This window comes from Salarias fasciatus, chromosome 12, assembly GCF_902148845.1.
Source record: "Salarias fasciatus chromosome 12, fSalaFa1.1, whole genome shotgun sequence".
In the NCBI taxonomy this organism is placed as follows: Eukaryota; Metazoa; Chordata; class Actinopteri; order Blenniiformes; family Blenniidae; genus Salarias; species Salarias fasciatus.
This window is the reverse complement of record NC_043756.1, coordinates 27,592,669-27,698,936: the sequence shown is the minus strand read 5'-3', so window position 1 is coordinate 27,698,936 and position 106,268 is coordinate 27,592,669. Positions and strand designations below refer to the sequence as shown.

The following is a 106,268-nucleotide window of genomic DNA, read 5'->3' as shown; positions in this document are numbered from 1 at the left end:
CTGAAGTCTCTGAGCTCAACACAACTGCTTCCTCGAAATTATTTTCACTCAACTAAACTGAGCCGCAGCCCGCAGAGACACTTTCCACAATCTCCGGTTAGCAGCGCCTCACTTCTCGAGGCCGGTGGACGTTTAGGGGACACGCGATGCTCAGAGGTGGCTCCACAAACATGTCTTGTTTCAGCTGGACGGTCTCCGCCAGCTGAGGGAGTGACGCCTTCCTCCGTGCGGCCGGTCCTCGGAAACCTGCTACGGACGGCTGCGTGGCGGCGCTCGCCGTCGCAGCCTCCTGCCTCTGTCACTGCCAGACAGACGCGTGTTTCAGAGAGTGCTCCTCAGTGGCAGCAAACTGTCAGACGCGTCCCTCTGGTCGTCTCCGCCGGGATCCTCGGGGACGTGTCTCACCCGACTTTGCCGGCATGTTTCTCTATAATTAGCTGTCCGGCGTGTTTTGAAGACTCCAAACCAAACGCAGCGCCGAGGATGAATCGTGTTGCTCCTTCAGGATGTTTCTCTTACGGAGGAAAGTCGAGCCACATGTCGACTCTCCTCTCATTCACCTTCATTTGTTTCCCAGTCAAACGTCTCAGTACGTAATATGTGAATGATGTCGATCAGTAAACTGTTGATGTGGCTTAAAGTGCAGCCAGGAGCAGCCTGCTCACTCTGCAACTTTCTGAACAGTTTAGGGAACAATGGGAAATATCCATCCATCCATCATCATCCACATCCATCCATCCATCCATCCATCCACATCCATCCATCCATCATCCATCATCCATCCGTCCATCAGTCCGTCCATTAATCCACCCATCCATCCATCTTTCATCAGTTCATCCATCAGTCCATCCATCATCATCCATCAATCCATCCAGCCTTCATCCATCCATCAGTTCCCATTATTCTATCCATCCATCCATCAGTCCATACATTAAACCACCATACGTCCGTCCATGCATCCATTCATCTATTCATCCATCCATCAGTCCTCCCGTTAATCCATCAGTCCGTCCATTCATTATTCCTCTATTGAGCTGTCCTTCCATCCATCCATCATGCATCCATCCATTAATCCATCCATCCATCCATCCATTAATCCACATCCATCCATCCTCCATCCATCCATCCATCCATCTTCAGCCGCTTATCCGGGGCCGGGTCGCGGGGGCAGCAGTCTCAGCAGGGATGCCCAGACTTCCCTGTCCCAGACACTTCCTCCAGCTCTTCCGGGAGGATCCCAAGGCGTTCCCAGGCCAGCCGAGAGGCATAGTCTCTCCAGCGTGTCCTGGGTCTTCCCCGGGGTCTCCTCCCGGTGGGACATGCCCGGAAAACCTCCCCAGGGAGGCGTCCAGGAGGCATCCTGAACAGATGCCCGAGCCACCTCAGCTGGCCCCTCTCGATGTGGAGGAGAAGCGGCTCTACTCTGAGCTCCTCCCTGGTGACTGAGCTCCTCACCCTATCTCTAAGGGAGCGCCCAGCCACCCAACCGGAGGAAGCTCATTTCGGCCGCTTGTATCCGGGATCTTGTCCTTTCGGTCATGACCCAAAGCTCATGACCATAGGTGAGGGTGGGAACGTAGATTGACCGGTAAATCGAGAGCTTCGCCTTTCGGCTCAGCTCCCTCTGACCACAACGGACCGATACAACGACTGCATCACTGCAGACGCTGCACCGATCCGCCTGTCAATCTCACGCTCCATCCGTCCCCCACTCGTGAACAAGACCCCAAGATACTTAACTCCTCCACCTGGGCTAGGGTCTCTACCTACCTGGAGAGGGCAAGCACCTTGTTCCGGTCGAGGACCATGGCCTCGGATTTGGAGGTGCTGATCCTCATTCCTGTCGCTTCACACTCGGCTGCGAACGCCCCAGTGCATGCTGTAGGTCCTGGTTCGATGAAGCCAACAGGACAACATCATCTGCAAAAAGCAGAGATGAAATCCTGTGGTCCCCGAACCGGACCCCCTCCGGCCCTGGCTGCACCTAGAAATTCTGTCCATAAAAATGATGAACAGAACTGGTGACAAAGGGCAGCCCTGCCGGAGTCCAACATGCACTGGGAACAGGTCCGACTTACTGCCGGCAATGCGGACCAGACTCCTACTCCGGTCATACAAAGAACGGACGGCCCTTAACAGGCGGCCCCGGACTCCGTATTCCCGGAGCACCCCCCACAAGACACCACGAGGGACGCGGTCGAATGCCTTCTCCAAGTCCACAAAACACATGTGGACTGGTTGGGCAAACTCCCACGAACCCTCGAGCACCCTATGGAGGGTATAGAGCTGGTCCACTGTTCCACGACCAGGACGAAAAACCGCATTGTTCCTCCTGAATCCGAGGTTCAACTATCGGTAGGATCCTCCTCTCCAGTACCCTGGGAATAGACTTTCCCGGGGAGGCTGAGGAGTGTGATCCCCCTATAGTTGGAGCACACCCTCCGGTCCCCCTTTTTAAACAGGGGGACCACCCCCCGGTCTGCCAATCCAGAGGCACTGTCCCCGACTGCCACGCGATGTTGCAGAGACGTGTCAACCAAGACAGCCCTGCACATCCAGAGACTTGAGGTACTCAGGGCGAATCTCGTCCACCCCGGTGCCTTGCCACCGAGGAGCTTACCAACCACCTCAGTGACTTCAGCTTGGGTGATGGACGAGTCCACCTCTGAGACCTCAGCCTCTGCTTCCTCCATGGAAGACGTGGCGACGGGATTGAGGAGGTCCTCGAAGTATTCCTTCCACCGTCCTGTGATATCCCCAGTTGAGGTCAGCAACTCCCCACCTCCACTGTAAACAGTGTTGGCGGAGACCTGCTTTCCCCTCCTGAGGCGCCGGACGGTTTGCCAGAATTTCTTCGAGGCTGACCGATAGTCCTCCTCCATGGCCTCCCCGAACTCCTCCCAGACCGAGTTTTTGCCTCCACAACCACTCGGGCTGCAGTTCGCTTGGCCTGCCGGTACCCGTCAGCTGCTTCGGGAGTCCCATGAGCCAGCAAGGCTCGATAGGACTCCTTCTTCAGCTTGACGGCAGCCCTCACCTCCGGTGTCCACCACCGGGTTCGGGGGTTGCCACCATGACAGGCACCAGAGACCTTACGACCACAGCTCCGGGCAGCTGCTTCGACAATGGAGGTGGAGAACATGGTCCACTCGGACTCAATGTCTCCAACCTCCTTCGGGACATGAGAGAAGCTCTCCGGAGGTGGGAGTTGAAAACCATGCTGACAGAGGGTTCCACCAGACGTTCCCAACAGACCCTCACAATACGTTTGGGTCTGCCAAGTCTGTCCGGTTTTCTCCTCCGCCAGCGAATCCAACTCACCACCAGGTGGTGATCGGTCGACAGCTCTGCTCCTCTCTTCGCCCGAGTGTCCAAAACACGCGGTCGAAGGTCAGATGACGCGACAACAAAGTCGATCATCGACCTCCGCCCTAGGGTGTCCTGGTGCCAAGTGCACTTATGGACACCCCTGTGCTCGAACATGGTGTTCGTTATGGACAAACTGTGACTAGCACAGAAGTCCAATAACAGAACACCACTCGGGTTCAGATCAGAGAGGCCATGCGATCCAATCACCCCTTCCAGGTCTCACTGTCGCTGCCCACGTGGGCGTTGAAGTCCCCAGTAGAACAATGGAGTCCCCAGTCGGAGCACTGTCTAGACCCCTCCCAGGGACTCCAAGAAGGCCGGATGCTCTGCACTGCTGTTCGGTCCATAAGCCGAAACAACAGTGAGGCACCTATCCCGACCCGAAGGCGCAGGGATGCGACCCTCTCGTTCACTGGGGTGAACTCCAACACATGGCGGGTGAGCTGCGGGGCTATAAGCAAACCCACACCAGCCCGTCGCCTCTCACCGCGGGCAACACCAGAGAAGTGGAGAGTCCAGCCCTTCTCGAGAGGTTGGGTTCCAGAGCCCAGGCTATGTGTGGAGGTGAGCCTGACTATATCTAGCCGGTATCTCTCAACCTCCCTTACAAGCTCGGGCTCCTTCCCCCCCAACGAGGTGACATTCCATGTCCCTAGAGCTAGTCTCTGTGTCTGAGGATCGGGTCGCCGGGCACCCTGCCGTCGGCTGCCACCCAATCCACATTGCACCCAGCCCCTACGATTCCCTCGGCGGGTGGTGGGTCCACCGGAGGGTCGGCCCACGTCGCCCCTTCGGCTGAGCCCGGCCGGGCCCGTGGGCAAAGGCCCGGCCACCAGGCGCTCGCTTGCGAGCCCCAACCCCAGGCCTGGCTCCAGGGTGGGGCCCCGGCTGCGCCATCCCGTGCGACGTCACGGGCCTCGATTGTAATATATTCATAAGGGCTATTGACCTGCCCTTGGTCTGGCCCATCACCCAGGACCTGTTTGTCATGGGAGACCCTACCAGGGGCATAAAGCCCCGGACAACATAGCTCCTGGGATCACGTGGGCACTCAAACTCCCCCACCACTTTAAGGTGGCAGGTCAGGGGGGAGGGATCCATCCATCCATATAGCATTGACACAGTTTGAATGAGTCTAGCGGATCTTTGATTCTATCTGGTAAATTTCCAGAAACTTTACCAGTGAAAAAGTCTGAGTGTTGCTTCTAAATATGAGACAGAATAGAAAACGAAAAGAGAAATGTGACCTTCCTACCTCGCTCCGAATCATAAAGCGGAGTTGGTGAAACACGTATTGAACAGTTTGGGTTTAGTAGCTTTTTAACATTTTAACAGGTCGTTATTGAAAATGAGAATGCGTTCTCATTCAGCTCACTCAGGCAAATGAAAAAGAACCAGAACATCCAAACTCCACACAGACAGCCCGGGCCCAGATCTGAACCCAGGATATTCTTAAATTCCACTGAATCAGGTCTGTCCAACACAAGCTTTGGATTGGAAGATGAACTGCTGGACTTCATGAGCCTCGGGTCCCAGAGAGATGTTCGAGTGGTATGCAGTGTCTCAGAGTCAGAAACTTTATCCGGAGCTGAGAACTCTTCCAGTACACACAGAGCAGACAACATAAAGCTGAAACACTCCAGCGTTGATAGACACCGCTGCACTCCCACAATGCAGTCCTGCTCACAGCTGGGAAAAATAAAAGTTTACTGCGGGTTGTGGTGAACCGGCTTCAGGAAGATGTCAGCAAACAAAACAAACTGATAACAGCAGCGGCAGTTTGACATTTATGGTTATACATTTATAGTTTCCTGTTTTTAGGAAACAAAGCTGCTGCTGTGGCACCGACTTGGTACCATGACATTAATTAGTGTGCATGAAGACAAGCTTGACTGCTTGTTTTTCTCCAACATACAGAGCATATAGAAGAGTTACACATAGAAAGATTGGAAACAGCAATTTGCATGAGTCGAGTTTATGAGAGGAGTATGCAGATATCCCGGGGAAGTCAGGAGAAGGGTTGGGAGTGTGTGTTTGGAGGGTGGCTGTGTTATAAATAGGCCTTTGCATCTTGAGAGGTCAGTGTTTGAGATCAGTGTGGGCTGGAGAAGCAGCCTCACAAAGATCTCAGCAAACAAAACAAACTAATGATAGAGACAGCTTTACATTCATAGTGACACACTGTCGTGACAGTTTGATTGATTGATCTTTATGGAGAAAATAGCAGAGAACACGAGGCTTATTTTTGAGTATGACTGGCGTACAAACGTTTCCCCCAAAATAACCTGAAGCCCTGTCGAAGCAGTGGACAGAATTAGAGCTGAAGGCTTCTTTTGGGGCGAAAACTGTGCAAACTGAACCAGACCACTAAACTTCCTGAGACGGAGCGTCAACCCAACGAGTTTCTCCTCAGAGAACAGAACAGAAGTGGATTTCTGTTTCTCTGTCACGCTCAGAGTTGATCAGATTCATGTCATACAGTGTAGCTAACTCTTGAGATTATTAAAACCACGCAGTGTGATTCTAGGTATAAACGCCGTGCTGGATGTTGCCACAGCTCCTGCAGCCAGCGTCCAGCAGTACTATTATTTATTGAACACGACAGAGGATGTTCGGCTTCTGTTTCTTTCCATATCAGCCTCACACTATAATTTTTTTTCAGCTCTACTCAATCTTCAGCAGTAAGTGGAGCTGATCCATTTGAATCAGCTCTGGACGTAAAGGAGCCATACTTCCTCTGTTGCTCTTAGTGGCAATTACCCAGCAGGCTCTCTGCTCTCGCACTGAAGCTGTCTGTGTAATTACAGGCTGCTGGTCCTGAGGCTGGAACTTTGCCTCTCAGCAGGCCAGACTTGTGTAAGCAATATAGATGTCTGCACACTGAGCCGGGGAACGTGGCGGGGAGCGTGCACGCACCTCGGGACGAGCTGGAAACCGCTCCGATAAGAGCGGCAGCAGCAGAATTCCATGTTCAACATGCACAGGGAAGGCATTGCTCTCCCTCGCTGCTGTTCCAGAGAGAGCCTCTCTGCTTTGTGTGACGATCGTCCCGAACAGAAACCTCCAGCTGCTCCCCGCCTGCGTTCACCGGCGCTGCCGGTGGCATACAGATGTGGAGCCGAGCGCCGCCGCAGGTCAGACAGGGGTGAGCTGTGAGGGGAATTAAACAACAACATTTCAGAGGCGCTCGTCTGGGAGGAGACAGCTTGTGGTCAACTGTCAGGACAGAGTAATCTCTTGTATCGACCTTTTATTTAGAATTGTTATCTCAGACGACCCACTCGTCATTCAATCCTGGACAATTTAGAAAGAACAGAAGGAACTTATAAAAAAGCAAATATGAAATACAGCTGCACCATTTCCTCTCTGGAGTTCAGTGTCTTACTCAAGGGCTCACCTTTGTCATGTGGAGAGGGGGTGATGGGGAATCGAACCTACAACCCTCGAACACAACCACCCCTAAAGGCTTTAGAACGAAGACACCAGATAATTGTTGAATTAGCCGGGAGGTTATTTGCCGAAGCAGAATTTTACACATTGTTCAAATGCGCACAATGCAGCACGGAAAAAAAAAAAAAGAAAAAAAAGAAACCTTTGCCACGTTCTGAGTGGATGCATGGGCTCATGAGGAGCAGAGGAACTGATGAGCAGGAATCTCCTGCTTTAAATCACGAGAAGAAACAAACATAGTATGGAAGCAGTTTGTCCAAAACTGATTTTTACATGAACAGAAATGATGAGAACGAACAGAAAGAAGCTTCAAATCAACACTTCCAGTGAGAGATTCTGATCTTATAGAGACTATTTGTAAATTTCATCCCGAACAGAACAGACTCCACGTCCACAGTGTGTTTGAACATGTTTCCCTCGTTGGGTCAGATTATCGTTACCGAGCATTTCTGTTGCGTAACATCACCATTGACGCTGGTATAGTCAGGCAATCATCTGTTCCTGATCAGCGTTATATTAATCAGCTAACAAATCCATCCTCCAGGTCACGATAAACACGGGATCGTGGGATCTTGTCACAAAATACCGACAACTCAGTGCATAGACTTGAGATTGATCCACTGACTGAATACAGTGATGTTCTTGGTGCGTAAAAACTCAGATTGCGATGGTTTAAACTCAGCTAATAAATAGATTGATTGTCCACCTGTCCATAGCTAATGTTTTATTGAACCCGTCAATCGGTCCATCCTAAGAGGAATGCAGTAAAAGTCCAGTCCAGTGAAACAGTCCGGTCTTTAAAACCTTTCAGAACTTCATGGAACTTTAACCAGGTGTTTCATTTTCAGGGATTTTCATGCTCGACTTTAACTTGCATTGATGTGGCGTTCTTGGCTTTAATCATTCACCTGACGGAGTCAGCATAATGCTGGGATTCAATCATCCCAGAACATTCGGAGCATTTTCGTTATTTTCTCAACCACAAGGCCACTTTCCTGAGAACACGGTGTATTTCTTCACCCCTCTATTACCCGACCGAGAGGCTGCACTCTTCACTCGCGCTGCGCTTCGTCTGAATCCATTAGAATTCAAAGAGACCTGCCGTCATTAAAGGGAAGCTCTGGGGTAAATTTGGATCTAATTCATGTTGGTGAGACATTTGCCAGGCTCCATAAGTGAGCACAGCGGGGGCTCCAGATATATTCCTCTCTTGTTTTCAAATGGCTGACAGGTTGTGAGAATAAATAGAGCAGACTCTCCACCTCAGGAGATCGCTCCAGCCCTCCAGACTCTCTGAAGCTGCTTTAGCATTAATAAACACTTAGTCGTCCCCCTTTCCCTCCATCCTCCCTCACAGCTTCTGCACCTCCATCACTCCATCCCCGATGAATCATTAACAGCGTTTCTCTCCTTCACAGACAAGCTTACGAGCCGTGGGAGAAAAGAGAATTTCTACTGTATATTTCAGCGTATCGAACATTAGAACAGGATCCGGATAGCTTTCGAAAGAAACAATGCCACATCTTATTGAGTAATTCAAGTGATTTCTGGAGCCGGTGTTGTGCTCAAAGGCAATTTAAACGTGCTTTACATAATGCAGCACAGACATTAAGAAGGAAACACCGTATGAAATATTAAAATGTATACATTAGCAGCTCCTTCAAAACAAATGCTGTGGGTAAAAAACAAGCAATGCAACAACCAGTGGTGAGACTTACCCAGAATGCAATGGAGCAATTCTCCAATGTCAACTTTTCAATAAAAAAACATTTTTCTCACCGTATGAGAAATAAAGAGCACGCGTTTGAGGCTGGTTGGTGTGAACGTGTGTGTCTCAGTGTGTCTTTGTGTTGGGACTCCTCCGTCCTCCGAGCAGGTGAGCGCGGCGTGCCGAGCGGCTGAGTGCCACCTTCACATTGATGCTTTTCCCGTGTTGACACGTAGAAAAGCCTCTTAATGGCACATCCTTGAAGCTGATTGAGAAAGTATAATGGCCGCTGAGAGCGCGGCAGACCTTTGCACAGCTGCTTCGTGCGACTCGTCTCTAAGCTTTCTTTCCTTTTAAAGGCCGGGAGCTTTTTAGTCCGGCGGACCTTCTGCTGGGCTCTGACCCGCCGGCCCTCACCTCTCACCTCCATCCATCACAGCTGTGGGTCATTATGATGGACGGCCGCTCCCTCCGGACGCTTCAGATGCTTTCTTTTAGCTCAGAGAGGAATTTATAATAAACACTGCTAAATAACGAGGCTGCGCAATGAGATTATGTCAAAAGAAAGAGTGGAAAAACAAATGCAAGCCTTCCTCACAGCCTGCAGCCTTACTGCTGGGTAACATAAAGAGAGGAGATGAGCTATAAAAGTTAACATCCCCACGCCTCAGTTTCCATTAGAAACACCTCTTCTGGAGTATTTCGTGGAGAATGAGCCTCATTAACATTCATTGCACCGCAGCCTGTCTCATGCAGATCTGCAAAAACACAGTTCTTTTAGACGTCTCCTCCGCTATAGCCGATGGAGATATTGCGGAAATCGTGACACGAGTGAAACGAGAGCCACATTTCATTCTCATTCAGGAGACCACCAACAGCCAATCAGAGCGCGGTCCCGGGGCGGCATCAATCACGGGAGACTCGGCCGGCTCTGTCTTGTGCGCATCGCTCTTCCGAAGCAGAGGAAAGAGGCTTTGACAAGAGCCCATTATTCAGGGCTCATCTCCTGTCGCCTCACACGTCACCTGTCAGCCCGCCGCCCGGCCCTGCAGCCGGAGGTCGCCGCCGGTCATCAGTCACATCGCTGACACCGGGAATCACATCGTTACAGCTGGCTCCGGGGGCTGTTTTTCATCTCTTAACAAGGCGCTATCGGGTGTCACTCAGGAGTGCTGGACACTAATGGACTACAAATTAACACCAGAGACGACATGATGAAGTTCAGCTCCAGTAACAGGATTCAGTCTGACCTGCTGCAGTCCTGCCGTGGCTCCAAATCGTTTCAAACTCAGACTGAAATCAGTCCTTAAGAAAGGAAAAGAATATCAAGAGAAAACACAAAAACGTCAGTAGCATTTTGAGGCTCTATATGTAAGACAACGGTGCTTGAAGCCTGAAAACTTTTTTGGAAACGTCTCTCAAAGTGGGACTTTTGAAATGCTCCGTCGTCGTGTGAATGGGCGAATGCCATTTCTGTGTGAACGGACTTCGTTTTCAAACTGTTGCATATAAATGTTAATCTTTAATTGTGTTGTAAGTTTGGCCCCAGTCTCCTCGCTCTCAGCTTTAGAGACTGCATTTTGCAAAGCATTTGTTATTTATTCAGTTTTCGCTGCGTGACGGCGGGCCTCACTTCGCCATGATGGAGTGAAGTGCTCAACCATCTGGGAAGCTGCTCAACTAGAAAAACGGAGACACTTCTTACAACTGAAGTCACACACCGGTGTGTGAGAGCCATTTTTCAAAACTCTACATTAAGTAATTAATGAATCACCGGGAATGAATGAATGGACAGTTGGACCAAGCATCATAACAACTGAATCATCGTACCAAACAGTCAGTGGTGTTATTCTTGATGAATGCATCATAAAACTCCCCCTGAATACTTCAATGAACCACATCATGTTTAAATACCTTAATTAGCTTTACAGGCTTAATTAACATCTGCTGGGGTCAAAGGTGGAGGGGAAAAGTCACCGACTGTTGACATCCATTTCAGGAGCGATGGAGCACTTTCGCTATAAAAAGCTCCAGGTCCTCCTGCGGGCGGCGAGCCGCAGTCTGACCTGCCGTCTGCAGGATTAGCCACACAGGAGACGAGCTTATGAGCACGACGCAGCGGCAGACAGGGAAAACCACCGGGGAGCTGGGAGGAGAGTGGAGGGGGGATGACCTGGTGGTGGTGGCGGGTGCACAAAGAAAATGTTTTCCACAGAAAAAAAAAAGAAAGAAGGAAAATGAAAGCATGAAGCTGTAAAGGTAGGTGGAAAGGTGGAATTCAAATGGCATTTGTGATAAGGTGACATTTAGAAAAATCTCAGCTCCATCTCCTGTTGAACAAAAAGGTCTTATCTTGATCCCGGGGAGGAAAATAATATGAAATATATAAAAACAGGTCTGGGTATTGCACACATAGAGACTGGATATATAGCAGTATGTGAGTCGTGTTGAAATTTCATTCATTCATTCGGTAATTTATGCAGATTTGGGTCCTTTAAGGACTTGATTGAGCACATATCCCACATTGTTGTCGGGACATGCACTCTTCTCCATCAGATAGTTAGGCGGCGGTAGTAATGATATACGGCTGTTGTCGGAGTGTCATGATGATCACCGGCTCGAGGTCACCCCGTCTCCACTGAGGAGTACATCTCTGATCGCCGCTAGGAGTTGCCATGGAGAGAACCCTGCAATCAGCTGGTCTGGGCTCCACCCGCAACGTCCCTCCGCCTGCAGACAGTGCGAAGCCTTGTTGTTGTCGGATGGTGACGGAGCATGTGCATTGTGGGAAGGAGGATCTCAGCTGTTCATCCAGGAGAACTCATCTCCCCTCCCGTTCCGGTCCTAGGTGAGCCTCAATACTTCCCCAGACCTCCCTTTCCTTTTGGCTGCCATTACCCAAACTAAGCTCATTTGTCCCCCCCAATAGACCCATGATCTGCCTTTTGTTCAGGCCCCAACCTCCCATTCATGTCCCCCAGGAGAGCAGACAAAAGAGGAAAAGACACAGGCCTGAACCCTTTGGCCCAGACAGACTGTGGTAAAGCGACCATAAAGAGATGCGGGGCTTGAATGGACGGGGCGCTCCCACTAGCTTTAACTGCGTCTGTGAAGACGTCCTGTCCACATCAACACGAGACATCCAAAGAGGGATCGCTCTTTCACATGAAGACGACATGTTGCAGTTTGATGACCCAGATGTAACCCGGCAAAAATTGGAAGGTTGGAACAAATCAATCAAACGCAGCTCCAAAAAGAAAGAAAGAAAGTAAAAAGAAAGTCGAAGCAAAACATGTCTCTGCTGGTGTGGATCTGAGGATTCATGTGGATCTGAGCCTAGACAATGTCCAGCTACAAGCACGCTCCAGGCTTTGGAAATTGCCTATAAGCTGAAATGTGGTGTGAAAGTGGCGATAAACATGTGAAGGAGTGGAGCGTCTCATTCAGCTTCTCATTAACACAGTTCAGCTGAAACATGTGATTCTGAGGCGTTCAGATCCTCCCATGCTCCCATCATCTGCAATTCCCTGTGTCGACATTTCACCCTGGGATGGAAAACCAGAGCCTTTTCAGACTCTTATTCCCCCCAGTGATGAGAATAACATCATTAAACCATCCCTTTTAGCAGCTACATGCTAGCAACTCTTTACAGTAATGCTAACATGAGCCTGCATCCTCAGAGAGCTTCAGCGTTTCCTCTCGGCTCCCTGCATGTTGATAATCCAGCTCAGCCTCTCGCTGACTTTAGTTTTTAAATCTTTCTTTCAAGAATTCACAAACAAATAAATGCAAAAACTCTCTGAAACCTCATCAGAACCACGAAGAGAACCAACGACAATACTTTTCAAGTAACAAGAGAAAACGTCTGTTTCGTTCCGGGTGTCTGTTTACATGATGATGGTGATCGAAGCCACTGGAAAACACAACTTCTCAAAAACCTTCTGATTCTATCACTTGGTGTGTGGTTCTGTGTGTCTTGTAATGAACAGCATCGACACCTTTAAAGTGAAGTGTGTGAAGCATTTTGGATATTAAGATGAAGTGCTGGAGCAAACCTGACTCCTCTGGAGGACGTCCGTCTGGCTGTAGTGCTGAGTTTCACTGCTGAACAGATCGAGATCAATTAAACATCACAGAGTACAAACACAACTTCACATGCAGAGCGTTTCCTGTGTGTAACGGCATGTGGACTATAAGAGTCAGCTGTGTCAATGACGGTATTTGTGTTTGAAGCCCGTCCCCCTCCTTCCTGCAGACGACCTCCCTGCGATTCCTCGTCTCTGCTGCCTTCCTCTGATCCGTGCTGCGTTGTCAGATTGCTGAACGTGTCTCGACTCTCCTCCGAGGTCGAGCTGCACCACGCAAAGTGTTGACTTGTGTGCGAGTTCTGTTGAAATGCAGAGAAAACCAGATGCAGTTTATTTTAAACTCCTCTTCTTCGCTCCCGATAGCGTAATATCAACCCCGGATCCTTGTTGTCAGATTGAATCCCCACAGCTTACGCTTTCTGTTATGGTTTGCGGCACAAATCACGTCGTATTTAAAGTGTAAGATATATTACTGTAGCTTAGGCTTTATAGGCTTGTAGAGAAGTCTCTGAACTCCCCGACACACTAATCTACAAAGCAGTGCAGCCTGACACATACCGTGGCGGTGGATCCGTCTCCACCTGCGTGATGTTTGAATGTGTGCGCGGGTTCAGCTGGGAGACATCGGGTGGGATCTGCCATACTGTTCTATAGGGGCTCCTCTTCCTCTGCAGGGCTTAAAATAGAAGAGATAAGGACCGAGTCTTGGGAGCCATCCGTGCCGCTACATACTATCACTATAAAAAAAAAAAGAGACACCACAGCGTGGGTTGATGTGTGTTCCACATAGAAATGAGGCGTTCGGTAGCTGCTTCAGATAATGCTCACGCAGTGTGCTGGTGACACACTGTGTACATAGAGAGAGTCGTAGTGTCTGCACATACCTGCAAACACATATTTAAATATCTGTACACATCCTCCATCCATCGCAGTCGTCCTCAGCTGCAGCTCGCTGTTTTCAGGTGATCGTCTAATGAGTGTTTTGCATGAATTCGGTTGTGTTTACTGAACGGCTTTAGTACATGGGAAAATAACACAGATGGAGAGGAAGTACAACCTCTACACAGCTGTGAGGAAGGAGTCAGCTTCTGTATATTACTCTGCTTGATCACTTCTCAACCTCTGGTCAGAGGCCTTCTGCATTTATGTGCTTTGAACTGCTGACAAAGACACGCGGTGCCATTAAAGTTTAATCCAATCATTAATCAGAAACTCAATGGGAGCATGTTGTAACCTATACACCAACTAGCTGCTGTTGCAAACTGATACAGACGAGAGCAAGTCATTCACTAGCAAAAAAGTCCCAGATTTGATGTCCTTTTCGTCGTGATATAGTCCGTTCCTCCATCTTTAATGCAGTGAACATTTTGTGGAGCTGCTGCCTAATCCAGCTCTGTTCTGTCACCGAAATGCATCGATGGATGGTTGTATTGGGGTAATATGCAGTTTAATTACACATTAAATACATTCTCAGCCTTAACTTCAGCTCATATTCCGAAAGAAACCTGACTGCAGACAGCGTCTGGACTCCTGCAGACATCTCTTCAGCATTCATGATTATTCCAGGGAGAGAGATTCTATCTTAGAGACAGTCGAGGAAATCTTCACACATCATAGCGATTACGTCTGCTAGAAGAATTTAGAAAAAGAAGAATAAATATCCACAGGTGAGAGAGAGAAAGTAGATGTGAGAGTTTCCATCCGATTGGAGCCGCCATGTCGATGTGGACCAGCTTGAGAAATGGTAAATGGACTACGCTTAAATAGCTTTAGCAGAGACCAAAGCGCTTTACGCTGCAAACGAACACAATATCACAATATCACACTGCAATATCACATTCACCCATTCACGCACACATTCACACGCCGGTGGAGGCGGCTACCATGCAAGGCGCTCAGTCCATCCACCGGGGGCAATTCAGGGTTCAGTGCCTTGCCCAAGGACCCTTCGACATGCAGACAGGGGGAGACAGGAATCAAACAAACAACCTCCCGATTATCAGACGACTGCTCTCCCCACTGATCCTCAGCCGCCCCCGAAAGAACCAGTGTTGTCTAACTTTCTCACCTCGGAGCAGCTGGCCGATCTGTCGCTGCCTGATGTGAGAACCTGTGGGATTGTCAGTTTGAAAAAAAAAGAAAAGTGGCAAATGTTTCTCACAGCTCCTCCCTTCGTTTGCAGCAAGGTGGAAGGGAAAGAAACAAACCAAACTATGCTTAATCTCTGTAGGGTTGCTTTAATTAAACAAACTGCTCTGCGGATTTGAGCTGTGGACTGAACCAAACCAACGAACTGAGGTACTTCAGACGTAAGATTCAGGCCACTCCCAAACAAACTGCGGGTCAGACCAAACGAAGACCAAACCACCCAAAGCGTTGACGTGACAGGCACCGGACTGGTGTTTCCTTTCAGCACATCTCTGTCGGAGTGTGTAACGGAGGGATGCTGATTTGTTTTGACTAGTCAAACATCGGAGAGCGGTGTAATCCCTCCAGACCTGCGTGCAGCTCTGATGTTTAGGTTGCGTCATAGGTGTTAAACCATCTTTTAACTTATTCTGATTTAGCTCGATGCTCTGGCAAAACTGTTAACTCTCTTGAATTTCTGTACACCGCCTTTTCATTAAACACTTGGAGCATTTTTTTCTGTAATTCTGTAAACAATTAAAACCACCATTCAGATGATCACAATTTTATATGAACTGTCCTATGTATTTCATTTTAAACTTTTTGCTGATCAAATATGTGGCAATAACGGCTTTAATGAAACAGTTTACAGGTATATTTTGTACCCAAGTCATACTTTACATGTAATTCTGTCATGTCTTGCTTGCCTTTAATGTTTGGATCATATCTACCAGGTCTATGATTTTTAAAAGCAAGACTTTTGACATTTACTCCAAAGACTTGATTTGGTGACTGAGTCTTAACCTGATCCGTCTACGTGGACTGAACCCTCTGAATCGTCACACAGCCAGCATTTACAAGTTTAGTTTGTTTTCCATTAATATTTTGTACAATATTTACAGTTTCCCAAAGACCTCAGGGTAAATCCAGGACAAACGACTTTCCAGGAACAAACCAGTTAGCCAAAGAAACTGATCCTTTTAAATCTTCATAAATTTTTCTAATTCAACAAAGACAGCTGCTTTGCTCATTGACATACTCACCATAAAAGGTCATCCAAGGATATTTTATTCATTCAGAGTCTTTGTGAAGAAATATACATTTACATCACTGACCAAAATCTAACGTATTTCATATTTTCTAGTCAGAATTTGATACAATACTCACGAAAACTCACTAAAAGATTTAACGTTGTGGCATTGAGGACAGTAGCTGTATTGTAATGATGAATTACTGAAGGCTGATTTTCCAGCAGACGGTTTGGATGAAGGCAAAGCCCCTGGCTTTTCTTCGGGACGTGGAAAACCCCCTCTGGTATAAAGGGCTCTTTGTTTTTGCTGCCACTCCACTGAAGGTGTGGTTTGGTGGATGCTGCTTCGATCATAAGAATTTGGAATCCAAAAATCCACGTTACTGAATGAATTCAAGGCGTTTGTAGAGCCTGTGTGTCGTGGCGTTAATTAAAAGTCTGACGACTGACGAAAAAAAAAAAGTCTGACGACAACTGAACCACATTAAAGGACAATCTTTGATTGACTTCATTATTTAGTCAGGCTTTGGAATTTGCCACGAAACGCAGCGTTCGTACAAAAAACCTCTCCCTCAGATCATCTTGATGAGTGCAACAGGTGTTTTCCCTTCACTTTGAAAGATTGATTGTTCCAGATAACGTGGTGTAAACATATTTCCCTGGGGTGTTTATATTTACCTCCGACAGATGGCTTCAAATCCCTCCCCGGTGTCTGATTGGCTCAAACCTTTAATTGAATCTAAACAACAGTGAGCACAAACATACAAAATCCACGATCTCCTAAACCCTCCTAATGGGCCCCAGACCACGGATTGAATACAGCGAGGACAGACAGTGTGAGGCCCTGTTTACATAACAGCACCTCCTAGTGGCCTGGCATGCTAACTACATCGTTATCAGGATTTCTGTCATTTCTTTGTAAACTGACATCGTTTCCAAATCTGGTGAAGTGTTTCCACGTGAAACGTTGTGTAAACAGGTTCTATAGCTTCACACATCTACCGCCTAATCCCAGCACGAGGAGCTGAAAGCCGAGACCGTCCAGTCGCGTTGTGCTGTGTTGGGGGGGGGGGGGGGGGGGGGGGGGTCGCATCACCCAGCAGGCTTCCCCACCTCTCAGAGGAGACGTTCCAGTCCCGTGTGTCTGAGACGGACTGGACAGCAGGACTGTTTGCTCCAATCCTTGTTCCACTTTCCAAATAATCAGTATCAGGCTTTACTTCAGATCCGTGAAGTCAGAGCAGCTTCCCATTGCTCATTAAATCCTCATTCATTATAAAAACCCCAGGTCTTGTGGACAGCCTGTGAGGAGAAAAGTGGTTTACTTTACACGGCATCTTTTGTTTGTTTATATTTGCAGAATGGTGTTCAGTGGGTGAAACGGGTCATTTGTTGTAAAAAAGCAAATATACATGATCGCACAAGAGTGGCGTAATTGAAGGGTTGGTGTTTGTTGCGTAACGTGTGGTCTGGGAGAGAATCTGAGGTCTGGGAGAGAATCCGGGGTCTGGGAGAGAATCCGGGGTCTGGGAGAGAATCCGGGTTCTGGGAGAGAATCCGGGGTCTGGGAGAGAATCCGGGGTCTGGGAGAGAATCCGGGGTCTGGGAGAGCTGCTCCTGGTCTGTGTTGTGTTGCTGAGCTCAATATCTCCAGATCCAGACAGTTAAAGTGTCGAATGTGCTCCATCAGCTCTGCCAGGGAACAACTGTCGCAACACAAAGCTGGGAGGATAATGACTACGGGGTCAGAGGTCAGGGACCACAGCACAGAGATACAAGGCCCCGACACGGTGTTGAAGGTGTTCACTGTCCGTACGCAGCAGTTGTGACTGTGTGTGGTCTGCAGACCGTCAGTGGAAGAGCGTCCTCTTGGTTTGAGAGATGGCATTTCAGAAAAGATACAGATGTGTCAGTGAACCTCTATAAAAAGATGGAAAAGACTCTTGTCTCTTCTCTTCTTTTTCATGAAAACATCTTTCTTTTAACTACTGATCTGTTGTGTTTTGAACTAAATATATATTTAAAACATTTTGAACTCATGACTTTTTCTCTCTCTTGACAATGTACATATTAGACCAACTTTTTGGGAATCAGACACCTTTTTCATGTTATTTTCTCTTCATTCCGGCAGAGTAGTGACCTTCAGCTGTCCCTCTCCTTCCCGTATTGAACTACAGTCGCCCTTTCATAAGGCTGTTTGAATAATAAATACGATGCAGGCGGCTCTCCAAACAGCAGCAGAGAAACAAAGCAGAAACACTTGGTTTGGTGGAGCCTCCGTGTCTCCTGAAAGCTATCGCGAGGCCCATTTATTCCCCAAGTTATGAATTATGGAGCACGGCTAATAGGCCGTTTCTACCTTGTTTAACTTATTGTGGCCACAGGCTTATTTAGCTGATGGCTGCTGCTGTTTCTGCCTCGACTCCCCTCCTCAGCACTCATCACCCACATCATGCTCCCCATCACTGTGTTATTGTCTCATTATTGTGTTACAGAGGTAGGTGGGGGGGGGGGGGGGGGCAGACTGGGTCTCTGTCCAAGTGACCCTCCCTGAGGACTTAACCCACACCGTCCCACCTCGCTGCTGCATAATGGATGAAGGACAGACATTGGGAGGGTGGAATGGGAGTGGGGCCCTTATTACCTTGTGATTCATTTTTAATGAGGTAAACAGGTCTTTCCAGGTCACCTGAACGCTCACACACACCCTCAGCGGGTGGTGTGTCTTCCCCATCGACTGCCTTATTGCTGCCCGCTTTGACATCCACCATGGCTGCAGGGGCTGCATAGTATAATTAGGTCTCACTGTCATTGACAGAATGTGTCTCACTTCCCACAGAGTCCCTCTCACTTCCTTCAAGTTAGACGCCACCAATTATTCAGCGGCAAGAAGACCTTATTATAAGCGCTCTGGGCAACCTTTGCCTCCCTTTTTTCTTCTCAGATTAAAATTTCCAGCAGCGAGGTTTAGTCTGTGAATACCAGCACTGATGCAGTGAAGCTGCCGTGTGTCGTTTCGTAACGGATTTTAATTGCACTTTACAGAAACAGAGACAGAAGCTTTTTTTGTTTTTTGTTTTTTTCCTCACTGCAGGTCGTCGTGTGCTTGTTCTCTTTCTAGCCCCTTTCCCCCTGCTTTCTTCGTACATGTGAAATGACAGCCGATAAAACCGAGCAATGTTGTGCTGTAATGGAAATAAACCTCGCTGCCTCCGAGCCGACGTCTGCTTCCGGAGCGACAGAAGAATAGGATGACAGGCGGGGATGCACTGCCTGGGTGTCATCTGGGAAATCAAACCCCGCTCAGTTCACTTGCTCTGAAAGTCGGCGAACAGGTATACGCCTTCACAAACGGGGAGGTGGAGAACTCCCACTGCAATTCTCCGTGAAACCTGGCGAGCCTGCGAGAGGAGGAGAGAAAGGGAGAGGTGAGAAGAGGAACAGATGGAGAGACGGTGGGACTCTGCGTTTACAGTCATTTAAAACAGGTGCTATACATAGCCAAGCTTTCAAGCCATCATCTCATCTAAATGATATCATTACAGCCAGAAGTCATTAAAAAAAGATCTTTTCCCCCAGACTGTATAGATTTCCTCCGTCTCCCTGGGGAGCGGAGATGAAAATGAATTTCGGGCCCCTCAAGTCATTGAATTTGCGTTTTATCAGCCGATAGCCGTGCTACACATGTGCCATTGTGCTGTATATGGGATTAAGGGGGATCTTTTCTGCCTGACTGGCTACCGGCTCTCAGCAACAAGACGAGGATGGTTTCCCCCGCTGAGAGAAGCTGGGCTCCGCCCGGGCCGAGCCCCCGGCGCTCACCGCGCCGTCGGCGCTTATGTATGGATCCTCCAAATCGTTATCAACATCTGGGGGCGCTTGAGACCGGAGACGCACATTTCCCCAAAGGCGACGCATACGTTGGAAAAACATGTATGCGCTCGCACTCAAAGCGCCTCATTTCCTTTAACCTTCATCGATAATCCCACTCCAAGTTCACTCAAGAGATTCCAATTAGACGCATCGAGCCACAAAGAAGCCGTCCCCACCAGCACAGGCCCGAGTGATCAGTGCGAGGGGTCGTATTCTGACTTAATGTGTGTCACGCCATCCTCCACGCAGGCTCTCATGGAGGACCGTTTGAAGTCAGAGCTGCAGCCCAACAGGGGAAGGCGCAGGATCTTTCTCCCATTCCCTGTTTATCTGAGTCACTTTTCATGTTTACATCAGTTTCTGCAGCGCAGGACGGCTGGTAATTGCAACCAGCGAACACTGGGGTACCCGGAGCAGGCTCGGCCAGCGATACGTCGCCTTTGATCCGCTGCGTCAGGTTTCTGCACGGCGGTCTTTGAGCAAGGCAAACAAATGAGTCAACAGCAGAGAAGCTGCTGTTCTGATATTTGTTCTTCTTTCCCTCCGTCTTGTACCAGGCTTCACCGCTGCCGACTATAACGAAGGCAGGGCTCACCGATGGCAAAAAATTTGGGTCCCTCAAGAAAAAGCTGGGAAATTACTGGGGTACACTGTCAAATTCACAATGTTCCCACCATGAGGAAGGAGTACCAACGACCACGCCGTCAAAGTCCTGAGACGAACACATCAAGATGCTTTTCTTGCCTGTTCAACCAGAGCTGAAGACGTTTGTATTTTCTTCCTCTTCATCCCAGTCTCTCTAGTGTGATACAGAAGCCACACTCAAACAAATTTCCTTAAATTCAAGAAAAAAAATCTCAACCTTCAGTCCTCCTCAGACACAAGGTCGAACTCTGTTTTTTTTCTATCCATCAATCAAACTTCATATATTTTGTCCTTCTCCTAAAAACAAAATGCAACACAAAGTACTCCACTCATTAAGAAGACAACAGAACAACTCTCCTCTTAAATCCACCACAACAGCCAAGTATGAAGCAATGAAACTACAAACACCAGCAGAAATGTTTTCTGTCACATGCAGGCTGAATGTGGTTATTAATGTGCTCCAGTTATTCCAACCTCACATCTCTGAGTGACGACCGATCCTGACAGGAAGCAGTTCTGAGTTTGTCGGCTGCAACATCGCATGTCAGAAACCAACATTCTCTTTTTTCAGTGGTTTCTCCCAACGCTGGATTACTCTCGTGCTAGTGGGTAACGGAGTGTAGGATAATTTGTGATTTCTTAAATAAGTTGGGTTAGGTTTGGTTAGGTTGGCGGCTCTCAAAGACTGGAGCGGAAACAACCAGGTGGAGCAGCGACAGTCCAACAGTCTGTGGATAAAACCCAGCAGGTTTCAAAGTTAAAACTTCTACCCAGCACAGGAGCAAGACTGTATATCATATCAACAACCATTCTACTTTCAACGATTCACAGATTGGATGAATGAGGATGAAGTTTAAGTCAATGAAGTTTCATCCTGACATTTTGCATAAAAGAAATAGAAGAACTAGAGAAGAAATGTGTGTCAGGGAAGAAGCAGGAAGGTGACAGAAGGGGCTGGAAGGCGTGAGCAGCTAAGAGTTTATTTGGAATAATGGATCGGCTACAAATTTAAACAACTGTTTAAACATCGTGGTTAAAATGAAATGTCTTTATTTACGGGCATCTGGGGCTTGGTTGGTAGAGTGGTCATCTTTCTGCATGTTGAAGTGTCCTTCAGCAAGGCACTGAACCCCAGACGGCTCCCAGTGGGATGGATGGAGCTCCTTGCATGTCAGCTGCCTCTACTGGAGTGTGAATGGATGAATGAGATCAACAGTGTAAAACACCATATAAGTGAAATCCATTACTGTCATAGTGAGAACAAACAGAGACCCGTACCTCTTTTATTAACAGTTTTTCTTCACTTATCGTCTTTTCTTTTGTCCAGATGACCAAATGTAGAGTGTTATTGAGTGAACCTGCCGTTGTGAGCGCTGTCTGGTCAGTGTGTGTTCGCTGTTCACTGGCCTGCTGCATCCTCTCCCGTCTGGCTCTTTTTCACTGCCTGCTTTCAACTTCTTAAACACTATGTTAATGCCGGCCCTGCATTCACTCATATCTCTCTTTCCATTGGCTTGCCCGCCGCAATTTGCTCCTAATGGTCCAACCACCACCCCCACCACCCCCCTTTTCTCCCTCCACCCCTCACCCCCTATTTTCCTCTCTCCTACTTTCTCTCTCTCTCTTGGAGCCTCGAGGCGTCCCGTTTCAGCTCCTTCGCTTTCAGTCACAATGCTGCTGGAGAGGGTGAATGGGTGGGGTGGTAGCAGCGGCGGTGGCGGCGGCATTTAAAGAGAGCAGTAGGTGGGAGTGGAGTCTGACCGCAGAGGATCTACTGCTTAAGAGAAAGGGAATTCTCTCTCTCTCTCTCTCTCTCTCGCTCCCTCTCTCACTGGCTGCGCACCATCAGCCGGCTCTCTAGGTAGACTGGAGTGAACACTCAAAGAGAACAGAGAGAGGAGGGAAGATGACAGAGCTGTCAGCGCTCTGAGAGATACAGACCGGTGAGAACATTTGTCGAGGGCGGCTGCCGGCTGATAAGGCTCTCCTCCTCTTCTTCTTCTTCTTCTTCTTCTTCTGCTGCTGCACAATTTCCCATCAGGCTGCAGGCACCGCTGCACACAAGGTAAGTCGCCCTCTTTACCTGCCGCTGGAGCCCAATGAATGGCTGCTAATGAGATTTTAACTGAATGACAACTTCATAACTTCACACGCTCTGCAGCTTGTTCTCACTTGAAACGAGGTGATTTAAAACTTTCCCAGTGTGTATAAGTGGTTTTTTTTTTTTTTGTTGTTGTGAATTTACAGGTGGTGTTTGAACTAATTCTGTTGAATTCTCTTTACAAAAATCTTGCTCAAGTGACAGTTTTTCCTGGAGGTTACATGCCATAGCAGAGATGGTTTCCATTCATCCGAGCTGCTGCTGTTGACGCCTGCTCCGCTTTCATAAGGCTTCATTTCTGCTCTTTACTGCCTGCACCTGGGCGCCAATTATGTCTTGACTGTGAAAAGTTTTTTTTTTCCTGGGCGTCAGGTAGAAAAAGGTTACAATAAAAGGTTGGATTCTCGCGGCGGTGTGTCCGAGTGCGTGTTAACGTGCGTCCAATCGGCGGAGTCGCTCCAGCTGTACACTTTACGGCTCGCCAGCAGACAGTAGGCTTGTGTAACCCGGGAGACAGACAGCTGCTCTGCATTAGATGCTGCTGCTGCTGCTTCGGCTTCTTACACACACACACACACACACACACACACACACACACATGCACGGCTGTAAAGTGGCAGCCTCGCTGTGATGCACTCACACAATCGCCGGACTGTTCATCTCCATGTGCGCCGCAGCCTCCTGTCCCCGGGTCAAGCTTCATTTTGTTTGTTGTTTGCGTCGAGCGCGTGGGGGAGGAGGCGGCGAGGCCGGAGGAGGAAAAACAGATTTCCTTAAAGGAGAGGATGTTTGATGATAGATTAGTGAATAAAGCTGCCATTCATTGGAATGAGTGTTGAAGCCAGATAGGCCACTTCTGGGCTGATGCCAGTTTTTTTTTTCCTTTTTTTTGTCGGGGGGCTAAACAGTTCCCTCCGAGGTCACACTCGTCTATTGTAAACTCTAAATTATAGAGTATCAGTTAGTCAAGCGGAGGGGAGTCGAAGCCCAATCCCTGAGTCAGCATTACCTTCTGGAGGCTGGAGCGACACACCTCAGCTTCCTCAACCTGCCTAATTCAGATTTATTTGGAAAGAAATTTCCCACTTTAAAGTTTTGAGTGTCTCATAAAGCAGCATTCAGACTGGAGGAGGGAGGAGTTTCCACTGAGAGCCGATGAAGGTGCTCCTCTGGAAGGCAGGATTAATCACAGATTTACACTGCGGGCCCCCTCGAGCTGTTTGCAGGAAGAAGAAAAAAATCACATCCTCATGGAGGCTGAAACCTTCTGAGCGCCTTATAGAGAGAATATAGAGAGACGGGAGGAGGAGGAGGAGGACGAGGAGGAGGAGGAGGAGGAGTGGAGGGGGGTGGGGTGGGAGTGTGTGAGGTGGGCTGTGATGGAGGAGACCCGCTGGATACCAGGGCCGCCTCTGCCGGATGGTAATTGTGTGTGATGAGGAGAAGCAGGGACCGCAGTTATCCACATCCGACTGTAAGCCACTGCAGTCAGCCACAACATTAAGACCACTGACAGGTGACGAGGGTGATGAGTTTGATAAAGTTGGGTTTGTTTTTGGTCCGTTTCTATCAAAAGACGGTCAAAGAATGGATATCAATGACGGGGTGCTGTGGTCCCATGGAATAAACTCTTCAGCTTCTCCAGATCTAATGCTAACATATTGGCGGACGCCTTCAGAGGTCCAGTAGAGCTCGGGCTGTCAGTGGCAGCACATGCACGCTCTGCCGCATTAATGTTTTCTGATGCTTTCCGACACGGTGACACTCGGCATAATGATGAGTGAAAAAAAGCGGCCTTTTGTTTGGACAGCTGTTAGCTCCCAACGCTCCGCTCCGACACGGCTCCACGAGAGGGTGACTGTCTTTAACCCCACTTAGCTCCTCCAGTGGCGATTGAGAGCAAACAATAATCGCGGGTATTCATGACGACCCACGCTGGGCAGGACTCTGGAGAGATGTTTTGGTTGGGGCTAAATGAATGTCATCTTTAATTCAGACGGGTCCAGGCTTCCCCCTCTCCCCCCCTCCTTTTGTCTCTGCCTCCTTCGACTCTGCTGCCCGTTCCTGGGAAAGTGTTTCGCTGACTCTGGAAATTTGTTGGCGTTGAATGAAGTTCAGACGGATTTGTTGTAATTTATGGAGGCGTGTTTGGAAAGTTTCACCTGGACGGCGGCGTGAGGCGGACGCGACCACCTGCGGTCCAGATGGTCCTCAGTTTGTGGGTGTAGTAAGACCCAGAGAGGCAGGAGTGCAGAGATTCATGCCTCCCAGAGGATAAACCCCAAGACAGACTGTGTCACGAGCCAAGATCATGTGTCGAGCAGCAGTAAGGTCACGAAATCAAAAAATACAGTCTGATTAAAATACCTGTAGATGTTCAGTATGCATTGAGCCAGTCTATGACTTCTACTGCATCATTTTATTTTGCATATTTTTGTTAATTAGCAAACAACAAAACAACACAGAGTTTCAACTGTGTTCCAAAAACACTGCAATTTAAGTTATATGTGGCTTAGTTTGCGTGCAACAGCAAACTGCTCTTTTCCTTTTAACACATGTTGTCAAGAAGTCATGAAAACGTCCTTTTTAAACTTGCTTTTACTGACTGAATGAGGTGATTGGTAACAGGCTGTGGTTCTCATTGGATTTCCAAAACTGGAAACTAACAAGTTTGGGTCAACTGTTAGGTTTAAAAGATGCGGTACGCATTGTGTATGACATTTCTCATCAGCGACTACAAATATATCTATTCCATAAGTGTAGATGATAGAATTTTAGGTGCAGCATTTCATCAGTACAGGAAGTGTCTTAACTATGAACGCATGTCGTCTCTGATGTGAGAAACACAAGTCGAACCACAGAGTTTGACATCAAATATTGAATCAGTGTTAAAACACAGACTGGCGGGAGCAATAATACAACAAATGTGGATTGAATAAAGGTTGTTTACTCTGAAAGAGGCATTTGTTTGTTCTGTGAGTGAAGGCAAAAATCCTCTGCTGGCCATTTCCATATGATGCTGGTTTCAGTGTCGAGCAAATGACAGCTGTTATGTGCACTTTAAAAAAAATGTTATTTCAACCCAAACAACACTGAAACTTGGCCAACAAAATCAAATATACAGAAAAGAAAAAAAAAGGCAATCCTGAATGGAATAAAGTGAATAAACTGAGGACAATATCAAGATTTGACATGAAAAAATTTTCATACTGATAACTCCCAGACCAGTCATTGTCTTTGAACAAAGCTCAAGAAACTGCTGAAGAGCAGGAAACTGGAGCTTTGTGCCAGTTTGCTCATCTCAGCTCCATCAAAGACGTACATCATACATACCATCAAAGAAGCTGAAGTTATCTTGAAGAAAGCTGCAGAAGCTCAACTGCAGAATCAACCAAACTCGTCTAAAGAGGGTTAACATCATAAGAGTCTCATCTCCTCAGAGCCAAGATGGCTGACCCCATTGAATCCCCTTTCCTTTTGAGTTCATGTAATTATTTATAAGGATTAGAATTTACAGCAATTTTCCAAAGAAGCCATCGCAGCTTTTTTCCTCCCTTCAAGCCGAGTCACATTCGTCATCAGTGAAGAACAAAGAACCCCCGACTCAATGGAATCCAGTGTTTTAACCATCCCAGATGGTTTTTAATGCCCCTCCAATGCTAATGTGCTCCGGGAAAGGAGTGGAAGTCTTGGAGCTGTGGGATCCGGGATGCCTTTGTATGGCCGGGCTCTTCATTGGAGGCGGCCAATGGATGAGCACATGTGGTAGACTCTTCGCTGCGACACTTCGCCTCCACCGGTGACCCCGCACATTGGAATGCATGAGCCATAATGTTGCTGGAACAAGATGGGGGGCTCTTTTCAGAGGGGCAGACAATTTAAATTGGCGAAAATGGTTAAAAGAGGAAAAAAAAAAAAAAAAAAACGGGGAAGCCAATGAAGAGCCGACCTCGGGGACCGGGGTCATTAGGCTCATACAAGTGTGTGAATGGAAGGCACTCCCAATTTGGACACGCAACACGCTTCAGGCTTTCATCACAGACAAGGACAAACAGATGTCCGGGTATCCCAGCCAACATGCTCGCTTCCATTTCTAGAGGAGAGAAAAAATCTCTTCCACGCTGTTTGAATGGAAGCAACCAATAAACCTCCAGTGTGAAGTGCTGTAACATGCGGTCTCTGAAAAGCCCTGAAGAACCTGGACCTGTTGACTCAGCAGTGTCTAAATTTACCCGGCAGCTCAGACATCTGAAACATGTTCTCACAGAAGGGGGTGAGTTCTGTTCTCTGGATTAAAAACCGTTTCCTTCCTCGAGTTGGTGTCTCGGTCCAGTCCTGCTGTCTGAGTTTACTCACCGGTCCATGTTTCCTCTGCTGTCATCGCCGCTGAAGAAAAGAAAATGCCAGTGATTACTTTCCCAGTCGACTAACTTTGGCCTTTTAGCAGATTTCCTTCCAGTTTAATTCCCTTTTATTAGAAGCCTTCACACTTGTTAAAAAGGATCAGGGTGCATATTTGATGCCCACTGAAATGTAAATTTGATAATAGTTACTTCGTGGTTTGTCTTCATAACTTCCTCTAACCACACTAACTGGCAAAGCCTCACTTCTCCGTGAATAACTGAATCTCAGAGGATTTCAGCTGTATTGATGTGAGTTTGACAGTGAAGTCCACCTGAACACTGCGGATGCATCAATAGGCTTTTCGTCCCACGCCCATGGAGCTGATGGGGCTCCGGTGCCAGAGAGAACCTGGAACGGCTCCGGGACCACCACTTCAGGCCGGTCACAACACAGTTTCAATGGTGCGCAGCAAACGGCCCACTATCTGGCGCAGCATCATGTTTCCATGACGACTGAGCATGACAACATGGGGAGCGCCATGTTTACTACTGGGGAACCAGGGGCTAAAGAAGAATGTGGATTAGTTAACAATAGTGGCAGAAATGCAGCAGGTTTATGTTGTTGTTCCAATGCAAAAGCTGGAGCTTTACAATAAGGTGCATCTACAAAATGCACAGATCATCGGACTACAAGAGCCTTGAAGCTCAAACTTATAGTTGATGCATCACCTGGTGTAGTTGATTCTATAAAACAGCAAACCCAGAGAGCTACTCAGAAGTTTTGTTTCACCAGATCATAAGTGTTGTGTTCTTAACTCCATAAACTCAATGGAGTTGACTTCTGGTATTGAACAGCTCTATTACATAATTTACTCTTGACAATCATAGGAAAAACAAAATAAAATCAACAAATCCAGCTTGAACATGCAAGGTGCAAAGTGTAGAATTTGGTTAACATCTGCTTTGGGCTGTAGGTCAGATCCCAGGAGTTTTGATCTCTTAATGATCTCTGAGTGTGAGACCAAACTTCATAATGACAGATATTCAGTTTCATATCCAAACTTTCTTGAAAACTGCAGAGACATAAATCACACCAGCAGCTCTGCTGCAGGTTTATGGAAGTGGCACAGAAAGATTTTTTTTTTTCAATATAAACCTGATTTATTGTTGACATTTTCAAGTCCCGATGCTTTTCCTGTGTCCCCTCCTCTCTTCAGAGGTGCCCAGTCGCCACAGGCCATATTCTCATTCCGGTATTTGGAATATCTGACATTGTTGGCAGCAGTGGCCAAGTTGACACTTGATGGAAATTGAACTCGTTTCATCTTGTGGTGATGTACAAGATGGAAAAAACATCTTCATCTGTACAAGAGAAATAGTGATGAGTAACTTTTACCTTTGGTAGAATCTGCCCTCAGTTCCAATCTTAAATCATTATTCTGGAATGATTGCAAAAGAAAAAGGCCTTTTCGAACGATCACAGATACAGATTAATCTTATTTTTTACATGTTCCAACCATAATGAGACAATCATGCAAGACATCTGTGAGCATCTGTACCAGAAGAATAATGTGAATTAATGATGTTGCCAAACAGGTAGTAAGACTTGTTCTCAGTTACAATGAAGAAGTAGTTTTATTCAAAAATGAAACACCAGGGCCATATACAAAACCCATTTCTGCCTTGTAGGTGTTTGATAGCCTCCCAGAGTCATGATGGCTGATCGACGAGCCTCATTCTCAGCCTGATATTCATCCGTTCGCTCATTTCTAAAATCTGACATTGTTGGTTGCAGTAACTGCGTTGGCACGCTTAAAATGTCTTCTCTTTTCTTGATCCCGACTCGTCTCTGTTGTCCAACTCAGAATGAGACATTTGCTTCTGTTCTGAGGAATAATCAATTACAGCCCATTGAGACATGAAACATTGAAAACGAAATGTGAAAATTCACGTTGATCCCAGGAAGAAATTCAGCACCTCACCCGAAACCTGTTCCTGACCTCGGGATTACACGTCCGAAAGCTCTCCAGATGATCAAGCTTGTGTGAGATCGCACCTCTCTCCTTGCAGCTGATTACCTGAGAGGGAAGGTGTTAGTTTCACGGTAAGTTTAGACGAGTCCCAGGAGCTGACATCGATGCCTCTGTGTGGCGTTACGATACCGGCGGCAGCGGCAGCAGCCAGGTACCAGTCAGATTTTTGTAGTAATTGCAGTGCAGGTTGGAAGCTGAGGAGAGGAAGTGGGTAGAACGCAGGGCCGTGCAATTACAAAGCGTCTGGAGAGAACAGCAGGTGGACGTGCTGTAAAGGCTGCGCACGGGGCTGCCAGGCCGGCACGGCACACGGGGTTAGGCCAATAAACAGCAGGTCACCAGCACCCAGCATGTTAAAAAGCTCATGAACAATGACTAGCGTCTACCGTCTCCATCTGGACCCGGTGAGAACGGCAGCGCACCATGGAGGCGCGTCGGGGGAAGGAGCCATAAAGAATATTGATGGGCCTCACGACGGGCACAATCACAGCGCCGTGGAAAAAAAAAAAGAAAACCGGCGAGACGTGAGCGTCTGCCTCGGGATTGACCCGATCAACGCTCTCGTTCGTCAACATTCGTTTTCCTGCGTTATCTCTGTGTCAAAGTTTGAAATTGGTTTTGGTTGAGGAAATGGACTTTTTTTCGGGGCGGTATCAGTCAGACACGTCAGCCCGGCCCTCCGAATGACTCCGCCGGCTCACTGGAGCGCGATAGCGGCTCGGCGTTGGCAGAGCACTCTTCTCAGAGTATCCAGATAAGTGTTTCAGCCCGTATCTCCGAGCCAGCCTCCCCGTCCACCTTATCAGGCACGAACACACTAACCCCCACCACTCCCCCGCTATCTGTGTCATCAGATCCAATGGGGTCACAGCGCAGAGCCAATGAGCACAGCCTCGCTTTGATGAAACCAGTCCTCTTTTCATCCATCAAAAACAGCCAATTCCCCATTTCCCTCTGGTTTAGCAAGTCAAATTCTTATTTTTCTTTTTTTTTTTTTCTTTCCCAACCCTGTGGGAAATAATGATAGCAGAGAGAGAAAGTTGTAATGAAAATATTGATATACTTCATTGATTTCACTGCAATGCCTTCAGTCAGAACCATTTGGAACGGAAAGATTTTATTCTTCAAAGAGAGAAAGTGAGGAAAAGGTTGAATTTATTGAGTGTGAAGTCAGACTGACACCATCACCATCACCATCATCATCTCATTTTCCAAAGGGAAATCGAAGTGGGCAGATAGGGCAGCATCGTGCTTTCTATTTCTCAAGCAATTTTCTGAAATTCCTTTAAGGAAAACCTGCTTCTGCTGGTGAAATTGCTTTTAATTGAACCCTGTGGCCCATTGAACCCATTTGTTTTAAGAAAGTAAAACTTCTGAAGCTTCTCTTGTCATTTTCTCTTTATTCCATCTCATGGGTTCAAATTTAGGAAAATGCCAAATAGCCCCTCATTATCGTTTAGTGAAAATTTGGAATTTGATGGATATGATGCTTTTATTTAGCATCACAATGAGACCAAAACATAAAATATTCAATTCTTTGTTATGAAAAAATATCGAGTCTTAGAGGAAAGATTTTTTTTTTTTTTGTTCATTTTGTATCTAAACAATTGATTTAGTAAATAATCGGCTTGTCGAATAAGTTCTGATGGTAAGTCATGTCTCTGATAGTGTTGCAGTACCTGAAAGTGATCTCGAGTCCACATTTTCAAGAACTTTGAGCTCTCAGTCCTTCAACGTCTTGGTCTTCAGTTGGTCTTCAGTTGGGATGCTCTGGTCTCTGGTCTCTGGTCTCTGGTCTTGACTCAGGCTGGTTTGGTGGTTTTGACTAGAACCCTGGTCTCTGGTAAGACTTGCAGAACCGTCGAACCTTACTGGATAGTTGATTGTAATGTAAGTACATCCACTGTGATTGTGTTTTTCTGTGCAGTCATCATCAGTTTTACCCTTTACATTAAGCTTAAAACCAATGAGCGGTGAAATCTCTTCAAATGTTATTGAGTTGAACATCAGAAGTTAAGCAGCTAAAAATAAACAGTTGGAGACACTAGTTTCTTTATGATAGAACCACAGCTGCTGAACAGGGAAATGTGTGGTGAGGATATAACTTTTTTGATTATTTAGCTGTTTTTTTCATAGATAAAAAAATAATATAACCTCTAATTAACCTGTCTTTACCCACAGTCAGCTGGCATGTTCCATCCATCCATCCATCCATCCATCCATCCATCCATCCTTTCATTTCAACTTACAGTTGTTAGGCTAAAGTCAATATCTCTCCAGGTTTTTCCCGCTTTAGAGGTATCAGCTCCATCATAGAGCAAACACATGAGAGATACATAATAACATAAAAAAAAAAAAAACCCATCAATGATAGATCATGTCATCGTCTCATCCAGTGCTCCCGAACCTTTTTACACCATAGACCGGTTTGAAGTAACGTAATTTTTCATGGAGCAGCAGGACGGTGCTCGAAAAGCTTTTATTGACGTATGAAAAAAAGCTGACACAGCACTGAAAGAAGTGAACCATTTTTCGCAATAAAACTCAATGCAAAGTATCTTAAATTTAAATGTACATTTACAATATAAAACTTTTTATTCCCTCTTTGTGGCCCTGTGTCAAATGAACCACGGACCGGAACCCGTCCACGGCAGCCCGGTGGTTGGGGACCCTTGATTTAAACCACTGGTTAAACTCAGCTTGTGGAGTGATTCCGTTAAAGGGCTCACACACGACAGCTGTAAGAAGTAGGTAGAGGAACATGCAAACTCAACACTGAGAGTTTGCCTGAACGTTTGAAGCTAGAGACGTTCCTGCTGTCTAGTGACAATACTCACCACTGCTCCACTGGTCCAGCCATGCCACAACGTCTCCAAAAATCAGGCTATATTAATGGAATGATCTGTGAGCGCTGCACAGTTCACACAGAAGCTGGAAGCTTAGATTAGTTACAGTCATTCACGCTGCTCTGTGAAGCGTTCGCTGACCTGCTGAACCAGACTCGGGCCTGAAATATGTATCTGTCAGCTGGAGACGAGCCTGAGAGGAGGCCTGTTTTTAGCCAATTAGCTGTGACCCGATGTCACGGCCTGACCGCATCGCTGCCACGTCCATTTGTCTTCTATCCCCGAGTTATCCAAGTTAGAGGCTGGAGGGTATTTCAGATGGCTGTGAGTGAAGGGCAGGTTGTGCTGTGGTCACGTCACGACAGAGCAAATACAGAATGACAGACGACAACTCGTCCAAAATGGGACCCCAGCGTTTTCACGCTCCTCCACCTGGGGAAGGTGAGGAGACGAAATCAAGTCTCAAATTGAAAGCTTACACTTTGGAAATGTGACAACCATTGAGACTTGGAACCATTTTTGTACTGTCTGCTTTAAAACTGAAAGCTTCGGTAAATTCATGTGAGGTTCTTCACCTCAAAACATTAGTCTGTTCAAACAAAGCCAAGGTATATTCTACTCTAAAATGTCTAAATTGTCTGAAAAATCATGGAGAGGCTGAAACTGTAATGAAATGTCATTCCGAACTGTCATCGAAACCTCTTGAAGGCAACAGATACAGTTCTTATACATGTTTCAAAACTATTGTGTGAGTTGAGTAACTTGCACAGATTGCAGGAACGTCACAGTGCAAAGTATCTGGATAAATCCTGCACATGCACATGCAAACTCCTCACTGAATGACCCTGACCCTAGAATCCAACAAACTTCAAAATCTGCTCTCAGCCAAGATAATGAACAAAAACACTTCTCGATTCCACAAATTGTCTAAATTTTACTCCCGACTTCAACACATTCCCATAAAAACGATTTCAGACGTTCCTACCTGCAGACGGGCGGCAACATGAGCTGGATCTCCGTGGTTCCCACCCCACCCCACCCCGCCCCACCCCTCTCTGCCCATTAAGCGAGCAGTTTGCGTCCTCATTCTGCCGTCGGCGGGTTTTTTTCTTCTCTTTTCTTGTGTGCTTCAGCACAACAGTGATGGCCACATCGGTCATAAAAAGGCAGATAAAAAGGCAGACAGAGAAAGACGGCGCATGCTCTCCAGAGCATGGGGTGATAAAATTAAAGAAAAAAAAATAGAGAAGCCTCCTTCTGAGAAGCGGGATCAAACTGAAGCATCGATCGTGCTTTGAGCGGGCCGTACCGAGCTCGCGCCTCTTCCTGGAAATTCATTTCTGCGTCTGATGATTATAACTCACCGCCGTTCTGCTGTCCTCAGCAACTCGCTATCTCCCCGCCTGTGACCTTGGTGGAGATCCGGGAGTCAGATCAATACTCACCTGCTCGGGCGCGTGGGAGATTTCCTCCATCCCGAAGGCGACCTGATCGTGATAAATATGTTTATTATCACTTCAGATTCTGTCCAATTTGTGGCTCCTCCTCATGTGAAATTACCCATTTAGAGATCGACGGGATGACAGGGAAAAGTTTATTTCCTGATATGGCGGCGGCGAGTGTCCGTGACTGAGGCCTGCTTCCTGCTGGTTTACAGTGTGACAGTATCTCAAGGTGAAAGGAGCCCTCAGACAATAGCCCCCTCATTCAGTCCTCCCTCGGAGCGACCCACATTCGGATGCTGAACCAAAGAAGGCAAGCTGAGTTTTTGTCACGGGTGACCTACAAAACTAGGCAAGCTTGATAAATTCTTCAGAAATGAAAAGAAAAGCATCCTATCAGACCTGTTTAACATACAGTCCTGGGACTTGAGTTGTAGTTGTCGTCATTGAATATTTACAGCTTTTCACACACCAAGTGGGGCACGCTGCTTCATTATTCACTTTGTTTGTTGTCGGGTTATCAGACGTACGAGCGCCGCGGCGTCTGCTCAATCCTTCCAGGACCTCCAGTGGAAAACACGTCAACTGCTTACACAAAGAGAAACCTCAAACTGATAGCTTTCACCTCTCTTTCCCACAACAAATTGTATTTCCTCTTTAAAAGGACTTTCAGATAACCGTGCTCGCCAGGTAATGGCTTCCTGCTTAGATTTGTCTCACAGCCGCCACGTGCTGGAGGTCTCGGCAGAGGTGAGCTGCAGCGATGATGTGGTTAACCTGCGTGTAGCGCCCGCTGAAAGTTGTGGCGCCTACGTTCGTGCAGCAAACATGGGAAAAAAAAAAGTGTTACGACGATGAAGCAAGCTGTAAAAGTGCTATATAAGTGTAGTCCATTTGCCATTTGTAAAACTGGCATGAAAACTCATCCTGGGTTATTTTCAAGGTAGAGAAAAGCAGCAGTTTAGCACAGTTGCTTCTTATTTTTGGGAAAATGAGGACATATGTTTTGGCTGCTGTGAATAAAAAAGCAATTAACTTGAGGAAGTAACTTTGAAGGTGAATTTACAAGAATCCGCCACTGCGTGGGTCACTCTTACTGAGTTCAGTTAAAGTTCCATGTAAAATTGGGAGGAAGTTGTCATCAACAATTACAAAATGTAATAAAGACTTGATTAAATAAATCAATAGTTTAATCAATAATCAGTTTAGGTAAAATATGAAAAAAAAAAAACAATCTAGTCACAAAAATGGACATCAATATTGGTTGTCATTTTATAAGATGGCTGCCATTCACCTCAAAGACAATTCACATTTAGAAACGACAGTTCCCATATGGATATAATGATGAAAGTAGCTATGATGAAAGTAGCTAATGTGAAAGAAACTCTCAGAAGCCAAATAGCAAAATCAGCTAAATTCAGCCGTAAATTTTCACTTGGAATCCATTTTCCAACATGGCTGCCATCTCTGCCAAACTTGTTGTATTTTCTGTCTCAGGATTGTTATTTTGTGGAGTTGTCTTGATTTGAACTACAGTAACTCTGAAAGTTGCATGAGGAAGTAAAACTGAACTGTACAAAACTTATACGAGGACAGAAACAGTCATAAATACAAGATGAAATAAATAACCCATCCATGGATCAATCTGCTTTCTCGTTCAGGGCCATGGAGCTGTGGAGTCGACCCCTAAACTCCGATAGGGTAAATGAATAAATCATTCTAAACAAACACAACCAGCAAACATGTAAAATAACTTCATTCCACATAAACATACTGCATAAGTACTTCAAGTTTATTCAGCAGGAGTACCTGATGTGTGCAAACTTTCCGGAGAGTCTCCTGAAGTCTCCGTTATGAGCGGCCCTTCAGGAGAAGCAGACAGGCTGCTCATCAATCTTTAAAAACCAAGAGAAAGTAAAAGTTTGTGTGTGAACGATGGGTGGAAACACGCCGCAGGAGAAGAGAGGAGCAACGCTGGTAATGTCATCATCCAGCCAGGAGATACTTATGAAACCACCGCACTGTGTGGGTGTTGGGAGGGGGAAGGGGGTTCGGGGGTGTCCAGGGTCTTTATGCTGACCGGACCATCCTGGATCCCCTCTCATCTTGATCCTCTCAGTCCTCCTTTGTGTGAAGCAAATTACATTCTCTTGATTTACACCAAAGGATTACGGTAGAGATGTGCAGACGGGGTAAATGAAGCCACACGGATCGAAAACACGCTCCTCTGCATGGCGGTGGAATGTTTTTCACATTACGCGAAAGAGGAAAATCAGCTGTGCAGGACCGGATCTGGCTGCAGAGACTCTGGCCGAGGCATACTACTCACATGCATTATTTACATGGAATGGTTTATTCAAGTATATCCAAGTTTATCCTCGTATACCGAGAGCAACTGCAGTTAATGATGTTCCCATAAACTGTGCATTCAAACTGTGGAAATTCAAACTGCCATAAAATGTCTTTAATTGCAGATGTTTAATGAAATTTTCATCATTTACTTATTAACAGATCTTTAGTTACTACTTCTGTTTAGGAAAATACCTCAAGGCAGAAAGACGGTAACATCACCCACTTGAGTGTTGAGTCTGTTGTAAATCTTAATGTTATAGAAATACAAAATGGCTTTATTGCATTCGTGCATACCTGATATTGTGCAGCCATGAAATGGAAGTACTAATGATAAAAACCTCACAAAAAAAAAAAAATCAGCTAGAGTACATTTCACTTCAGTTTAATGTACTTGAAACTGCCTTGTCTCACACACACACACACACACACACACACACACACACACACACACACACACACACGCACACACACACACACACACACATCAATATGTTTGCAGTCGATCCCACCACTGGAATCAATTTTAAGTGAGCCGTCTGGGTACATAGAAAGACACAGCTGGGAATCGAACACCTGACCTCCTGGAGGTGGTTACCCTCCGAGACACTAAAGTCTGCTTTGAATGCTGAGATTTGTGTGTTGTGTTGCAGTTTGTGCTTTTTAACAGGTCAGAGCTTCAGAGCTTTTCCAGTGGAGTTTGCATGTTCCCTGAGCGTGCTGGACTAGATGTGAAGTGAAATCACTGAATGTGGCCACTATGCCCATAAATTGTAAAAAATACATTGCAATAACAGGGAAAAACGAGCAATGGTCTCCTTTTTACCTAATAAAGAGGTAGAGTTGGAATTGGAAGTTTTCAACTTTCCAAAGATTTGTTGCTATTAAGGCAACAATCTGTTGACTTCTCATTGGTGTTGAATAGTAAACTCTTTCTTCTATTTTCAATTAAAAATTCCATTAAATTGCTTGAACACACCTGTCAGTGTCAGATCTGATCTGGTGGCCAATAGTATACCTGCTCGTCTCCTGAGCAGGTAAACAGGTTGATGTTTTTGCTTGCTCTCTTGCTTGCATTTGTCTACTCTGGAGGTCTTTCTGTGGGTTTTGGTTGGTTCTGATCGGTGCTCCCATTCACCCCCCTTCAAGCACAACAATGCCATCAAATTAATTTACCATTCCTCACTGCGACAGACCGAATCACTGTTGAAACGGGTCCCGTCTGAAGCTTTTCCAACTCTCCGCTGTGTGCGGGACAAAACTTGAAGTGTTTCGCCGAGCACTCACTCACTCACAACGAGCTAATTTAGATCAGTAGCACCGAGCGCGAGCGTGCCAGCAGGTTTTCGCCTGGTAAAATTCTCCTCACACTCAAACCGCAAGGCGGGCAACAAGCTTTGTTGCTGTTTGAGACGCTGACTATGGAGCAAAACCAAGTGAGGGAACGACAAAGCAGCAGCAGTCAGATTGTATCAAGTCGTGTCTACAGTGCCAGCAACCAGCCGCATTAGCATAGCGCCCGGACCACAGGGAGCCCGTGAAGGAAGTCCAAACAGAGGGATCAGCGCTGCGATTCTCAGGGTCACACTCAGATTCTCTCATTGTGGCGGTTCTGCTTCACGCTGAAGCGCAGAAGACGGCAGCTCCGAGGAGGACAGATAAGATCTCAAACATTTCAAGTTTCTCCTCTTCGGTTTTTTTCTGCCAAACGCCACAGACTCTCTCATAAAAGATCCCGCTTTTGGTCTCCCGGGGTCGGTTTCTCTCAGAGGTCCATGTGGAGAGCAGCCAGCCTTCAAAGTGAGAAAGCCAACCATCCGCCCAGAACTAAAACCTCAGCAGCCCCTCAATGCAATTTTCTGGCTGTTTCGTTGATTAAATCCCCGGTTTGTGATGCTTGGGCACAGCAGTGTGACTGTAGCGTGGAAATTCAGCGTGAGACGGGAGGATGGAGGCTACCGAGGGTCCAGAACCCCTGAACTCACACTGGCAGGATCACAGTCCACACATGGAAGTGCTCATCCCTGCCTGTGGGGGTGAAGGTGGGCTGAAGGTGGGCGGGCGGCCGTGGGATCCTTCCAAGCTCAGCTCATCACGCCTAATCACTGCGCTGCGTGCGTTTACTCGCCGAGGCAGAGAGCGATCGGCTGCAGCGGCGTGGAGAGCACGCAGGGATCAGCACAGATTAGAGTCTGCTGGGCCAGATGTGAAGCGGCAGTAGCTGTACGGCTTGAATACTGTAGCGTCTTCACAATGAGGCTTCTATTACTCCACAAGGTTTTGAAGTGAAAAGGAATAACGGCTGAAAACACAACTTTTTAAATGCAGCTCAAGATTAAAGGTTATGATGGCACTGTTTTGCCGGCTGAAGTTGACATTGTGAAATGTGTTTGACATTCCTGTTCTGGTGCATCTTCCCAACTCTGTGTGATCACACACAAGGCTGAATGAAAAGAGCTTCTCCCTCTGACCAAACGCCTGACCAGCAATGTGTTTTCACCATGTTTTCGGCCCCTCATGCATATTCCACCGCACGGTTTGGAAAAACGCTCGGCGTCTTCCGTTTTCATGTCAGCTCTTTCCAGACGTTTTCATGCCGGCTGCTCATACAGGCGGCGTTAACCTTCGGAGCAGCCAAGGCACACAGCGGGTTTTCATTCGAGGTGGGAAACGATCAGTGTCAGCATCTCTGACAAGGTAGACTGAAAAAGTGCAATTATATAGAACCCAGCCTGAGCCAGACACTCTCAGCAACTCTGTGGCTCCGAGTTAAATCTGTATTCATCATTCTGCTTCCAGTACTGACAGGCGGAGCACTTTTACTTCATGTCGCTCATCATGGATCTCCATTTAAATAACTGCAACAAGAAAAAAGAAATGCTTTACACATACTCCCTGCACCGTGCTTTTTTTTTTTTGCTCGGTTTTTAACCATTTTAAAAGCTAAAAATAAAGCACTTTTCACAGAGCAATTTTCTTATTAGCGATTTTATTAATTTGCATAATGCAATCATTTTTTAATTTATTTTTAAAAACTAGAAAAATTCTGTTACTGAATTTTATAGTAGCACAATTCTGTTGTCATACAGTGACATCTAGTGGTCACATATGTTAATATGTTGTCACTTTTATTACAAGATACGTGACCAGCCAAAAAAAAACTGAATAAAAGTCTGACCTATAGTCTGGAAAATACGTTCTATGTAGGTTCTGTTGGTGTGTTCTTACTTCACATTAACACCATGTTTACGTGGCAAGGCTCAGGCGAAAACACATCGTTTTCAAAAGTGTTGGGTTTACATGGCAGCATTATGAAAATAAAAAAGCATTTTCCACTGAAATGGCATAAAATCATTTGATGCTGAATGAAGAACAATACACTGTAAACATTAAAGTGCAATAAGTAAGACATTTACTTGAAAAATAATGAAAGACTTTCCCATTTGTTGCCTGCTATTGAAGAAACATTCAACAGCAATCTGTCTTCTCCATCAACAGTCTTGGTCAAGAAGGGGAAGAGGGGGAAGGGGGAGAATAGCATATTAAAATCTGTTATTGCAAATGTACAAAATATACATGATTCACATGAATAAAGCATGTTACTGAGGATAGTGAAAGCGTATAAAGGCCAGTCGGGAGCCAGAGTTGCTTGAACAAGCACTTTACACCACATGATTCACCTAAAGGAAAACTCTCAGACAATGGAAATCTGCCTGCACCAGTAAAAGCCTCTTCTGTCAGGCCAGCCTTGAATGCAGCAGATCTTTAACCAGCCTTTGTGTTTTATCATAAATCCTGAGGTTCTTAAGTTTGGCTTCAGTGTGGCGACCTCAGCACTTATTTCCTGCAGACCTTAGAAGATTCAAGTGTCTGAAGGTGAAAGCTCTGTGAATCATGTTACAGAGCAGAAGAGGAAAACCATCCAGGAATGCTGACCCGCTGATGTTTTTTTTTCTCTGAAGGTAGAGGAGACTCTCTGCTCGGTGTTACAGGAAGCCACAGATGTTTTAACCATACGCTGGTATTAATCTGTCAGCTCGGGTTGTGGTCTGAGAAAAGGAGACTCTCAGGCTTTGCAGGTGTTACAGGCGGCTGTTCATGGAGCCCGGTCAGAAAGGCTCACATAGACACCCCCCCCCCCCCCCCCCCCCCAAGGTCATACGCCGCCGCTGCCCCCCCGCAGTAATTGCTGCCCTCTGTTCTCTGAGGAATTGTGAGTAGAAAGCTCCCGGTGACATGCCTAAGAGTGTGTGTGTGTCCCAGGCAGCTACAGCAGTGGAGGTGGTCTTTTGTTTGGGGCGACAGTGGAAGGTTAATTGCTTTTGAGGCGGCTATGATCATTTTTTTCGCTTTACATGTGTGGCTGCTTGAATGACGAAGGCCAACCAGAACAGAGTTTGAAGGATGCCGTGTTTTCTACTTCTGCATTTGTGGGGTTTCTTCAGGCCAGCTGGTGCTTATCCCACAAGGTGCAACATTAATTGATGACTTTAAAACCCTGTTTACATGTTGTTTTCCAGTGAAAACAGAAAAACCTTTGTTTGGGTGTATGTTGACACGAGAACGGTGGTTGGATCCACTAGAAACAATATTTGAAAACGCTGTGCAGCAAGAAGCCGTAAATAGTTGTTCTGGACACGTGTGAGTTCATAGACAATAACAAACATGGCGTCCTCCAGAGTGTCATGAATCCCAGTACATCTTCTCCTGGGACTTAGTAGATTTATGTTTAAGTCAACCGGAATAGCAATCCTCTGAACCCCGGCATGTTAACTGGAACATATCTCCTTCTCCCATGGAATCATTTTCTGAAGTTGCTTTGTAAAAGCAAAATTTATCTCCAATGAAAATGCAAGAAAGAAATGTTTTCAATTAAAATGTGACATGAACAGGATATAAACTGGCCTGTGATTGAATTTTGACCTGTCCAGAGTCGGACCTGCCTTCAGGCATCATCAGCTTGGATCGGCTCCAGAACGCCGTGACCCTTAACTGGATAAAACAGCTGAGAAGATGTTAAAAATATCGATTTATTTTTCCGTTCTGTTTGTCTCTTTTGCCGTAGGACTAGAGACCACAGCACATTTGAGTGACCGGCTCTTTCTGCGCCCTGTTGGTGTGAGGAAGTTGTCGTTGCCATGGAGATGAGAGGGTTCGTGTTGGGCTGCTTGACCGTGGTCCTGCTCCTCCACCTCTCCACCGCCGCCTGGTCAGAAGGTCATCCGCCACCGCAGAGAGGCCCTGATGCCCAAGAAGAACCCAGGAGAACCTCACCCTACCTCACCCCCGACCAGCCGGTGGTGTTTCAACCACGTCTACAACATCAACGTCCCGTCCACCTCGCTCTGCTCCGTCGACCTCGACTCGCCCGGCAGCGCCGACCTCAAGCACAAGAGCGCCGCCCCGGCGGACATGCCGAGCACCGAGCACATGGACCACACGCTGGACGGCGAGAATCAGATCGTCTTCACGCACCGCATCAACATCCCCAAGCAGGCGTGCGGCTGCGAGCACCAGCTGCCCGACATCAAGGACATCCTGAGCCGGCTGGAGATGCTGGAGTCGGAGCTGTCCAGTCTGAGGGAGCAGTGCGGCAGTGGAGCGGGCTGCTGCGGAGCCCCGGTTACAGGTACGCCCGCAAACTTCACCCCGACCGGAGCGCATGCAGTGAAATGAGTTTATTCTGCAAAGTGGAATTTGTTTGCAAAGTGCTTGGAGCCAGTTGATGTCTGCGAGGAGAAAGGTTGTGTTTACCGGTTTTACACAGTGGAACGAATAAAACTCAATTTTAAAAGCTGCCTGAGGTGATATTTAGAAATGGAGGAACATATTCAAGACCAGGTAGCGCAGATTAGCTGCAGTTTTTATACGTGCCAACACTGATTTTCTCTGAAGAAAGCAAAAGTTAATCAAATTTATCTTCCATACTCTGATGCAGAAATGGATTTATTTAATCTTTTTCCCAACAGGAATCAGCTGTGCTGTTGCTCAAAGATACATACTTCACACTTTATACTTTTATTTAACAACAACTTGCATATTTAAGAATAGAAGTTAAGTAGTAACATACGACAAGATTTAATATATTGTTTAATTTAAAAAAGTTAAGAAAAACACCTGAATCAGACAGATAAATACCAACTATTTAAATATATACAGTCAGAGATAAGTGTTACAGAAGTGCACATTTAAACCATATTTGCATTTGTGGAACCTAAAACATTTAATCAATCCAAGTCCGACATAAAGGTTTTATTTAATGTTGAGGATCTCTTCGTATTGGCAAAGGTTTCTATGGATTTTAAAACTAATTTAATGAACTAACCAGACTTTAATCTCATTGAGAGGATGTTTTTTTTCTTCATCAATCCAGCTTATTTCTTGGAAGTGATGAGCAGCCACATTATGGTGCTTCAGGGAGCTGATGGGGTCAAGGGTCATGCTCAGGGACCCACTGAGGTGGCCTGTCCTAACCTCTAACCTCTAGGCCACCATTGCGCCTTGACCCGAGCATTGTTGATCTTCTCTCAATTGACCCTCAAATGCTGTAAAACAATCAAAAGGCCACATTTACTTCATAAAATGTCAATCAAGGCCTCGATCCAATGTGTGAATTTGAATCCAAGCATTGGCGATAGTGGTCATGATTTTGTTTCTGCCATCCAGGTGGGGGGGGGGGGTCAGGTCCATTTCAGTGTATTATTTTCTGTGGAAAGTTAAAGTGAAGTAGAGAGAGTAGCTTTGCAGCTCAACAGCGGGGTGGGTGTGGGTGGGGGGGAGAAGGTACTGAGATCTCAAAATTGAATCTGAAACACCATGATAAGTGGATATTCGTTCCTGCCCTCATCACACGGCCCATGTTGCCAATGTGATGCCAGTACACCACAAAGTGACTCTAGATTTCCAACAACAAGTCAGTCTCCAAGAAGAGCAGACTGTAACTTTGTCTCCTTTCGTACGCTTGTCCAGGTGAATTGTCCACCAAACCCTACTGCAACGGACGAGGGACTGGAGCACGGAGACCTGCAGCTGTGTGTGTGAAGCCGGGTGGAAGGGTCCGACTGCCACCGAGCCTGAGTGTCCCAACGACTGCAGGACCAGGCCGCTGCGTGGACGGACGGTGCGAATGCTTCGAGGGCTTTCGGCGGGGACGACTGCAGCATCGAGGTCTGCCTGCCCGACTGCGGCGACTACGGCAGCTGCATCGAGGGGGTCCTGCTCTGCGAGGACGGCTTCATCGCGAGGACTGCTCCCAGACCAACTGCCTCAACAACTGCCTGGGCCGCGGACGCTGCGTGGAGGACGAGTGCGTGTGCGACCACCCGTGGACGGGCTTCGACTGCTCCGAGCTCATCTGCCCCAACGACTGCTACGACCGCGGCCGCTGCATCAACGGCACCTGCTACTGCGACGACGGCTTCGCCGGCGAGGACTGCGGCGAGGTCACCTGTCCCGGAAACTGCAACAACCGCGGCATGTGTGTGAACGGCCAGTGTGTGTGTCAGACGGGCTACAGCGGAGAGGACTGCTCCAAGCTCACCTGCCCGAAGAACTGCAACGAGAGAGGCCACTGCTTCAACGGGAAGTGCATCTGCGACCCGGGCTTCGAAGGCGAGGACTGCTCCATCCTGTCCTGCCCCGACAACTGCAGCAACCGAGGCCAGTGCGTCAACGGAGAATGCGTGTGCGACATCGGCTACGAAGGCGAAGACTGCAGCGAGCTGTCCTGCCCCAACAGCTGCCAGAACCGCGGCCGCTGCGTCAACGGGCAGTGCGTCTGCGACAAAGGCTTCGCCGGCGAGGACTGCAGCATCAAGACCTGCCCCAAAGACTGCATGGGCCGCGGGGACTGCGTGGACGGCAAGTGCGTGTGCTTCGTGGGCTTCACGGGGAAAGACTGCGGCGAGCTGACCTGCCCCAACGACTGCCTGGATCGCGGGCACTGCGTGAACGGGCAGTGTGTCTGCCACAAAGGCTTCGCCGGCGAGGACTGCAGCGAGAAGACGTGTCCCAGCAACTGCCTGGACCGGGGCTACTGCGTGGACGGCAGCTGCGTGTGCTACGAGGGCTTCACCGGGTCGGACTGCTCCCTCCTGACCTGCCCGGGAGACTGCCAGAACCAGGGCCGCTGTGAGAACGGCCTGTGCATCTGCGACGAGGGCTTCATCGGAGAGGACTGCTCTGAAGGTGAGACAGGCCCATTGATCCACCAAGAAACTCGATAAACGATAAAGCTTTAGGTCAGAGGTCTGTACCCTTTAATCTCCTGAGTTGTTGCTTTTAACCATGCTTGCTTTTAGCCTTTTCAGCCAGAGGAGTTTCTTAAAACAAGTCCAATATGTACAAAAGAAAATAAAAAAACAAACACAGCCAAAAAAGGCTACAAAATTAAGATTTAGACTTAACTTCCTGACAGCTTCTGGAACTAAAGAATCACGTGTGGCACTGCTGGTTTAGGATAGTATGGCATTTTTGGAACGTGGAAAACTATGTATCTAGATAACTCATGATTACTTTCTTGTTAGAGACATCCGTTTTCATCCATTTGTACTTTGTTCAAGATAAATTAGGGCCCTCATTTACTCAATAGCGGTGCTCGAAGTCACCAAAAATGCAACTGTTTGAGCACAGCTTCCAAGGTGGAAACTTTTAAAATGCCGCTACAATGTTGCAAATAGTTTTTCAACACTTGTGACTAGATGGACAATAAGAACAATGTTTTAGAGTTGACAGTCAGCATAATAACAACCCATCTTGTCCATATCTGAATAAGAATGACTGTGAACTCGCAATTGTTATTGTTTATAGTGCATTGTTCTCTGCTTGAATATGCATATGGTTATATAACAGAGAAACTGTCAGTGCCATCCTGTGGCCCTGGCCTGCTACTGCTTTGTTTCAGAGTTTCTGCCATTTCTGTGTAAACAGACATCGTTTTCAGAACTTTGCTGTGTAATCGGTGAAACATTTCTTTTTACTTGAAACATCATGTAAATGTGGCCCAAGGCTGCTTCTATTTGTGCTAACTTCTCACTCTGATTTGATAGCAGTGGCGAAGAAACTTCAGGTATTTTAAAGGTGTCCCGCGTGTCTCTTCTTCTGACAGTGTTTGCTTTGGCCTCACAGTCATGGAGCTGTGGTTGAATTTAAGCTGCGTCTGCAGGTTTGATTAGCTTCCAATTCAAAAAGCACAAATTCTACAGTGTGCCTTTGTCCAGTTTCCAGAAAAAATATCTCATTAGGCATAACGTGTGACCCTTGATTATTTTTCCATTATGAGTACCATTGCAGCCAGGCCTCCACTTTATTATTTCCCTATTTAAAAACAAAAAAAAAAAAAACAAAAAACCCTATTTTCACAGTGATATCAAGGGTGTCAAACACATTTTACTTTGGGAGCCACAGACAGCCCAAGGTCATGTTAAGTTGACCAGTAAAATAATTATAATAACTGTTTTTCTTTTATTGTGACACAAAGAGAAAACACAATTGTCTATATCTTGCATGAAAACCAAACAGTTACTACCAGTTTAATCTCACAAGAAACTTTCCAAAAATCTGCAGTTCCAAACCATTTTTTCTTTGGTAATTTTCCAAGTTTTTTTAGATTCTATAAGTGTCTCGTTGTGGTTTTCTTTTGTAGTAATCCACAGAATTATGACTGACTACAGTAGTCGATATGAATGACAACTCCTGAGTGACTCTTCATAAACTTTACTTAGAGTCTGATCAGTGAAAAACCCCTGAGACAGTTTTAATCATCTCTTTACAGCCGCAGACAAAACTTTGCCTGTTTCCAATATTCTGTTGGCATGGAAAATCATTCCACTTATTTTAAGTGTCACTTGATGAGTGATGAGCTTTGATTTCCCGACCATTTGTGAAGCGATGACTGGATTTCTATTTGCTTGTGGAGAAATGTCAAAATGTGGTTTTTGGAAGCTACTGATTAGAAGCTGAATGTTGTCAACAGATGTTCAGATGAGATGATGCATGAAATAATGGAGAGCTATCTCCGTTTGTTTTATGTGGTTTGAGTAAATGTGTTTCCTTGGTTTACTTTACGTCATCACAAGTTCATCCCGTTTCCAGTGAGAGCAGATGAGTGACTCTCCGTGTCCCTCCACAGTGTCTCCACCCAAAGACCTGAACGTGGTGGAGGTCACCCCGGAGTCGGTGGGCCTGTCCTGGGAGAACGAGATGCGCGTGACGGAGTACCTCATCACCTACGTGCCCACGAGACCCGGGGGCCTGGAGCTGGACATGAGGGTGCCCGGGGACCAGAAGCTGGCCACCATTCAGGAGCTGGAGCCGGGCATCGAGTACCTGATCAGCGTCTACGCCATCCTGAGCAACAAGAGGAGCGTTCCCGTCACCGCACGGGTGGCCACACGTGAGTTAACGTCTCTGGGAGTCTGTGAGGACGGGATTACGACAGATGAACCAAGAACACTTTTTTGAAGTATAAGACAAATAAAGGTATTAACCTTTAGCTACTTGTTGTTTTTTACGAACTGACCCTGAAATAATTTCTTTAATGCTACAGCTCTCAGTGTCCACCATTCTTTATAAGTTTCTTTAAAAAGAGGAAACATTGTTTTCTTTGAAATCTTTTCAATTTGCTTGGTGGTTTGGCGGGCCTGATTGGAGCTTCTTGCAGCCCAGTTTTGGCCCACGAGCCTTATGGTTAATATCCCTTCTCTCTGATGTATGTCAGGCTTCTCTAAAGAAAAGAAGCGCAGTATCAAGTGTTTGGAGCTGAACGAATTATGGCCTCTTTTTCCTTTTTGTTCCAGATCTCCCGGAGCCCGAGGGACTGAAGTTCAAGTCGGTGCGGGAGACGTCGGTGGAGGTGCAGTGGGACCCCCTCAACATCCCCTTCGACGGCTGGAACCTCATCTTCAGAAACACCGTGAGTCCCTCTGTCTCTCCAGTGTGTGGTTGAACTCTGGAGCCCCTGTCTTTATCCTCGTTTTCCTCTGGTGGAAACCATATGTGATCCTCTTCCTCTTCACCGTACACACATGAGAGTCGTCCACTGGAAAACGCTCGAGCCGAGCCAGAAGGCGAAAACAGAGTAGTTAAAACTGTTAGCAAGCCCTGACAGCTCCAATGACCGTACAGCAGCGGCTGAATGTCACTTTGTTTAACGCTTTATTTTCCTTTGGGAGCGCTCATACAGACCTTTCCAAGCGGTGCTACTGGGATCCGCTCAAAGCCACACTCTATTAAACCCAACTCGCTGTCAGCTCTCGAGTCCAAACACCACCCAGAATGCTTTCATGTATGATTTAGCTGGGTTTTTTTTAACCTTCTTCTACACTTTCTGCCAGGACGGGGCTTTGTGGCGGTTGATGACTGCAGTGTTTTTTTTCTGTTGGGGGGGTTTTCTCTTGGCAGAAAGAGGAGGACGGTGAGATTCTCAACTCCCTGGGCCGCCCAGAGACCACCTTTGAGCAGTCGGGCCTGGGTCCGGGCCAGGAGTACGAGGTCAAACTGTCGGTGGTGAAGAACAACATGCGTGGACCGCCAGCCTCCACCAACGTCTTCACGAGTGAGTGTAGTCGGTCACGCCGCTAACCGGTTTACCGAGCTTTTGTTGGGCCGTGGTTTGGGTCCAGGAGGGTGAATGTATACTCTGTTTGCTGCTCTCACAACTGCTGCAAAGCTACAGGAAATAAAAAAACAAAAAAACAAACACAAGGTGGAGGAAAGAAAAGAACATCTGCTGAATTAGCAGCTGATAATCGTCTTGTTTGGATTTCCTCTAAAAAGGTTTGAAATCCCTTCCATTTAAGTTTCAGATGATTTTTGAACCGTTAAGAACAATACTTCCTGTGATGTATGGAAGTCAAGTGCAGATTTGTGTTTTATTAAACTGAAAGTTTCCATATGAGAGGTGAGATGAGGGTTGAGTAACTGTGCCGATCATTCCAAAAATGAAAGACACAAAGCAGATTACGGTGATATTTGTCGGAGAATCAATCATCCTCTCTTTTTGGCTCCATGGCTGCGCACGCAGGGAGCGTGACTTTCCAGAAATAGCGGCATAAATTGTCACTTGCAGCTGTGGAAGTGAATGCAAAGGCAAGCTGTCACCTTCAAACCCTCGTGCACCCCGCGTGGGATCACCGCTTCCCGGATGTGATTTATCCGTCTCGCAGCCCGTCGGTACAGGAAACAGCCCGACGCGTCAGCCCTGAGCGATTAGCTCATTAGCTGTCACTGCAGTGTTGTGATTTAGCGGGCGTAGTAAAAAGGGATTCGCAGCCGTATTGGCAGGTGAGGAGATTTCTCCGTCGCTGTTCAGACAATAAAGACTGAAGGCTTGTGAGGCTCGGAGGAGGAGATCAATATGTAGACAGAGCGGAGGAGAGGAGTGTGGATGGAGTCTGGAGGACGATCCAACACACAGAAGCAACGACATTAATTCAATTCTTTCTACCAACAGAAGAAATCACCCCTAATTAAAAAGTGTTAGCTAGCTGGTGACAAACTGTGATGGAGGTTCAACACAACTGTGGGAACAATTGTTGTTGTTTCAATTATTTCAGCCTAGAAACAACTTAAATAAATGCCTTTTCTACTTTTTTCTATTAATTGTCCCTCAAATAGGATATTATTTGCACATAAACGATGAACAGCAGATATTCTTTCTGCTGACCACATCGTTAGCCTCGTTAGCATAGGTGAGATTTGAATCATTTTAAATTAAATTAGTTTGTTAACAAGCTCTTCAAAATAAACTGTACTTGCAGTTTATTGATATAAAAACACTGTAAAATTATTTTAAGAAAAAATAAAACACTTTTGATCAGTTTTCCAGAACCTCTGAGAACATATTGTTTATGTCCATAAGGTCTCTGTTTGAAATGAAATTTTATGAAGAAATGCATTTATCTATCGATCTAAAAGCGTCTGACTGAACCCATTCCTGTGCTTTAGATTGTTTTCAGTCCAGTCAGCTCACAGCCGCCACACTGTTTATTTAATTTGCTCTCTAAAAGACTATTTCAGGCGCCCCAGTTGGAGGGTCAGCATTAAAACGCCGCTCCGAGTCTGGTTAAAGTTGTTAAAGGTGTGTTTTCTTTAAAAAGTAAAGCTGCGTGCTGAAACTGAAACCTGGACGACGCTCGCCCATTCAGGCCCTCGGGAGTTTTCTCTTTCAGCACGTCAGTTTGAAGCGGTGCTGCGGACGCTCGCCACATCGTCGGCTTCGGCTGCCGGCGGCTCCGTCCAGCAGCAGGTCTCCCATTATTTATGGTGTGAAAAAGTTCTGCATGGAAACACCGTCACACTCTGCACAGAACGCTGAGGCTGCTGGTTACTGGACGGCGATCCGACATGCAGAGTTTCACTAGAAAATAAAACATGTGGAGGGATGTAATGGTGCTTCTCATCATGGACACATATGTACATGCACACATGTTACTTTACACACACATACACACACACACACACACACACACACACACACCCACACACACACACACACACGCTCAGTCTTGTATTTCTATCCTTGTGGGGACCGTCCATTGACTCCCATTCATGTCTAGCCCCTAACCCTGACCCTTACCCTAACCCTAACCCACACCACAATAAAGCCTAACCCTAAAGAAATGTTTTTGCACTTTTACTTTTTTCAGTAACAACAACATGGTCAAGAACACTGTTTCTCCTCTTAGACCGGAAAAAGGTCCCCACAAGGCACGTCGTTTCACGTTTTGCTATCCTTGTGGGGACATTTGGCCCCAACAAGGATAGAAATCGAGAACGCTCACACACACACACACACACACACACCACACACACACACACACACCCACACAGTGAATCGATCAAAACATACCAATTTGCACACAGTCTCATCAGTTGCATGTTCAAACACATGTACACACATGCACCCCACACTCACATGGTAATGCACACGTACACACAACACACAGTTTCACTTGGTAAGACTACACTCTGTGCAGTTACACATACACACCACACACACTACAAACACACTTGCACTTGGTGACACTTTCAAGCATGCACACTACACAGATTTGTGCACATTTGCACACATATACAATTTTGCACACATTCACACTGCACACACATACACACACACTCATGCCCTCACACATACTCACTCACACTTGTGCACACAAAATCACACCTTCACAGCAATACACACATGCACACACATGTCATCGTACCCCCCAAGCATACCAATTTGCATGTTCTCTCACACACATCAGCATCATCTCAACACACCAGACACACACACACCACACCACACACACACCACACACACACACACACACACCCACACACACACACACATTCATGCATTTGCAGACAGACAGTGTCTAAACATACACACTCTTGCACTTAGTAATACAACACTCTATGCAGATACGCATACACACACACACACCACACACACACACACACACACACACCACACCACACACACACACACACACAGCAGTGGTGCTTGGATCAGGGGTTTGGAGTTCTTCATGTCACTCAGCTCTCCTAATGTCTCCCATTACACCAGCTTGTGAGAACACCCGTGGGATTTGCATGCGATGGAGCTAACTGTGTGAATGCAGTCTCTCTCTCTCTCTCTCTCTCTCGCTCTCTCTCTCCCTCTCCCGTCCCGGCTCATCATATGTAGGAGGCTGCAGTCAGTCAGGCAGTCAGACTCGGAGGGACGCCGGCCTCCCAGCGGAGCGGCATCGCCAGCCTCTCGCAGACAAATCTGTGTTAAGCTCACATGCAGATTCTTCTCTTTATCAGCGCGGCGCAGAGGGTTGACTTTCCCGAAGTCGCTTGCGTGTGACAAATCAATCCGAGCGGCGGTGAAAAGGCGCCCTTCATGGCGTTTGGGATTGGATCTGAAAATAGTTTGAATAACCTCCTGAATGCACCTGCACGGCTGAAGGGACTGACTGTGTTTACGCTTTCACGGCACGGCAGCTATTCTCAATGTGGCTTTGAAACGTCTCAGGAAAGGTTCATTCACAGGTTAGTCAGAATGGAGAATGCACAAATCAGCCAAAACATTATCACTTCTTTGATTTTTGACCTCTGGCCTGAGGCCACCTTTGAGAAATCTGCAATTTACACTGTTTATTGAAACTCAATCAGTCTTTACGATGTTTTCTGCAGATGTTAATGTCGCGATAACAATAAACTTGGACAATTCTGACCAGAGGAGATGAGAAGGTCACATACAGACGTTCCTCGAAGTGTCTGATGGCGTCGTGTGACGGTTCTCAGAGTTAGGACCTGCAGTGTTCGGGTTTTCCAGTCTTTCTGACGAGCTCCTCCTACTGCAGTGATCGACTCGCCCAGCCAGGTGGACGTCCGCGACGTGACCGACACCACGGCGCTGGTCACCTGGTTCCAGCCCGTGGCCGACGTGGACGGGGTCAGCATCTCGTACGGGCCGAGCTCCGACCCGGCTGACCGCACCGTGGTGGACATGTCCTCCACCGACACCCAGTACCACCTGGGGCCTCAGCCCGGACACCCAGTACGAGTGACCCTGACGGCCAGGAAGGCCGGCCGCAGCAGCGCCCCCGTCTACGAGTCCTTCGTCACAGGTGAGGAGGCGACTCTGGAAAACCCCCCTCCCCCTGGACGGAGGCGGGGCAGGTTTAATGAGGCGCTGTGGGAGGTGGGGGGCCGGACCACACAGGTTCCACTCAGGGCTGTGAGTTTACGAGGAGCCACGTCTCGATGAAGTGTGAACGTGGGAGTGAGCGTTTCCCCAACCGCCAAACGCAGGATGTCTCAAAACGCCCTAACAACATTTATGCTTTATTGTTTAGAATTTTTCAGATTTGATGAGAGGAAACACTAACAATCACACATCAATCAAAATGTGCTGATAATTGTTGAAATAACTTTTCCTGTGATATCTCACTTGCACTGTTCTGAAAGATTTCGTTTTCAAGTAAATCGTGACAAAAAATATCTTTTCCTCCTTGGGCCAAGACATTTTCATTGATGTGTCATTCAATCCCTCCAGTTTTTGAAGATGGGTTTTAGAAAAGGGTTTTACAGTTTTAATTTAAGAAAATGACAAAGTTGTTTGCATGTGTCTACAATAAGTAATTATCCCCCAATCAAAATGGAAATGAGCTGAAATCAGGGTTGTCGAGTTAACGGTTTATCTTCAAAAAGTAAAAGAAGATGTCCTGATAATTTACTACTTACTTGATAATTAGAAGTAATTAATAGAAGTGGAAAAGAGGAACATGTTCTTTTAGCTGAAGTTCCATGTGACTGGGAGGAAGATGCTCTATAAATCCATGTTCCTGCTGCAGACCTGGACGCTCCCACAGACCTGCAGACGGTGGAGCTGACGGACGAGAGCATCACCCTGGAGTGGAGGAACAGCCGCGCCGAGGTGGACAACTACCGCATCAAGTACGGGCCGCTGTCGGGAGGCGAGCACGGAGAGCTGCTGTTCCCGCCGGGACCCAAGGACTCCACGCAGGCCAAGATCACCGGTAACACACCTGCACACAGTCACACTGACGCATGGGCCGTTAGGAGTCTCTGCACAGCTTTCAACCACATTTATTCAGGTCATTCAGAAATTAATAATTGCAGAAATGATCTCAGAAATCATTAAGCAAGCAAGACAAAACCAAAAGCACATGAAATAAAGGAGGGTAGAAAGAGAGGACGAAAGCAGAAAAGAGAGATCCTTAATGTTTTTAGTAATGATAATAATGCTAATAATAAGGCCCTGTTTGCACAGCAGTGATTGAAGTGAAAACGGTTCGATCTTGTGTTTTTGTGCAGAAGAAATATTGAATGTGGTGCACATGCACGAGGAGCAGCATTTCAGAAAAGTTACGTTTTCCCCTGTTTCCACGGTGACGGAGTCGGAGCGTTTTCAAAAACAGACACCCAAGACACATCGATGGTTTTCCGTTTCCACTTAAAAACGTTGCCGTGTAAACGTGGCAACGGGAGTAATAAAGGTAATCTGTTTGCTTCTTTGAAGCTTCCAGAGTTTCATCCTGGCAGAAAGTTAAAGATTCACAACTTCCTGTGTTTTGACTCAAAATGACAGCATTGTGTTCTCTCTTTGCATTTACTCAGCTATTAGCTCTTGAATAACACGGTGATTAAACAGTCATAAGACTCCAAAACCAACATTTGAAGTGACGGTGAGAAATGAAGCACATCCGTGAATGTTCAGCCAGTAATGAAGCCGTCCCTCTTGTGCTGATTGCGGCGGAGTGAAAGAGCTGTCTCACTCTGGTTCTCACATCGGCTCATTACCACTTTGCATCCGAATGAACAGCGGAGAGAGTTTAAAAAAAAAAAAAAGATACAGTGTGGAGTGTTTGGTCTCCTAATTCTCGGGGCAAGTGTCCCTGTTCAACGCTCGGTGTTACGTTCAGCCTGCTCATTTTCCAAATGGGCTCCCTTTGTCCCGCGTCGTGAAATGTTTGCCTCGTCCACAAAAGACTCCACTTTATTAGAAAACCGCCCAGGAGGGGTTTTTGGCATTCAGTCGTTAAACCCACCAAAAGCGGGGTTTTTTTTTTTACTCGTTTTCGCCGTTCTGCACCGCTGACACCATAAAGCTTCCAGGCGGATGTGTGTGTGTTTTTAACTTGGAAGTTAGTTTCTGCTCTACATGCCGCAGTGTAGCAGCATTAAAACCATGAGAAACATGAAAAAAAACACCCCCAAAACAGGCTGGTTGTGTCTTTGTCTGGACCCCGTCTTTGTCCTTGGGAGGCCCATCCCGCGGAAATAAAGCACTGTGTCCATTCAGCTGACGCCCCCCCCCCCCCCCCCCCCCCCCCCGCCCCCGCCCACCCCACTCAGCTCCACACACACCTCAGCACTTCTTTCACACACTTATTATCTGTAATTGCCTTCACGCTCGTGATTTTATTGATAATGAGTTTCCTGGGCATTAGGTGTAATTTCATGCTGCAAGACTCGGAGTGCGATGACCTCTGTGGGAGTTAATAAAGGAATTAGAGGCGATCAGTCCTGGAGAGGGCTTAATTGTGGAGACCAAAGGGCCCCTGGAGCCGGCCGTATCATAGCAAGGAGCGTTCCCGCTCCGCGACAAGGGCCCTATAGATCCATCAATGCAGAGCGCAGCGGCGGCGCTCCGCAGAGCCACAGGCTCACCATGAAACGCAATTAGGCTGCAATCCATTGTGCAGTCAAGCCACAAGAGAGCATTTCTGTGTGTGTGTGTCTGTGTGTGTTTGCCAAAGGCACCGGAGCCATTAGCCGAAACAGCTGGCCACTTGACTACAGGTTCCCAACTCTATTCGCTGACTCCTCGCTGCATTTCTACAAACAAAACAAGCAAAAAAAAAAAACCCTCCGTCTCTGTTTCATGGCCTGTTTTAAGTCTTGAACGGCTCTGCAGGTCTGAGACCCGGCACGGAGTACGGCATGGGAGTGACGGCGCTGAAGGACGAGCGGGAGAGTCTGCCCACCACCACCAACGCCGTGACCGGTGAGACGCCTTCACAACACTGTGTGATTCAGGAGAAACTCATCACTTCAGCCAGATTCCCGGATCTCATTAGTGTGAAGAAACAAACACCCTCATTAATCTGGGAAAAACAGAGGATTTATTGAGTTTATTGGAAGACTATAACACACTGTAACAGCGATCACAGGAACGCCAATGACCCGCAACGGAAACTCTTCCTTCCTTTAACTTTGCCAAACTTCTCAGATGTTTCCTGGAACCTGCAGTTTTACAGGATTTTATTAAAGCGTCTTCTCAGTTTGCTCCACACACGGATCTTCTGTCTTGCTGTTTTACTCAGTTTTCCTCACAGAGATGCAGCTTTTTCATTTTCACACATGTGCAGACAACAACCCACACCAAATATTCATGTTTTCATCAAGTGTCAGGACTTCAGTGACAAACCCCGGTCTCCCCCTCCCTCCGCCAGCCCTGGACGCTCCAGAGACCTGACCGTGACGGAGGTGACGGAGACCACCATGACGCTGGAGTGGAAGCGTCCCCGGGCCAAGCTGGACTCCTACCGGCTGGTCTACGTCTCCGCCGACGCCACAGGGCCGAGGACGTGGTCCCGGGCGGCGCCGAGTCCCACACCCTGAGGGGCCTGACGCCCGGTGCTGTACACCTCAGCATCTCGGCGGAGAGGGGCCGCAGGACCAGCGTGCCCGCCACCATCTCCGCCCCCACAGGTCAGCGCCACACACACAAACACACACACTTATAATTATTTTGTGGAGACTGGTGGAGAAGCGGACGCTGTGATGAGTGCAGCTCCTCCAGCACTTACTGGCAAAGTGGTCTGAGTAGAGAAGACGCGTTAAGTGATGTGGAAATCCGATTTGGTCCACATACCACCAGAGCGAGGGAGACTTGGCGTGCGGGACCGCCGGCGTCTCGCAGCCCGCCGTTTCCAGCAGACTTCGAGCTGGTGGCGCAGGGTTAAACAACACGAGAAGTTCTCATTAACCACAGGTTCATTTTTTTTCTGTCCTTCAGTACTGCAGCCAAACCGAAGCAATGAATTGAATTCATTGTTAGCTTCTGAATGTAAGTCACTCTCTACCTCCCCCATCCAGGCTCATTTATAGCAGTGGGATTTTCCTTTTTACCCCCCCCTGCTAGTTTCCCCCCTTTTTTTCAAAACTAAAACAAATGAAGACAAATGAGGTGATTGTGGCACATTTTCATGCCTCCAAGCCAAATATATTTCACGAATAAACCTTCCTGTTATGCAATGTTTGCATATTAAACGCATGGCTGTGGGCGAAAATCGATACAGCATGAGGGGAAAGTTTGAAATAACTTTGCTGCATTTTTTGGAGGATTGCACAATGCTGAAGAGAATATATATGTGTGTGTGTGTGTGTGTGTTGTGTGTGTGTTGTGTGTGTGTGTGTGTGATCCAGTGCCATTTGAACACATTAAGCCAATTCCTGCACACAGCGTGCTAAATCACACGCTATCAGACTTCCGTGGGATTTTAGGTGATCGACTGAGGTTCCATTTACACAACAGTGTTTTCAAGTGAAGACGGAAAGCTTTCGTTGTGTTTGGATCTCCGTTTTCACAACAACAGTGCTTGCAGCCACGAAAATGCAGCAGAAACCTGTAAAACCCAGCTGCAGAAACAGTTGTTCTGCACATGGTCAGTAGATGAACAGCAACAGTGTTTGCCTTCAGTGCCAGACTCGGTGCACGTGTGTAGTTTCATTAGAAAGACAGACAACAGCATCACTAGTGGCCTGGAATGCTGAGTGCTTCATTTTCAGTGTTTCTGCCGTTTCTCTTGGAGAACAGGCATCATTTAGAAAACCTTTCTCAAACAAAAACCCAGAAATGGAGTATTTTTTAAAAAAAAGTTCCACTTTGGGGGGTTTCTTTGGAGTTCAGTGGCTCTGAGCACCGTTGTCCCGTAAACTGACTCCCAAAACGCTAAAAAGGTTTTCTGTGCTAGCTGGAAATAATCTTCAAATGAAAATCTGATATAATGATAGCTGAGTGTTTGTGTTTATTATTTGTGTCTGTAATGGATGCACAAACACACACACACACACACGAGTTTTCAGCTACTATATTAGCCTCATCGCTGGATTGGTGTGTGTGTGTGTGTGTGTGTGTGTGTGTGGTCTCATCAAGTATTTGAATGGCTGAACAGACAGAGATAAAATGAGAGAGAGAGAGAGAGTGTGTGTGGTGTGGTGTGTGTGTGTGTGTGGTGTGTGTGTGTGTGTGTGTGTGTGTGTGTGTGTGTGTGTGTGTGTGTGTCTGGGGGATTGCGCGGACATGTGTGCGCCCTGCGTATTGTTCATTCATGTGATAATTGTTGGCGTGAGCCCTGCTCCCCTCTGGTTTTGTGCGATTTGACCGCGATGAACTGCGGGCTGTGTCAGATAAAAGCCCACATGCTGCGACTCCTGTTCAAACAATGTCTCCGAAATAAGCCCCCCAGAAAAAAAAAAAAACAAAACCACACACACACACAGAAACCACACCACACCCACCCTAATCCACGGACTCGACCCGATCCGCAGACTTTACGTCTCCAGACACGGAGCGCAAACATGATCACGCTCGGTTTTCCAGAGGGGGCGAGGGGTAAAAAGGCCGTGGGTGTGCGTGTGTATGTGTGTGTGTGTGTGGGGGGGGGCTTCTCTTGAACTTGACAATCATTGGGAAGGAAGGGTTAACATCCTGATCTGCAAACACCGTGCTAACACGAGTGTCTGTCAACTTCAGGTTATTTACAGGTGGAATTAAATGCGAGTTAAACATGACAAACTGTACCATACCCTGCTGCCCAAATACCAAAAACCCCTTTTTATGGTTCATTTTTGATTTATCAGACATTTTTTTTCATCAGACTGTCGGCAGATGAGATGGTGAAAAATAAAAAAAGCACGTAGGCTTTCACCACCTCAGCAGGCTCAGTGCTGCGGCTCAGAGCGAGGTGCTCGACCTCCATCACTAGCGTTTGGGTTTAGCTTCCAGAGTGAGGTTGGGGAGTGAACCACCAACCATGTGACAGGAAGAAGATCCACTCTACCAGCTGAAACCTACCAGCTCTACAGCTCCTGCCGGTGATTTGGTTTCTGGCTGAACGCGGCGCCGGATTCTGTTTTATTCTACGAGCTTCCCGTTGGCTCGTGGGACCTCTGGAGATGGTCGTGCATGAATGTCTTAACTCTCCCCTGAGAGCTGGAGAGCTCGGAAAGCATGAACAGACAGAAAGATCAGCGTCCTGCATGCATGGAGGCGATCTGAGCTGCAGCGTCCTGACGGTTACAGACGCTGCCTCGGCCTCCAGACTAACACATGACATGCTGCTGCTGCTGCTGCTAATCCATGAAGGAGTGTGGATCAAATGGAAGATATCTGGATGATATCTGGGGGGATCATTTGATTGTCACATGTTTCTAACTGCATGAGCTGAAAGCATTCATTAAGACCCACAGTTTTACTGATTTTATTGGTACTGTATGTTACCACCAATAAGAATCGTCATTTTTCTTGATTTTCAATCAGCTGAGTACTTGTTCAGTATATGAAGAGCCTGTTCAGAGCAACTTAAACCAAACATTTTTTTATTTGACTCTATGGTATAACACTATAATATTAGTTACTAAGTTTGTCCCAGTTTAGAAAGGGTTTCAATTGCAAAAAGCGTTGTTTTTGCATTTTCATTTCAGAAAAGTTTTGCTTTTTCACGCCTCAGTTAATCCAAAGCTCACTTTCATTTTCATCATAAAATGACTTCATATTTTTGAGGGAGGAATCTATATTAACCTTACTACTTTAATCAGCCACGACTTTGTAAAATGTTTTTAGTACATTATTTCAACGTTAGTGTATCATAAACGCTTTGTTAGCGTGATATGATTCTAATATCCGACTGCATTAAGTAAGTTTTCTGACGACTTCTTTCAGTTGATTTGAAGTCGTACACTTAAAGAAAAAGACCTCTTCAAATTAAACTTAGCTGAATATTTTCAAGCATGTACAACCCTGTGAACAATCTTTCTAATGTCATGCGACAGTGAAAAGCTATTTAATGCTTTTTTTCTTAAATATTATTAGTTTTAAGCCCAGATTTGGCTTTTATCTGGTATTGTGATTCTGGTAATTGTTAAAGTTTTGTAAATTTAACTCTGCATTGCTGACTCAGATCTTTCTGGACCACCATCATCATCGATCATCGTCGTCACATCATGCAGTAAATGCACTTTCCCGGTCCATGTGTCTGTCTCTGATCAGCTGATTCCAGCAAAGCCCTCCCACCGCCGCCGCCGCCGCCGCCCCCACCCTGCCCCACATGGCCATTACATTCCTGTTGTCTCCCATCCCATTTACTCTGCACTCAGTGAAAAGAGGATAATGGGAGCCTTGATGTTTACCTGTACCATCTATCTCCGTCTCTTTCTAATCTGCTCTCTGAATGCTTGCGCACACACAATGGGCTCCAATTACAGTCCGCCGCACGTGGCTCCGCATGGCAACCCCTCCCCCCCCTCCCCGAACCCCCAACAGGTCTGAAGTGGACAGCGTACTTCTGCCGCACCGGCCGGGCTACGCTGCAACCTTCCAGTGTTAATGGCTCATTCACGGCCATTAATGCCACGCAGGCTGCATCAGCATGTCCGCCCGCCGCTCTCCCTCTTTACGTCTTCCCACTTATATGGTAATGCAGAGGAGACGGCTACAGCCAGCCGCCGATAATGAGCCTGTTTGTTCCCACCGGCCTTTTGTAGTGGAAATAGAGGGAATATTTCCACTCCACACAGAATGAAGGCCCTCCTCTCTTTTTCTCTCTTGACAGCAAAATGAAATGATTGAAATACAAATGAGAGATCATCGGTGTCGGACCCTTTGTTGCAGATGGACTCGTTCACAGAGTCGTGTCTTTTTTGCGTTATACATGCTGCCGTCTTCAAGCGCGTGAGTTTTTGTTTTGGTGGGTTTGATGGAACATGGAGCCAATTCTGAATCTGTGAGTGAGTCATGTTTACACATTTTCCCACATTTCTTTTAAGCATAGAATGTCAAATTATGGACAGGCAGGCAGGGTTGGAAAAGTTAGTACAAGCTACAATGACTTCCTGTGGTGATCGATAACGAGTAGCAACCAATATGCATACTAGACGTAGCAAATCATCTAAAAAAACCCCTAAATATTAGAATCTCAAACTTGAGTCTTAACTCCCTTTTAATGGTGAATGGTTTTCACTTATATAGTGTTTTCCCAATCGTCAGTGACATTCACCCATTCACACACTGCCATCCACGGTGCTCAGTCCATCCATCGGCCGCAGTTTGGAGTTTTAGTAAAGGACGCTCCTACATATAGAAAGATGGGGAATCAAACCAACAACCTTCTGATTGAGACACGACCACTCCACCGAGCCAAGCAGCAGCTGCCCCACGAGGCCCGCGGTCCTGTTTGAGACGTCTGGTTTTCAGAAGTGGAAAATGTAACATGTCTTGGTTTGAAATGTTGAGTTTCTATGCAGGGTGTGAAGCGGTGCGCCGTGCCGCCGTGCCGCCGTGCGGCAGCCATGAGGATCTGACCGTCTGCTCACTGTGTGTTGTTGCTGTGTCTGTCGCCGCCCAGAGGAGGAGAAACCCCTGGTGACCAACGTCACCATCAGCGACGTGTCGTGGGACAGCTTCCTCTTGTCCTGGTCCTCGGACGACGGTGCGTTCGAGGCCTTTCTGGTCGAGGTGACCGACGCCGAGACGGGCGCCGAGTGGCAGAACCACACGGCGTCCGCCGACGCTCGCAGCCTCGCCATCACCGGCCTCTCCCCCGCCACCTGGTACAGGGTCAACCTGTACGGGGTGTTCAGGGGAATGCCCGTAGAGCCCGTCTTTGCAGACACCATCACAGGTATCCCCGCCGCCACTGCCGAGGCCTCGCCCCGTCCGCCTTCCTCCTGCTGCGCTCAGCCGATTAACCAGCGCTGCTCCCTCTGCTCTGTCTCTACACCGTCAGCTTCCACGTCCTGCAGTGACAGGATTCTTTCTGACTTTATCGGTTTGACCTTGAAACGATGAGAGCAAGTGACTCACACTTCTGTCAGGAACCTTACGTTTGTGGTCTCTCTAACAATGATCTGTCGAGCTTATCATCCTTTTCTTTCTTATACTTACGACTTTGGTTCTCTAATTAGTGTGATTGAGGCGTTCCCTGAAATGAGTCCCCGTCTACAAGGCAACCATTTCAAGTGAGAACACAAAACCTTTGTTGCATTCCGGTTGCCTATTTACAAGACAACGGTGGACAGAGCCACTGAAAACACAAGTTTTGGAAGCAGACCTTTTCAAAGTTTTTCAGGAATAGATGTCAGAAGCGTCACTACCTGCACACCTCAACCGCCACAAACAGTTCTGCTGCTCATGCTAACTTCATCGTTTTCAGTTTTTTTTCCATTTCTGTATAAACGCGAAACTTTTCTGAAACAACAAACAGTAAATGGAACCCAAGAGTCTGACTCATACTAATTAAAGAACCACGGTTATCTAAAGAACCTCTGTTTTTCCCTTTATTCTTAAGATGTTAAATGAAATGTTTTTTTCTGGTCATGTTTCTAATCTTTCTGGGTCTTTGCTTCCATTATCTTTAAGCTTTTCCCTCAAACATTCAGTGAATTTTAATTCATTTTTACAGAAAACATTTACTTGTTGAATGTTTGCGACTAAAACTTCTTTTAGTGTTCCGTTTGCTTCAATAGGTGAAACCAAACCTCTTGTGTTTCTTTATTTACTCAGACTTTTTTCCTTGGAAAAACCTTTAAATGACGAATATTTGTGACTGAAACGTCTCGTCTGTGGACATTTTGTTTTGATGTTGCTCTTCTCTTCGGTACTTTAATAGATTCTTGTGCTTTCCCACACTTTTTAAGCTTTTTCCCTACATAAAGTGTCTTTTTTTTAGGTACTTACTCACATATCGATGAAAATGAGGCAAAATAATTGTTGTTTTGATAGATTTTTGCAGCTGGAGTTTCTTGTTTGTGGATCTTTTCTTTATCTCCTGCTGAGACATTTCAAATCACCCACTCAGCTCTCATTTCCTGAGCACAAACTGTTTACCTGCATCGCTGAAAGAACATAAAGACGTTGACTGATGGGCTGCAGGTTACTCCTCACAGAGTAAACAAAATCTCCTCCCAGACGAACGATCCCAATCCTCCAGACTGCTCTTTCCTCCTCGCTCCGTCCTGCACATAGCCAGGGAGACGGACTCTTTCAGTCTGTCTGATCCACGTCTGACCCGTCGGCCCGCCCGTTGGTACGAGTCCAGCCTGCAGCAGCACCTGGTCTGTTCAGCGATCGGGTGAAAAGCACATAAAATAGATAAATTCCAAAAAAAAAAAGGTCAGCGCGCTGTTTAAACGGTGAAACAACAGGTGCAGCGGAGTCTCCGCCCAGCGCGCCAATCACAGTCATTATCAGTGATTAAAAAGCTGTAAATCACAGTATGCGCCTAATGAGAGGGCTGTAAACAGTGAAGACAAAACAATACAGCTTTACAAACACCAGCCACACACAACAACAGCGGAACCTGAGGAAAACTTCTACCCAGACAGGAAGCACAAAAACAACCTTCTTTTTTTTTCTTTTTTTTTTTTTTTAAATAATCGTCTGCATCTTTTCTATCATCATCATTCAGCGGTTCACTGATGAGAATCAGTCAAGTGGAAGAAAGATGGGAGGACTGACAGAGCGGAGGAAAAAAAAAAAAAGACCCCGAGGCGCTTTTGTCACTTTGTGTGAGGCCTCTCGTCTGTATGCATCCCCAGCTCCCTCCAGCCTGGACCGCTCTTCATTCTCATGCTGCCATTGCCCCTGGGCTCTGGTGCTGGGGTGCCAGGGGCTTCTGGGGCCACGCCGAATATGGCATGCGCTCAACACCGCCCCATTGTCTGCATGCTAATCGCGCGGCGGAAAAACCATCCGAACATTTTTCATTAGCATCGCTTAATCCATAAAACATTCCCAACTTGTGAATAACAAGCGCCGGCTAATTTGATCACGTTATGCGCGGCGGTCGCTGATGGACCGGAGGGAGGAAGGATAAGAGATGGAAAAAACTTTGATTAACAGAGTGAGCGAGAGAGAGAGAGAGAGATGGAGCCACAAAGAGATGAGGCTGGTATCAAACCGGAGTTATCGAGCCTGGGTTCGGTTCGCAGACCCCCCCTTCTCAGGAGGTCCTCTGGCGCCGACGTACCTCCTCCAAACACAGAGCTGGGATTGTGTTCCCTCAGGTCTGGAGGAGGAGGAGGAGGAGGAGGAGGAGGGTGGAGGGGTGAAATCAGTAGCGAGCTAGCACATGTTAGCTGATGGACGCGGCCCTCCCTCTCTTCCACTGACCAGCTAAAGCCGCCCGGCGGCTAATGAAGAGTGACAGCTCCCTGGGATTTGTCTGCTCCGCTTCTCATTTCCACTGCTTCTTCTCACAACAAATGCCTCACGCTCTTTACCCCCCTCACAAAAAAAAAAAAAAGAAAAGAAAACTCGGGGTTTGAGGCGAGTTCAAGGACCCCTGAGACCCTCACATTTGGTGTTGTGTTTTAATGAGCAGTGGCGCTGGGCTTTATTGAGCCTTTTCCCGAACCCACTTATATCTGCTTCTATCCAGACTGCTTTAAAAGCCTCCGTCCGGTCCGTGCATCCATCTGCACAGCTTCCGGAAGTTTCTCTGGCTAATTAGCTGCAGCGGACTCATCCTCTGGAGAAACGGAGCTCTTTCTCCAGCAGCTGGAGGCTCCTGCTGTCTTTCAGCCCCTCTTCCTATCACTGCCATTATTAGCTGCTGCTAATGACTGCTTAACTACCAGCTTTTACTGCGCCACATGCACACGCTCCCATCTGCATGCACACAGATGATTGCACCGTGCTGTACAGGATCCCCGCACCTTCTGCGGGAGGCAGCTGTTGTTGTTTGACACGGGCACTTTACTTTTATCTGGGCTCAGTCGATTGGATTTGAAGAATTTCTGGAATTTTAAATTAGTTCAAGAGCAACGCTTGTGACTTTGCTTTGAATGCTCGATTAAATAAAAGCATGTGTGCATTTAATCTTATTTCCAGTGATTGTTGGATTTGCTTGCAGAGGCAAAGTGAACCCAGACAGGATTTTCACCAGAAGAGTTCTAACTTTTAACCTTTAACTGCCTGAACTCATCAATCACTGGTAAACAGCATTGCTAATCCCACTTGAAATTAAATGTTGAATGGTTTCATTGACAGATAAGCTCTGTAAGCAATTCCTAAAATATCATCATCATATAAAGGTAGATAATGAGCAAAACAGAAGAAATTCCAGTTTGCAAGGCTATGATTTCAAGTGAAAACAGATATTTAGTCTAGATGTTGGTAGTTCATCTCAGCATTAGTTCATAAATTTGTTTCTTTCAAGATAAACTAAACATCCAGATTATAGAGCATCTTCCTTGAAACTAATGTCACAGTATTGGCTGCTAAGATAATGCTAATGCCATCTCTGCAATAATACAACTACTGCGCGTACAGATGATGATGTGAAGTTACTTTCACTCGTAAATAGTTAGTTTTCAGTTGAATTACTATTAAAGTAACTCATCTTAAAGATTTAACCTTTAGATTAGCAACAATAATGATCACGAAAGATAACTCTGCCGTAGCCTGTAGTTTGTGCATTCTTTGGTAAATTCTGCAGAATTTATTGTAATGAAGAGTTAGCATGAAAATTTACATTTGGCTTCCAGGTGTGTCAAAGTACATCATGAAACATTGTTACGATTACGATTTGAGAGAGAACAATAATGATATTCATTTTTTTTTTTTTGAGTCAGTATTTTCCATTCAAAATGAGAGCATGCTGGTGAATTGTATTTTTCAATATGTTTGGCCTGTAAAGTTTCAGAAACCACCGAACTAACACTGCTGGATCACGCATCTAAGCCTGAAACAGCTCATCTGGCTCAACGATCAACCTGAACTTTCTCCTCTTCCTGCCTTTGGGCACTATAGCCCTTCTCATCTTTCCATCCTGATAACTTCTGCACCCTCTTCTGCTGCTCTCCAAATGTCAAAGTACTCTTTAAGCTCCACTGAGGGAATTAAAACTGACCCTACACCCCTGTCACTCAGAGGCCGAGCCAGAGGTGCAGGAGCTCCTGGTCTCTGACGTCGGCCCGGACAGCTTTAGGCTGTCCTGGGAGGCAGAAGAAGACGTCTTTGACACGTTTGTGGTGATGGTCAGCGAGGCCGAGGACCCCAGCCAGCCCAGAGAGCTGGTGCTGGGTGGCGAGGAGAGGATCGCCGAGCTGACGGACCTTACCGAGGACACCCAGTACACAGTTGAAATATTCGGCCTGGTTTTGGGGAGACGCTCCAAGTCTTTGATGGAGCGGGTGAGAACAGGTACACGGTGAAAGGACGGAAACCAGATCCGGAGCTCGGCGTTGTCCCTGTGGTGTCAGTAGTAGCTGTGTTCTAACACTTGTCCTCGACGCCTCGGGTCTGTGTTGTCTGCTAACCTCTCAGCAAAGCGTCGTCCCGCTGTTCGTCCAAAGCTCGCTGTGTGTTGGGTTCTTGGTGTTGCTGAGTGGTTCCAGCAGACAGCAGCAGCCTCGTTACCTCCCACGTCCTTCACCAGAGGTTCGAACCAACCACTGGGCTGCGTCCAGGCTGCAGACTGCTGCTGGATCCCGCTCGTCTATTAGATCTTTCATGTCTTACTGCCAGGAAAATAAGCTTCTACGCTGATGATTCACCTTTAGAGAGCAGAAATTTGATCATTTTAAAAGCCTACATGAATCAATAACTCTATCAGTCCTGGTCTTTTCGATGAAATTCATGTTTTCTTGTACCCACATAATACTCCTCTGTACATCCACAAGTTCTGGATTCAAAACTTTAGTCTCAGACTCAAGAAAACTCCACCTTTCTTGGCTCAACATTGGAGTTGCAAAGCTTTGAAAGAATTGTTTTACCACACTTATCAATTCTTCAGATTTTCTTTGAGGTTTACTTATGAAATAAGAAGGTCTCAGGTTAAGTTGAAAAGGCAGATTAAATCAATCCTGAAGAAGAGACTAAACCTCAATGATCAATAATTGCTTTCACCTTTTTCCTCAAAATCTGGAGAAAATTTGACTTTAACAACACTAGTCAGAAAGCATCACTAAATTTAAACGATGTTATTTACCAACAAACATGTTTAGAAACACATATAGCAAAAAAGGTAAGTAGCACAATGACAAATATTAGTCCAGTAATAGAAAAGTGGTTCCAAAACTACTTAATTGAAACACATTGAAGTGCAACTGACATATAGCAAAACATATGACAGAGAACATTCAGAAACGAAAAAGAAGCACAAGATATGTTTCTTTTTTTTAAGTGTTTTGAGGTTTTAGCAGTAAAACCTGCAGCACTTTATTAAATCAAAGAGTATTAAATCATTATGTCTCTCATTATTTTTTCCAGCTCTGTGCTCTGTAGTGCGTCTCTGTCCTCCCACATGTGTGTGTCTTTGTCAGGAGAGGTGGCCTGTGGTGGTTTTAGTTGGAGGAGGGGGGTGGCAGTGGTGGTCTGTGTCCTCCCAGAGGGGTTCGGCTTTGCTTCTTGGGTTGCGTGGCGCATGTTTCACTTTTGTGTGTCCATGAAATGAGGGGCGAGTTAATCTCCTCAGGTCTGTCACGCGAGATACTGCGGCTTCGCTGTTAACCAGGAAGGGCCTCTGACTCCGGCCCAAGGCTCCCCCCCCAGACCCCCCACTCCCCAGACCCCCCTTTTTGCCCTGCTCTCTCTTCCTTTGGGTGATGGATCTGCTTCAGCTACAAGAACAGTCTGCGTGTGTCTTTGCTCGTCCGCTGCTGCTTTTCGTTTCCATTGCAGAAAGCACTGCTGCACACACACACTGACTCACTCTCCTGCCTCTGTCCTGTGTGTGTGTGTGTGTGTGTGTGTGTTGGTCAGACATGGGCTCCCCCAAAGGCATCCGCTTCTCCGATGTGACCGACACATCCGCCACCGTCCACTGGGTGACCCCGAGAGCCCGAGTGGACAGCTACCGGGTCACCTACATGCCAGCCCACGGAGGTCAGTACACTCACCGCTCAGGTCACACACGTTCTCCTGCATCAGGCGTTAGAAAGGAGATAATAAATAAATGTGATGCCGACAGATTGTAAAACAAAATGCTGTGATTTCTTCCATTTAGCTGATTTCACAGTGTGAAGACAGCTCATTAATGAGTTTACACAGTGTGCACATCCTCAGTGATGCCGCAGCTGTTCAGCCTCCAGAGCCTCTTTACTGCTGCCACAGACTGATGCTGCCCCCTGCTGGCTCCAGGCAGACACACACCCTCAGCAGAGGGAATGCTGAGCTGAAACTTTAGGAGAATTAGAAGGGAAATGAAACGGATTCCAGTTATATTAAGCCAATAACAACATAATAACTTCAAGGCGCCTTTTCCAAGAAAAAAAAAAACAACAAAAATTAAGAAATTGTTATGTGACTGCAAGTTAATGGAAGTCCTGCAGAGTTGATGGAGCAGCTTCACCACGAGGACAGGGAACAGTCAGAGGTCAATACAGACTGAAGTGGGCTGCAGACAAGAGATGTAAACATCCGTGAAGGTTCAGTTTTAGATGCAGTTAGTGGGAGAAAAATCACATCAATACTGGCAGTAGCTGCTCAGAATGTTTCATGTTAGCACCACCTGAACTGAAAATGTATAAATATGCAAGTATGCAAATATGCATCAGAGACATAAAAGACGAAATCCCAGCACCTTCCCTTTGCAGTCCAGGTCGTGTTGAACCGCCTCTACATGTCTGGTCCGCTTTTACTCCTGTATGCCTTGAAGACGTCTCAGCACTGATGGGGAAGACGAAACCCTCCTCTAGTCCTGTAGATGTTTTACTATCTAAGCTCACGGTGAATATTTTTGACACAATCGGACCATGGGTGACCAAAATGTTCAACCTGCCGCTCGCTTCTGGTGTCTTTCCTTCCATCTTCGAGTATGCAGTCTTAGAGCCAAAACTTAATAAACCAAACTTGGACCAACATGAACTTAAAAACTACAGGCCGACATCTAAACTCCCCTATTTGTCCAAATTGTTAGAAAAGGTGGTGGCGACACAGCTCACATCTTTTTTACAAGAGTATGACATCTATGACGTTTTTCAGTCAGGCTTTACAAACACCACTCTACAGAGACTGCCCTGCTGAAAGTGTCCAGCGACATCCTGAAGTCTGCCGACTCGGGGAGGTGCACAGTGCTGGTCCTAGTGGACCTGTCTTCAGCCTTTGACACGGTTGACCATCAGACCCTGATAAACAGGCTGCAGGACCTGATTGGCCAGTCAGGTCCAGTGCTCAAATGGTTCTCCTCATATCTGACTGGTAGGAGCTTCAGTGTGTCCGCCAACAACACCATGTCTGAGCCAGCCAGCCTGCAGTATGGCGTGCCTCAGGGCTCAGTTCTGGGACCCCTCCTGTTCCTTCTGTATTTGCTTCCCCTGGGTCAGATAATCCAGCAGTTCAGCGATGTCTCGTACCTCCTATTTGCAGACGACCTGCAGCTGGTCTGCTCCTTCAAGCCCTCTGAAGCCCACAAACTGAGCTCCCTGATAAACTGCTTATCACTAATTAAGCAGTGGCTCAGAGACAACAGCCTCCAACTAAAGTCAGAAATAAACCGAGACCCTCATTATTGCCCCAGACAGTGCCATCCCCGCTATTAAGCAGCACCTTGGTGATCTGAGCCCCTCAACCAAGACCGAATTCAGGAACCTTGGGGTGATCTTTGACCATGCCATGTCACTAGACCACCACTCGGGGCTACTGGTAAGAACCTGTTTCTTCCAGCTGCGCAACATCGCTAAGTTCAGACATTTTGACTTTTGCATCCACTGCCCCGCACCTCTGGAATGAGATTCCCTCGGACCTGCGCTCCCTGGACTCTGTGGATGCCTTCAAGAAACTCTTGAAGACATTTTTGTTCCAGAAGGCTTTCTACACCCCCAGTCAGTGTTGTCTTGGCAGTAACATGTACTGTTTATATGCTATGTTCTTATGTACTGTGAATCATTTTTTGTGATTTTTACTCTGTGAAGCACTTTGTGACCGACGTCTGTGAAAAGCGCTATATAAATAAATTTTACTTACTTACTACTAGTAATTTAAAAAAGTCATAAAGTTTTTTAATTTGTTGATGACAGCATTTTTAATATTAATTGAACAATCAAAGTATATCACTGCCAAACGTACAAAGGTTTCTTTGTCTTTGCTCATCATGATTATTGTAGCAGATTTCTACCATTATAACTGACTTTACCTTTTAATCTGTAAGATTTTCCCAAAACCTCTTTGAAACAAAGTCTTGTTTCTTTGTTTGTTTTCCACTTTGCTGAAAGTTTTCTCATTTCAGGGCATGTGGATTAATGAATGCTGAATCAGTCAAATGATTCTAATCTCCTGTAATCTCCTGACAGTTCATCTATATGCAAATAGTAAATCTCAATGTGTTGTTTTGTTGGATTTAATTGGGTAATTTTTTAGTTGAACCTGAAAGCAATAAGTTGTATCGAGCTCTGTGCAGAATTTTTAAGATAGAAAGTAACAAAGTGTAGTTTAGTTTTGCTCGGTGCTTGACTTGACCTGTCGGCCCTCTCAGGAAACGCCAAGACGCTGGCGGTGGACGGCTCGGACTCTCAGACTGTGCTGCCCAACCTGACACCTGGGGTCACCTACGAGGTCACCGTGGTGGCCATCAAAGGCTCCAGGGAGAGCGAGCCGGGGTCGGACAGCGTCACCACAGGTAGCTCAAATCAACATGTTTCAGATCTCTGCATGTTTTCACAGACTAATGACTAAATTATTAAAGGACGGCCTGCTGTTGAGTATCTGTGGGGCTTTAGAGGAAAATCTGCTGGAACTCAGCGTCAGGGAGCTTTTTTGTCTCATGCTGTGGACCAAAATGTAGATTTCATACATTGTGGCCAGTTTAGCTTTGCAGTCACATCATGTTTCCATGATGACTGACACCACCATGCAGATTTTAAACATGATGTGTGCTCTGATATCTAGACTTAGACGGATTTGTGTGTGTGTTGATTCCAGCTCTGGATAAACCTCGCGGTCTGACCGCGGTCAACATCACGGACACTGAGGCTCTGCTGCTGTGGCAGCCAGCCATCGCCACCGTGGACGGATACGTCATCACCTACAGTGCAGACACAGGTCTGGAAAGCACGACGGAGCGAACTTCGCCTGCTTCAGCTCCCGTTCACAATATTCTGTGGGGTCAAAGTCATTGAGCTCCCTGGCTGACCTCTGTCTCTGTGTCGCCCTCTAGGGGCGTCGGTGATGGAGCACGTGTCGGGCAACGTGGTGGAGTACGAGATGAGCTCTCTGGCGCCTGCGACTCATTACACGGTGAAGGTGTACGCCGTCAGGGATCTGGCCAAGAGCGCCGCCACCACCACCGAGTTCACCACCGGTGTGTTTCCTGTGAACGCCGCCACACCACTCAGTCACAATGAGGAGAGGCTGTAGAGATGCAGATGACAGCCTGAGAACTGAGGAACTAATAATAATACATTTATTTTGTATCGTGCTTTTCCAAGATACTCAAATTTGCTCTACATAGAAGTTAAAAACAGAACTGTGCCAAGTGCTAAATATCTGTGTACAATACTCCTAAAGCAGATCCAATCTGTGACACAAAAGAGCAAATCATTTCAACTTGGGTCTCATTACACTGATGATGTAAATGAGATTCCTTTGTCTCCAGATGTGGACGCTCCTCAACACCTGACGGCCAGCAACATCCAAACGGAGAACGCCATGCTGACCTGGAGGCGTCCTCGAGCCGACATCACCGGATACATCCTCACCTACGAGTCCTCCAGCGGCCTGACCCGGGTCAGCCCAGATCCCATCCTGTCCACACCATTTAACTCTGAGTTTGATATCATAGCTGTAGATTTTCACTGAATGTGCAGAGAGTGAGAGCTCCTGCTTTCATTTCCAGCTTCATTTGGCAGGTCTTTCAGTGTGTTTGTGAGTGATGTTGTGGCTGTTTGTCCTGCAGGAGGTGGTGCTCAGCCCCACCGCCGTGTCGTACAACATGGCTCAGCTCAGCGCCTCCACAGAGTACTCTGTGAGGCTGCAGGCGCTCGCTGGGCCCAAGAGGAGCCGGGTCATCTCCACCGTCTTCACCACCAGTGAGTCCGTCCTCAGCGCCGCTCCGTCAAACATGACTGACACAATAATAACGAATGTAACCCAATGCAGGCTGAAAATATTCTCACGAAAATCAAAAATAGACCTCAAAGTCAGAAAAATTTGCCCTCTATTTTTAAAAAAAGCCTTATTTTTTGTTATTAAAGCAGCAACACTGTGCTAAATAATGTAGATAGTTTTTTTTTTTCCTCACTGTTGAAGGACACATTTGATAAAAGATTTTTCCAAGAAGAATCCAAAAACTGAGGAGCAGCTTTATGGCTCAAGGGTCATTTACAAATGTCAATAATAATAATAATAATTCTTTGAAGACTGAGAGTGAACTTCATCCCGTTGTGGCAGAAAGTGGGATTATGAAGTAGTAAGCTAACTTCAGCATTAGATCTTTAAATCTTTAGAATTTTGTGAAATCTAAAAACAAAGAACTAAAGAACTAAACAGACTGCTCATGGATAGTTATTTTTCTTTACATTTGGTCTAAAATCCAGTTTTTTTACTTTGTGGTGTTCCACAGGGAACTATTCCAAGACCACTGTTGTTGTTCTCTTTTTTATTTGTCCTTTAACCTATTTTAGGAACAGTTTTAGAATCTTTCTGACACTAAGACCAGATGCTGTCGGTATAGTTTCTGATTGGAAAATTACTTCCAAAAGATTGAAACTTCACATTCATTCAGGATTAACTGTCCAAACCGGTCCCAGTCTGAGCTCCTCTTGGTGATGTTTGTCTGTTCGGTGCAGCTGGCGTCCTCTACAGACACCCAGGGACTGCTCTCAGGCCCTGCTGAACGGAGACACGTCCTCGGGCCTGTACACCATCTACGTGAGCGGAGACGAGAGCCAGCCGCTGCAGGTCTACTGCGACATGAGCACCGACGGAGGCGGATGGATTGTGAGTCTGAAGGCAGGAAGCACGATCTGTAGTGCTGCACAAAATACTCAATGTATAACCATGTCTTTGTGTTTCCAGGTTTTCCTTCGACGCCAGAGCGGCCGACTGGAGTTTTTCCGAAACTGGAAGAATTACACGGCCGGTTTTGGAGACATGAACGACGAGTTCTGGCTGGGTAACGTTTAGAGCTCTGACGGATTAGGGATTCTTTTTTTACACAGCAACATTTTCAAATGAACACCAAAGGTTTTCTAATGTTTTTTGGTGTCCACGACGTTTCAATGAAACATACGTCGTGTAAACGGGGTCTGACATTAGAGTTCCTGAGTGTTTCCCCGGTCTCGCTCAGGTCTGTCCAACCTGCATAAGATCACAGCCGGAGGTCAGTACGAGCTGCGAGTGGACCTGCGGGACAAAGGCGAGGCGGCCTACGCTCAGTATGACAAGTTCTCCGTGTCTGAGCCTCGAACTCGCTACAAGGTGCACGTGGGAGGATACAGCGGGACGGCAGGTAGAGCCTCAGGCCTTCGCAGGTCTTACAATCAGTTGATGGATTTCTCTGTTTCACTGCTTTTCTCAGGTCACTGTGAAATAATCCCAAACTGTGGTTCTCAAACATATTCCGCACAAGACAGAATACAGAACTCAATCAGCTCTGGGTTCTTCTAATCACCCTCCTAATACATCAGCTGTAATTCTTCCTCTTCTGATTTCATTTTATTCTAGGTTTCATTCCAAAATGCAAACAAACTACCTACAAAGGAATTTGAATGTATATAGAAAACCAAAAACCTGATTCAGAGGAGAGAGGTGTATTCTCTTGAAGTATTTTAATAGTTTTCAGGAAAAAGCGGCATTTCCTGGCCATACTCCTCATAATAGACCTCAGTGACTCTTCAGTGCTCTAAGCGTGCTGCGCTGGTTCGCAGGTGACTCGATGACCTACCACCACGGCCGTCCGTTCTCCACGTACGACCACGACAACGACATCGCTGTCACCAACTGCGCTCTGTCCTACAAGGGAGCGTTCTGGTACAAAAACTGCCACCGGGTCAACCTGATGGGACGATACGGGGACAACAGCCACAGCAAGGTACAGCTGCAATCCGTCCTCTGGGTCGGGACGTCTTTCTTTTTCCAGCTTTTCAAGTCTCTAGAGTGAAGGAAGTTTGATAGAGTAACACTGCAAAGACCTACAACTGAAAGCTAAACTTACTGTTTCAGTGCAAAATCAAAACCTGAAAAGCTCAAAATATAATAAAAATCCAACATGGTAATACAGGTGTTTTTTAAAACATTTGGCAAAACTGAACAAACCACTGGAGAGTGTTCACCATTTAGAGGTATTTAACCATTTGTTCTGCACATTTACAATCAGATTATGTGACATGATTAAAGTGAAAAGATATCATTTTAGCATTTCACAGACGATCCAAGTTGGTTTGCTGCTACGAGTCGCTCTCAGTCCCAGGAGAGTATGGACCGGGAGTCATGACATTGTGGAAGCCGCCATGTTTGTTATTGTCTATCTACTCTCCATGGTGACCACCTTTCCTGTTCTGTCCAGGACGCAGCACGTTTTAGTCTCATATCCACCATCCCTGAAATTCCGATCGCATCTCTTATTTCACCCAGTGTTATTTGAGTATGAAGGAATTGTTCAAAACCCGTGAGTGTCCTTCACTCACCAGTGACTCACGATGTCCAATAACTCATTCACTGAACTGTTCCTGCAACTGCCCACTAGCTGGAAAGAGGAAAACAGACAGCATCCGATGGGGTGTTAGGTGAGCCCGGCGTCAGTCAGCTGTTAGCTAAGCTACCTTTGAACTAACTTTGTTCATCCTCTAACACCATGAGATGCGATCTAAACTTCTGGGATGGTGTAACAGAGACAGTGCTTTATGTCCCAGATGTTGTGGTGTCAGGGAACCAGTCTGAAGCTCCTCCTCACTCTTCTGTTTCCTCCTCAGGGAGTGAACTGGTTCCACTGGAAAGGACACGAACACTCCATCGAGTTCGCTGAGATGAAGATCCGACCATCCAACTTCAGAAACCTGGAGGGCAGGAGGAAACGGTCATAAACTACAACGACGACAACAACAACAACAACAACAACAACAACAACAACACTGCTACAGCTCTGTCTCCACCTCCTCACCCACCAAAGCCACTGCCAGGAGCCCCGCTGCCTCCAGTCGACCCCCACCCACCCCTCCGCCGCCCCTCTGCCCCACCTCCGCCCGCCAGCAGTGTGTAAACTGACGTGTGCATGTTACAAACTGGACTTAAAGCAAAGCCCACCAACAGACCCTGCTCACGCACCAAAGACAGCCGGCTGTGACCCCCACCTGCCCCACCTCACCCCACCCCACCGCCCGCCAACCCCCCTTCCCCTGCGTCGCAGCGCTCGTCTGGAGGCGTGAGCACGGCTCTCGGCCGTCGCCTCATGAGGGCGCTCACGGTGTTGATTGTCCGGATCATCAGAGGAACTCGGGAAAAAGGTTCAACAAGATGAGAAAATCCAAACATCCAAATCTCCACTTTTCCTTTGTGTTCATGTGAAATCCAAACACAGATTTACAATTCACTGCAGTTTAATTTAAACAGAATCAGTTATAACCGTCCTGCAAGATCCACCAGAAAACAACAAGAAAAGTCTCATTCACATTATAAACACTTCTGCTTCCAAGGCAGTTTTAAAAGGCTGAAGAGAAATCCTGGCATGCACAGAGAGAACATGCAAACTCCACAAGGAAAACCTGGAATCTGATCTTCTCGCTGTGACTGTAGAATGCAAACCACTGCACCACCAGGCCACCACTGGTTATTTAAGAGGAAAAACACTCTCAAGCATAGGACTGCATGGTGGAGCAGTGGTTAGCTCTCGCCTCACAGTGAGAATGTCTCTGGTTCAAGTCCACGTTTGGAGTCACTTGCTGTAAAGTTTGCATGTTCTCCCTGTGTGTGTGAGTTTCTTCCCACAGTCTAAAAGCATGTGTCTGAGCTGCATCAAAGATAAATGAACATAACCACAAACTGGAGATTCTACGAGTGTTTTCAGCGGTTGGTGTCATACGAGCCTTCGGGCCTTGGACGCTGGAGACCACTCAGCTCCGGAGTCTCCCGCTAACTCGCCTCTTCCTCCGTCTTTGTGTGACTTAACTCGTCTCTGTGTCACTTTATCCCCCCTCACCTCACCCCACCGTCCCAGGATTTAAAGATGGAAGTGTCTCCCCCTTCGTGTCCGGGCGGACGGGCCACATTTCCCACCGTCCCCCGAGCCCCTGAAGGCATCATGGTGTGTTTTTGAAAAGAAAAGATTTGTTTCTCTAATGAATCCGAGGCAGGACCTATTATTCAGTATATTAATGACATGCGGTGAATTTCTTTTCTTTTTTAATTTTTCTGTTCCTTTTTTATTTTTTATTTTGTTTTTTTTTGCAAAATGTGAATACAGTACATATAAGTGGAACAAGAGAATGTTATTGTGATGCTCGAAACTTTTGAAAAAAGGCCAACTCCAGTGGAATTCCAGTTGTCATAGTAAGGTGTTGATGAAAATAGTGTTCGGACAGGCCAAAACTAGAGAACTAGTTACTGTTTCTACCCCCACCCCCCCCCCCCCCCGAAAAAAAAAAAAGAAAGGAAAAAAAAAAAAAGAATTCCCCTCCAATCACCTTCCTGCCCCGGCGGAATACTAAACCACTGACCTTCTAAAGAATGCCTGTGTAAATTAAGTTTGTTTCTATTTGTTTATAACTGGGGAACAACAGGTGTTTCTCTGTAAACTGTATTACAATAAAACTGTTTGTTTTAAAGGATGTTGAAGGGTTTTTTTCTTCACTTTCAGGAACATTTCTCAAAGTATTTTTCTGTCAACTGAAGCTGAAACTGAACATTTCGTGTTTCTACCTCTTGATTTACCACTTTAGTCTGTTCTGATCCCCTACAACTCTCTATACCATGGGCATCTAACTCATTTCAGTTCTGGGGCAACATTTCATTTTAAGAGGTAAAATAGTGCCACAATGAACTTTAAATTTAAACTTTAAAGTTTTTTTTCCTTTGTTGTGAGTTTATGTAATCAAAATGTGTATATATTTTTTGAAAATCCAAACAATTACTGGCAAAAAAATGCCACTGATCTATATCAACCCTTCAAAATCCCCCCATTATCTATTTGCCAGAAAATCAGAGGCAAATTCAAACAGACAACCCACTTTTTCCACTGAGATCCAGTCAACTGGAGAGTATTTCTCAGTTACTCTCTGATGACTAACACACATTTTAAAAGAGTCAAGTTAATCTCGAAAGACTGCTCCTGAAAAAAAAGCAGAAAACATAATTGATTGTATTTCTTGCCAGTGCATGCTGTTCTCCTCCTCATATCTGTAGAAAGTCTGAGCACAGAGCTCTTCACCATGTGAACATTAAAAACAAAAACAGTTCAGTGTAAGATTGTCTTTTTAACTCCCTCCACTATTAATAGAACTGAAATGCTTTATTGATCCCAGAGAGCGCTTGTTTAACGATGGATTCTATTAACGAGGCTGTGAAGCAGCAAACTAATTCAATCAAAAGAAGAGAAGTTAAAATGACTGAAGTTTGACAGTCGCGATAAATAATGAAAACACACATTTTAAGGTAATTGTATAAATTCTGATCACTAGGTAGTAATTATCATCATCATCATTATTATTATTATTATTATATTATTATTATTATTATTATTATTATTATTATTATCATGTGAAGCAGTAGTAGTAATAATATCACTACGATGCGCTGTCTCGTGCCCCTTCGGCTCCTTTCGGGGGCTTCGCTCGGCTCTTCTCGGCTCCTCTCGGCTCCTCTCGGGTCTCCTGTGGGAGTGGCAGGCTGTGGGCTCACTTCCTGGTCCCGTCCCGGACCCGGTCGAGCCTGTCGGGGGGATATATGGTGCCGGTGGAGGCAGAGGCGGTGGGTAAGTGCCGGGAACCAGACGCATTAGCCGGACAGAAGCGACTCGTGAGCGGCGGCGATGCGGACACCTTTCCCCTGGAGGTTGGTGAAGTTTGCTTCGGCCGCGGCGCTGCTCGTGCTCCCGCTTCTGGTCCTGCTGGGCTCCCGGACTCAGAGCGAAAAGCCGGCCCTCCCGAGCCCGCTCTCTCCGGAGGACTACCGCCTCATATCCCCCCGGAGCTACCGGCTCCTCCTCGACCAGCCGCACGCCTGCAGGGACCGCAGCCCGGCGCTGCTGCTCCTGGTGCCCGTGGCGCCCAGGGACGCTGCGGCGCGGCGGGCGGTCCGGGCCACGTGGGGCTCCTCAGGTGGGGACACCCTCACCTTGTTCTTCACGGGGGTCCGGCCCGGTGAGGACTGGGGCTCCCTGCTCCAGGAGGAGAGCCGGCAGCATGAGGACATCATCCAGATGGACTTTGTGGACAGTTACCACAACCTGACCGTCAAGACCCTGATGATGATGAGCTGGGTGGCGTCCCACTGCCCCAACGCCTCCTACGCCATGAAGGTCGACGCGGACATCTTCGTCAACATCTTCTACCTCCTGGAGCTGCTCGGGAGCTACCCCCGGAGGGGCTTCATCACCGGGTCCGTCATCACGGACGGCCGGCCCAGGAGGGACCCCAACAGCAAGTGGTTCCTGTCCGAGGAGCAGTACCCCGACGACGCCTTCCCGCCATACGTCTCCGGGGCCGGCTACGTCTTCTCCGCCGACCTGGCCCAGAGGATCTCCGGGGTCTCCAGGTACGTCCGGGCCATCCCCATGGAGGACGTCTACGTGGGGCTGTGCTTGCGGCTTCTGGGGGTCCGGCCGGTCTACTCCCAGCGCCTGCTGGGCCTCAGGAACCTCTTCGAGATCCGGAAGCTGGAGTACGACCGGTGCAGCTTCGCCCGGCGGGTCATCGTCAACGGGTTCGAGCCCACGGAGCTGCAGGAGGTCTGGAAAGATTTCTCCACAGGCTACAGCAGCTGCTGACAGCCCAGACCCCCCAGGGAAGGAATGAAAGCCATCAGACCCACAGGTGGTCTGCAGAGACCTGGTCCAAGGATCCGAGGATCAGGTCCCATCAGAACGATGATGTCAGGAAAACTTATTCAATAGTTCAAGCTTAATCGTGCCTAACTCTATAGGATGACATATGAAAAAAATCCTTTATTTAAATTTATAAATGAACCAAAAACCCTCAACCAGGAACATATTCAGAGGCTTTTCATTAGTGAGAAATTCATTTATCTAGTTGGAAATTAAATCCACATTTACACTGCTGCCTTTTGAGAGAGAGATCTGTTTATTAGGAAACATATGAGAGACAGAAAACTCTGGCATGCATGCCAGGTCATGAGCTGGAAACACACACACACATGCAGAGAACAATAAGCTTTAAATGTAATTTCTATTAAACTATAATTTCCTGAATGCTGGTTTTCAAAGTGTGGAGCAGGAGTTGCTTTCGGGCCTCTGCAGATACTTCAGAGGAGCCGTGAATAAATCCTGACGTTCAGATAATCACTGTACTCACATTCACGCTACCAACAGTGTGAGTAGGTGGATTTTCAGGGATTGTTAGGTTTTACTCATACACTGCGTCTCTAATCTCCAAGTGATTCAAGCTTTCAAAAAGTGCCATTGTTTTTTATTTATATATGAACCAAAAAAGTTAAAGATGCCTTGTTTCCACGTTTATATGATTATGCAAACTTCTAATATGAATTGATGGTAGAATCAAAGCTGTAATGGGAAGTGGTTTAAATTATTTTGATTTTTTGTGTTTTTTAGTTCATTGTATTGATTTATGTTGAAAAAATGTAAAGCCTAATATGTCAGCAAAATCACATTTAATAGGGATTGAAATCTCATCTATCACTACATTACGAGAAACGTTTCACTGAACATCAGGGAATTTAAGTAAATGCTAAGTTTGACGTTTCTTCAGTCAGCACTAAAAAGATTTAAAAATACTGTCATGAAACTGACTGAAATCATTTTTTTGCCAAGTTTTTCAGCAGCATCTGCTAAACAGGCCGAACTGTCTGATCTAAAGAAACACAGTACGGCCTCTCACTTGTGTAAACATGTTGCCTTAATATCTATAGATACAGAAAGAATGGTTTTTTTTTTTTGCCAAAGTTTGCGTATTTGTTAGTTTCTTACCTGCAGGTGGCGCCCTTACCGGTGCCCTGAACCCAACAAATGGTGGAAATTTAGCTTTGATGTTTTACTTGCCGCTTAAAATGGAGAAAATGTCAAGAGGTTACAATTACCTGAGCTGAAGTTTAAATCAGAGGCGACGCACTCAGCAATTTACCATGTTGCAGCTTTCTAGACATGTAAAGATTATTTTTTGGTGTTTGTGCAACTTATAGAGCAGTGTTTCCCAACCCTGGTCCTCGGGGAACACTATCCTGCATGTTTTTGAATGTTTCCCTCTTCCAACACACCTGATCCAAATGATCAGGATTGTGATCAGACTTCTGCAGAGCTTGATGACGAGCTGGTCCTTTGAATCAGGTGTGTTAGAAGAGGGAAACATCCAAAACATGCAGGATAGTGTTCCCCGAGGACCAGGGTTGGGAAACCCTGTTATGAGTGAGTTAGTGGCTGCAGCTCCAGAGCAACACTTAAGTGTGCCCACCTGCAGGAGAAAGCATTTGTGCAATATTAGCATTTTTAGGCTAGCACTTCTGCAAAAGCTAATGTTAAAGGAACACCTAGTTTCTTCTACCGTTTCACCGATCAGTGAAAGTCAGTTTTGTACCAAAGACTCTATAAAGCTTGTTCAATTTGTGCCTGATGGGTCGGAGGCTCTCCGTTACCCACAATCCCCTGACCCTCATGCAAGAACTTCAAGATATCTTCATTTCTAAAGTGCAGCGGGTTCGTGTCTGTGTTGTAGAGGTTAGGGAATATACTGCATGCAGTCCTGAATCTAGAATTATGAAGTACTTGCCTGTTTTTTTATCCTGCATAGGGAGGAAAAAAATACAGTTTAAAAATTTTTACATTTTTAGTCTGAAGCATGCAAAAGCACCTTTAAATAACTAGATGTTCATAATAACAGAAGTGTCTCCTAACTAGCCACACATGGGCCAACATTGCAATACCGCTTTGTACCAGTAGCTGATGTGTTGAGTTAGTTTCATGCAGCCGGTCTGGAACAGAGGCAATCTGACAGCAGGAAAAAACAAAACTGGCAGTACCAGACTAAGCTCTCACTGTGACTCTTCACTGCCTCCTAGTGAACAAACATGGCTGCACTGAAACTTTACGTACTGTACCTTTAAGACATTTGAGGAAAAGTGGAGTTTATGAGCTCCATCGCAAGCCAGTCCAGCTATCCTAGCTGTTAGCAGATATTGATAGTCAAATGGTATTTTTTCCCCTGTGGTCCTGTAGCAGCCTCCAGTTGACACACAGTGACATCTACTGATCACAGATGTATTCACCGTGTGTTTAATAAAAATGAAGTGTGGCTTATAGTCCGGAGGATATGATCATGGTCTTGCTTGAGGTTCAGGACCTTTAAAGAGACGTTACTCTGCAGGTTTCTTCATCAGGATCGAGCTGCTGTGCCTCTTTATGCATGTTCTGTGTTTCTACTGACCTTTTTCACCAAAAATGCCTCAATGATTTTTACTCTGAGAAATGTTTTTTTGTTGTTGTTGAAAAGCTTTCTGTTCTCAAACAGGAAGTCTTGTTTTCTCTTTGTTTTGATGCTGCGGTTGATTATATTCTCTCCTGATGTGACTGATTTAAATTCAATCTGCTGGAATCCAGTGCTGAACAAATAAAAATTAATCTTAATGGATGTATATGTCTGGTTTAGTTTTTCTTTGAAATTCAGTTGGAACTGAATCACATTGGAACAGTTAAATTGAAACTGGATTTTTTTGTTGACGTCTAAATCTTTGACAGTTTTTGTCAGAAAGGGTTTGAATAAAGTTTTTTACCTCTTTGAAGGTTTAAAGGTGCTGTAGGCAGGATTATCTTCGCAAGATGGGCGATTTGACACCATCCAAGATGGCGATTTGAAACCCAGAGTCATGTCCACCTCGGGGTGCCGAGTGGGCGTGTCGTGTCATGGCGCCTGCGCTGGCGGGTTGATTCACCTGTGACCTTTCACCTGGGGTCAAAGCGTTTTTTTAAAGAATTCCAGTAGAAACAGACGGTGTCCTCCGTGGTGTTTTGATGATGTTATGTCCCGACGAGGCAGGTAAATATGCGGGCCTGGACTTCCTCATAGCCCTTCACGAGAAAGCAGAGCTTTGAAGCGCCGCCCTCGACCAATCAGGATAGAGCCTCAGGGGCTCTTCTGATTGGTCAAACATACCGGAGCAGTCGAGAATCCTTTTCAGCTCAGAACCGAGACAGATGGAACCGCTGCGCCCTCGCGGTTTGTAATTATGCTACACTCCTAAGTATTATCAATGGATACTCTAACATTTAATCCAAAGAAAACACAGAAAAATTAGCATTGACTAGCAAAATCCTGCATACGGCACCTTTAAGCTATAGCTGACTGCTAACCTGAGCATAATGAGATCTGAGCTTACTGTTTCAAATCTGTCTGAATTTGAACATTGAGATGTTTTAAATTATTTTATTTGACCACCAGGTGGATCCAAACCACAAATATTAAATACATTTTTTAAAGCACAAATATGCATTAAAAAAGTACTATTTCTAAATTATGATTTACCAATTTAAAGGGAAGCCAGAGCTCTGGATCTCCTCTTCTTATTTTCTTCAGACTGCCTCATTTCCTATTTCACCAGTTAAATGAAAGAATTTTATTTTTTTAATTCAAATATAATTTTGTTTCTGACTCAATACGACGTGGTGTGATTGTGCTCTTGAAATGCAATCATTCAAAGCAGATAAATTCATAAAGTAGCACTTCAGGAATGTTGTGGATTGTGATGGGCTGACTGCTCCAAACCTTCACCTCCACCTTCCAGAGCTTCTCTAGGGGAACAACTCCATCCTCACTCATTTGTCCTGACAGGTTAGGAGCCTGAACATGGTGTTCAAAGTTCTTTGGAAAACTTTATCATTTGGCTGCAAAATTGTGTGAACAAACAAACTAAAGCAAATCTGTTTAAAATCCAGCAAACACGGTTTTGTTTTATTTTCTTAACTGATTGATTTCGGCCTGCCAATACAAGCTCTTTGCCTGTGGCCTGGCAGACTCTTGAGTTTTAGACCCCTCTCTGCTTTACAATGTAGTCTTTACTTCCACCAATGTGCCACCAGGGGGAGCTATAGTAACAATTATAATGTACGTGCATGTGCATTCACATAAGTAAAACACGTAAGAGTATTCTCCTCCATCAAAACAGAAGAAAAAAATACCACAGAAATAGGCTTTGTGTGCCTAAGTACAATTAAAATGTCATTTTTATCTTTTTCATAGTATGTAAGATGATCTATCTATCTATCTATCTATCTATCTATCTATCTATCTAATAAACACTACCAACATTTCGCATTTATTTGATCACCTGATCTACAAAACAGATAGTTTCTTGGAAAAAAAAAGCATAATATTTATTCCTGAACAATGTTGTTACAGCAAAAAATCTGCTAATTAAACCAAAACTATTTAGAAAAACCAATGAAAACCTGTATGTAATTTAGTTTATTTAAGTATTATATTTTATTGCATGTACATTCGCTCCGTCAATAGATTATTTAATTCATGATTTATTTGAGTAAATATTCTCAAACTCCACTGATTTGAACCATGATTTATTTTGTGCGCGCGCGGGCGGGACACCGTTTAGCACGGGCTCAAATTTCTCCATAACACCCGGCCGGCCTCGCGCTCTGTGGGCGGAGCGACACCCACGGACGCTCGTGAGAGCTGCTTCCAGGACAACACGGTGCAACATGCATTTGCTCCAGAGAGGCTGAGAGAGGCTGCAGCAAGAAGAAAAAACTCTGAATAAACTCAAGAAAACAGTTTAAAAACAGAGAAGATCGAGCGACGCACGAGGCTTCCTGCCGCGGGGATGTGATGGAAAGAGTTTGACTTTAAAAAGTCTGCCTGCTTTCAACAAGCTGCACGGGAAGGGAAGCTGCAGGAGTGCGTGTGAGTACGTTTCACCTGCTTTCTTTTCTTATCCAGTCCGTTACACACGCGCTTCTGCGGGGCTGCTCAATCTGAGGCTGGAGGACCAAACCTGGACCAGATCGACTCGGTCAGCAGGTCGTTTCAGCATATGTAAAGGTCACGAGATAACCTCAGGTCAAATCAGTGGGACAAAACAACAGCAATCTGCAACAATCTACAACCTTTACATGATAATCTGCAATAGAATACTTGATTAAGTACTTAGAGATTGTAAAACCACTGTTACATACAGCCGGTTTGTAAAAGACAAAAAAAAAAAAAAAAAAAAAAAAAAAAAAAACAGCCTGAAGGAAATGAGTCCTGCAGCCAGAGATGACAGCAACAGGTCTAAATCTTAAATATAATATATTTTAAAGTCACAGACTCAGACATTACTAAAACAATAACAACATGTAACTGTGTCTACTGTTCAAAATAGAGATGACAACACTTTCTAAGATATGATATGAAAGGTTTAGTCATTGAGGAGCTGCAGAGTCCTGATGGTACAGAAACTGACTAATTTCACATGCTAGATGAAGAAAACTCTAATGACCTTCCTGATTGTTGTTTTTTTCTCATTCTGTAGTTAAATTGGGGTTGTTTTGTACCATTGAACTTTAAAATATGATATACTGTATTTTTAAAGTTGATATTAGTTCATACTATGCGTTTCAGCAGTTATTGCAACTTTGAGATTTTCTACAACTGTTGTGAAATCAGTGAGTTGAACAAATCTGATGAGAAGAATTTAAGTCTATTTTTTGTTAATGTTGGGGTTGCAGGGTTCAATGTTACTTCATCTAATTGCAAAGAGTTTGAATGCATGCAGAGGTGATTCCACCATGTGGTGCAAAGCAGTATTACGAGTTGATACATTTTATGTGTTCTTATTTCACATGTTAAATGTATAAAACCTTTTGGAGCAACTTCCAGATTACTGGTTTCCCCCCATTCTCTTGATAATTTTGTAACATTTAAAATTTGATACATTTTACACTCAAAGCTGATAATATTACTGAAAGATACAATGTATTGGGTGAATGTTTAATGTTACAAATAACCTCAATTATGGATTCAGTCATTTAAGCTGCCTGCATGATTGCATCAGACAACACAACAATGTAAATATTCACTTTATATATTTTAGAGGGCACAATTACTGATAGGATTACATATTTCTTGAAAGTTAATCTTTTAGGTTCAATTCTCAGGGTCAGTAAATGCTTGAATCTTGCAGATTTTTCCTTTCGGGGCACTAATTTTGGTTTGACTGCAGAATATCTGACTGTGGTTCAGAGGTATGCTGCGTCTTGTCGTGTTTTCTCCGCTCGTCAGTCGTGTCGTCTGCTCGTCGCCTTGGTGTTGTTCCTGCATGTCATCCTGTTTTGTGCTTGGGCTCATTTGTTGTTGCATGTGGTGTGGTTTTTTTCCCCTCCTCAGCTTCTGCTCAGAGGACCGCCGGCTCTGCTCCACGCCCACAAGATGCACATGATAGCTTATTAAATCAATGGAGTAAGTACCCAGATACTTTTTAACACCCTCCTCACACGCTGTGTTGCATTTTGGACCCTGAACGCACCATGAGAAAACCCAACTGTGTGTCTAGAATGAGATGTACAGTGTTCATCAGAAAAGCTTGTGTGTGCAAAAGTAAATATCCACCTTTGTTACAAATTCAATGGTTTCTTCAAATTCTTACAATTTGCTTGGTGTTTTGGCCAAATTGGAACCTCTTGAGGGCTGGTATTGGCCAGCGATCCCTATGTTTGACACACCTCACTTAGAAAATACAACCTGTTGAATAAAGTAACAGACTGAGACATCAGTGATGCTGTCCGGGTGTAAAAAAGCCCACAATGAAACAGTGACAAGACAAGTTTTAGGACATTTCACTACATTTTGCACCAGCAGGTTTCATTAAAATGGTCTCTCTGTTGAGATTGTTGTCAATTTCAGTCATAATTGTTTGATTTTGTGAAGATATTCACATTTTCATCATGTTTACTCACACCAGAGAAAACCTTTAGTTTGAATTTAAAGGTTATGATTGTACGATACCATTTTGAAAGTAAAGATGAGCGCATTTCCAGGTCCCTGTAGGTGTGTGTGTGTGTGTGTGTGTGTGTGCAGGTGAGTCTGCTGTGCAGGGTTTGTGTTGAGCTCTGCATTGTTCTGGAATAGAAAGACTTGAGCTCAGCATGCAGCGGCGGGAGCAGAGGGACGTGTCCTCTAACCTTCCCTCGGAGCTCGCTCGTCCTGCAGCTTTCTGCTGGAGCGCTCCTTCTCGCCTCAGGGCCTGTTTCAGTGATGCTTTTAGACTGAAGACGGATTCATCAGACTGATTTTGACAGGAGTAAATTGGGCCAAATTTATAAATTCAAACTGTTACCGTGACACATGGGAGGATTTCTAATTTCAGTTCACAGGTTGAGTTTCAGGCGTGAAGTGTTCGTTGCTCTGGGTTGTTTCCATGCTGATGGAAAGGTCAAAATTTATGGACTGTTTTTTTTTTTTTTTCCCCCAAGTTCGGCGTGGCTGCTCAGCTAGCAGCTTCATATCTACACAGCTTTGAATCTGGTTCTTAGCAGACCATCTGTGTCGTGGATGAGAGTTTGGATTACTGTGCATGCTTGTTGTGGGAGTCTGGACAGTGTAGAGATGGATGGATGGATGGATGGATGGATGGAGGGGAATCCTCCTTTCACTTGATATGGGGATTTGAGGAGGGATTCTCTCTCACACAGACCATCAGCACTGTAGAAAACTAAGCCTCCTCCTCGCAGATGGTGAAATCTGAGAATAATCTCTCTGATAAATCCTGCAAACTTAACGTCTCCCTCTTCGATGAACCGCTTCTTGATTTTCTGTCTTTAGGATTTGAGAAGTTTTGAGAGGTTGAAGCTCCGGACTCTAAACGCGTAACGACGTTCATGAATCGGTGGTGGTGCTCACTCAGGTCAACTTTAACCCGAACGCTGCCGCTCGGCTTCAGTGGTGGGAGGCAGCAGAGAAGGAACAGAGCAACGCTGAGCCGCTTCTGCATTTCCTACGACCTCCAACACCGTTTACAGCCCACTCGACCATCTCACACAAAGTGGCACGTTGTTCTCAAGCAGGGTTTTTGTTTTTTTTTCTCGGCTGTTAAAGTGCAGAGCCGAGCATCTCTGTGTCTCTGCGGTCTGGGTGTCACTCTGTTGTGCAATCAGAAAATCTGTAGTGTTTGTCCGGGTGCCGTGCAGAAACACAGAGACAAGAGAACGCAGGCCGATATGGTGAGACTCTCCAGTTCCCAGATGGCCTGGATGCATTTTTAAAAAGAGCTTTTTCTGCTGTTGTTTACAGCCGTGAACCGGTTCTTCAGTGAAGTGCTCACAGAGCTGCTCTTCATCAGAGGAAATGACTTTGCTAATGCTAACGGTAGCAAAACAGTAGCTCTACTGTAGCTCTTCCCAGTTGAGGCAGCTGTTTCAGTTAAAGCTCGTGTCCGGAGTTTCCGTTCGTTTCCAAAGTATGTATAATTTTTCAACAGAGCTTCAATGTGTCAGTCTGGTTCGATACTACAATATAATATTAGCATAAAGCAATATAAAAATTTATTTATGAGCCCCGCCTTTGTCTCATAGACCCCCATGTTATCCGAAAAAGCGCCGGTCAGCTTCAGCCAATAGATTTCGAGCTTCCGCATTCTCGTGTTGTCAATCAAAGTGTGGAGCAGCCAGAGAGCACGGCCGCTCGCCCAGGCAGAGGTGAGTTAGCTACGCAGCAGCCGCTGCGCTTACCTCGGATATATCCACTGTCTGCTGAACATCCACCGTACACAGCTAAACATGGAGGATGCTGTAGGACTCAGAGGCTCTCATTTTCACCTGACGGATAACAGCGTGCACAATTAAAGGGGCGTGGCTAAGTCGTTCATGAAAGCAGAGGGAGGGCGGAACCTCGAGACATTGGATTAAAAAAAAACCTCTCTCGTTCAAAACTCCGGACACGAGCTTTAATGCTAACTCAATCAGAGAGACAGCAGCACTACAGCTCTTTTCATCCTCAAATGAACTTGAGTTCATTGAAAAGTAGCAAAGATGCTCTTCACTGGAAATGAAAGCTTTTCATGGTTTTTGCTGAAACCGTCCAGAGAGCAGGACCGCGATGCCGTGGCTTCAGAAACATGCTAATGTTGCTTCCAACGGGACACCTCGTCACTTTAGGATTAATGAAACACTTCTCCTCAACTGAACAGGAAATAAGGAAGGAAACCTCGGCTCTACAGCAGTGTTTCTCCTGACAGGAACATTGTTTCAGCTAATGCTACCATGAAGAGCTGATGGGCAACGTGTGACAGAGACAGCAGCTCTGCGATCTCTGTTTTAACAAAACATGTAATCCAGCTTCTGTCATTTCTAATGCACGATTGCCAAGCTAGCAGCAGCATTGCAATGGGTTCACACGTTATTCTGCAGAAACCACAGAGGAAGAGGCATGCTGGAAAAACCCCTGTTCTTTAGCTTTTGTTGTTTACAGCTGTGAACATGGGTTGAGGTTTTCTGTAGATGTGCGATCCTTTTACAGACCTCCCCGAGTGCAGAAGCAGATACTGGTGTCTCATGAAAGAGGCTGCAGGATATTCAGTTTCAGCGCCGCAGCTCCAGGCACAAAAACTATAGTAATGCATGATTTTTTTGGCTCACAATACAGCTTGCAAACAATTAGATTTAATGATCCACTTTTCTAGTGTCTGCTCTGATTTCTGGATTGGAAACACCTCTGCAAGCCGCTCTCGGTGTTTGAGCGCTCCTATTTTAAGATGTCATATCAATACACAGGGACTCGTACAGTGTTGGTGTTTCCACTGCTGTTCTGGTGCTCAGCAGAAACATGCATGCCTCATCTCCACATCTTGCTCCAAAATACGGAGGAAAGAAACACATTCTCAGTTTCATTTTGAGTTTTTTAGTTTTTGAGGGGATGTGAAAATAACAGGAAATAAATAAATCCTGAATACATGAGCGCTCTCTTCTCCACCTGTAATTTGTCAACAGCCTCTTCACATGTCACGTCCAAAATACCCTTAAGTCCGTTTCTGCGTCCATGACGTCTTCTTCATGAAGCTCGGTTTACAACAACAGCCACATTACGACTTCACCGTGGTATTTGGAGGTGTACCGCAGGGCACTTAGCCAGGAACACATGACTTTCTCGGATGTCCTGACGATTTGGACTTTGAACGTCGGTGCATGACCAACCGGTGCTCCTCCAAGTCATCCTGCTGGACTCTGAAGTGCAGCAGTATGGAGGAGAGCTGTTAGTAAGCAGCCTGGTTGACCACAGGAGCAGCGTCCAGGTTAAAAAGGCAGAAAACTAGTGTAAGTTGATCTGGAGCTCGGTAAACGAATCCAGCCAGTGAGGTCAGTGGAGCGGAAAGACACAGAAGAAGAAATGTATAATGTATCATTTCCTGAGTGACGAGGCTTCGCTTTCAGAAAAATAAAAACCTCCTCTGGAGTGTTTCTTTACAAGCATTCGGGAACTGGACGAGCTATCGCTGCTAGCATCAGCTTAGGGGTATTTGTTTATGCTGCCATGAGAAGCTGCTCTTCACTGCAGTTAGCAGGACAGAGAAACAGCAGTCGGAGTGTGACAGTAACTAATCCCATCATGTTAAAAAGTAGCAGTGTTGCCGTTTCTGCTAATGCTAAACCCAACAACGTGCGAGCAGGACTGAGACAAACGCCAACTTTATAACCATTTTCAATCTGCAGCTCACCTAAATTGAATAAAATGTTGGTACTCCAGACAGAACAGCTTCTACGAATGTTATTGGGGAGCTCAGAAAGCCTGAAAGAGAGACAGCAGCTCTGCAACTCTGAGTATTTTCACCAATGACAATAACCTTATTAACTGTAAACGCTTTACTCAGTTGTCTACTGATTGCGCTGCGCAGATAATGGATCCCCAGCTAGCGTATATATTAGCCAATCGCACAAATCACACAAAAGCGCTTTACATAGCAGCTGGTGAGTTCGTCCATTTAATATTGAATGGAAAGACACAGGAGAGAATGGAAACATTTGTCACTGCATTTTGAAGCAGAATACAAAGTTTAAAATTGGTGTGATGTTGAGATTTTACTTATTTTTTGAAATATTACATTTTCATGCACATATTCCATTTATTGGCACTTAAACATTTGAATTTGTGGATGTTTGAGCATTATTGTGGTCTGACTCCTCCAGTTTCCAGCCCAGCCCTGAATTTGCTTATCTACTATGAATAAGGCTTTATAGCATCTAATACTTCCTCATATCCATACTCGGTTTATTATTGGAGAGTAGATAAAGGTTAGTACTTGTACTTGCACTCGTCTTTTAAAGTGTGCTAACAGCGTATGCCTACCTATAAGTGCTTGATCTGTAACTGGAAGACGCCACCATGGAGCCTCTGCTGGGTTTGGTCCAGCTCCTCTATTGATCTGATTTCTATCGGTGTTTCCTCCCGATGGAGGCAGCGCTGTGGAAAATCCACCCAGCTCCCAGCGGCCAGAGCGGCTCTGCTGTAATGATCATCTGTAAGAAACTGTCATGGCTGGAGTCGTATGCAATAATGTCCAATAACCTGATCATTTAGCCTAATAGTGTGCATCCTTAATGAGTGAATATGACAAGCATAACATCCTCTTTTGATCAGCAAACATTTAAAATGCTATTCAGGGTATTAACTTATTAAATTATTGGCAAAATGCAATAGTTGTTGGCTTAAATATTTTATTACACCACTCGCAGTTATTACATTATTGGTTTTATTCCGTTATAATGGCCGTAATGATTATGTTGTTAGTTCCTCCAGGGCTGTTGGGCAGACTATCGCTCTGCTGTGGTGCAGTTGAACCTCCAGTTCACATACTTCACGTCTGAAGTCACTGCAGCTCGGAAAATGTTGTTTTCCTGCTGAATTGTGACTTTAATCTGAACTCTGCACTTAAACCCAAAGTTTTCCAGCTCCTGACTACTCCTGTTCATCACAAACCGCACTAACGTACAGATACAGACTTGAGTTGGGCAAAAACAGGAAGACGAGGGCCTTGAAGTCACGAAATGATCTGAGAAAACCCCCCACCAGATGCACTGTAATCTAAAACCTCAGCATACATGACTGAGAAATGCTGCATTATCAAGTGGTAACCCAAAAAATATAGAGGAGCTTAATTTACCCAACAGTGCTTCAGAAATTCCAACTAAACGATGAATACATTGTTTTTCCTCAGTGGTTGCATCATCTTTAAATCTCCGACCTCCACCAGAAAGTGCCGTGGCCTTGGTGTTGTGTGTGTGCTCACAGGGTCTGGCTGAGTGCACGTCCTCTGGGAAATGAGTGTGTTATCGAGTTCATTAGCACATGGTAGTGTGAAAATCTGAGCTTTTCCCTCTTTGGCCTCCCGTGAGTCAACGTCCATGACGTTACCTTGCGACATGAATCACCTTGTCTGGAGGGTGACACAGTGCCTCGTGGCTGCTCACAAGTTCGCTGGTGTGGAGTGCGCACACACACACTCACGTTCCTCACATTCGCCGTACTGACAGTTGGATCTCTGGAGAAAAATCTCGCCTCGGTGTGAACTTGTTCTGACTGGTGAACTTTAACGAGCAGCGCTCCTGATCAGCTGCCAGGACGTCAGCGCGGCCTCGACCCAGACTTTACCGTCGATGGCATGTTTGTTCAGACGCAGGTCGACCTCGCAGTGTGCTGCCATACAAGACGTTTCCTGGATTTTTCTGGTTGAACCTTCGTATCCCACATGTGAAAGAACTCGGAGTTTCCACTCGCCCCGGGTCACATGCAAAAGAAGTCAGACCATCCGGATTGCGCCTGGAGCACATTCACTTGATTGGTTCGACTGAAAAACCCTCCAATGAGATTTCTCTCTTTGGAGGTGTAAACACTGCCATCTGAAACCCAGATGCAAATCCAACAAGCTCTGACACAGATCCATTCGTTCAACTTCTATATGGCATCTTAAACCTCCAGGACTGAAGGCGATGCCAGCTGATGTCGGGTAAAGGTATCCTCCAGCCCTGCCGTATGACGGCCACAGAGAAGACATGCTCGCATTCACACCGGCGGGTCATTTAGAGTCGATATGAATAAAACAGGTTGGATACAGTATGTCACAATCATCTGGAACAGTTGAGCCCAACCTGAATTCTAGGATCCTCTCAGGGAAGCTCTGTCGGAGGATTTGCATCCTGCAGAGGAGGAGAGTTACATAACAGTCCCTCTCCTCATTTCCAGCATTGTTCTTTTCCTTTTTTTTTTTTTTTTGCCCAACACACTTGAGAATTTCTTGATTTTTACTGTCTGTCGAGCCAGAACAACAGCCTCTCCTTAACCTTTATGGCGGTGTTGTTTCCCAGATGATTGGAGGTTCAGTGAGTTGCATTCATTGCTTTTCCCTACTTCATCACCCTGATTTGCATGATGCTCTCGGCTGCAGTGGAAATAAAGGGAACAAACAGAGGAAGGTTTTCAGATCACTTCACCTTGCTGTTCCAGCTAGTTTAGTCCAAATGCAACGACAGCCACCAACATTAGACTTTTAATAGAGTCGGACTGCTGAAAACACCTGACTAGAGCTGCAAGTTCGAGATGTCTGAATTGCTAAAATCTTTACACTGATGTATTTCACCCACAAATAGAGGCCTTGGTAATAAGACTGACTGATACAGGCACATAGGAACTCTTAAACTAATCCACTTTACACCTCTGAGCTCTATAAAAACTCCTGTTGAGTGGTCAGGTAGTTAAAATATCACCACATTGATTCCATGAGAGCTCACAGCGCTCTTCTGGAAATTCAGAAACGTCTGTTTCTTAAGAAATGTAAAAGTTTCCAATATGCCATCTGTTTGTATCGTTTAGTTTGAAAATGGTTGGCGTGAACACCTCTTTTCTGTGCTTCGGCTCAGAGCCGGAAACCACACAGTGAGTGTGAACAGAGCCTCATCAGTTGGTTTAAAGTCTTTATAGCAGTGCTGATGTGATTATAGCCTGCCTGCAGATTCTCACTCTGACGTCTAATTGTAGATTTTCTGGCTGGTGAAAGATCACGACAGGCGGTAAACCCCAAGCGCAGCCTTGAGAATGTCCAGAAGCCAACACTTGACGTAACGGGTGGGATCAGCCAGGGTTGGTCTGGACGAAGCTGGTGGAAAAAGAAACAGACGTGGTGGAAAACAGGGCAGAGAGTGGAGCGGACCCATCTGTCATCTGTCATTCATCCATTGATTGACCCATCTGTCATCCATCATGTATCATCTTTTTATTTTTATCTCTGCATCCTGTCATTTATTGATTTGTTCATGTGTTCATTCATTCATGCAAGCGCTTTCCAACTGTCCTGCACTTGCTTCATTAACCATCCATCCATCCATCATCATGTATCCCAGCAACTTCTTGCAGCGAAACAGAATTGAAATGTCTGAATTTTTTTTTTTTTTTATTCTTTCCTGTCTCCGAGTTGAGTTCCCACAGAACAGAAGTGATAGCAGATGAAATGAAGAGCAGTCAGATGACAGAGCTGCACTGTAAGCGTTTCCCTCTGACACAGCCAGGGTTGACAAAGTGCAGCGATTGTTCAGTCCCGAGCCGGACGAACAAACGCGGGCCTGAATAGCCGGGGTTGATTCCCCCGGACTTGATAGACAAAACCCCGCCAATTGTGTTAGCGTGTCAGCGCGCGCTTTCCACCGGCGTCATTGTGAAACAACAAACTGGGAGCGTCTCTGCTGTCACACCGGCCCTCTGCCGCTGGAACTGGGTCAGGACTGCCCACGTAGACCGGTGAGGGAACTCTCACCACAACACAACCTTACACCGGAGTTCTAGCCTGCAGTTGTCACCAAAACCACAGAAGCCATCAGTCAGGTGTAGAGATGCACCATTATCAGTATTTGGTGTCCGGTCCAAGCAATGCTAAACATGATTAAAGTGAGACTTAGTATTGGTGGGGTAATTCCACAGAATGGCTCGAGTTTGAGTCCAGGTTGAGTTGGAGGGCCTTCCTCTGCAGAGTTTGCATGTTCTTCAAGTATTTTTCTTTCCTCCTACATTCACAAAGCATGAAAGTGGTGATTCAGGACGGGCCTGGAGGTGTGACTTGCCCTGTGGTGGACTTGCCCAGAGTGGACCCTGCCGTCACCCTCACTCAGCTGGAATTGGCTGCAGAAGATCAATGACTGGATATATTTTTCAGCCAGAGGTGTCCCCATTGCAGATCGTTCTGTGCTAATGGTGTCGGACTGTTACCGTCTGTCAGAGACCTGTAATGCTACACCAGGCTGGAGTTTTCATCCAGTCAAGTGGAGTAAGAGTACATTTTGCTCTTGTGCATCAACTTAATCCCTTATATGAGGGAGTGAAGGAGCAATATACTGCAGTGGTGTAGAGATTATTCAGGGATTAGCGCAGGGTGAAGTGCGGCCTTGAAATAAAACTCAGGGCTTGATTTTCATACTGAAGTACACATGGAAGCACACACTTCAAATGGTGTAAATGTCTTTACTTCCATGCTTTGGAATGAGTGTTCTTAATTTACTGGCCGAATATCAAGAACTAGAGCAGAGTAGAAGGAAATAGCGGCTGCAGTGTTGCTAATGTTGACGCTGAGAAGGAGGTACAGTGTTTGTGAGTGAAACGGCTCACGGTGTCGCATGGCAGCTCTCAAACATGTCCTCCATGTGCTTCTCGTCCCAATTGAGGCACTGCTACATTATGGACTAAAGGCTTTGTGCAAATCTAACGTTACACCTCGCCGACACAATGCTGAAACCCCATGGGTGAGCGGTCGTCTTGCAGTCAGAAGGTTGGAGGTTTGAGTCCCCATTGCAGGTGCCTCCATTGGTGTGTGAGTGAATGTGTTGTGGACTGGTTGTGATTGGTTGCTTCAGCACTGGTCACACAGTGGAAAAGCGCTCTAGAAGTAAATCATTACTGAGCTGAGGTGATGCTACCATGAAAGGCAGCTGATCCATTCAAGCCAACTAGCGTTAGCCTCGAAACCATGGATTATGGGTAAGTTTGTTAAAACAGCTGCAGGGGAGGGTTTTTGGAACATTTTACTTTATTTTGCACCAGGTTGTTTAACTAAATCCAGCTTTATGTTGAGATTATAGGACTTTTTAGTCAGAATTGTTTGGTTTTGTGATGTTTTCATTATGTTTCCTCAGCGCTACAACAAACAAAAACTTCACAGTTGATTATTATAGCTCTATTTTACCGGTCTGGCCCACTCACACCCTTCTAGAATACATTTTAATTAGGACTTGCATGCAGAAATTTATGAAATTAAGTGAAGAATTAAAGCTTAAAACATATAATCCACAGCTATTTCCCCCCCGTCTGTCACTCCCTCAGTGTGTTTCTCCTGTTTTCAGTCATTCTGTTGTGAGAACCTGACAGAAACCGAACCGACCCTCCATCATGTCTCCCGTTCGAGTTCATTGACGAGCCCGGCCCTGCTTCTATTTTCAGCCCCTGCATTATCCTCCGCCTTTGTTTCGCCCTGAAAAGTGGTCCCGCTTTCTTTCATCCGTGCAGCTAACAAGTGGGAGAGTGAAATTAGACCTTTTGTGAGCTCCTCTTTCATGCGAGGTCGCTTCATACCGTTAAGTGAATAAATTTGCCCTCTTGCTTGTCGCACGCTCCATTGTGTCGGCGTGATCGACTTAGCAGCTGAGTGCAAAGTAAAATATTTAATATGAGTTTGGTGAGATGCTAGAGTAAAGAGGAGAGGTGTGAGCGACATGTGGTGAAACTTGACTCGTTTTAATGTTCTAACATTATAACAGTAGCGTTTGACTTCTAAGAATCAAGAGCTGAATTATTGTGAATAAACCTGAAGTGAAACAAAGAATTATTACCTGACAGTTTCATGAATCCAAAGTTTTAAAAGGCCTGAAAGTAACTGCATCTTTACTAGTTAAGAGTCCCTTCAAACATTGATCTATCATGAAAACGATAAGCTGTCTGTCTGCGTGTCTGTGTGTAATTTGATTCCAAACTCATCCTCAGTGAGCACAGAGTGAGTTTCATGGCGCTTTGCAGTGAGAATAGACAACAGTATTTTTAAGAAGGTGAATTATTAATAAATAATGCTGAAGTGATTCAGATCAGATCCACAAACTGGTATTAAACATTTTGAACACACACTCTTGCCTTCTCATTGGTGTAGTGCATTACGTATGAGTGTGTGTGTATATATACTCCGCTTTAACATATTTGTAACCGTAACCCTAAAACCACACCTCGACCTATAAATACATACAGTATAAAAGTAGTCCCACTAGACACATGCTTCTAGTTTCCAGGGTCCAAAAGAAGAAATACAACAAAATTTTATAAATCTGTATTTGTTTGTAAAAATTATTACATAATCTTTTTTTTTACTTTTTGTCTTCAGTTGATATTTATCTGTAGTAATTCATTTTTGCACCAATAAAAATCAAAATTTACCATGTTTTATGAATGAAATTGTATGAATTTAGTGACCGACCAGCATGAAGGCTGTTAATTTTTTCATAGCAGGTGATTACATGACTCGTTTTCAGAGCGACTGCACTCACATTTGGATTGTTGCCAATTCCCAGAAGTGACCAGAGTGCTTTACAACACATTTACAAAACACACTGATCGTTTAAATAAACAAGGCGTGTAGCGTTGTTTATTACCCACAATTCAACATTTGCTGGGTTCCATGGAATAAATGAGTACTTCACTGAAACCTGACCACATTGTCTAAAAACACATTTAAAGCGTGTTTTCCAGACCGCAGTCGCCACGATTTGCATTTTTGCTGTGGACTCTCTGCAGTTACATAACCACAGATTCCACCGGCAGCATTCAGAGGCCGAACACTTGCGACTTGGTCATTTTTTTTTTGCTTTTGTGCCTTTAGACTTTTGGCCAGTTATCTCTGGAGAGTCAAAGCGCTTCAGGTAGAAAGACGAGGATTATGCAGAGAAGCCCGAGGATCTCTCCAAACGCTGTGATTTATGGGTTAATCACACATTAGCCACAAGTTCTTGTCGAATCACTTCTAACAAGAAGATGTTCGTTTGAAAGAAAGTTTATTGCAGATACACTCGTTGGTGTGTAGTTATTAGAGCAAACGATCTCCTGTCTCAGCAGTCCAACCAAGACGTCTCATGACATGATTTCTAGAAGGTGTTGTCCAGCAACAGTCTGAGGTGAGAGGGCGTTTTCAGCAGGTCTTGGTGGGATGTTTTTGATCTTCTGACTGCGAACCGTAACGGGTTGTTTTTTTTTCCCCACAAAGCATCACAGACGTGTTTTGAAACAGATGTATGTATTGACGGTGGGTGGTTTCATTTGATGGAGATGGCCACACAGTCTGATACCACTTCCATACACTCCAGATCAAACTTAAGACCTGTTCTCCAAATCCAAAATGTTCAGCTTTTATTCTCTTCTATCTGCGCACGGCTGACCGTGCTCCTCCATTACTGTTCAGCTGCTCTGCTGAGAGGAGGGAAATGGTTCAGAAGTATCACACCTTTGCACAGTATCAGACCCATACTTCACACTGGTATCTGTTTTTTCCCCCCATGACTTGAAATTTCATTCAGGTCCTTCAAGATGACACAGTATTACAATAAATTGTTCGAGATTAAATAATTTTAAAGGATATTTTGGGTTATGAGCAGAAGAGAGTCCCATCGCTCTGCGTTTCACTGTTCACTTTGCTGACTGAATTTCTTCTGCACTGATGTTTGAACTTCCTGTTGGAAAAAAACGACTTGATTAATGGAGCTTCACCCTGACCTGTGTGTCCCCCGCCCCCCCAGCCGACATTTCCAGCATGTGTGATGTGGACGTGTCCTCGGAGCCCACCAGCCCCACCCTGTACGGCGAGTCCTCGGACCAGTACTACCATGAGAACCGCTGGCAGAAGCTCCGCACCGCCGTCCGCAAGCTGGAATTCTGGGAAAACTTCAGCGCCGAGCTGATCGGGAGTGGCTTTTTCTCCAAAGTCTACAAGGTTTGTTTATTTCCTATCGTGGCCCCCCCCCCCCTCCACTGCCCTCCGGGGCCACCTACGCGTGAGCTGCCATCAAAGCTGGCTTTGTCCAGAACGCTAATTGGGACATTCCTGTCATTCTGTAATTGGCCCACCAGCTTTGGGGACCTTAGAGTCACCGCTGTCACCCATAGCAGAGACGCTACATCATTCCCAGTGTTACGGTGCTGCTTTGTCTCCAGGAGGAGCTCATTTTAACACACTCAAGCTTTGTCCTTCGTGAAATAATAAAGAAATAGGTCGTCGGATGGTTCCAGTGATTGGGTAAGTCTTGGCACTTGACTATATGAGGCAATTTAAGGTGATTTAAAGGAACAAAGAATTGTTACGTGACAGGAACAGCATTTAAAAAGCAAAAATAAGTACACATATACTCATCTGCATATTTATCTGTAGGCTGCAGTAAAGAGTCAGATAAAATGAATTAGTCAAACCACAGGCTTCACCTATATTGCACATTTCGCGAGACATTCTTAGTCACATTGATCCATTCACACACTCACCCACCAGTAGAGACGGCTGTCTCTTCAGGTGCCAGCACAACTCTGGGAGCGTCTGGAAATTTCCACATTTCTACCCGTTTCAAGCTGAAGTTGACCCATTTAGCTGATTCTGGAGACGGACCAGAGTCGGTGATGCATCAGCATTTGACAAATCGCACATTAATTCCCAGCTTGGGTTCAAATGACAAGATCACGCCGGTGACAGACGCCGCGAGGTAAACAAGAAAATCAGGACGGATGCAGCTGCTGCTGCTGAAACTGAAATCCTCTGGCAATGAGGCCACTTCACTGTCTGCTGTTCATTTACAGATTTAAGCTCCGTTTACCTGACGTTTCAAGTGAAAATGCAGAGTTTTTGCTTTTTCATTTCAGAAAGATTTTGCGCTTACACATTTTGAAAACAATATCGGTTTACCTGGAACTGACAGCAACTCTGAAAATGATGTAGTTTTCATGTAGGGCCACTAGAGGGTGCTGCAGAGAACGATGGGTCTAAACATTAGCGATTGGAGAACATGGATGATAAAGTTGGATTGTTGTTATTGATGACTGTCAACTCTTAAACTACCAGGACCAGGAGAATCTGGACCGAGAGTCCTGACTCTCTGGAGGAAAATATTCTTCTTGTCCATCTACTGAGCATGTGCAGAAGTAGTCATTACTGTACTTTACTACGGGAAAACTTGCGTCTTCTTCGGTTCCACAGAGATGAAGTCATAGCATTTAATTCTACTTTCTGAGCCGTTTTCAGAAAAGAAGGCAAAAGTTATCTGATTTTCGAAGTTCCCTCGTCCGTCTGTTCACATTGTTCTGAATTTTGAACACCGTGCACTCACTCCTTTGTAGTTGCCAGGTTTCCATGACAACGGTTGCATGGATGTTTTTCTGGTGTTTTAGAGTGGACCAATAGAAACCGTGGTCGGCTGATCTGCTCCAGCATTACAGAAGGTTCTGAACTCCTCCTCTCCTCTGTAACCGAACCCTTCCACCCTGCAGGTGATGCACAGCACCACCCGGAAAGTGATGGTGGTCAAGATCTACAAGAACGACGTGGACCAGGACAGCATCGTGCGCGAGATCAGCCTCCTGCAGAAACTCTCCCACCCCAACATCGTCAGGTAGCGTCACACACTCCGCTGTTTAGCCTCCTGAAGTGTGAGGATTTCCCTCGCCGCCGTTCCAGCAGGTTCTGCAGCCTCCCACACCTCACTCTCCTCCTCCTACACCACCGCTCCACAGCCTCGTTTGGTATCAGGGCTTTTTATTTTCTACCACACACTATTCCTGTGCTATGGTGAGCATGAAAAAAAGAGGATTTTAATTGTGAAATTACAATTCAATACACTTCAATCACTCTGTATAGAGAGGCACCGACACCACTTTTTCATAGGACAACCTGCAACTTTTTTTTAATTTCCAAACATTTTTTATTTATTTTTTAATTCTACAATGTTGGATTTTTTTTAAAAAGATACATATAGATATAATTTCAATTATAGAAATATAGAAAACATAAAAAATAATTAATTTTGAAGAAAATAACAGTCAAAACAGCTAAACATTTATTAGGGGGGAAAAGCATTGCAATATTTTTTTTTGTACCAAAAGACTCAAACAAATATAATCAAAAGAAATAAATACGTTCAAGGCAAAGCACAGTCACATACTGTATATTTTTTATATTCCTTTCTTTCTCATTTTTCCTATTTTTTACCCTTTTTTCTTCAACTATTTTTTGTAATTGCTGCTGTAGAAAATATAAACCGAAAATTGGAATTTAAAAAAAAGTTTTTTTAAACAACTTCGTTAAGATTAATTAGGTAGTATTGATAGAATTTAAACCACAAATATAACACTGTTAATGCAACATGACATGACAGAAAATAAACTTTTACTAACATCAGATTTCCAAACTGCTGTTAAAATCTCTTCAGTAATGTTACTGATGAGCACTTGATGATTGCTGCTCTTTTTTTTCTTTTTACAGATATCTGGGGATCTGTGTGAAAGAAGACAAGCTGTATCCCATCTTAGAGGTGAGCTCTGCGCCTTCCTGAGTCACTCAGTGTTTTCTGGCTCCGTTCTGAACAGCAGATTTCACTGATGGGAGCCCAGAGCCTCATGAGAAGTGTTGACTCACGTCTCGGATTGTGTAATCGGAGTTGGAGCTTTTTTTCCCGTTCATTTTACATCATTTTATAACCAGGGGTGCACATAATATTTTTTGTCTTGTTCTCAGGGGAGAACCTTGGGATGTTGGTTGGTCCTCACATTTTTAAATACATTTTTTTCCCACGCCTACCTACAGGAACAACAAAATAGAGGGATGCGTGGACAGTGTTACATACCCTGTTTTAATTTCAACTGAAACAAAAAGAAGCAGTGCAACAGAATGTCTGAAACCTTGTAACTTTCACAAAATATAATGGTGTTTAAAGCTCTGAAAAATAAAAGTGCTCGTGCAGTATCTGCTTTCCATCACTTGAACCAGTGGTTTTCAAATTGTGAAGCGCCTCCCCTGGGGGGCGCCAGAGGGCTTCAGGGGAGGCGCGGCGAGCTTTATGTTCCTGTGCAGCCGTACCCACTGTGCGGGAGTGTAGACTCGGTGCAGTCCGAATGTGTGTTATTTTACTCACAACAGCAGAACATTACACCTGAAAAGAAAGCTCCGAGTGCGCACCGCCCCCCCCCGCCATCCGACACACAGATGCTCACCTTGCTATCCCCAAATCTTGGTACAAAAATGAGCGTTACAATGTTTGATCAGGTACACATTTTTTAATTTGGTAGCGCACCAGTGCACTGCTTATGTGCACCCCTGTTTATAACCCTTTAAAGGTGCATTAAGGAGTTTTTCAACTTTAAAACAACTTATTTTCCACCATAAATATGTTAAAAATATTCATTGATGTGCACAATGTGCCCTGACATATTCATTTTAAGTACCGCTAACAGCGCTAAATTGTCACTTGAAAGTTGCAGTGCCAGTTCGGCACCAGATTTTTTTCGGGGAGAATTAGAGATGATGTGACGTAATGCGCGCTCCCGCTGGCCTGATTTCCTTAAGTTTCGTTTTGTCCGCCATTACTCCATCAGATGCTAAGCAGCAACAAGTGAGCAGTATTGACGATGGATCTTCCAGAAATTAAGAAAAGACCGGCTTCTAGCACTGCCACAGCTCCAGCACAGACCCCACCAGGCAAAAGAAACTTCAATTTTACTTGAGCGCTACTAAAAGAGCGAGGAAGGAGTTCCCCTCTTCCGTGCACGTACATGGACGCAATCCACAGGCACGAGTGTTTCACCAAGCTGCAGTTACGCCCAAGGCCTGCAGGGGTCGTTGTTTCGCATAAAACGTGCAAACTCCTGAATGCACCTTTTAATGTAAAAATTTTCATTTACCTAATTGATATCAAGAAAAGTAAATTCTAAAGTGAACTCATCTGAGAATGACATAAACAGAATGTAAAAATGGGAATTTTTCTTCATTTAAAGTCTTGATTATCTGCGATATCTGTTCCAGATCCAGGCTATAAGTCTCTCTTTAGTGAAATATGCATGTGATGAAAAATCATATGTGGCATTTGTTTTCCATTCCCAGAAATGTTTCTCTTCTTGGAGACATTTATCTTGCTCTGTCGTTAAATACAATTGGAATGGAGGTGTTTTTTGTGGTGCTGTCGCAGTTTTCTGTTGTCATACAGTAACATCTAGTGGCCACAGATTTTATGTACCTGAATGTTTTGTATGAGTTGCATGAGGAGCCAAAAACCAAAAACAAACAAAAAATGAGCAACTTGCATTCTAGAAATTCTGTAAACACTGTCATTTTGTCACAGCATGACTTTTTTTTTTTTTTTTTTTTTTCAAAATTTGCTTTTGTGTTTTTTCAGTACGTGAACGGCGGCTGTCTGGAGGAACTTCTGGCCCGAAAAGACGTTGCTCTGTGCTGGAGGGAAAAGGTGGAGCTGGCCTGCGACATCAGCCGAGGAATGATCTACCTGCACTACAAGAACATTTACCACAGAGACCTCAACTCCAAGGTGACTCCCGTCTGCGTGCCCAGAAACCCGTATACACACACACACACACACACACACACACACACACAGGCTGTCAGAGTCTGCGCTCATCTGTTATGTTTGTAATATAAGTCTTTAAATCTTCATTTACGCAACATTTTCTTATATCGTTCATTACCAGTGAGCATTTCAGGGGAAATGTTCCTTAACCTGAGTCGTTCGGTGAAACCTCCTCCTTTCCTCGTAAAATAGACCAAACTGTGCTTGTGGCGCTGCTTTACGAGGAAATCTTCATCTGTGCTGCAGAACGAGCCCTTGAAGCGCCACACTGGTGCGTGGGCCGTGTTTTCTCTCTCTCTCTCTCTCTCTCTCTCTCTCTCTCTCTCTCTCTCTCTCTCTCTCTCTCTCTCTGTCTCTCTCTCTCTCTCTCTCTCTGTCTCTCTCTCTCTCTCTCCAGTGTGTAGGTGCTGGCTCTCCGGCTCTCCTGGTTGCCAGGCCTCCCAGCACAAGCTGTCAGAAATGCAGGCGAAAGCAGCGCCGCGCTCGCCATTGTCATGCTAATGGCCGGTTGCTCCCCGAGCGGCGTTGCCGCACACACGGCTTGCAGGTCGACCCCGGTGTGAGGAGAGCGGCCTGTTCCCCGGCACGTCAGCCCCGGGCCGCCACCCCCGTTTGGCTCTGGCCCAGTTCTCTCTGTTCACACCGGGGTCAGCACCGACTCACGTCACACTCCGGATGAGGTCGATCCATCCGCCGTGTCGCATCAGTGAGGAACGAACATAACTGATATTGAGATAATGGATGAATCCTTTGGGAATAAATTACATCTAAACTGTCAGTCATGCTGACTAAAATGCAGTTTTTTGATGATTTTACTGATTTTTAAGACTCAAACTGTTATCTTACTCCGGTTTATTTGCCTATAACTAACTTGATTTTGAGTTTTTTACTCACATATATTGATTTTTACAGTTAAACACTTAAGACTTTGAGAACTAGTCAGCAAATAAGCATGACTTCTTTTAAATGCTTTGTAAGTTGGCCAAATAAACATCAGTGATTGGCATTGACCTAGCTCTCACTCTTTGACTTTTAACTGTGGTTTGCTTTATTTCTAATCACTTCTACCATTTTATTAGCATTCTTGACAGTTTGAGTGTAAACAGCAGTGAAATTCTAAGTCCAGTTTCATTCGGTTAGATATTGATATTTGGTTGCAGCTCTGTAGTTCACACACTTTCTTTGACTTTTCTAACTTCAGCTCTGTAATAAGCTATTATCTTTGTTCTCTGTATGTTTCTATTTACACATGACACACATGAATAACTAGTTAACGAAGCCCATGCAGTGAGTTCACTTTCTTCTAGTGCAGCTGTGTATTTCTGTTATTTTAGGTCTTAAATCAGCTTTTTCTTCATCACATTCACTATGTAATTAGTTGAACTGTCAAGCTTTCACGTCAAGCTTTTAAAGGGACTTAAGGCAAGATTTGTGAAAAACTACACATGCATTTCCGGTTTATTCAATGCTAATGGGCCGTGAAGCATTAAAAACCTAAAATAACAGGCCAATCCGCGTATCTGTCTGTTGCCTTATACAGCCTGTGTGCCACAGAATTTGTTGCAGTTCGGGGTCTGAAATTCCTGCACAATCGTGGAGATGCGTGCCGGTCGACAAGCAAAACAAGAATTATATATATTGAAAAATCCTGCGAGATGTTAGAGGAGCCGATCGGCTTAATCTGCACTTTGTCATCTCCACTAGTAGCGGCTTGGCTAAAACAGACATTCATAGACATTTAAAATTACGCACTATAGCTTTAAACTATGTTACTTTGATATAAGCTGTTTAGTTTTAGCTTTGTAAACCGATATATTTCTCTCACTCACCCAGAATTTACATCTTGATATATCTAGTTATTGCTATGTAATCTTGATTGAAGTTCATATTTCTCATGGGAGGAACGCCACTCAGAAAAAACTGAGCCTGTAACATCAAGTCTTACAGAAAATGAACCATACAGAGTTGGAACAGGTCACCACAGGGACGACTGAGGCCATTTGGGGAAGCGGGCTTTGCTGTTTTGACACCGACATTAAGACATTAACAAGTTCCTGACGTCAGTGTCCGAGCTGCACGGATGCCAGAATTACATAACAAAGTCTGCTAGAATTTGTGAAGACGTTTCCACGACTTCAGTTCAAGCTTCGAAAAGAAGCTGTGGGGGAAGGAACGGTAATTATTGTCCCTCTGTACTTGTGAGCGGTTTCCATTTTTGATCCCAAACGGTTGCTTTGCTTGGCGGAGAGGTGAGGGGCCACGGCTAAATTTAGAGCCCCGGTCTGGGACTGGAGCTTCTCCCCCGGGAGGCTTCGTAATGACAGGCCACTGCATGGAAACCAGTCGCTGTGCAATGAGAGCCAGATGGCTGAGACACACACACACACACCCTGAGACTCCTATGGAGAAGATGTGAATTTACATGCATGCAAACTGTCGATTGACCTGGAATCCGCCCACTGTTCTGCCTCTCATCACACCCCACCCAGGAAGTCAGCCAGCCGGGATTCACCGGGTGTGTTTTCCCAGAAAGCAGCAGATCTTTCCAGAGAAAGCAGGTCCGAGTGTCAGTGGCGGGGGTGGAGGCCGGCCTAAGCCTCAACGGGTGCCGCTGGCTCCCCGAGTCTGGAGCTAAATTATTTAGTGTGCTGGAAAGGTGCTGACAGCAGATCCTATTGAGCCTATTGACTCGCTGAGAGACTGTTTGTCTGGTGTACACACACACACACACACACACACACACACACACACACAGAGAGGAGTCAGCCCTGCAGCAGCTAAGCAGCGCCCTCTGCTGGCAGCACTGCCTCATTTCCCCCACCCCCGTGTCCTCCCCTCACAGAACTGTCTGATCCGGGTGACGTCTCGGGGCCGGGAGGCCCTGGTGGCGGACTTCGGCCTGGCCCGGGAGGTGGTGGAGCCGCCGGTGAAGGACCCCGGCAGGAAGCTGTCGCTGGTGGGCTCGGCGTTCTGGATGGCGCCCGAGATGCTGCGGGGGGAGCCGTACGACCGGAAGGTAGCTCTGTTCCCAGTGTGACGTATTTCTTGTAATTTCCCTCAAAAAACAACCATCTTGTAAAGTGTTGTAAAATCTGATCTTGCAGTTTGAAATACAACGACAATAAATCTAAACTCCCAGAGCGAAAGCCTTTGCAGTTGTCACGTTAAATCAAGTGATAAAGTTAAATAACACGTTGAATTTGACGTTTCACTCATTCCAGGTGGATGTTTTCTCCTTTGGGATCGTGTTGTGTGAAATCTTAGCCAGGATCGCTGCAGACCCGGAAATTCTCCCCAGAACGCAGGTACAGCCCGTCTGTAAAGTCACATGATTTTATTTTTCTCACATGGACCGAAACAGAATAACTACAGCCTGATAGGATGTCCTCCACATCTTCACAGCAAAAATACACAAGTTGAGGACGTCAAAAACCGATGAGTGGAAGTGTGACAATAAGGTTTTGCTTTACATGAGCACAAATAAATGTGTTTGAGAAGGGGCCCAAAATAGAGCCCTGAGGTACTCCGCAAAGTATGTTTGATCTGTTTGAAATGCAACAGGTGTACAAATTGATTTTTTGTGTGTGTGTGTGTGCATGTGCGTGTCAGGACTATGGCCTGGATAAGACAGCGTTCAGAGAGCTGGTGACCGACTGTCCTCAGCGGCTCCTGGATTTGGCCGCCAGCTGCTGCATGGTGGGTACACTGCAAGGAGAATGTCAGACAAACTGATGCATATATTTAGACTTTAGCAATTAGTCATCATCAGCATTAGGGATGGGACGAGATCTCATGTCATGAGATCTCGCAAGATCGAAATGCCGCGAGATTTCTCGTCCATGCTTTGAACGAGATTGAGTACATCTATATGCAGGCAGTGACTCTATTAACTGGAATATTGACAGAATAATACATTACATGGTGCACAGCCATGTAAACACGTGCAAAAACACGAATATGCTCATATTCATATTTAAAACCCGGTCGAAAGGGACATGAAATACTGTTCTGTGCATGTTCTATCCGCAAGGAATCTTGGTCTTTTGAGTACACGAACTACTTGTGATACAGTTTAATTGTTACGACGTAAGTAAAATGTGCGGAAACGATCGTTCAGTTCTTCTCTTTTATTGAAAAAACGGTGCGTCGCATCATTGAACATTTTACCACGTCTTGCCGGCTCACACACTTTTTCCAACAACATGCAGAGAGAGCAGCGCCCTTCTTCCTCTGTGGTGTCTGTGTAAAATAAGGTTGAACAGGCAAACAGCACACCTAGTGGAATGAAGTGCAAATGCAGCCATGGCGTCGTCTGTGCGCCGTGGTTTGAATGGGGATAGGCGAACTAGGCGGCCGCCTAGGGCGCAGTGTACGGGGGGAGATTGACGACACAAAACTCATTTCTCCTCAACCTTACAGGTTTCCATCGATTCCTTGTCACCCGGTCATGTTTTGTTCCCGTTGTGTGTTTACGCTGAGGTTTGTGCTCGTGCGGCCCTCAGGTGGAGTCCTTCAGACGGCCGGCCTTCACGGAGCTGCTGGACGAGTTGGGGGAGGTGGCGGAGAGTCTGGAGCCTCCACCGAAGCCCGAGCTGACCACCAGCTGAGCGGACCGCCCAGGAAACCCTGAAACCACGGGCTGTGTGGCGTGTTTGTTACTCGCCGTCCGGACAGACGGACTGAGTTCACAGAAAAACGAGTCCTGGATGTTTCCGTGGCAACCCTTCACTCCTCCATTGAACTCCACTGAGCTGCTGGTCGGGTTGTTTTCTAGTTTTCTCACCAACATTTCTGCTTCGACTCGCTAGCGTACAGACGATCCGTAGGTAGGAGTGAACACACACACACACACACACACACACACACACACACACACACACACACACTTGGTTTCTGTTGTTTCTCATCTGAACAAAAGATGTCTGGGCTTCTTCTGTCCTGGGTTTTTCTCCACATCTTGCGGATCGTCAGGTCTGTGGACTCATTCTCTGCAGGGGCAGAAAAATGACTTGTCTGCATACGTATGGAAAGTGTGTGTGTGTGTGTGTGTGTGTGTGTGTGTGTGTGTGTGTGTGTGTGTGTGTGTGTGTGTGTGTGTGTGTGTGTGTGTGTGTGTGTGTGTGTGTGTGTGTGTGTGTGTGTGTAACAATTTCAACATGTTATCTGTTTAGTGTGCATACTTAAAACCCAATAGGGACCCGTGACTGTCTCCAGTCTCTGCTGTCTCTTCACAGCCTTCAGGGTTCTGCTGTGACTGAATTTTCTGATTTCAGAGATTCGTCACTGCATCTGGGTTTTCTCTGCCCTTCATCAGGGCTGTGTGCCTTTCCTTTCCTCTCAACGGTGCCGCCTGCATGACTCTTAGGTCCTGTTTAAATTTGTTTTTAGGAGACCAAGAATATTGCATTCATGACACATTG

General features: G+C 45.9%; 3 protein-coding genes across 4 annotated transcripts; all 3 read left to right on the top strand.

The window, feature by feature from the left end:
* The first annotated feature begins 40,542 nt into the window (after nt 1-40,542).
* On the top strand, nt 40,543-74,641 carry LOC115398090 (tenascin-like). The gene is given in 29 exon segments (XM_030104731.1): nt 40,543-40,613; nt 40,615-41,033; nt 42,374-42,409; nt 42,412-42,499; nt 42,501-42,543; nt 42,545-42,641; nt 42,644-43,591; nt 45,534-45,797; nt 46,201-46,316; nt 46,805-46,958; nt 50,737-51,003; nt 51,730-51,915; nt 53,817-53,913; nt 54,355-54,473; nt 54,476-54,613; nt 59,530-59,805; nt 64,056-64,328; nt 65,889-66,011; nt 68,599-68,742; nt 69,045-69,164; nt 69,280-69,423; nt 69,718-69,848; nt 70,018-70,150; nt 70,910-70,930; nt 70,933-71,060; nt 71,139-71,235; nt 71,410-71,571; nt 71,990-72,153; nt 73,034-74,641. Coding segments are annotated over 29 exon segments (5,070 nt in total). The 3' UTR covers nt 73,145-74,641.
* A 1,313-nt stretch (nt 74,642-75,954) lies between these two features.
* Nucleotides 75,955-77,521, top strand: LOC115398344 (beta-1,3-galactosyltransferase 1-like). Its single transcript, XM_030105057.1, has one exon. The coding sequence runs from the start codon at nt 76,084-76,086 to the stop codon at nt 77,038-77,040; it is 957 nt and encodes a 318-aa protein (XP_029960917.1). The 5' UTR covers nt 75,955-76,083; the 3' UTR covers nt 77,041-77,521.
* Nucleotides 77,522-81,940: 4,419 nt separating this feature from the next.
* On the top strand, nt 81,941-105,608 carry LOC115398537 (dual specificity testis-specific protein kinase 1-like). Of its 2 annotated transcripts, none has more exons than XM_030105351.1 (9): nt 81,941-82,153; nt 96,031-96,224; nt 97,763-97,884; nt 98,754-98,802; nt 100,660-100,809; nt 103,691-103,864; nt 104,070-104,153; nt 104,458-104,544; nt 105,351-105,608. In XM_030105351.1, exons 2-9 carry the CDS (start codon nt 96,045-96,047, stop codon nt 105,453-105,455), a joined length of 951 nt encoding a protein of 316 aa, XP_029961211.1. In that variant the 5' UTR covers nt 81,941-82,153; nt 96,031-96,044; the 3' UTR covers nt 105,456-105,608. The 2 variants fall into 2 exon arrangements, with proteins under 2 accessions (XP_029961211.1, XP_029961212.1); XM_030105352.1 differs by lacking the exon at nt 81,941-82,153 and adding an exon at nt 83,676-83,689.
* The last annotated feature ends 660 nt before the right edge of the window (nt 105,609-106,268 follow it).

Excerpts from the sequence above, each read along its gene's own strand:
- LOC115398344 (XM_030105057.1), top strand. The coding sequence starts at position 76,084 with ATGCGGACACCTTTCCCCTGGAGGTTGGTGAAGTTTGCTTCGGCCGCG.
- LOC115398537 (XM_030105351.1), top strand. The coding sequence starts at position 96,045 with ATGTGTGATGTGGACGTGTCCTCGGAGCCCACCAGCCCCACCCTGTAC. Across the intron at positions 96,225-97,762 it reads TTTTCTCCAAAGTCTACAAG|GTGATGCACAGCACCACCCG; the intron begins GTTTGTTTATTT and ends TCCACCCTGCAG. Across the intron at positions 103,865-104,069 it reads GGGAGCCGTACGACCGGAAG|GTGGATGTTTTCTCCTTTGG; the intron begins GTAGCTCTGTTC and ends CACTCATTCCAG.